Source organism: Muscardinus avellanarius, assembly GCF_963383645.1.
Source record: "Muscardinus avellanarius genome assembly, chromosome: 17".
NCBI classification, from domain to species: domain Eukaryota; kingdom Metazoa; phylum Chordata; class Mammalia; order Rodentia; family Gliridae; genus Muscardinus; species Muscardinus avellanarius.
In genome coordinates, this window is record NC_137803.1 from 21,238,189 (window position 1) to 21,355,934 (window position 117,746).

Consider the following 117,746-nt stretch of genomic DNA (forward strand, 5'->3'; position numbering starts at 1 on the left):
GATCCTGACTCCATCTAATTCCAAAGCCCATACGAAGAGTTCTGAAGCTAGAGAATGTTCACATACCCCCCCCTTTTTTGGGGGGTGTTACTGGGGATGAAACCCTTCTACCTCCAGGCTACACACCCAGACCTATTTTTTTTTAAAGAATCTCTTAATCCAGCGAGGCTGGCTTCGAACTTGCACGATCCTCCTGCCTCTGCCTCCCAAGCATGGGGATTACAAGTGTGCGCCACCACGCCCAGTTTACATACCCCATTTTTAATATAACATTTCAAAGAACGATGGTCTGCAATGTGTGCTTGGTCCTTGAAGTACTCAGTATTTGTTTATTGTCAAACATGTGTAAAGCACTATGCTAAGGGCAAGAGAAGAAGAGTAAAAGAACAAGACATGGCCCCTTGTTTCAAAGAACTACTATCTAGTTAAAAAAAAATACAAGCAAGATTCAAAAGACATTCATCGCTATTCAAAAGACTCGCCACTATTCTCTAACATTATTCTGAAAGTGCTAACCAAAGCAGTAAAGATCTAACCAATCCAAAAACAGAGAATAAAAATTTAGAAAGGAGGAAATGTTATCACTATTTGCAAATATATAATATGTAAAGCCAAATATTCAACTTTAAATATTTTTATTTTTTGTTTTTTTTAATTAATTTATTTATTTTTTAAATTGATGCATTGTAGTCATATATCAATAACATTGGAGTACAAGTCTTGAGAGGATATACAAGCACACATCATCCAATTAGCCCTCATCCAGCCCCCATCCTATTCCCTCCCCCTCCCTCCATCCCACGCTTTTTTGGTGATTAACTTTGATACATTTGTTTATGTACCTCCTGCGTTTTAAAGAGGCTCCATCCTCCACTATTACATACCCTCTGATTGGTCACATTAGTTGCTTCACTATAGGGCCCTTTCTATAGCTCAACCTCTTCCTATTGCCCCTTTCCTCCTAGTTATTGCTGATTAAGAGAAGCGTCTGATTTATATTTTCTGCGATATTTCTCTGTGCATGCTGCGTTGCAAGTACCAATTCCACTCTTGAAGGCCCCAGTAGTGGCCTGGCTACTCAGTGGACTGATCCAGACCTCGCTGGCTCAAGCAGCGGCCTTGCCTCATGGGAGGCCCCGGTTCTGGTTTCGCTGGCCCCTACACCAGCCTAACCCCTCAGCTGGCTTCAGTCCCAGCCTTGGAGGCCGCAGGAGTGGCCTTGCCTCACGGCAGGCTCCGATGCTGGCCATTGTCCCCTGCACCGGTCTAACCCCTTGGCAGGATTCCAATCCCAGCCTCGGAGGCCCCAGCACCGGCCTAGCCTCACAGCAGGCTCCAATGCCGGCTTCGTTGGCCCCAGCACCGGCCTAACCCCTCAGCAGGTTCCGCTCCCGGCCTAGGAGGCCCCAGCACTGGCCATGCCTCACAGCAGGCTCTGATGCTGGCCTTGCCTCACGAAAGTCTCCAATGCTAACCTCGCTGGCCCCAGCACCAGTCTAACCCTTCGGCAGGCTGTTATCCTGGCCTCGGAGGCCCCTGTACCGGCCTTGCCTCACAGCAGGCTCCAATGCCGGCCTCGCTGGCCCCAGCACCAGCCTAACCCCTCGGCAGGCTCTGATCCTGGCCTCGGAGGTCCCAGTACCGGCCTTGCCTCACGGCAGGCTCCGATGCCGGCCTCGCTGGCCCCAGCACTGGCCTAACCCCTTGGCAGGCTCTTACCCTGGCCTCGGAGGCCCCAGTACCGGCCTTGCCTCAAGGTAGACTCCGATCCCGGCCTCGGAAGCCTCAGCACCGGCCTTGCCTCACGGCAGGCTCTGATGCCGGCCTCACTGGCCCCAGCTCCGACCTAGCCCCTCGGCAGGCTCCAATCCCGGCCTCGGAGGCCCCAGTACCGGCCTTGCCTCATGGCAGGTTCCGGTGCCAGCCTCGCTGGCCCCAGCACCGGCCTAACCCCTCGGCAGGCTCCGATCCTGGCCTCGGAGGCCCCAGTACCGGCCTTGCCTCAAGGCAGTCTCCGATCCCAACCTCGGAGGCCCCAGCACCAGCCTTGCCTCACAGCAGGCTCCGATGCTGGCCTCGCTGGCCCCAGCACCAGCCTAACCCCTCGGCAGGCTCTTATCCTGGCCTCGGAGGCCCCAGCACTGGCCTTGCCTCATGGCAGGCTCCTATGCCGGCCTCACTGGCCCCAGCTTCGGCCTAACCCCTCGGCAGGCTCCAATCCCGGCCTCGGAGGCCCCAGTACCGGCCTTGCCTCATGGCAGGCTCCAGTGCCGGCCTCGCTGGCCCCAGCACCGGCCTAACCCCTCAGTAGGCTCTTATCCTGGCCTCGGAGGCCCCAGAACCGGCCTTGCCTCATGGTAGGCTCCAATGCTGGACTCGCTGGCCCCAGCACCGGCCTAACCCCTCAGCAGGCTCTTATCCTGGCCTCAGAGGCCCCAGTACTGGCCTTGCCTCATGGCAGGCTCCGATGCTGGCCTCGCTGGCCCCAGCACCGGCCTAACGCCTCAGCAGGTTTTGATCACTGTCTCTGTGGTTATTATTTCAAAGGTTCCAGGTGTAATGTATAAGATGTCTGCCTCCCCTGAGTACTGGCCACTACCATTGCCACTGCCTCCACCATTTCAAATCCTTCCCAGGCTCTTTTTCCACTCTGAATGTTGTCCAGTGTTCCTAAGCATGCGTGATGGTAGCATTCGACATTTGGTGTAATTTCTCCAAAAAAATAAGGTTGGTAGGATCCGGTTTCTGCTTCTCCTGAATACAAGTCTCCACCACCATCGCAGAGACCTCTTTCAACACCGCCTTTCTCCTTGGTCTCCGCTAAACTCTCTCCTTACAGGTGATGTCCGTGATTCTTAACAGTATAAAGAAATAGCAGTCCTCCTTCATGGGGAATTTTTCCATAAGTTCCAGTGCATTTAGATAAGTTTTGTCTGCATCTCCAGTGTCCTGGCATCCATAACGGCTTTCTTACCTCCTCTCCGATATTTTTCTTTTTCTTTTTCTGTTCCTTTTTTTTTTTTTAATAAGAGAAGACAGTATATGTGGTTTGAGGAGGTAGTGGGATCAGGCACTCACTAAGTAGCACTGTAACCAGGTCGGTTTCCCCATGGGTCCAGAGTGATCCGCACTACTCCACCTGGGGCCCAGGGTCCCGTGACCTGGCCCCGGCTGGAGTGCCCCGCGCGCGACCCCCGACCGGAACCCAGAGTCTTACTGGGCCCAGTTTCTCCAGGGGTCTGGCGTGCTACGCACAGTTCGGCCAGGAGCCCAGAGTCCCGCGACCTGGGCCCCAGCTGGCGTGCCCCGCGCGCAACCTAAATATTTTTAAATAGAGCATTCAGCAAGTGACCAGTTATAAAAATAATATATTAGTCAGTAGAGTTTCTACATATCAGATATAACCAATAATGAAATATAATAGAAAATATCTCATTTCTGCCGGGTGTGGTGGACACGCTTGTAATCCTAGTCCTTGGGAGGCTGAGACAGGAGGATTGTGGTTCTCAGACATCCTTGGCTACTTAGTGAGGCCTTCTGCAACTTAGTGAAACCCTGTTTCAAAATAAAAAATAAAAATAGGACTGGGGTGTAGCTCGGAGGTAGAATGCCCCTGGGTTCCATCCCCAGTACCACAAAAAAAAAAAAAGAAAATATCTCATTTCTAATATAAAATACCCAAGCACCAAGTTAAGAACTGTGAAAAAACTGTATGAAAAATATATGTTATTTTAATAAATTAAACAATTCTTTTTTTAATGTTTTCCTTATTTTTTTAAGTTTTATATTGGTGCACTGTATTCATACATCATAATGAGATAAAAATAATACTTTTGTAGACATACATACACACATCGCCCAGTTAGCCCCTACCCGATCGCCACCCCGTTCCCTCCCCATCCCTCCTTCCCATGCGTGGCTTAGTGGTTGACATCTAGTATTATAGCAATTTATCCAATATTAACGTTGATAATCTCATATAACAGTTTCATTTGTCTGATACCAAGCTTTTGATGACTTAAAGATAACATTTCAATATTTCTTTTTGCTTTCTTTCTTACCAGAGAATATTTCTTTCTTTTTCTTTTTTAAGGTGAAACTATCATATATTTATTTATTTATTTATTTATTTATTTATTTATTTTTCACAAAGAATCTATTCTAATATGGAATATGGACTCTAGATACCCAAAATGATCTCGAAAAAGAACAAAGCTAGAAGATGTATATTTTCTGATTTCAAACCATATAAAGCTACAATAATTGAAACAGTGTAGTACTGTTCTAAAGGCAGATATATAAATTAGTGGAGTAAAATATAAAGCCTAGAAATAAATTCTTCCATATATGGTCAAGTTATTTTTGACAAGGTTTCCACGAACATTTGGTGGAGGAAATACTTATCTTTTAACTTAATATTGTTGAAAAATAATAATTACATGAAAAAGAATAAAATTGGACCCTTACTTAACACCATATACAAATCTTAACTCAAAATAGATAAAAGACCTAAATATAAATCTTAAGACTATAAACTTTTAGAAGAAAATCTGGGTCATAAAACCTCACAACATTGAAATTGGCAGTGATTTCTTGGATATGATTTCAATGGCACAGGCAACAAAAGGGTAAACAAACTCCCTAAAAAATAAAAACATATTGTACATCCAAAGACAATGTAAACAGAGTTAAAAGTTACTGATAGAATGGGATAAAATATTTCCAAATGCTATATCTGAAGGTATATTAGTATTCCAACTAGAAATCCTAAAAATTAGCAACCATAAAAGCAAACAATACAATTTAGAGATAGGTAAAAGACTAACATAAATAATGAATCTCCACAGATAACCAATCTTAGTTGTCTGTTGGATAGAAAATCTTGTTTCTCTGGTTCTGGTGTGTGTTACCTATTTCTTTTTTGTAGTTAATCTCTTTGAGTATTTTCTCTAGCGCTGGTTTTGAAGACATAAATTCCTTCAGTTTCTGTTTGTCCTGGAAGTTTCTTATTTCCCCATCTAATTTGATAGAAAGTTTTGCTGGGTAGGAAATTTTTGGCTGGAAGTTGTTTTCTTTCAGAGTTTGGAATATGTTATTCCAAGCCCTTCTGGCTCTCATGACTTGGTTTGGGAAGTCTGGAGTGATTCTAATTGGTTTGCCTCTGAATGTCACTTGGCCCTTTGTTTTTGTTGCCTTTAAGATTCTCTGCTTGGCTTCCACATTGGTCATTTTGACAATTATGTGGCGTGGGGATCCTCTTCTCCGATCCTGTCTATAAGTTTCCTGGACCTGTGTATCGACCTCTTGCTCTATGTTTGGAAAATTTTCTGCTATTATTTCTTTGAAGATATTACTTATCCCTTTGGTTTCACCTTCTTTTCTCTCCTCTATTCCAATTATTCTTAGGTTAGCTCTCTTAATATGGGCCCATATTTCTTCAATGTCAGATTCCTGCTGTCGGATTTTTTTTTTCTAAATTAGAAACTATGCGTTCATTTTTTGAATGATCTTCTAAGATCAAGATTCTATTCTCCATGTGGTCTAGTCGGTTGTTTGTACTTTGAATTGAGGCCTTTACTTCATTAATTGCATCCTTTTTCTCTTTTTGACTCTCTGAATTCTTTTCGAAGCACCTCTATTATTTCTACAGTTATTTTCCTGATTTGATCTTCTAGAAATCTCTGAATTTATGTTTTATCAGGTTCTGATGTTGTGGGGTTGTGAGCATTAAATTGCTCCATTGTTATTCCTCTTTCCCATGATTTAGGAAGTTTGTGCCTTCTCTGGGTTCTTCCCTTGGGTCACTACGACTTCACTTAAGGTGCTCTGGATCTCAAGTCTGTGGTATCTCGGTCCCCACTACTCCTGTACTGGATTGTATCGCAGAGTCTCAGACCCAGGGAGTCAGTCGAAGCTGGTTTAGATTAGGGGGGGTGCCAATTTGGGCGTTCGCCTATGGTGTGATATCTCTGCCACTGTCACTCCCCCACTGGGTCAAGTCCCTGGGAGTACAGTACTGGGATTTCTCCTCCAGGGCCCACAATTTGACTCACTGTTTTTGAGTACGCAGATGGAGCTCTAGTGGACTAGGTGAATTCACTGCTGCTGCCGCCGGTGGCAATATGGCGCCGCTGCCACGCCCTCGGCCGTGAGGCTGGCGTATTTCTTCTGTTTTTGAACTCCGCTCTGAGTCCCTGCAAGGTGTGCTGAGCCCAGCCCCTGGGAGCTTTAGATGCTCCCTGCGCTGAGAAATCTGCCGAATTCCTCCCGGCTAATCTGCAGCAGCTCACCTCGGCTCGCTGTCCGCCGCTCCTCTCTGCAGCCTGGTGGGCTTTTAAGTGCATTGGTCTGGTGTCGTCCGGTGAGCTCGCTGCTGCCGCTGGCAGTAAGGCACTGCTGCCCTGTGTTCGGCTGTGAGGCCAGTGTATCTCCTCTGTGGCTCTGGGCTCTGTTCTGAGTTCCCCTCCTCTCTGGGGCCTGGTGCTGCAAGAAAAGATGGCGCCCGCGCCGTTCCGCGCCGCGGCTCCGGCTGCAGCACTGCGGTCTGGTTTCTGGTGTCTTGTTTTTCCAGCCCTTTTTTTCTCTGTCCCTTGTAATTACATTTTTTGTTTCTCTGCTGATGGTGTTTTCTGCTATGAAAGGCGCTGATTTTGTGGTAATAGAGATTGGTTGTTAGCGGGGCTTGTAAGCCCCGCTTTCCTCCGTCGCCATCTTCCCGGAAGTCCTCATAAATAAAACAATTCTTAATAATTTCAAAATTATGTTTCTGAGCCGGGTGTAGTGGTGCACACTTGTAATCCCTGAGCTTGGGAGGCGGAGGCAGGAGGATGACGCAGGTTCAAAGCCAGCCGCACTGGCTTAAGAGACCCTGTTTCCAAATAAAAATATAAAAATAGGTCTAGGAGTGTAACCCAGATGTAGAAGGGTTTCCAGGAACCCCAGTACCACCAAAAAAAAAAAAAAGATTATATTTCTAGATGAGACAGTTCAATAATTATTAAATACCATGGTTTTAAAATATTATATTTAATACTATCTCAATCCAAAACTCAACATTTACTTACTTGTGAAAAATAATGCCTAGCTCATGTGGAAAAAGAAAACCACAATAGCTAAGCTGGTTGTGGTGGTGACACCTGTAACCCCAGTACATGGGAGGCTGAAACAGGAGGCTCCCAGGTTTGCGGCCAGCCTCAGCAACTTACTGAGACCCTGTTTCAAAATAAACAAATAAAATTAGGCAGATGGGGTCAGTCAAAGGTAGAATACCCCTGGGTTCAATCCTCAGTGCCACAGAAAAATAAAAATTAAAAAAGAACACCTAAGAATTCTTAAAGAAGAAAAGGAATGAAGCAAAGTGAGGTTTGTCCTAGATGTTGAACTGTGCCTTTGAGTGAGGCTAAACCACAAAGGGCAAACAAATCATTAGTGCATAATGGAAGACCCAGCAGCAGAACCAAGGCAGTATATTTGGAATAAAACTGACATTTTAAATTAGTGGAGAAAAGATAAATTATTTGATGATAATGTCATGCCACAAGCTAACCCTTAGATAAATAGAAAGATTTCCCAACTTCATACATCAGTTACCTTTTGATACAAACAAGGCAAGCTGCCTTGGAAGGCTTGAAAACAACCAGTCTGGTACGTGCTCTTTCTGTGCATCAGCAATTTGGGCCAGACTCAAAAGAACAGGGAAGTTTTGCTTTTTCTAGACTCAGATGGGCTCATTTGTGAATCTGCTACTGTTCAGATGATACCTTTATTTTTATCCTCCAAATCACTGTTTTTATAAACATTAACACAAAAACCAGATACCCAGGAGCAGTATCACTGGATCACATGGTGGGTCCATTCTCAATTTTCTGAGGAATCTCCATGCTGATCTCCATGGTGGCTGCACTGATTTGCAATCCCACCAAGAGTGTAGAAGAGTTCCTGTTTCTCTACATGCTCACCAGCATTTATTGTTGTTTGACTTCTTGATGGTTGTCATTCTGGTTGTGGTTAGATGGAATCTAAGTGTAGTTTTGATTTGCATCTCCCTGATTGCTAATGATGTTGAGTTGTTTTTGTTTTTTTTGTTTTGTTTTGTTTTGTTTTCTCATGTATTCATTGGCCATTTGTATCTCTTCTTTTGTGAAAAGAGAGTCTAAAGAAGGGTTTCGCCGGATGGAAGAGTGAAAGAAAGGCTCTCCAGCACCACCACAAATTGACAGTCATCCAGGAGGTGGGGGATGTGGACTGAGTGCACAGATCTTTTCACCATGTTCTTTGCACAACGTGGAAGGGAGCTGTGTGCTAAAGGGAAGTCTAAAATGCAGTGTGTCTTCACCACAGCACCCTGGCTTTTTGTGCCACAAGAAGCACGAGTTGAAGGTTATCATGAAATTTCTCCTAAAAAATTCAACTCTCCAAAGTTGTGTTCTCCCCTTCCCCGCAAAAAGCAACAATTAAAAGGAGGCGAGCACCAGGGATGGTGGCACACACTTGGAATCCCAATACTTGGGAGGCTGAGATGGAAGGATCGCAGGTTCATGGCCATCCTCAGCGGACTCAGTGAGGCCCTCTGCAACTGGGTGAGATCCTGTTTCAAAATAAAGAATAAAAAATCAGGCTGGTGGTGCAGCTTGGAGGTAGAATGCCCCTGAGTTTTATCCATAGTCAGTACTTTAAAAATGAATAAATTAATTTTTTTAAAAAAAAGGAGACAAACATATGCCCTGGACGGTTATGATTGCTAAGCAACACCAAAGCTTTGCAAAGTCCTTCAGACTCTTTCACAAGGAGACGCAGGCAACAAGGAACCAGGTGTCATCAACTACTAGAGCAATTGTATCACTCGCTGTCACTTTCCCATAGTTTTAAGCTAGTATGAGAATTAAATTAGTATGATACCAAGATAGAGTCATTCTTGGGCCCAGACAGAAGTAGAACCAAAAAATAATGAAGGGAGGGAGGAGGCCGGATGCCTGCCTGTCAATGGAATTTCTCCTCTCTCTACACATACCTCATACTTTGAGTGCATCCTAAACACAGCCTTCTTTTTTGTATATAATTTTGGTGCATTATAGTCTCACATCATAAGTCTGCACAGCCTTCTGTAACAAACATTATCTTCAGTATTCTTTTATTTATTTACTTATTTATTTATTTATTTGCAGCACTGAGGATAGAACCCAGGAGCATTCTACCTCCGAGCTATACCCCCAGCCCTATTTTTTATTCTTTATTTTTGAAACAGGGTCTCACTGAGTTGCAGAGGGTCCCACTAAGTAGCTGAGGCTGTCCACAAACCGCAATCCTCGGGTCTCAGCCTCCCGGATGCTGGGATTACAAGCGTGAGCCACCACGCCCGGCTATCTTCAGCATTCTTTAAGATTCAAACAATTCAGACAAGATGCTCCTGAGAGGCACTTGCCACAATGATATCTCCACCAGTGAGCTGACACCGACTCCCTCCTCCAGTCTCCACGAGCAAGGAACTTTGTGCCTAAGAAGCTCAAGTACATGTCATAAAATCAATTGCCCCATCTTGAGTGGATCGGAGGCTATGTGTTCATAGAGTTTAAATATTTCTCCCGCATACATCCTCTTTCTATTGCTCTCTCGAAAAACTTGTTACATTTATGTACAGAGATGGTGAAAATCATGAAGAAATTGCCCACCAAACGAATCATTCATCTGTGAAAGGAGCCCATTCCAGAATCCCTTCTCTAGAGAGGAAATGACTTCACTATGGAGGAGGCTGCCATGAGCTTAACCTGGCTGGTGCAGCAGCACCTACCAAGTCCTCCCATCTGAGGGACTGGGCTGGCCTGAAGAGGAGAGTATTGAAGGAAAAGATGCTGCGGGACAGAGGAGAGGCAGCCTGTCTGCTCCTCTTCTCTCCTCACTGCTCTCAGTTCTTCCCAGATACCAGTGTAGAGGAGAAAAGCAAGGAGAGCCTCAGCTATTAAGGCCTCTGGAAGAACCTAACTTAGAGTCTATCTATGTACCCGTCACAGGTGTCATCACTGAGTCAAGTAGGTGACAGATAAAGGCCAAGTTTTTGTTTATCTGAGAAAAGAAAACACTGAGAAGCACGGGCCAGGTATGGTGGTGCACACCTCTGATCCCTGCTAGTCAGGAGGCTGAGATAGCACTTGATAATTTAGCAAGACCCTCATCTCAAAAATGTATTTAAAAATGCAAAGAAAGCTGGGCGTGGTGGCGCACACTTGTAATCCCCGCGCTTGGGAGGCTGAGACAGGAGGATCGTGCAGGTTCAAAGCCAGCTTCAGCTGGCTTAAGAGACCCTGTTTCCAAATAAAAAATCTATACATAAATAGGTCTGGAGTGTTGCCCAGTGGTAGAAGGCCCCTGGGTTCCATCCCCAGTACCACCGAAAAAAAAAAATGCAGAAAAAGAAGCATAAAAATGAAGACAAAAATATGAGTGTCATAAATACAATGTTGTGCAAAAAGAAATCAAGTACAAAAAATACTTGTATTTCACGTAAATAGTATGATTCTATTTACATAAAGTTCTTTTTTTTTTGCATGGTACTAGGGATGGAATCCAGGGGCATTCTACCTCCGAGCTACACACCAGCCCTATTTTTAATTTTTATTTTGAAACAAGGTCTCACTGAGTTGCAAAGGGCCTAAGTAGCTAAGGCTGTCCGGGAACCACAATCCTCCTATCTCAGCCTCCCAAATGCTGGGATTACAAGCGTGCACCACCATGCTCAGCTACATAAAGTTCTAAAATAGGCACAAATGATTCTGTTGCATTAGCAGTAGTGATGAAGGTAGGCACAAGAAGCCGCAAAGGTAATGTCATATTTCCTGGTCAAGGTGCTGTTTGGATGGACACATTCAGTGTGCAGAAATCCATCAAGCTGTTTACTTGGAATGTATACCACTCTTCTTCATATGTGTTTCTATTTAAATAGATTAAAAACTAAAAACCAAGGGACAGTAGCTGAAGATATGTATTGGTGTAGATCAAACCTTAGCAGAGATACGTCTCATCCCAAACCAGGTATTTTATAGAGAAAACGCACACAGCAAGGAATCTCATGGAGAAGAAATTTCAAGTGATCTGCTCTGGGCCTTGGTCAAGTCATGATGTTTTATTTTGTTTTGTTTTGTTTGGTGGTACTGGGGATTGAACCCAGGGGCATTCTACCTCCAAGATAGACCCACAGTCCTATTTCTTTATTCTTTATTTTTGAAACAGGGTCTCACTAAATTGCAGAGGGCTTCACTAAGCAGCTGAGGCTGGCTGCAAACCTGAGATCCTCCTGTCTCAGCCTCCCAAGTACTATGATTACAAGTGTGCACCACCACGCCCAGCAAGTCATGATGTTTTAAAACAGAAATAAACCACACTTTGCCCTCTTTCTTTGTATGCTCCTGCTTTTCTTGGTCTTGCAACTATATCCACATTTCAGAACTCTTCATACCCACGCCAGGTGGGAGCTCAGTACTATATACTTGTAAAACTATCTCCTACAGCTTCTCTTACAAGATAAGAGAAAGTAGAATTGAAAGGGCAATCCATCCTAGTTGACAGGGATTTTTTTTTCTTCTCAGCTTTTACTATCTTTAACACCCTATAAACGGGAGACAGAACTGTCTCTAGAGACAATGCTCATTTGAGCAGTGCTGATACTGGGAAAAAGGTTATCTAGATACAGAAGACATTTAAAGTCTACATAAATCACTTGACAGCAACTTTACTAGCAATTCTTCTATTTTTCATTTAATTTATGCCTGACACAGCTAACAACTACAGCATAACACATCCTTAATACAAAAATGAAAACCAATAAAAAGCCCTGTCTCATATTTGCCCAATTTCCTGAAAACTAAAATAAATAAATAGTTACTTTGGATTCATTTTCTGTGTGATTTAGAACTTTTAAGCTGGGCATGATGGTACATACCTGCCTTCATCCCAACACTTTGGAAACTGAAACAGGAGTGTTGCAGGTTCAAGGCCAGCCTTAGTAACTTAGCAAGACCCTGTTTCAAAATAAAAAAGGGCTGGTATAGCTTGAAGGTAAAATGCCCCTGAATTTTCCATCCCTAGTACCAAAACAAATTTTAAAAAACTAAACTAACAAAAATAATTTTTATTTGTCCTAATATTTTTATTGGTGTGTTATAGCTTCACATCATGCTGTAGTTCAGTGATAGTGAGATACACCCACACAGTACTTGGTGTGTTTCCCCCGGACCCTCCCATAAAAAATATAGAGACTGGCATTGGTGTTTTTACATATCTATATAATGTCAGTGGAAGTGTCTCCTTCATTAATTCTCTTCCTCCCCTCCCTCCTCTGGACCACCTCACTGGGGCTCCCTCTTGGTTGTTTTCTGACTTCACATATGAGAGAGAACATGACCCTTCACTTTCTGTGACTGGCTGATCTCACTTAAGATACTGTTCTCTGGACCCATCCATCTTCCTGAAAACGACATAATTTTGTTCTTCTGAATTGCTGAGTAGAATCTGATCATGTGTATAACTCATACAGAAATAACTTTTACATGTTTTAAGTGGGCTGACCTCAAAAGTGGGCCTTTTGCATGTGTGCAAACTCACTGGCTGACAATCAGTGAGCCCCATGCCCTCCTCTCTGAGCAACATGGCTTACTGTTCCATTTGCCTCATCATTGTTGTTTACCTCCTTTCAGAGTGAGCTTCTCTACATCGAGAACCAAGAAAGAATCTGAACACAGCAGGCAATAATAATGAAAGGATAGATTTTTGCCAGCAAGATAAAGCTAGGCATTACTGCATCAGGATAAGAGAGGTGAAGAATACCTATTTAAACTATTTGGGATTTCTTGCTGGCATTGAAAAAACAAAAACAAGGCACAATTCAAGCACTCTCATCTGGATGTAAATTCTAGGGACTGGAATAAATCTCCCCTCCAAAAAATGGAAAAGCGATGCTATGAAACTTATGAAAGATTTCGGTACCAGGGACTGTTAAGACACTGGAATGGGAGTCACTGAAGGGGTTTTGTGTTTACCTTCTCTGCAAATAGCAAAGCAAAACATAGGTCCACTCAGTTTAATTTTTTTAAGTTTTTTTTTTTTTAGTGCAGAATCCCTAACAAAATTTGAATGAATAAATGTTCTTTGGAATGTTCACAATGGCTAAAGAGCTGGGTTGACTTAGGACAGGACTGGGCAGAGAAATATAGAATTGAATATGAAATCATCTCAGTTAAAAACCTGGTGATGCCATACCCTATGTCCCTTATATAATTCTAAACCAATGCTAAGCACATAGGAAAGGCATGATAAACAGACAAATGCTTAATAAAAACGAGCACTGAGTAATAGTACATGATTCTGCTTATAGAAAGTTCTTAGAATAGGTCAATGTATATAGGATGGTTACTGGGGCTGGGGAAGGGGGGAGAACAAGGTATTATTATTTACTGGATACAGAGTTTCTGTTTAAGATGATTAAAGTTTCTGGAAATGGATAGTGGTGATGGTTGTACAACACTGTGAATGTACCTAATGTCACTGAATTATACACTTAAAATAGTTAAATTTTATGTTACGTGTATTTTACCACAATAAATGTGTTTGAATGAACAAGCATGAGTGCTTGCCTAGACAGGAATAGTGGACTGTGATCCCAGGAGACGGGACTAGATGACATGTGTCCTCTACCAGCTCTACAGTTCTATGATTCTAAGACTTCCATTAATTGCTTCTTTCTAAATTGTTCCAACTTAAGAAAGAAGAAAATGGAGTTCTCTATTTCTTTCTTCATCACTATAGTTTTCTAGGCCCTCTTGTTTCTTCCTATTTTTTTTTTTTTAGAGAAACAGTGATCCAAAGTGAACATGCCAGTTTCCTAAAGCTACATTTAGTACCTTCTGTGAAAAAGAGATCACTTGTAACTTCACATTTACTATAAAATAGAGGACTTTTTTCTTTCTTGTTTGTTTGGTTATTTTAAGTGACATTATCCTGTTGACTCGTTTTCAACTGTGGATAAATTATGGTCATTGAAAATCAAGTCATAGAGTAACAATAGCTACTTTCCTTCTCCTAGATTGGTTGGGTGATAATAAAGAAAGCTCAAGAGCTAAGAATGAGACTATGAAAACAGGAACACTTTATATCTGCGTCCCAGTGTTTAAAAAATAAGGAACATTCAAGGATTCCTTTTTTCTCCCCTTGGTGTTAAGGACTGGACCAAAGGCATGCGCCACCACTGAGCCACATCCTGGCACCCCTTCAGTGGTTCTTCACCTAACCTGTCGTTCTCTGTTTGAATTAAATTGTTCCACTCAGTAATTTAAAGCTGCCATCTGGAAGGCTCCCTAAATTTTTTCCAGCCAGACATGGTGGCACAGGCTTGTAATCCCAGTACTTGGGAGGCTGAGACACAGGTTCAAGGGCAGCCTCAGCAAATAATAAGACTCGCATCAACCAGCAAGACAGTGTTTCAAAATAAAAAATAAAAATAAAATAGGACTAGGAGTGTAGCTCAGAGGTAGAATGCCTCTGAGTTCAATTTTCAGTACTAAATTTTTTTCCAATATTTGAGTATTTTATATAATTCATACCATTTTACATTAGTCAAATATAACCATATCATAGAATGCCTGTTCTAAAATGGTTAGAGTAGGTTCCATTTTAAAGTACATTTTCAAGAAAAGAAAAGAAAAGAAAAGGAAGAAAAGAGAAAATAATCTGGCTTTTGCCTACATGACGCCAAATATCAGTCTAAGCAATTTACTTTTCATCTACTGATTTTATAAGAAATAGAGTAGATATACTAAAAAGCTTAAAATCACTTGAATAATAGCCGGGCGTGGTGGCGCACGCTTGTAATCCCCACGCTTGGGAGGCGGGGAGAGGAGGATTGATCGCGCAGGTTCGAAGCCAGCCATGCTGGCGTAAGAGACCTTGTTTCAAAAATATAAAATAGGTCTGGGAGTGTAGACCGGAGGTAGAAGGGCTTCCAGGAACCCCAGTACCACCAAAAAAAAAAAAAAATTACTTGAATATTTTAATGATTAAATGGTATGTAAAACCATATATCAATATCCCAAAAGGGGCAAAAAGAACAATTAGGATAATTAAGTAAATTTTAAGAACATATCCCACCATAAAGTAATCTACTAATAATACTCTAAGGAAATTGTTTTCCTGAGGTTATTTTTATTTTTTAAGATTGTTCTTCTTCGTATTTACATTGTGAATTGGATTTCTAAGTCAGACTTCAAGAATATTAACAGAAAGTTCCAGCACCATGACATTTTGTTAAATGATGATAGATCATATTTCAAAGATGCCTAAAGAGAATCCAATGCCTCAAATTCACAAAACTTCTTGAACACAGTATATACAAAATTATAATGACAAATAAAAATGAAGATACATAAAATCTTTATTAAATGACCACATAGTAATCTGACACAATACTTTCCTATACAAGAAAATGAATTATGAACTGACTTACAGTATATAAAACAATTCCAAAGCAAAACAAAATTTATATGTAAAATCTGTCTACAAACATTGTCATCCACGTTCATGACTATGCTTTCTGTGGAAAGCCTGCTCTAGGTAACACTTCCCTTCTGCATTTACTGCACCTCTTTGACCATATTCCTCCTCCTCGACTGTGACCCAATCCCATTTAATTCTCTCCACAACAACAGAACCATTACAAACCTCTCATGGCTCCTAACCTCTGATCTTACTAGCTCTCCCAGTAAAAGAAAATAAGATAAATTCACAGCAAGGTGATTCTATGAATAACAGCCCGTTTACTATGCAATCCCTCCCTATTTCTCTGACCCCATCTCTTGGCCCCTCCCTCCCAGCCACAGTGAACTTTCACACATGTCCGCGCTTCCCAAACACAGGGATGATTATTTCTCAGATACGAGCAGCAGTTGGTGAGGTGGTGATTAATAAAATCCAAATATATTCAAAGATGTTATCAGATTCATAATAGTTTTATCATTAAATATTTTCTCAGGTACTATATGGCAAGTACACAACTACTAGTATTAATAAACCCTTAAAATATTGGCATTATAAAATATATCTCATGCCAAAGAAGGCTGGAGATGCCCAGCCCAGGGCTGGCTACTGAGCTCCTCAGACACGGTTTTATGTGTGTGGGCTGCAGTGTCTCAACATGTACACACATACACTGAACTCCTTATGTCCTTTCATGGAGATGCATTACAAAAATACTTGCATGGAATTAAGTTTTACCTACATGCATAAGAATAGATTTACATTTGGAATAATAAACTTGAAGTAACAAAAGGGAAATAAATATATATATATATATATATATATATTAAAATCCATACAAAAATATATTAACTTAATTTTTCAGGTCTCCCCTGTGCATCTATTACTCTGAAGCATTCGCTTAGTATGAATTGCCCATAATCACTCTCAGCCCAATAAAGTCATGGGGATGCTTTGTACCTGCTGTCCCACTCCACTTTCTAAAGAGTCCCCAGGTTCATTAGCCAAGTGGTCCTTCTTTAACAACAGCAACAAATGCAGAAGAATAGATGTGAACTCATCAGTAACTCTAAGGCAGGTTAATTGCCTGGTCCTCCTTGAATTTGGGGATCTTCTCAAACTCACTTTGCTTCCTGAAGAAAAGCTGGGCCAAGATGTGGTCTGAAGTGGCCTGGAGATAATCATCCATGTCAAGGGTCTGCAGCTGATGGAAGAAACCAAGAGAGACAGGTCAGCACCGCACTGAACTGCTTCGGTGGCCGCAGAGATCTTACAGCCCGCAAGGCATCTGCAGTAGGGCCTGGAATGAGGGTGGTGGCTGCACAGCACGGCTCCTGCACAGGCTCACCTCGCATGCCAGTCTTCCCTTGCCATGGGGGGGGCTCGCCTCTTCAACTCTGAGAAGAAAGTCTGGCAGCTAAAGGAGGTAAGGAATCCAGGGCTTTCTTTAGAAGCAACCTCTGTCCTACTAGGGGGTGGTTCTCTAGTGATATAGGGCAAAATCTATAGCCAAATTTTTATTCTACATCTTTTTCACAAGGGTTTCCACAAACCTCACCTGGGTACACCCAGGATAGTTCTGAGACCCAGGGAAATCGGTACTGGAAACTTGCAGTTTCTCTCAAAGAAGGTGGATGTCTTCCAGAGAAATGGGCATCATAAAGTGGGATCCATCCCACCTGTAGTCTGAAGTCCCTTTGATGATACTGTATAACTCATGCTGTGCTCTTCCCAAAAACTTTTGTTGGGTCTCCTTGCAGGAAGAGCCACAGAGGAAAAAAAAAATGTCTTTCTCTCTCTTCTGCACTTGCCCTAGAATGCCTAAACAGACTATTATAATTCTCATCCGGTCTCAGAAAGTAACCTAGTCCCAAAGATTTTATTTATTTGCTGTGCTGGGTATTGAACCCAGAGGCCTTCTACCTCTGGGCTACACCCCCAACCCCATTTTTCATTCTCTATTTGGAAACAGGGGCTCATTGAGTTGCAGAGGGCCTCACTAAGTAGCTGAGGCTGGTGGCGAACCTGCGATTCTCCTGTCTCAGCCCCCCAAGTACTGGGATTACAAGCATGCGCTACCATACCAAGATCCAAAGATTTTTAAATAGCTAAATTCCACAATTTATTCTTGTGCCTTGAATCCATTATTCCATCCAATGAAGGAACTGTGTGGTGGACTTTATAAAGCATATAATTATTTAATACAGTGAGTAATTTTATTAATGTTTTGTATGTAATTTACATTTTCTTACCTTGTGTCTTATATGTTTTCTCAATTTGTAGATCATATATTAAATTTGTTTAAAATAAAGAATGAAATAGAAGCTGGGTGTGGTGGTGCACGCTTGTAATCCCAGCATTTGGGAGACTGACAGGAGGATCGCAGATAGTGGCCAGGCTCAGCTACTTAGTGAGGCCCTTTGCAACTCATTGAGACCCTGTTTCAAAATAAAGAAGAGAAAAAGCCTGGGAGTATAGCTTGGAGGTAGAATGTCCCTGGCTTCCATCCCCAGTACCCAAAAAAAAAAAAAAAAAAAAAGGAAAAATCAAGAAAGAATGTGATACACTGCACTCCTTTATAACCAAACTGAAAGATTTTTGGCTTCTCTTCCTCTTCATACATTGTTTCCTCCAGCCTACTCATTCATCCATTTACTTAAAAGACACATTTAAGCCAGCCGTGGTAGTGCACGCTTATAATCCTAGCATTCAGGAGGCTGGGACAGGAGGATCGTGGTTCGCAGACAGTCTTAGCTACTTAGTGAGGCTCTTTGAAATTCAATGAGACCCTATATCAAAATAAAAAATAAAATAAAGGGCAGGGGGTGTAGCTTGGAGGGTCAAATGCCCCTGGGTTCCATCCCCAGACACACACACACACACACACAAAAAAAAAAAAAAATAGACACATTTACTATGGACTCCCTTTGATCTGGATACACTGCACATCAGCTACCCTGCAGATCACTGAACCTCAGCATTCTCTCTTAAGCTGGCTCATTCCTACCTGGTCTCCAGTGCTGAAGGCAAGAATGAAAAGCAAGTCCTCATCACACGTGTTCTTAATGTAATGCTGAGTTCCAACGGGGAAAAATATCACATCTCCAATGTTAATGTTGAACTCTATGGTGCTCTGAGTAGTAATGATGCCCACCTAAGAGGGGAATTATGTCTGAGTTAAGTATATAAAACCAAATATTCATTAGTGATCATTATTAGAAGTGAAGAACAAATGAATTAAAAATATGGTTATATAAGGACTGCTTCGTGAGGGTAAAAAGTAGAAGATAGAGGCCATTTTTCACACACACACACACACACACACACACACACACACACGAAATCCCTGTATTAAAATTATGGGATATACTACACAATGGAATTCTACTTGGCAATAGGGAAGAACAATGGGCCTGAAGGATGTTCTAGTAAGTGGGGTCAGCCAGTCACCAAAAGGGCAGGGTCTATGTTGTTTTCATATGTTGAAGCTATGGAGTAATCAGGATATAAGAGGGATTTTAGATAAAGGGAGGAAAAAAATCCCAGTGGAGTTATGGAAGAGGTCCAGGAGAGGGTGAGAGGAAGGAAGAATTAATAAAGGAACCTCCATTAACATTACATACGTATATGAAAACAGAAATGTCAAGCTCAATACCGTGTGTCAGGAGACGGAGGGAGTGGGAAGGGAGCTGAGGTGAGACCACCTTCATAGTGATGTGAAGCTACCAGGCACCAATAGAGGGATATTCTTTAAATCCCTGTATTAGAGACACACACCCCCAATCAAAGACACTATTTAGGTGAGTGTTCTTCAAAATGCATTAGTGAGTTCACTAAAAAGAACATCATGCAAAAAAGGCTTCGATTGCTGTTCTAAATAAGGATTCAAATGATGTTCTATACATTTCGGGCAGAGGATTTACATGTCTATTTCTACCAGCCTTCTGGGAGAGTGACATCCTGACATCTTCCTTTAAAAAGCTAGACACTTAAGCGTGTACACAAATACAAACGGACTGGCACAACAAAAGGTAAGTCTGATCTTTGAAATACAATTTGTGGAAGATTACAAAGACCTTTTCCAATTTGTTAAAGCCTTTGTGTCTAAAAACATAGAATAAGACATTTACTACAAAGGACAAAAAGTGAATTTCAGTCTGGTTTTGATTCTTTCTTTCAAGACAGAAAATTACAGGCTAGATAAGTCCATTCCAAAAGTATAGTGTACACTATTATACATTTTCCCAGGGAAATCCATGAATATCTCAAATAACCACTTTTTTTTTTTTTTTTTTTTTTTTTTTTTTGCAGTTCTGGGGACTGAACCCAGGGGGCATTCTACCTCTGAGCTACACCCGTGGTCCTATTTTTAATTTTTTATTTTGAAACAGGGTCTCACGTAGTTGTGGAGAGCCTCACTAAGAAGATGAGGCTGGCCATGAACTTGCTATCCTCCTGTCTCAGCCTCCCAAGGACTGGGGTTGCAAGTGTGTGCCACCACACCTGGTTTCAAATAACCACTCTCAAATTATAATAATAACACACTACTGAGTTTAATTTTTTTATGATAACTATATAAGTGATCATCCAAAGTAGGCTCTCTGAAGAGTCAAAAGAGGTGCTAATAATATCACCTAGACAAATGCACATCAGGAGCATCCTGGACAAGCTGGGAAACAAGGCCACCATGCTGATGATTCTGCACCCCCCATTCTGCACCCAGAGGCAGGTACTTCACACTCCCCTAGGGGGCAGCAGCACCTTCCACTTTGCATTACCCAAGGATGGGAAACATTCTGGACCCTGGATCATAAGATATAAGTGATAAATCTTTGTCACTCTGAGTGTGTGTGTGTGTGTGTGTGTGTGTGTGTGTGTGCGCGCGCGCGCGCGTGCGCGCACATATGTGTTTGTGTTTTACCAGATATTGAACCCAGGGACATTCTACCTCTGGACTACATCCCCAGCCCTAATATATATATTAGAGCCTTACTATATATATGTATAGCTACACACACACATACACACACACACACACACACACACACACACACACACACACATATATATATACTTTTTTTTGTGGTACTGGGGATGGAACCCAGGGGCATTCTACCTCTGAGCTACACCCCCAGCCCTATTTTTATAGTCTTTATTTTAAACAGTGTCTCATTCTATATTTTGAAAAAAGTTCTCACTTAGTTGCAGAGGACCTTAGCTAAACAGCTAAAGCTGGCCAAAACCTGTGATCCTCCTGTCTCAGCCTCTAAAGTACAGGGATTACAAATGTGCATCACTATACGCAGATAATCTTTATCACTTCTGAAATATTTTAACCCCTTCTAATGCACATCTTCAATTTTCTGTCTCATCAAACTTAGAGACTAAGGCCGGGCGTGGTGGCGCACGCTTGTAATCCCCACACTTGGGAGGCGGAGACAGGAGGATTGCACAGGTTCGAAGCCAGCCATGTTGGCTTAGGAGACCCTGCTTCCAAATAAAAATATAAAACAGGTCTGGGAGTGTAGCCTGGAGGTAGAAGGGCTTCCAGGAACCCCAGTACCAAACAAACAAACAAACAAACAAACAAAACAAAACACGTAGAGACTATATAATGGTTCTGCATGGTATCCTCTGAAGAAACAGTTTCCACAGAGGATGGGGTCCTTTTATGTGACTAATGACCAAACCAAAACAAGACAAACAAATTAACAAAAATCCTCCCATTTGCTTCTTTCTGCATAAAAGAACATTCAGTAAATGTTTAGAGAAATTACCTGTCCACATCCACTTAATACATATCCCATTTCATTTGCATTAAAATGAAAATGTGGTTGTCGTAATCCATTGTTATAAATTCTGAGTGTACTTAAAGCCAGGGTATTTTGATGCTTCAAAAAGAAAAAGAAAAAAGAAATCCAGTTATTTAGCCAAAATTCTACTCAGAAATTTAACAATTCATATAAATAGGCAGTTGCAACCAAAAATATGTTATTTCCTCTCCTTTACATTTATTATGATGCGTATACCTCAAACAATCTCATAAAGTTGATAGTAGTAGTATTCTTTCCATTTCACAGGTGATGGGATTAACATTTAAGTTGGTTAAGAAATTTACCTAGAGTCACACAACTAAGAAGTGGCAGAGCTGGGATTTGAACCCACAGAATTAGATGCCACAACTATGTGGAGCATCCAGTTGAGCATATCAAACAAATGAGGAGAACTCCCACAGCATCGAGTCTTTTCATTAATGGAGCCACTCACACCAGGGAAATGGAGCTCCTAAATCCACCCTGAGGCTTCAATTAGCAATTTACATTGATCAAATCAATGCACATTTAACTAGGTTTTCCGTCCTTTTCCTTTGGTCCAAAAGAAGCCCGAGTCTAATCTAAATCTCATATTTCTTCTATCTCAATGTTCATCACAATATTTTTCTTAATTACCTGATTCAGGAACTCACTGAAAATTTTTTCATTACTGCTGAGCTCACTTGAATTCTTCCAGTACTGTGCCTTTTGAATTACTCCTCCTGGAAACTTATATTCTTTTGAACCTAAGACAGATGAAATTTTTAAAAATAAATAATAAGGGCACTGGGGCGTGGCTCAGTGGAAGAGTGTCTTGCATGCACACATCCCTGAATTTAATTCCCAGCACCACAAAAATTAAAATTTAATTTAAAAAGAAGTAGTATTTCAATTGAGAGCCAGTAAGGTATCAAACTCCTCAAATTACAGAAAATGCACATGGTGGAGACTACTCACAATGGATTATCAAGATGCCATGACACTACATTGGCAGGTCTAACATAGAACGTCCTCTTTAGCATACACTCTTCAATTCAGGTGACCAACCTAGAAATCTGGGGAGTCATCCTAAGCACCATTTTCTACCTCACCTTTCAAGTCAGTCAGCTATCGAGTCCTGTCTGCACGCCCTCTTTAAATTTTTCTTGCTTCCCACCCAATCCCCTCCTTCTTACAATTGCCTTAGTGCAGGCCACTGTCATTCCCTGCTCAGAACCCCTTGACAGGCCCTGATCAATCTTCCTGCCTCCTTCCAATCCATTCTCCACAACTCAGCCAGAGTGGTCCACACTTCAAAGAACAAAATGGATTGTATCACTTTCTTATTTAAAATTCCTCAGTTATGTGTACACATGTGAATATATCAATGTCGATCTCATCTCAGTACTTGGTATCGGGAGGGAGGGAAATGGGAAGGCAGGGGTGAGGGGGGCATCAAGTGCTGTGTGCATGTATGTAATTGTCAACATGATTTACATCATGATGTGAGACTATAATACACCAATAAAAGCATTAAAAAAAATCCTCAGTTGCACCTCTTTTCCATGAAGACACAACACAAACTCATTGACATGGCTTCTTGTGTGTGTGTGTGTGTGTGTGTGTGTGTGTGTGTGTGTGTGTGTGGTACTAGGGTTCCTGGGAGCCCTTCTACCTCCGGGCTACACTCCCAGACCTATTTTTATATTTTTATTTGGAAACAGGGTCTCTTAAGCCAGAGAGACTGGCCTCAAACCTGAGCGATCCTCCTGTCTCCGCCTCCCAAGTGCGGGGATTACAAGCGTGCGCCACCACGCCTGGCTTGACGTGGCTTCTAAATCTTCCCGATGGGATCACTCCTCCCTTACCAACCTTATCTCTTGGATATCCCCAGCCCCAACACATATCCCTCACACTTAAAATCTTTTGACATATTCTCTTGTGCTTCAGGACATTTTTTTCACATTACCTATTCTGTTGAAAAATGTATATTTTTTTATTTCTCTTGAATACAGCCCACCATCTCACACACACACACACACACACACACACACACACACACCAATTTAATCCAATCCAATCAAATCCAATCAAATCAAAACATCTCTGATCACAAATAAAAAGTCTCCAGAAAATGATATACCATACCTTTAAGGTCAAAAAAGTATCTCCATACAAGGCTATCAGGAGACTGTGCATAACTAGCATTCATAACCAGTTCTTCCAAGTTTGGAGGAAGATTGACTCCCTGGTCCTCTTTTTGTTTATTAAATTTTCTAATGAAATTAATTCCACCTTCAGGCTGAAAGATATAAGAAACCACTAGAGATGTTTGTGAAAAATCTAAAAATTTTAGTAATAGAAGTTTAGTAGTTGAAAGTAGGGCAGTATTAGCACCAGTGTGGTTTTCTTTTTTTTTCCCAGACCTATTTTATACTTTTTTATTTTTGGAAACAGGGTCTCTTAAGCCAGCACGGCTGACTTCGAACCTGCGCGATCCTCCTGTCTCGGCCTCCCAAGCGCAGGGATTACAAGCGTGCGCCACCACGCCTGGCTACCACCAGTGTGGTTTTCAGTGGCCCACGCAGAAGAGCTTACATCAGGAAGTCTTATGCTTGAGACATTTATAAAAATCCCCTAAGGTTTTTAAATATTTTGGCTTTAATTGTTTTTTACAGCCAATGCAAACTCTTGAAAAAAAATATGCATCATTTCCATGCTTACCAATACTTTCCTTAATGAATCATGTCTCCTATTTCTCCCTGTAGTGGTAAAATACTACTGATCAACTACAAGGTAATTTCCAAAACTTACTATACAGTTTCCTAACTTACCACAGACCTCCCGCCCCAGGTGCCAGGCAGGCTTCTGTTCACTCCACACTGCTGTCAGCATCCACAGCTGACCCTCAGTAAGCAGCACTACCGTTGTCCCTCCAGTGATAACATAAATATCTGGAGAGATCAAAAGTAGCAGTTCTTTGCACTAATTTATATGAGAGGAGCACGATGCTCTGCTATCCTATTGCACGGCAGGTGACAATAGGGGGCAACAGTGTACTATGCGTTTTAAAAAGCTGGAAGAAAGAATTTTTTAAACTTTCATCGTAAGGAAAAGAGGAATGCTTGAGAAGATGGATATGCTTACCCCAATTTAAACATTACGCAATGTACACATGTTTCAAAACCTCATAGCATTCTTTTAATGTGTAAAACTTTGTTTTATGGATCAATTTAAAATAATTTTTTTAAAATGTTTAAAGCAGTAATTTATCAGGAAAAGTGTGGGATCCGCTACATGAGACTAAGAAAACATGATCCCATTATCTGTAGCAACCTTCTCCACACAGAAACAAGTAGTGAGCTTAGGACTCCTGAGGCATATAAATTACAGCAATTTTCCATTGATCATATAATCATCCTTCTGCTAAAGCATTATCATTTCTTATGGGAGACGTTCATAAAGAGAACTAAAAAGCAACTCAATTCCAGCAAGTTTTTTGTCTTTAGTGGAATCACAAAATATACTTTGAGCCCATAATTCAGTAGTCAGCATACCTCTTTGCCAATTCTACTGCCCTAGAATCACAAACACTCATGCTCATTTGTGTTTATGAAATACCCGCCTTCAGGGTGACATGCTTTTTCAGAAATGGAGCATACCTTTAGTGACCTGGAAGCAATGTCTTCGGGTGTGGAAAAAAAGACATCATCAACGTCCAGAGTCTGAAGTTCATCGTGTGTAGAAAAGAAGAGCAAGAAAAAGCAGTCTTCATCACCCACATTCTTTATCCAGTGCAGTGTGTTTCTAGGGAAGAAGATCACTTGGCCAGCTGTGACATTGTATGTGGTGGCTACCTCACCACCATCATCAACGACGCCAATCCATGCTGTCCCCTGAAACATCAACAAAAACCCGTTTCACTTCATAGCACTGTTTGTTAACATTTTCTTCATTACATTCCTCCAACCGTGTTTTCAAAAATTTTCCTCTATTGACACCCTATGAAATATTAATAGATATATTGTAGATATGTATTCTAAATAAATATGTTACATATGTACAATATATGTGTATCTAAACTTTATATATATAAATAATAAGGTCTTTTATCCCCACGCCAAGAAACAAGTTTTCCCTTTGGCAGCAATATTGCCCTCATTGATAGTCCATATTTTAATTTGTTGTTTGTTTCTTTTGTTGTTGGTGTTGGTTTTTTTTTTTATTTTTGGTACAAGGGATTGAACCCATAAGCATTCTACCTCCAAGTTATACTCACAGCCAGATTTTATGTCTTATTTGGAAACAGCATTTCACTAAGTTGCAGAGGGCCTTGCTAAGTTGTTGAGGCTGCTTCAAACCTGTGATCCTCGTATCTCAGCCTCAAGAGTGCCCCACCATGCCTGGCTTCACACTTTAGAATTTGAAAGACCAAAGCCACGTGTGCAGAATATATGCATATGGGTAGAGGACCGCACTAGTACACATGTTCATATACATATGAGTGTGTGTGCTTTCCAGATAAGAAGAGGCCGGCATACGATTTCAGTAGTAATAATCACTGCTAACACTTGGTGCCTTTACTGTATCAGGTGTGCATCCACATACGCACTTCACTCGATTCAACTCAATTATCCCCTCTATCAACCCCGTGAAAAACAGAACTATTGTTAACCCCATTTTACAGATGAGAAAGCTGAATTTGACAAGAACATATAATTTTCCCAATATTACTCAGCTAGTCAATGGCAAAGCAAAGGTTTGGACATAAGCGGTCTGTCTCCAAAGTCTATACTTTTTATCCCTTCTGTACAATGCTTTGATTTTGCTGATATAAAATTCTATACTTTATCTCATTCCCTAATCTGTTCCTCAGTATTACCCTCTGAAATATACAGAGAAGACACCATTATTGATATTTTACCAGAGTCTCATGGTCACATATAGAAGTGTGGATGAAAAAGAAGTCTTTGTTCCATCTACACAAACAGCATGTATAACTTGGATCTGAGTATTAAAAAACAGCAGAAAGGTGAACCTATAAAGAGCTCTCTCCTCACCCACACAGAAGGAACAGCAGAAATATCCATCTATTCCTATGAGGCACCAACTACTTCAGCCACAAAACAAGGACAGCACAGTGGCCAGTGGGCCCCTCACTACGGGGCGGGCACGCCAGCCCCTACCCACCCACTTCTCTCCTGGCTGCTCCCAAAGCTCCATGAAGACCTTAAAAGGCAGAAACAACCTACATGAAGGGGTTCCCTTCACATCTTAATTATTGGTTCCTTGCTCTGACTTGTGAGAGTCAGTAATCTCACAATTTTCCTGGGATCTAAAGAGTTTTCAGCTCCATACAGTCCACACTGAGAAGTTCACATTATAAACTCTGAACTTTCAGAAGCCTCCTCAGGATGATCCGGATCCCAGGGCCCGTTATCAACTGCAGCATGCACCAGAGCAGTTCCCTAGCATGCAGTGGGCTGTATAACCTCACTCCAGAAAATTCCACTTCACTGCTGATTCATTCTCTCTCTCTCTCTCTCTCTCTCTCTCTCTCTCTCTCTCTCTCTCTCTCTCTCTCTCTCTCTCTCTCCAAACTCAGGGGCATTTACTTCCTAAGCTACATCCCCAGAACTTTTTGTTTTTTTCTTTTTTTGTTTTAAATACAGGCTTGCTAGGTTGCTTCTCTAAGTTGCTAAGGCCGGTCTGACCCTGTGGTCTTCATGTCTCAGCCTCCCAAGCACTGGGTACAGGTACGTGCCACCACACCCGGCTACATTTTTTTCACTTAGCACTCTGCTACTCTTTAGCCAAGCCCATAAAAATTAACCTCTTGGAGATTAGTCTCCTTTAAATATTTTTATATGTGGAAAAAGATAAGAAGCCAGAAAACACAGACTCGGTCCCAGTTCATACAACAACTGTAGTATATTTTTAGAAAAGGCACCTAATCTCTCAGAGCCTTTCATGGAAAATAAGTAGGATTTTGTCTCAGCTGGGAGTGGTGGCACACGCCTATAATTACAGTATTTAGGAGACCAAGATAGGAGGATCACAGGTTAGAAGCCCTTTTTGTTAGGGGACAGGTCAGAGGGGTTTTTGCTAGGTGTATAGGTCAGAAGTAGAATGCCTCTGGGTTCAATCCCCAGAACCACAAAATAGGAGAGGTTTGGCCTCATATAGATGACACCCTAATCTCTTCTTGTAAATTACAAAATTTAATGAATTGTCCCAACATAAAAAGGTCTTATAAATAACAAGCAATAAACCATAAAACTGTCTGTACATCTAAGAAACAGATCACCAGGGTATGTCCAAACTTAGAAAATGTTGGGAGGGCTTAGTCACTACTATTCCTCCAGTGTCTAAAAGTCAGAAGAGCCGGGCGTGGTGGCACACGCTTGTAATCCCTGCGCTTGGGAGGCTGAGAAAGGAGGATAACACAGGTTCGAAGCTAGCCTCAGCTACTTAGTGAGGCTCTCAGCAACTTAGTGAGACCCTGTTTCCAAATAAAATATAAAATGGGTCTGAGAGTATAGCCCGGAGGTAGAAAAGCCCCTGGGTTCCACCCCCAGTACCATAAATAAATAAATAAATAAATAAATAAATAAATGTCAGAAGAAAACTAATAAACACTTTCTGAAATTAATGACTTGAAATTCAAATAAGTATGCTCATTTTACCTTCAACTATCTCTATTTTACTTGTCTTCAGATTATTCTAAGAAATATTCCAAAAATACCACACAAAGGCATCCACTTGGCCTGATCTTGGGGGCTCCGGGTTGAACATCAGCCAACTACTTGGCTCTTGCAGTTCCTGCTTGGTTCCACAGAGGGAAACTGCTGCTTCTTCGAGCATTAGAATAGAGCGGCCAGTTTTAGCTTTATCTCAGAGGACGAAATCAGTGATCTTATTTTAACTATAGTATAAGAAAAATGATTTCATACTAAAAAAAAAAGTTCAAAGTAATGCCAAAAATAATTAAAACAGGCTAGTGCTCAGAGGTATTGCTAACTAATCTGAGTCTAATTGGAAGCCTGGATGTTCGTCTATTGTTTAGTTAAGAAGGTTTTGTGGCAAATAAAATAACACCCTGAGAACAAGCAATACAGATGCTTAAGGGAGTAGAGTGCGGGCAAACCAGTTGTTATACCTGAACCAGATAGCCATGTTCGTTGGCATTGAAATGCCAGTGAGGAGCCCGGAGGCCCTTGCTTTTTATTCTCAGGGTCCCCAACGTCATCTGTGATTTCTGACTATTCAAGCTAGTGCCAAAGGCGGCTTCTTCATCGTTGAGGTAGTCTTTAACGTTGTTCCTGTACCGAGCCCACTGGATTGCACCTCCAGAGAACTCAAACACCTGAAAAATCATAAATAAGCGACATCAGCACAGAGCCCATCTCCTAATGAAGTCATAAACAAGCAACCATCAGCCTGGAAGCCATCTTCAGCAGCCATGGCTGCTGAGTGAGGAGGCAAAATGATACGGTAATGGTAGTGAGGTGAAGCTTGGAGTGCCCAACAGGAAGATGAAGAACAGGTCTGCAAGAGTCCAGGACACACAATAGTGACGTATGCAGTGCTGTCATTCTAAACCCTGTGAGACATGAAGAAGACACCCAGCTGTAAGAGGATAGAGGGATTTCCATTGTTCACCTGCAATTCTCCCTTTCAGGTAGACATAAAACTACTGTCTACTGAAGACAACATCAACCCAACTCTCTCCTCTTCTCTGCCCCCAACCTGCCCTCACCCTGCCTGCCCTTCCAGTAGAGGACAAAGCTGGGAAACATGCAATGGAAGGGTGGTTTTGAAATCACCATTTAGGGCCAGGCGTGGTGGCACACGCTTGTAATCCCAGCACTTGGGAGGCTGAGACAGGAGGATGGCTCAGGTTCGAAGCCAGCCTCAGCTACTTAGTGAGGCTCTCAGCAACTTAGTGAGACCCTGTTTCCAAACAAAATATAAAATAGGTCTGGGAGTGTAACTCGGGGGTATAAAGCCCCTGGGTTCCATCCCCAGTACCCCCCCCACACACACACACAGAAATCACCATTTATAAAAATTATTTTTCCTGATGTGCATGATTCATACCTTGGATTTAGGTAAGTGATTAAGAAACTTGAATTTGGGGTCAACAGCCTTTTGTATGTTGGGACTCATGGTGTGAGGAGCCAATTCTTCGGATCCATGCTGAAAATGTAAATGAGGCTGGGAGTTGTAAACCAAGGAGAGAATCAGTACTCCTATTGTTGTGGTGATGATGCAGGCCAAGAGACACACCAGGAAAACGCTCACCAATGACCACTGCTGCTTCTTTTCCTGAGAGAAATCAAGAAGCCATTATTCTCTATTCGTGATGCTTTAGAAATACTGCCTTCCTCAATTTCCTAAATTTTTCTTTCCACTAATTTCAATTAAATTTGACTGATACGCATAGTAAAAGAATGCAGTTTTAAAAGTAACATAAGCTGGGCATGGTGGGGCACACCTGCAATCCCACTGCTTGGGAGGCTGAGGCAGGAGAATCCAGGTTCAAGACCAGCCTCAGCAACTTTGAAAGACCCTGGGTCAATATTTTAAAAGTGGGGCCAGGGTCATAGCCCACAGGTAAAATGCCCCTGGGTTCAACCTCTATCTCCCCAAAATGTTTTTAAAGTGTACTAAGTTTCTATATTTTACCTACTCGGTGTTGAATTAAAAAATAGAGACACAACCTTTCCCAAGAAGAGAGTTGGCCTAAAGAACCTCCTGAGCTCTGTGTCAAGGTCCTCAGAGAAACTAGTCTCAAGATACAAACAGAAATTTTGCAATACAAAAAATAGAAAGGTTTTAGGTTACCCTCTATGTCCCATTTTTCTGATGAGGTTCAGAAAGGATCAATGACTTATGAAAAGCCACATTGTTATCTATAGGTTTAGAAAGAAGTCCATTTGATTCTGTGTTATGTCCACTAAACCATATCATTTGGGAACCAGTAACATGTGAATTAACACATATGATCCATTATGTGCATGTGTGTTAGAGAGAGAGAGAGAGAGAGAGAGAGAGAGAATAAGTGTGTGTGTGTGTGTGTGTGTGTGTGTGTGTGTGTGTTTTATAAATGTGTGTATACGTTTTACTGGGGACTGAACCCAGGGGTGCTCTACCACCAAACTATACCCTCAGCCCTGTTTTATTTTGAAACAGATTCTTGCTAAATAGCTGATGGTCTCACTAAGTTGTGAAACTGACCTGTGATCCTCCTGTCTCAGCCTCTCAAGTACTGGGATTTTAGTTGTGCAATGCCACCACCAGCTGGTCCAATACTCTTAAAAGAAAGCTTATATTTACATACATCTCTAAGCTTTTTGAAATTTAGATTCTAAAAAGAGAAAAAGAAACCAGATGTGGTGGAGCATACTTGTAATCCCAGCGTTTGGGGGGCTGAGACAAGAGGATCGTGGTGGTTCACAGACAGCCTCTGCTACTTAGTGAGGTCCTCTGCAACTCAGTGAGACCCTGCTTCAAAATAAAGAACAAAAAAATAGGGCTGGGGGTATAGCTCAGAGGTAGAATGCCCCTGGCTTTCATCCTCAGTACCACAAAAAAAAAATTTTAAAGATAAAAAGATAGCATAAAACTTTGTATATCATTGTATATCTCAAAGGGTATTACTTTACTAGTCATTAATATTTTCTCCTTAGATTGATGTTTCACCAACTTTTTATCATATCTACATTAAGAAGTACATTTCTACCTGGGATCTAGTACAATACACATATATAAATGTACACACAAGCCAGACATGGTGGCCCATGCCTGTAATTCCAGTACTTGGGAGGCTGAGACAGAAGAATTGCAGGTTCAAAGTCTCAGAAAGTAGTGAGACTCTCATCAACCTAGGGAGACTCTATCTCAAAATAAAAAATAAAATAGAATAGGGTTGGGGTGTAGCTCAGAGGTAGAATACCCCTCAGTTTAATCCCCAGTACCACAATAAATAAAAATAAAAATAAATGCACACACACAAACATGTGTATATATACACACACCATTTAAACAAAAGTTTCCCAAGCAACATTTGTTTGTTATTCTTTTCATTTTTTTTAATTTTTTTTTTTGCATGTCTGGGGATGGAACCCAGAGGCATTTGACCTCTGAGCTATACCCCCTGCCCTATTTTTTATTCTTTATTTTATTTTATTTTATTTTTATTTATTTTTATTTATTTATTTATTTTGTGTGCTACTGGGGGTGGAACCCAGAGGCTTTCTACCTCCATGCTATACTTCCAAACCTTTTTTATATTTTATTTGGAAACAGGGTCTCACTAAGTTGCTGGAAGCCTCACTAAGTAGCTGAGGCTGGCTTCGAACCCGTGTGATCCTCCTGTCTATTCTTTTCATTTTTTTCATTTTTTTTCACAAGCTATTCTTTTCATTTTTAAATGCAAATTCCAGCAAACTCTTTATATTTCATGACTAGTGGGTTCAACCTGGAGTTTGCCTGGATCTCTTTAAATAGGAGACAAATTATTATTTTGCCTCCTCAAATTGATAAAGAAAACACTATCAAGAAAGTCAATGAAACATCAGCTAAACAAAACAATAGAAATAAAATCCCCCCCTTCAACTTATGTGAAATGCACTGATCGGCATGGATTAAAAACATTTTCTCCAGAAGATCCCAAGTAAGAGGCAGATTTTTTAACCTGGTAATAACCATTAAGTCAAAAGCACTCATTAATGCTACGATCAACAATTCAAAGAGAGCTGTGCCACTAAGAGCTAGAGAAGATGAGAACTAAGTTTGTGAGTAAAAATGCTCGGCAGGAAATATTCAGGGCAGGAGACGCTGCCTTTTGAAGAGGGTCTCTAGGAGAGCTTGTCTAAAGAGGAGATCTTTCTCAAGCTCTGCAGTTGGGTCTTGGAGAGACCTAACCGCAGGATATAAATCCCCACCTTACCATTCTGAACAGAGTGCTCATCTTCCTCATAGACAAAGAATTCTGGGCTCTCTCTTCATGCATTTCAAATGCCGAGTTGTCCATTGCCCAAGGGGATCAAACAATCCACTGAAAAAGAAAAGAGGAAGGGAACAAAGTATAGTTTCAGCAAACTAAGAGATCCCTTCAGAGGAAAAGAATGGGAATTCTTTAGTAAGGGAGTCTTTATATAGAGCTGACAGTTAAGGAAATGAAATAAGGAAGCTGCTTCTTAAATAATGGTCTTGGTTTAAAAAAATTCCCTAGGAAGAACTGCCAAAGAAGAGATCAATAAAATACTTCCTTTGGTCCCAATTCTTCTGCACACTGATGACACATACACAAACATAACTAACATTTACTTCCTTACTTTGTACCATGGATGGGACTAAGCGTTCTTTCTATAAGAATTATGTGATTTCATTCTTGTAGTGGTTCTATCAGGTGCTATAACCTGGCATTTTGTAAATCAGGAAACTGGAATGTAAAGAGGTACAGAAAGTAAACAAAATCATCACAGTCAGTTTTAGTATTGGAGAGATGCACCTTTAGTCTTAAGATTTTTCTTCGAGATTGTCCGCAGCATCTGATGATGAGTGCTTAGTCTAGGAAAATATTTTAAAATGTTTTTTACCCAAATCAGTCTTGTCTATAAATCCTATGAATGATTAAGTCTTATGATGATTTATGAATATGCTTGTTAAGTCTTATAAGATTAATTTGCTTCGTCTTTTGTGGTGAGGCGTGATGGCCCACGTACTCTTAAAAACCTCTAGGACAATCAGAATAGCAGTTGTGCAAACTTCTTTCCTATCCACCTTCCCACTCTTAGTCTTTTTAGAAGCATGGATGAATGTCTACTATATTCCAAGATACATGACAGCCTTTTATAACATTAAGAAGCCTTTGAGTAGCTCTAGTATACCAGGAGAAAACAAAACAAATACAACAATGTGTGCTAGCCTTATGTCTGTCAAAAGTATGTATGAGGTCCTATGAAGATGCAATAGAACAATTAATTGTGTCTAGGAAGAGAAGGCAAAACTTTTCTCAAATTAAATCTGAGATGAGCTTTGAGGTCCTAGGAGAGCTTCACTGCATAGGTACCCTTAGTTGATTACAGTCTGCTCCATATTTCTGGCTGGTCTATAAGCAGCTCTAGAACAAACTGTGTAGTAAGAATGTCTGGGTCAGGCAGCTTTAGAACAAACTGTGTAGTAAGAATGTCTGGGTCAGGCAGCTTAGGCTCCAAAAAGGTAGAGATTTTATTTACCAATGGCTAGATCACTGCATTAGAAACAGAGAGTTGACCTTGGGGCTTTCTTATTATATTTTATCTAATCTAAGATACATCGTGTTCTATATTTTGACATCTCTGAAAACAGGATGTGTTTCAAAATGAGTAGCCTTTTAGACTCACTGAAACAAAGCATGGCCTCTATCTTATGAGACAATCTTTTAAAAAAATGTATATGGTTTTGTGCTTTGCTCCTCTTCCTTGAACATGTGAAGAAACCACCCTCTGACATCAGCATTATTTGGGGCCTATACTTAGAATCTCCTTAAACTGAGGATCAAGCAAATTATCAACCAAATTACATTAAACTTTACCAGTCCATTCAATCAGCAACCCTGCAGCTGGTCCCTTTGATCTTTGCAAATAAGGAAAGAAATCCCAAAGAGGCTCAGTATTTTCCCAAGGTAACAAAATAACTGGCAGAGCCAATTCTGTCAGTGGGCCAAAGGCGAACTCTCTGTCAGCCAGAGCTTCCTCTACAGCTTCTTTTCATATCAGAAGGACTTCATGTCTTTTATACAGGTAAATGGTTCAAGGAGAATAAAAGCATGACAGCTGAAAAGTAGGAATATTATAAAAATCACTTTAAAGCATGTGACTGTCCTCCTGTGATGTGGTCCAAAGACCCTACTCTGATAGCTGGTATGCCAGCCACTCACCCTGCCCCAGAAGTGGAGCTGGCCCTGTTAGACCAGAAATACATAGCAGGCTGGAAAGAAACAAGGCAGAATTGTAAACTGGACCAGATTCCACAAATAGCAGCCAAGCAGGTGTTAGACATACAGCAAGAGTAGAAAACTGGCAACTCCTTTTAGATTTCTGTGTAACACGACTAATCACACGTCTAATAATTATTTTTAAACAAGAATCATACTGCTTATATGGACAAACATGCTCTGATTGAGAACCTAATAACTGGAAAGAACAATGAATAAACACATGTCCAATACTTCCATCTTCATTTCAACATATAAACACCAGAAAATATTCTTCCTGAGGCTCACACATGTTGTCAAATGTAAAACTTAATTTAAGCATAATTAGGAAATAGAAACATTTTTATCTACTAGTAGACAGACTTACACCCCAGATATTTAACCACCTGTAGAGAACAACAATGACCAGTCAAAACAGTACATGGGCCGGGCACAGTAGGTGGCGCATGCTTGTAATCCCCGCGCTTGGGAGGCGGAGGCAGGAGGATCGCGCAGGTTCGAAGCCAGCCGCGCTGGCTTAGGAGATCCTGTTTCCAAAAATAAAATAGGTCTGGGAGTGTAGCCCGGAGGTAGAAGGGCTTCCAGGAACCCCAGTACCACCAAAAAAAAAAAAAAAAAAAACAGTAGATGGCTGGTAGGGCCACCGCAGTGTGTACTACATGATGGCCAGTCCTACCAACAGCCGCAGCCATGGTTTGTAGTAAAGGGGCTCAGCGTCAGACCACTCTGGCTCAATCTTAATTCTAGCACTTGTTAGGTGCATGATCTGTGGGAAATTGTTTAACCTTCCTGTGCTTCAAATTCTCCATCTCTGCAATGGTGGCCTCAAAAATCCTGCCCTCAAAAAAGTACGCGAGGATTAAATTCATTCGTAGATGTAAAGTTCTTAACACAGGGCCTCCACAATAGTATAAATGTCTTGGAAACATCAGCCTTGACCCACAAGCAGACTTGCTACTTTAATAGTACCTTAAAAAATAGAATATGGTATAAGAACATCCTGAATTCATAAAATATCTGTTACCCCTCTTAGTCATTCAAAGTACTACTCATTACATTCAGTGAATTATAGAACCGTTTTTATCATAAAAATTATAAAATAAGAGCAAAAATATCTCATGTTAAGTCAAAAGTAAGTTGCAACTAAATCTCTAGATTTTTTTTTTTTCTGTCATTGCAGGTAGCCTCATATCACTACAAAGCTGTGGCAATTCCTTCTTCTTTTTCTAATCTATTACTTACCATTTAAATCACTTAAATCATGGTCGCTTTAGTCTCCAAGATGCAAGCTGTGAGGGAAAAGGCAATAATCATTCATATCTATGTAACCATCACATATACAGAAATCTATTTTTAAGGAAGAAAACACAATTATCACTAGAATGCCATTATTTTTTTACATTTTCTTCATTTTATTCTCCATTAAATATAATCAGCAAAATTTTATAGTTTTATCTTGCAGATTAAGTGCATATGTAATTAAACAGTTGCCAAACATATAGAGAATGAGAAATTACTGCTGTGTAATGTATCGACCATCAGGTTGATCAGGCCAGTTGTTATATTTGACAGCAAGAAAAAAACTAGTTGGTTTCTGTTCAGAGCAGTAGCAAAGCAAAATCTGTGTGCCTTTCTTTCAACTTCAAGGACTAGAGATTCAGAATGCTTTTTACTTGTACCCAGGGACTGGATAAGTTTCCAAGAACATGGTACTAGGGCCCCTTTAGTTAGAAATTTGGCAAAACTCACAATTTTATCACTCACTAATAAACAACTAAGAAGGATCAGGCTCAAAGCAACTATCCATATACAAAAGGCTAAATTGGCCATTCTTCGAGATGCTGTTTCTACATGTATTTGAATAAAGTCAAGAAATCTGAAGGGGCTAGTAGCTGCTAGTAGAAGATGACATGCTGTTTTTATCCAGTCTTTGATATGTGTTCTGTTCTTAAGCACATATGACCCTGTTTGCACACCAACCATGTATGTTGTCAATATTATTCCTTCTCAGTTGGCATTTAATAAACCAATTCTTGTGCCGCTGGCATCCGTACCAAACAAAATTAACCTCTTCAGTGGGGTAAAGTTCAGGCTTAGCTGGTATAGCATGGAAAAACCGATGGCCACAATCCAGGATTTATTTAGGGGGAAAACAATCAAAAGCAGTGCTATTTTCAGTTTCACAATTACTATGGTAAACAAAAAGTTCCAGTAAACTCCATACTCAGTTTCGTGTTCCTGGTAGTCTATGGACTTTATAATGACCAATCGTCCTAGTCCCAGGAAGAATAATGGCCAAAAAGAATACATTGACTTTGTAAGGTAATGAGATCTGGACCCTTCTACATATTTTCCCCCCTGACCTCTGGAAAAACCACCGCAGTCCCAAAAATAAAGCCACCTACTCCAAAAATCCATTGCCCCTGTTCCATAGAGCTCTGTTTTGGCAAGTCTTCTGGGAAAAATGGGGAAGCCCACAGCCAAAGTGGCAACAGCGGTATAAGCGCTGGTAATTTACACGGTAATAGGTGATGACCAGAATGTGTTGTGATTCTTGATTGATTTTCAAGAAATCTTCAAGGATTTTTTGGACAGGTGCTCCGGCATAGCAAGTCCTCCTCTGGCATATTTGATAGAACAGCGTTGCCCACAGATAATTACAATGAGATATGGAAGAGGAATGGAACGCAAATGGTCAGAGTGATCACCAGGGGAACTATTAGGACAACAGAGTCAATGAAGAATCGAGTTTTCCAGGTATGTGAAAAAGAGCACAAGTGCTGGGAGAAAATGATCAGGAACTCTATGCACAGGATGCAAACTGCAGGGGAGTACATGCCCGTGGTGATTTCCAGCATGCTGGGTTCCATTGAGGTTACTGACAAAAGCTTCCTTCATCTGCTTTTGAGCTCTTCCTGGTGGGTCCCCTCTAGAATGCCATTATTTTTTTTTTTTTTAAATTTTATTTTATTTTATTTTTTTTTAACAATTTTTTTTATTGAACATAAATAGTATACATTTACACTATATTTGGTGCCCTCTCCCCCCGCCCCCGTTTTCTCCCCCCCCCCACCAATGGTTGGCCAGGTTAACCATGTCTTATTCATAATTTTACACATGTTCAGGTGAAGATGCTCCTTAATCAAGATCGGCCTTTCTCCTCTCCTATCTTTCCATTAAAACTTAGCTAGTATTTCCCCTCTAATATCTGGGGTCCTACTGGTATCCTTTGTGTTTTCTAGTTTGGGCATATTAGAGGAAACATGTGTATCTTCTCCTTCTGTGCTTGGCTGATCTCACTTAACATGATGCTTTCCAGGGCTTTCCATCTTCTTGCAAATGATAAAATTTTGTTCTTCTTTATGGCTGAATAGAATTCCATTGTGTGTATTTCCCACAGTTTTGCTATCCATTCATCTGTTGATGGTGATCTGGGTTGGATCCATATTTTGGCTATTACAAATTGTGCTGCTATGAACATAGGTATGCATATGTTGCTGTATTTCTCTGAATTCAACCCTTTTGGAAAGATACCCAGGAGTGGTATAGCTGGATCATATGGTGGATCTATTCCCACCTTTCTTAGGAATCTCCACACAGATCTCCATAGTGGCTGAACTAGTTTGCACTCCCACCAACAGTGTAAAAAAGAACACCACTGTAATAATTGCTGAACCCTTGGTGACTGTTAAGGTCATTTGTTGAGAAATTAAGCTGAAAACAGAATATCTGCATACCCTTAAAGTATCTCTATCAAATATTTGATAATAGCTGGGCATGATGGTACACGCCTATAAGCCCAATGACAGGAAGATAGCAAGTTCAAAGCCAGCCTCAGCAACTTGGTGAGGTCGTCAATAACTTAGTGACCCTGTTTCCAAATAATAAAATAAAAAGGGCCGGGGACATAGCTCAGAGGTAGAATGCCCCTGAATTAAATACCCAGTGCCACACACACAAAAAAAAATTGATAATTACAAGAGAAAAAAATCATGATTTTATAACAAAGTCTTGGCAGACACTACCTTAGCCAAATGACCAATACTAATTTTAACCAGAATATACCCTTACATCTTACTCTCCTGATACATAGCACTGAGAAGAGCAAACCACTTCCAGTCTGTGGCAGGCAGTAATGCACAGCTTCAATCCAATCTTGAGAAAACATAAAAAGAAAACCACACAAGTGGAATGAGGTTTTACAAAGTCACCGACTCGTCAAAGTTAGAGCCAAGAAAACAATCCACAGAGTAAAGAGAACTTACAGAAAGGGAGAAAATATTTGCAGACTATTCATCTGACAAGACATTAATATCCAGGGTATGTAAGAAACTCAAACAGTAGCAAAAAAATATATGATTTAAGAATGAGAAAATGACTTAAATAGATGCCTGTCAAAAGAAGATATACAAAGGTGCGACAACTCTATGAGAATGATGTTCTGCATCACTAATCCTGAGAGAAATGCAAATCAAACCCATAACAAGGCATCGCCTTAGCCCAGTTAAAATGGCTATTATCAAAAAGACCAAAAATAACAACTGCTGGTGAGGATGCAGAGAAAAGGAAACTCTTATTGACCACTGGTACAAATGTAAATTAGTATAAACCTGACAGAAAACAGTATGAAAGCTCCTCAAAAAAACTAAACATAAAACTGCTATACAACTCCAGCAATCTCACCACTGGATAGGTATACAAAGTAAATAAAAATCAATACATTGAAGAAATATCTATACCTCCATGTTTATTGAAGCACTGTTCACAATGTATAAGGCATGAAATTAACCTAGATGTCCGTTGGCAGATAAATGGATAAATAAAAAGTTATATAAACAGTGAAGTAATATTCATCTATAAAAAGGAATGAAATTCTGTCATTTGCAGTAACATGGATGGAACTGGAGAACAGTATATTAAATGAAATAAGTCAGGCAAATACTGCATGTTCTCATTTATAGGTTGAAGCTAACATGTTGGCCTCTTCGAAGTAGACTAGAATGGTGGTTACCATAACCTGGAAACGATGTGGAGGAAGGCTACTGGAGGGAGGAGGCGCAATAGCACAGGACCGCAGGTGGAGAGAAAGAACCGTTTCTATCTACAGCATAGTTGATTAACTATAGGTGGCAACTAACTAAATATTTCAAAACAGCTGGTAGAGACGATTGCTAAATATTCCCTGCACAAATAAATGAAAAATGCCAGTGGTGACAGATAAGTCAATTGTCCTGATGCGATCATTGCCATTATATACATGTATGGAAACGCCATACTGTACTTCATAAGTATGTATAACTATTTTCCTGTGTTGGTTGAAAATAAAGATATATTTAAAGAAAACTGACAAGGTTATAAAAGCCAGAGAAAGGTAGAAATTATCAGATTAAAGAGGCTAAGGAAATGTGATAATTAAATAACTGACTTATTTCTTGGAACAGAAAAATGATGTTACAGGTAAAGCCAGTGAAATCTGAGTAAAGTCTATAGTTCAATTAATGGCATTATTCCAGAATAATTGAAAATTATACTATGATTTTGTGGGTATTGACATAAGAAGAAGCTGGGAGAAAAATACTCAGGAAATATCTTTACAACTCTAAAATCTGAAATAACCTGCCAATAAAAAGTAAAAAGGACTCAGTAAACTTGAAGTAGAAGGATCATAGGTGTGAGGCCAGCCTCAATGACACAGCAAGATCCTATCTCAACATTTTAATGAAGGGAGGGGGAGGCTGGAGATGTCGTTTAGTAGTAATGTGCCCTGGGTTCAACCCCCAGTGTAGAAAAAAATAATAAAATAACAATTAAAATAAAAAGAAAGAGAAAGAAAGTGTGAGAGAAGGAAAAGGAAAGTGGAAAGAAAATAATATAAAAACTATTCTCTTTTTTTAGGCACAGAATTAGTGTATATGACCAACATCCCTTATAGTTAGATGTTGCCATGAGATTGAGTATTAGTCAATGAAACGGGCAGAAATTCTGTGTGCCATTTCCAAGCTAAGACTAAATGGTAAACCCTCTTACACTCTTACCAATTAGATAAAGCAATACCTTTGGGGATGGGAAGAAAGTGGCAGAGCCTCCAGGTAGAAGGAGCCTGGGTCTCTCATTTACTGCATAAAGAAACCCACTGCCGATGAAGACCACTCATGCAAACTTTTGCATAGGCATGCAATAAAGTTCTTCATGTTGTACCATTAAACATTTGGGATCTGGGCATGGTGGTGAACGCTTGTAATCCCAGTGCTTGGGAGGCTGAGACAGGAGTACCATGCAGGTTCGAAGCCAGCCTCGGCTACTTAGTGAGGCTCTCAGCAACTTAGTGAGAACTTGTTTCTAAATAAAATATAAAATTAGGTCTGGAAGTATAGCCTGGGGTAGAAAGCCCCTGGGTTCCATCACTAGTACCACAAAAAAATTGGGGAAATCTATTGTTTACCCTAATTTGAGAATAAAACATATATATATATATATATATATATATATATATATATATATATATATATATAACTTTTCTATAGTCCTTATTTCCCACTGAGATATTCTGCAAACTTTATCCCTTGAAATGTTTATCTCCATCCCATGGGCTAGCAACATACTAATAATAAATTTGGCAAGTACAAGAGCAATTGACTGCAATCGTTCTCAAAGGAATAAACCGAATCTGTAATTCATTTCACAGCTTGAGTTTACTTTCCTATAACACATCTAGTTGCAAGAGCACACAGTTTTCCTCAGAGAAACTAAGTAGGTCCTTCTTTATACCATGCTGGTAGAGGAGAAAGAGCAGACCTACTAAATTCCAATGATAAATGGTCCCCATCTCCAAACTATCTACCTTGCTAAATTTAAACATAATTAGAAAATACAAGTAGTTTTATTTACCAGTGACCAGGTTTATGCCTCAAATATAACAACTGATACAGCACAGGCACTGGCCAATCAGAAGAGAAGTAGTTGGCTGGTATGGCCACCGCAGTGTGTACTAGATAAACTTGAGTCCTACCAATGGCTACACCAGGAGCTCAGGTTCACAGTGAAGTGCTTGAGAGTTCAAACTCTGGAGGAGTTTGTCAGGGCAACTGAATGAGAGTTGGGCAATCATTCAGGTGGAAAAGCTGATAAAACAAATGTTAAGCTATTCTTTCAATTAATTCCCTTGAAATGTCTACTGGTAATAGAATATATCAATGTTCTCATTATGTAAATGTTTCTTATCTATTGCTCAACGTTCAGATGACCGGTGGATATCAAGGAAATATGAGAATGTAATATATACCAGACACTGCTGAGAGTTACTAAGTCATAAAAAACACAGGCTCTTACCTCAGAGGCTTTAAAATGTAATGATTCATGCAAGCTAACAAACGCATAGGGGAAAACTAAACATGAAAAAAAATGTATTCTGTGGCACCTGATAACAAGAAGGGGAAATCACCTTACTAACCCCACAGACGATGGCAAACTTTGAAATTCTATATCTTTGTGGGAAATGGCTCAGTATATCATCCCACTCTTCCCACACTCACCATTATTCACTCCTGTTCTTAGGAAGAGCTCTCTTTGAGAATTAGAAGGAAATGAATGGTTGACATAAGTATAGAGAATGCCAGGAAGGATTACTTGAGCTTGTCAATTAAACAAAATATTCTAAGCCGGTTATGGTGGCACATGCCTGTAATCCTAGTACTTGAGAGGCTGAGACAGGAGGATTGCAGGTTTGAAGCCAGCCTCAGCAACTTCAGCTAGACTCTCAGCAACTTAGCAAGAACCTGTTTCAAAAAAAAAAAATTAAAAAGAGCTGGTGGCATAGCTCAGAGGTAGAATGCCGCAGGGTTCAAGCTAAAGGGAGAAAAAGGATGAGAGAGAGGGAGAGAGAGGGAAGGAGGGAGGCAAAACTATTCATTCAGCTCTACTATATAGCAATACAGTCTTAGATCCTCGGTCTTGCTAACATCAGTTTCCTCGTGCATATAAAATTAAAGCCAGAATAAATGATCCTGCCATGGTTTGAATATGGGTTGTTTCCCAAAGGTTCAATGTGCTGGAAGTTTGGTTACCGGGATAGTGCTAAGGTAGTGGAACCTAAACCAGGTATGGTGGTGTACAACTCTGCTTCCAGGACTGGAGAGGCTGAGACAGGAAGATTACATGTTAGAGGCCAGCCTCAGCAACTTAGTAAGACTCTGTTTCAAAATAAAATAGGGCTGGTGGTGTAGTTTAGAAGTAGCATGTGTCTAGATTCAATCTAAGTACAACACACAAAAGAATACATGTAACAATGAATGCTAGTGAGTAGGCTTAGAGGAAGAACACTTATACATCCTCAGTAGGGCTGCAGATTAGTATAGCCACTATGAAAATCATATGAAAGTTTCTCAAAAAGCTAAAAACAGCGTGGTGGCGCACGCTTGTAATCCCAACATTTGGGAGGCTGAGACCAGAGGATGGCGGTTCGTGAACAGCCTCAGCTACTTAGCGAGGCTCTTCGCAACTCAGTGAGACCCTGTCTCAAAAATAAAGAGACTAAATAAAGAATAGGGCTCAGGGTGTACCTCAGAGGTAGAATGTCCCTGAGTTCCATTCCCCAGTACCAAAAAAAAAAATAAATAAATAACTAAAAATAGAATTGTCATAGGATCCAGCTATACCACTGCCTGCCTGGTATTTATCCAAAAGAATTAAAGTCGGCATATTTTAGAGCTATATGTATACCATGCCTATTGCAGCACAATTCAAAATAGCCAAGTTATGAAATCAGCTTAAGTGTGCATCAACAGATTATTAAAGAATATGTGAGATAGATAGGTAGATAATATGTATTCAGCCAGAAAGAGCAAAATTGTTATTTATAAGCCGGGCGTGGTGGCGCATGCTTCTAATCCGCACGGTTGTAATCCCCACACTTGGGAGGCAGAGACAGGAGGATTCCGTTTCGAAGCCAACCTCACTAGCTTAAGAAATCCTATTTCCAAATAAAATATAAAATAGATCTGGGAGTGTAGCTCAGAGGTAGAAGGGTTCCATCCCCAGTACCACCAAAAAAAAATTATTTACAAAAAAAAATGGGCAAAACTGAAGACCATAATTTTGAGATAAATAGGTCAGGTTCAGAGAGAAAAGTATTGTATGTTTTCTTTGTATGTGGAAACCAGATGGAAAAACCAAGAGTGGGGGAGAAGAGAGAAAATACGCAGTGAAATTGAATTGTTTTTATGTATGCATGAATATACCACAGTGAACCCCACCATTTTGTATAATTACCATACATCAATATGAAAACCTAACTCCAGCCGGGCGTGGTGGCACACACCTGTAATCCCAGCATTTGGGAAGCTGAGACAGGAGGATCGCACAGGTTCAAAACCTGCCTCAGCTACTTAGTGAGGCTCTCAGCAACTTAGTGAGACCCTGTTTCCAAATAAAATATTTTAAAAGATAGGTCTGGGAGTATAGCTATAAACTTATAAACTTTTCTATAAACTTTCTATAAACTGTTCTTAGTCTGGGTGATTACAACAGAGACCATGTGTGATGCTTTTATCACTTTGCACTGCTGTAATCACCCAGTGCCACTAGTGTAGTGCTAAGCCATTCATAAAAAACATGTAAATGAGTAACTTTTATGTTCCAATAAAACTTTGTGGACAATAAGATTTGAATTTCACATAATTTGGGTGACATAGAATATGATTCTTTTAATTTTTAGTCAGCCACTTAAAAACTGTTCTTAGATGGCAGATCATATAAAAACTGTCAGTGGGCTAGATTCAGCCTGTAGACTACAATTTGCCCACCCCTGCTATAGAGAGAACTGATATTACTTACATACAGTCCTTTAGAAAGCTGTGTCAACAGAATCCGTTAATCATCATTTATTGACTTTTCAGGCAGGGCAGATCCTATCTTATTAAAGGGATGATTATTTCTACTAGATTGCTAATAATCTAGTTCTGGTAGAACTAGTGGTTGACTTTTTTGTTTTTATTTTATTTTTTATTATTTTGGTACTGAGGTTTGAACCAAGGGACGCTGTACCTCTGAGCTATACCCCAGGTTCTTGCTAAATTGCTGAGAGTGGATTCAACTCTGTGATCCTCCTGTCTCAGCCTCCCAAGTACTAGGATTACAGGCATGAGCCACCATGCCCATTTTTCATTAAGTCAGGCAGGTTTGGGCAAAATTTTAGTGACATTTTAATTTTGACCTTTACCTCAATTCAGTCCATATCAAAAATATCCCTACCAGTACTGCAATATACATATATATATATATATATATATATATATATATATATATATATATATGCATCCCTACCTTTTCTATCCAAGGTCAGAATGCATGATCTGGAGACAAGATACTATTCAAATTACTGAACAAGATTCTCCATGTACTTTCATCCCCCAGATGTGGAGACCTGTAGAAGGATTTGGCCCATTCTCAACAATGAGGCCTTCTAGTAGCAGAGAGGTTGCTAGCACACAGTAAAAGCTAAAATTTTTAATTTTTTCATGTGAACCCAACATAATGGTCACAGAGAATATTACTTTCCATAACCTAGAACTCGGCTGCTGGATTCCCTGTTGTACAATCCCCACTCTGTTGGTTCAAAATAGTGACATTATCAAAGCTTACGTTTCCCGTTTTATTTTATTTCTATTTATTTATTTATTTATTTATTTATTTATTTATTTATTTTGCGGGTCTGGGGATGGAACCCAGGGACATTCTACCTCCGAGCTACACCCTTTGCCCTATTTTTAATTATTTATTTTAAAACAGGGTCTCACTGAGTTGCAAAGAGCCTCACTAAGTAGCTGAGGCTGGCCGCGAACTGTGATCCTCCTGTCTCAGCCTCCCGAATGCTGGGAATACAAGCATGTACCACCACGCCCGGCTGCGTTTCCCTTTTTTTGTTTGCCCCCTTCTGTCTGTGCCTTTCTTCGCCCCACATCTTCTCTTTCCTCCTCAACTCTGGAGAGATGGACAAGCCACTGATTTAGTGTTCCAACTAAACGTACTTCAATCATGTGTATGCAGAAGAAGCCCCACGGGAGAAAGCTCAAAGTACCTCAAGCTACTTTCCTGGAAACCCCACCCTCAGCTCAAGCCTATGTCTCAGTGATGATTATTATCTTTTCCACATTCTCAAGAGCTACACCGGCAAAAGCACGTGCCGAGACCCAAACAAAACCTGTAACTGTGAGAGTAAGACTAAGGAGAGACCGGCATAATATAAAATCATGGGTGGTCCGACAGGAATTCTGGGACTGAAGCGCTAAAGAGACCTGGAGAAAACTGGGGCCGGAGTCACACCTTAAATCTAGCAATAAACCTGCCTTACAGAGGGAGAAAGGTGCCCTCCAGTGGAGGAAAAATGTTTAACAGCTCTTACCGTCAGACCTGGTTTATTCCTATAGATTAGAAAGACAAAGCCGCGTGGCAACAAGCTATCAATCAGCTGAAATTCTGACACCACACATACTAGCGGAATTCCGCTCATCAGTAATAACACAAAGGCTTCTCTGCTAAGCGAGCACTTGACAGACGCTGCCTCGTTAATCTTTACAACTGTGTGAGTTAGGTACCGTTTAAGAAATTGAAGAGCTTCAATTTGACCAAAGAACTCCTGTTAATAAGAGAATGAACAAAGATGACATTTAATTGTTCAGTCTAAGAAATATGACTCATAAGACTATGCATGTGCACGCGCGCGCGCGCACGCACACACACACACACACACACACACACACACACAGTGAACACTATAGAAGTTTAGGTACTATTTGCTGCTCTGCTCACTTTTTCTTCAGCTTTTTTGTTTTTTGTTTTTGCGAGTCTGGGGGAGGAACCCAGTGGCATTCGACCTCAGAGCTGCACCCTCTGCCCTATTTTTTATTCTTTATTTTGAAACCGGGTCCCACTGAGTTGCAGAGGGCCTCACTAATTAGCTGAGGCTGTCCGCGAACCGCGATCCTCAGGTCTCAGCCTCCGGAATGCTGGGATTACAAGCGTGCGCCACCACGCCCGGCTCCCGGCTTGTTCTTAAAATCACTTTTTTGGCTGAGTGTGATGGCACATGACTGGATCACAGGTTCAGTGACTTAGCAAGACTCTGTTTCAAAATTTAAAAGACAGGGGAAGTAGCTCAGAGGTAGAACACCCCTGGGTTCAATCCCCTGTAGGACAAAAGTTTAAATTAAAAATTGTTTAAACTTTATTAAAGCATTATTGGTATTATTTTGCCTGCCTGCCTTCTTCCTTCCTTCCTACTTTTGTGGTAGTGGGGATGAAACCCAGAAGCATTCTGCCTCCAGGCTACATCCCAGCCCTGTTTTATTTTTTGTTTGGAAGCAGGGTCTCCCTAGGTTGATGAGAGTCTCACTGCTTGCTGAGGCTGTCCTTGAACCTGAGAGCCTCCAGTCTCATCCTCCCAAGTACTGGGATTACAGGTGTGCACCACCACGTGGCTTTGCTTGTTCTTAATTAGAATATTGATTCTGCTTTAACTTGGAGCAAAAAAATCTGTTTGTGAACAATCCCCCATCTCCTTTAAAAACGTAGAATATCCCAGTGATTTTTAGGGGTGCTAAATTTTTACTTTGTGGGAGGTACCATCATGTTCCCCTTAATCTGCATATTGTCAGGTCTTAGATGATATTCCTTGCTGTCCTGGATTTTCTGGACCCTCTCCCAAGAGAGACTTCTTAGTACTCAGTTCTACTGTCTTCTTTTATACTTGTCCAAGAAGACAAATGAATTGTTCAACACATTAAATATTATCTACTTCTGCAACATGAAACAAAATCAATAGCCCTCTTAACAACACTCCATACTGTATGCTGGGACTTCTTTTACACTCAAACATCGAGGAATCTTGCTAAGAGTAGCTCTGAACAAAAGCAACACTTCTGAATTCTCATTTTTCACTACTATGTAAAGAAATTGACACAGCTTTAATGCCATGATTATCAGGCTTTAAAGAACTGGAAAGAAGGAAAATGATTGCTTTTAGTATCTAAGAAAAAGTTCTACTTACTACAAGCACAAATCAATATAGGGACTAAGAAACATCAGTATTAATATTGGGCTACATCAAGAATGCTGGTGTCTTTCCTTTTGCCGCCAGAACAAGATCCAGAGTATCCAAGTGACTCTGATGGGTCCCAAGCCGCCTTCTCACTCATTCACTCAGAAAGCAATTATTTATGGAGCACCTTAGGTGCTTCTAGGCACTGATTCCAACTGTTGGGAATATAGCAATGAGTGAAATAAAAGTGAAGAGAAGTAAAGGTGTAAAGGGGCAGAGGAAAGGCACGAGGAGTTGGCGGTCAGGGCAGGCGTCTGCTGAAACCAGACTTGAGCAAACACCTGCAGGAAGAGCGGCACGAACCCTGGAGCATCCGAGGAAAGACCGCCCAAGGAGAAGAAATGGGGCAAAGGTCTGGAGGCTGAAGCATGTGTGTAGTTACTTGAGAACAAGACCAGTGTGGCCGGATCCTCGAGCAAATGAAGTGGGGGGAGATGTTCTGGTTTGGGGGAAACAAAGGGACTGGGAGGCATTGGCCATGCCACACAGGGCTTTTTAGGCTATGTGAGGAATTTTGCATTTTTCTCTATAATAGGAAAGCACTAATTTTTTTTTGGGGGGGGTGGTACTGGGGTTCCTGGAAGCCCTTCTACCTCCGGGTTACACTCCCAGACCTATTTTATGTTTTTGAAACAGGGTCTCTTATGCAAGCGCGGCTGGCTTCGAACCTGCGCGATCCTCCCGTCTCCGCCTCCCAAGCGCAGGGATTACAAGCGTGCGCCACCACGCCCGGCTCCGAAAGCGCTAACATTTTTGAGAAGAGATTCAATATCATCTGACGTGTTTGTAAAGGATATATTCTTTTTTTTTTTTTCTTTTGTGGTTCTGGGGGTGGAACCCAAGGGCTTTCTACCTCCGGGCTATACTCCCAGCCCTATTTTTATGTTTTTATTTGGAAACATAGTCTCATTAGGTTGCTGAGAGCCTCACTAAGTAGCTGAGGCTGGCTTCGAACCCATGCGATCCTCCTATCTCAGCCTCCCAAATGCGGGGATTACAAGCGTGCTCCACCAGGCCCGGCAGGATATATTCCTGGTGTGGTGTAGATGGAATGAGGAGGAATGGGGTAGAAGCCTTATCTTAGCTTCTCCCACAAGTAAATATATTATGCTTCAACAGCTAGTGTTAATTGAGATCCTCTGTGCCAGGCATACCTTTTCCCATTTAACCCTCAAAACAAAACTCAAGTTACAAAAATGTGAGAGGGTTCTGGGGTGTACCACAGTGGTGGAGCACCTGCCTAAGATGTGTGCTCCTCCCAACTCCCAGGTTTGAACCCCATCACAAGAAAAAAAAGAGGGGGGTCAGGCAAGGTTAAGTCACTTGCCCACAATAAAGAGCTAATAAATGGTAGAGTCATAAAACAAACCTGCTTGACCCTACTATAACACAACATATCCTTCTAACTCACTACATTCTTGTGTCAAACCTTTTTACCACTCAGGTCTTTGCAGATACTTTCTAGCTACCATAAATAAACCTCAACCCAATTACTTTGATAGAAAACTTCTGTCTGGCAGATCAACTTGAGCATCCCGTCCTGAAGGAAAGCTTTCCTGATTTTTTCCCAGGCCGTTCAGTTGATCCATCTTCTGTGCTTCTGCCAGTTGCTCTGTCTTCATATCCCTGAGGCAGTACTTACCTGGATGCATTATACACTTATCTACACTTATGTTTCCACCAGTGAGGTCCTCATAATAGGCCTCTTACTCGTCATCACCTCTCCCACCCCTACATTCTCTTCATGTCTCATCCACTCACACACATCTAGCACAGTTACTAAAGAAACACACAGCCAGACGTGGTGGCGCACGCTTTTAATCCCTGCACTTGGGAGGCTGAGACAGGAGGATCGCGCAGGTTTAAAGCCAGCCTCAGCTACTTAGTGAGGATCTCAGCAAATTAGTGATAGTGAGACCCTGTTTCCAAATAAAATATAAAATAAGTCTGAGAGTGTAGCCCGGAGGTAGAAAGCCTCTGGGTTCCACCCCCAGTACCGCCAAAAAAAAAAAAAAAAAAAAAAAGAAAGAAAGACACAGAGGAGGAGAGGGAGGAAAGGAGACTTGAGAAGACAGCCCAAATAATACTATATCTAATTATGAAGGTATCACTAACAACCTTACTAGCATGTATGGGGAGATAGGAAGGAATCAGCAGGACGGAGTTAGGAGGGAAGCACACCAAGAGAGGTTGTGAGCATATATGAATGTATCGCTTTTAATCTCACTATAATGCAATTATATTTTAACAATAAAATTCTAAAAGGACAGAGTCCCCTCTATTCTACCCTATGCATCTTCAACATCCGTGCCACATTTAAAACAAAACAAAAAAACCCTGAAAGATAGAGAGCATCATTAAAGTGATACAACAATAAACAAACCTTTGTCCAAAGAAATGTAGAGACTAGAAGCATTTAGCCTGAAGGATAGACTGTGTTTGTTGACTTCAACATTAGGAGGGCCGGGCATGGACACACATTTGTAATCCCAGCATTTGAAAGGCTGAGACGGGGGGATCACAGTTCATGGACAGCCTCTGCTGCTACTAAGTTGAGGCCCTTTGCAATTCAGGGAGACCCTGTTTCAAAATAAAGAATAAAAAATAGGGCTGGGGGTATAGCTCAGAGGTAGAATCCCCCTGGGTTTCATCCTCAGTACCAAAAAAAAAAAAAATTAGGAGGGCTGAAATATGCATATGGATGGTCATGAAAGGCAAAATTAAGAGTAATAGGTGGAAGACAGAAAACAAATCATGGCTTCACTGGAGAAAGAACATGCTAAGAAGCAAAGCCTTCCAAATATAAGGAATATTCCACTTCCAAACATGTTTATAGGAAAGCTCTATAGCCATCTTAATGAAAAGTATGTAAAGAAATACTCTAGCCCTACCGGCTATTCTGGTTAAGAGAAACGTTCTTGTAACTCCATAATTCTTAAAATAGTCCCAGATTTCTGGTTCAAGAGCGGTTTCTTCTAGGAAGTTAACAGATTCAATAATTTTTTAGAGCCTTTTCACTGTTCTTCAGTTTTCTAAAGGAAATGTCATCTTTGCTACTTTACCTACATGCTCATATTTTATGGACAGGCTAGGCATATGTTACAAATTTAGAGAGGGCACACATGAACTGTTGAGACAAAAGTCTCAACAGGTAAAAGTCTCAAAAGGTAAAACCTTTCTGGTGTCCTCTGACCTTCCCTCCTATCATAAGCTTTCTAGAACCTGATCAGCTTCTTTCTGCACTAGTGACCAATTTATAAACCCTCAACTCCAAATCCTCCCTAAAGGGGCTCTCCTGTTGATTTCTGGCAGCTGCCCCATCAGCAAGAGGTGTAGGTGGACACATGTACAGTACCTATATACAGTAGCACTCTGCCCCTAGGCTGGTGATCACCTTCCACGACCCTCCCAGCGCAGCCATCTCCACTCCAGGCCTCCTGCCAACCCTGGCACCCCTTCTCCCCTTCTTCCTCTACATGCCCAGTTACCAGCAGCAGTCCTCTGCACCTGAGACAGAGGCTTCATTGCCTACTGACTAAAAGCCAGCTCTGGTGTGGACACAAATAACCTCTGCAATCCAGTGGGCTACTTCAATTCTCTCTCCAATAAAGTCTAAACCCAGACCTTGGCCCCTCTCAGAATTCCAAGTTTGTCCTTCCTTGGGTCCTCTCCTTCAGCTCTAGGGTGCTATACAGAATGTCCATATATCTTTTGTCTTAGTTTAAAACTTTAATATTAAACTTTCCGGGTTGGCTGGGGATGTAACTCAGTGGTAGAGCACATAGCTAGTAAAGGATAAGACCCTGAGTCAATCAATGCCCAGTACTTAAAAAAATAAAAATTAAAACTTCCCTTGTTTAACGTCACTATGTAATGTTTTTCTAGACCAGCCCCGAACTGGTAAGTTACCACCACACCAGGCTCAAAGAAGCAACAGAATGCAGTGCAACAGTACCAGGAGGGGCCTCTTGCGAGGTGTTCAGGCCATGAGTGCCCTCACAATGGATTAATGTCCAAGGGCTGGACCGAAGGCGGCTGGTCCCTTCGCCTTCACTCCCTTCTGCCATGTAAGGTCAAATTCCTCCCCTCTAGAGGACGCAGCATCAAGACACCATCTTGGAAGTAGAGCACAGCCCTTGACAGCCAGCCAGCTGAACCTGCCAGCCTCTTAACACTGGACTTCACAGCCTCCAGCACTACAAGGAATAAATTCTAACCTCTATGAATTACCTAGTCTCAGGTATTTTATTGTAGCAGCAAAAATGGACTAAGACAATTAGTCACTAAAATTTTTCCTAGCTTTAGTCCTAAATCTATAAAAACTAATTGTATATTTGCTGAAATTTGAAACACTCAAAACTTAAAAAAAAAAAAGAAATCAGAAGGCTTAAAGCTACGTCATCCATAATACACAACAGTTGGTCCTATTTGATGGACAGCAGCAGCAGCAAAAAGGAAATACTCTCCCAAAATAGGTGTAATTTACCTCATTTTAAAATGCATTTGCATAGGGTGAGTGGAGAAAGAGATGAAGCAGAGCACAGAGGATTTTTAGGGCAATGAAAATACTCTGCATGATACTTTAATGATGAATACATGTCATGAATACATTTTCCCAAATTCATAGACTGTACATGAAGGGTGAACCCTAATGTAGACTATGGCCTCTGGTGATTATGTCACAAGGTAGGTTCATCAACTGTAACAAATCTAGGACTCTGGTGGTGAATGCTGAAAACAGGAAAGACTGTGAATGTGTAGAAGCAGGGGCACATGGGAAATCTCTCCATGTCACTTGTAACTTGGCCTGGAACCCAAAACTGCACAAAAAAATTAAGTTTTTAACACTAATAAAAAGAAACAGAGTTGTTACATTTTAAAAAAAGATTTATAGAAGATCCCATAAGTTAGAGATGTGATCTATCTCATTTTAAATTTATAATCTTATACACAAAACCAGGTTTAAAATTATCAGTAAATATTTAAATCACAACACAAAACAGTTTATGCTTTCTACTTTTTTCTTTTTAATGTGTGTGTGTGTGGTACTGGGTACTGACAGAGCTACACCACCAGCCCTCTTTAATTTTTATTTTGAAACAGGGTCTCACTCAGTTGCTAAGAGCCTTGATAAGTTGCTAAGGCTGACCTTGAATCCACGATCCTCCTGTTTCAGCCTTCCAAGTACTAGAATTACAGGTATGCACAACATGTCCACCCACAATTTACTTTTTTTATTGATTATACAAAGTAAATATATGAGGCATTATGGGAGAAATAAAACACAATCGATAACATTTTTAAGATGATTATTTTCTTCTTTAAGATATGAGGTAGTATGCAAGCTATGCAAAACACCAAAACAAAGAATATAAAAACTAAGTGAGTGATGAGGGAAGAAAAAGGAAAAGCCAACCTACCAGATTTTGGAAGATGATTATATTGTTTAAAGGAAATGTAAACCTTGGTCAGAGCTTTTAAAAACTATAAGAGTAAGCTTTAGATAACCTGAGTTGAGCACCTTTAATCTGAAAATCTAAACACTGAAATTTTACAGATTTCATAACATTTTGGATTTGAGATTTTTGGATTAGGAATGTTCAACCTGTAAAGTCTATGCAAATATTTCAAAAGTCTGAAAAACCCCAAAATCTGAAACACTTCTAGCCCCAAACATTTTGAATAAAAGATACTCACACTGTATTTCAAGTACGAAAAATCAAATGCACAAAGGCGAGGATACGCATAGAAAATTTGTGGGAATCTAGGTAAAGCAATACAGCTACGGCTAACTGCTGAAATAAACCAGCAGGTTAGAGTAGTGGTCTCATAAAGACCAGTCCGGTTTTGGTTTAAAGCACAAAGTCATTAGGGAGAAATGTTTAAGGTTGAAATAGGTAAAAGAAAACAAATGACTAGCCAGGCATGACAGCGCGCACCTATCATTCCAGGACTTGGGAAGCGAGACGTAGGCCTACAGGCTCCAGGCCACCTCAGCATCACAGGGAGATGCCCAGCAACCGAGGGAGACCCGGCTTCAAAACAAAAAATAAAAAGAGGCTGGGGGTGCAAATCAGAAGTAGAATGCATGGGGTTCAATACTTAGTACCACAAAAATAAAGAGAAAGCAGGGAAGAGAGGAAGGGAGCAAGGGAGAGAGAAAGAGAGAGAAATGGACCAGTGCCAGTATATGAAATACATGGGGATAAAGTTGGTACTTGTGAGAAAGCTGTTACATAGAAGGGTCTGGTCTAGGATCTGAAGAATAGATTAGGAGAAAAAAAAGCCAAGTTTTTTGTGTCCAAAAATAAAAGCAATCATAGATTATGAAAATGAAAGGAAGAATAATAAAAAACACCATGGGAAAAATATCTAACAACATAACCTGCTGTACAATGTGTTTAGGTGACATAGCAATTCAACACATCTGATAACCAGGTTTGAAGCGTAAGTCATGCACATTTGAAGAACCCTCATTTGCTCAGAAAGGATCAATTTTATTGGCCTTTTGCTTCTTGTTTCTCCTTTCATGCTATTTTCCTTTTGACAAGTTTACTTATTGATAGTCCTTCTACCAAATAGGTTTTAAATGACGGGTAGGACAGAAAAAAATAGTGAGTGGGGAGAAAGAGAGAGATTGATTGACATTGATTCTAATCTATTAAGAGCAATTTCTTGTATTCAAAACACAGGAGAAAATAGGACTTGTTACAATTTATCTTCAAGTGACATTTTTATAACTATTTAAAATTTAACAAGACATCATAAAACATTAAACATAAAATAAGAAAAAAATTCACATTTATAAATGTCAACAAGAAATAACATAACTAAAGAGATATATGCTTAAAAAAAATCCAGGACAGAGTTTCTCAGTTTGGTCAGAAATATTTATAAAGCTGAAATAAAGTACAACATAAAAAATATTTGTATTGATAGTAAATAATATACATTTCAGTCTTGACTTTACATAGTTTTCATATTTTTCTCTATTGATCCCAAATAACTTGGAATTAGCCTTTTATTACATTTCTATATTTAATTAAAATTTGAAGCAGCTTATTAAAATCTGTTAATTTTTTCTATTTAACATTTTCTTAATATCAAAGAGTAAGAACAATGAGTTGATAAATTTTACATTCACAATGGAATTTTAAAAATTTAACTGTTCCCATTATCTGCTATAAATTCTCAACTTAGCAGTATCCATACTGAGTAAGTATTCAAATATTTACTACCCAATGTCTTCATCATCTCTGCTTCTTCAGAATAACGGACTGCATATGGTCTGGAACATGACCCACCCAGCTCCACCTGATGTTTACCCACTTAAAAATCTATATTTTAAAAAACTAGATATGCTTTAATCTTCATAGCAATTACCTGTTTGGCTATGCAAGCTATTTGCTGTGCAGTAGACAATAATCAGAAAATAAAATGTTAGTGGCAAAAAAATCTGCACAGAGTAAACAAAACAGACTTCTCAAACTAGCCAGAGCAGTACGGTAAAAATAAAATAAAATAAAATAAAATAAAATAAAATAAAACAAAACAAAACACACAATGGCAAAGAAAGAGAGAGAAAGAGAAAGAAAACACTGTAGGCTTCACTCTACAGTGTTTGGCATGTCTATTCTATAGTGGAGGCACTAAATGAAGACTTGATATTTTATAAAATATAATTCATTGACCTATATGCTTAGAAATGCCTATTTAACAGTAAATCTACTTAGCAAAAATGCTGCCATTTGGATAAAGTATTCATTTGTAGTATTTGTACAAGTATACAGGTATTCTTTAATTTCATCGAGCTTTTTAAGTATATTATGCTTCCTGATTATTAGAAATAGTAAAAATAAAAACCTGTTTAGTAAAAATTACAAAATTATAGAGCTCTGTTCAATTCTAGCTACAAACTTTGAAGACTATAGAAACTAAAAATACTCAACTCTGAAAAAATAGCTTTAAAATACAAAGTTGCTTTTAGTTTTCCACACTCACTTTTTAAAATTTAGTTTCAAATTTTGTAAGGCAACTGGCAAATGAATCTGCAGTTTTTAATACTTGGAGCTAACCCCAAAACTAAAATCTAGGAAATAATCTATTATCTAATAATAAGTTCTCAAATGTCTTCTGCAAAATGGCTTATGAACTATCAAGTGTTATCAAGATTATATTACACATAATCAAAGCATTAATTAAATTAGAAAGTTCTGTTGAATGATACAATGTTTCTTAAAACTTCCTTTTAGCACTGCATTGTCCACTGTTAAATTGATACTATAATACAATATATCTTCTCTATTTGGTTTATGAAATCTTAAATGCATCAGAATCATAAAGTGCTATGTGCATGTATGTCCTATCACTCTGAACTTTGTTATGATAATTACAATGGACCAATATATGTATATTTTTTTAAAGTAACCGACTTCCACAAAAGATGCACCATAATAATTCTGATATTCCTTTTAGCTACTTAAAAGTAGATGTTAATTGTATTTTTTTTTTTCTTGGTGGTACTGGGGTTCCTGGAAACCCTTCTACCTCCAGGCTACACTCCCAGACCTATTTTATATTTTCATTTGGAAACAGGGTCTCTTAAGCCGGTGAGGCTGGCTTCGAACCTGCGTGATCCTCCTGTCTCCGCCTCCCAAGTACAAGGATTACAAGCGTGCACCACCACGCCTGGCTTGTTAATTGTATTTTTAAAAATCGAGTTTACATAAGAGACTCTTGATAAAAATTAAAAAGTTTCATAATGTTCCAGAACGAAATGATAAATGATGAAGATCTTAAAGAAAGGTAAGTGCAGCTGAGCATCAAGAGTGGAAATCATCCCGCTTCGAATAGTAAACATTTGATGGCTGAAGACCAAAGCAAGACTTCAGCAAATACTGTGGGTTCTTCAGCTCACAGTCCGGTATTTTGGCACAAATGAGAATAGGTCATACAATCTATGGACATTTTCAAGTTTAGTTTTCTAGAAATGTACTTGAATCAATCATAGGAAAATGTATGGCTTACATTTACTTGGTCAGTTTAAGTAATAGGAAAAACATACATATTTTCTCTGTGGTGACTATTTATTGTGGTGACAGTTTTATTTTCCTCTTCATATTTTCGGTGACTGTTTCCCACTGGTATCATCAACCAGGTCTCTCAGGCGAGATAAATGGTGCAAGGCCCTTCATTAAAAAGCACAAAACACGTTATAAATCAATACTAAGGACTGAAAGCCAATGCATACAACAAGAAAGGTGATAACATTGTTTATTAACTTCTAAATTAGTAAGAGAAACTAACTCAAGAAAACAATAAAAATATCAAACTTTGAAAACTATCCCATATAAAATCTTGAGATCAGAGTAGTTGAGGTTTAAAGTAATTTACCTAACATTCTCTTAACATTTATGTTTTTAAAATTCAATTTTTAAAGTTAATCTGCTAAGTAGCCTAATAAGAAAGAATAATAGGTATAATTTGTATTATACTTAACAAAACTATTTTTCATGTGATTTTTCCTATAGCTCTGCAAGATGATACCTTTTCTTTCATTTTTAGGAAATAAGGCACATCAATCATTTTAACTTTTACTCCTAAGATAGTTAATTTTTAATAGCACTTAAGGGTCAGTTCCAAAAAAAAACTAATTTTCATTGATGAAGAGGGAAACAATAACTTCTCCAATAAGGTTGAAGAGTATGACACTGTACTAACAACCTGGGCTTTTCTCTAAAATAAACCCAAGATTGTACGCCAATTCTCAGTGGAGAAAACTCGGCAATTACTCAAATAAACCAGGGATAGAAAGGCCCTTAACTTTCCAAGCCTTCTGTAAAAATATCCTTCCAGTTTTTCTCTTCTATTTTTCAACTCCTTTATATTAGCATTTCTTTCCATTATGAATGCAAGCAACAACTCAATATCTGTAACCTTAAATCCCACAGAATTCACAGATATTCTCATACTACATTATAGTCACTGCAGATATTAAAATATATTTTAGAGTCATCACTTTAAACTTAAAATAGTTACAATATTAAAAGAGTAATTAAACCCATTGCTGGAACATTCATGACCTAAGTCTTACTGTCTACAATCAGGAAGTCAATGGGATGCAACTAGCCAACTATTAGATACCTTTATGTCTGACTGTTCAGACACCAAACTGTGGTCTTGCTGGTGAGCCAGACCTCCAAGAATCCCTTCCTCAAATGCTGATCAACAAGTGGGAAGAGGTAAGTAAGAGACCACTCCACAATTAGTGATTTTTAATTCAAACTATGCAAAAAGACTCCATACCGATAGATATTTTTATAAAACAACTTAACTTTTAACTTACCTGTACCTTAAGTGTACTAATATTAAATGCATTACTAAAAATATATTGCCATATCAAAAATTTTAAGATCTTTTCATGCATAATTCAATACAATTGATTTCCTTTCTACTTCTATGTGGTTTGTTTTAGGCCATTAGAAAACAATGTTAGGACTTGTAATCCTATAATGCTTGTAATCCCAGCATTCGGGAGGCTGAGACAGGAGGATTGCGGTTCACGGACAGCCTCAGCTACTTAGGCCCTCTGCAACTCAGTGGGACTCTGTTTCAAAATAAAGAATAAAAAATAGGACTAGGGGCTGTAGCTAGGATGTAGAATGCCCCTGGATTCCATCTCCAGTACCACAAAAAAAGAAAAGAAAAGAAAAGAAAACAATGCTGGGATAAAGAAGAGGGAAAGGGAGAACTGGAAAGAAAGAAAGTGGTGTATGGGGGAGGAGGAGGAAATACAAGTGCTAAATAAAAATCTGACACTTTGACATTTCCTTTCACATTTAACCTCTATCTGCCCTGACTACACTGATGAAACTACTTTAAAAAAAAAGTAGTTATCAGAATATAATTGTTATTTCAAAGGCATATGTAAGAAGCAAAGGATAAAATTATGAAAAATTTTTTCTCAATTTTTTTTCTCTAAAAAAGGAAAGGCACACTAGTGAGAAAAACATACTTTTTTTGGTGAGTGAGTGAGTGAGTGTGTGTGTGTATGTGTGTGTTACTGGGGGTGGAACCCAGAGACATTCTACCTCCAAACTATACCCCAGCCCTATTTTATTCTTTATTTTAAAACAAGGTCTCACTAAGTTGCAGAGGATCTCACACATTGCAGAGGTTGGCCATAAGCCTGAGATCCTCCAGTCTCAGCCTCCCAAATCCTGGGATTTTATACTTTATTTGGAAACAAGGTCTCACTAAGTTGCTGAGAGCCTCACTAGTAGTTGAGGCTGGCTTTGAATCTGCGCAATCCTCCTGTCCCAGCCTCCCAAGTGTGGGGATTACAAGCGTGTGCCACCACGCCCGGCAGTATCAGTGTTTTTAAGATCAGTGGAAAGCTTGAAGTCATCTACTTTAAAATATAAAGCAGAATGAGGTCTTTATCCAAGACGATCAACAGAGGTCCTGCACCTAGCCTCGATGGACAGTTCACCACTATGGTTAGTGTTGGAAACATGGTGTTTTAATCACACGGTCTGGTGTGAGTCCCAGTGCTGTAACTGTGGGCAAGTAACCGTGGCAAGTTTCTTCATTACTCCATGCCTAGTCCTTGATCTGTACTATGAAGATAATAATACCACTTTCCTCATAGAATCACGAGGATCATGTTAATCATACTCAATAGCACTTCAAACACTGATACTTGATAAATATGCAAAATATATTACTTATCATTATCCACTAAATTCTACTTAGTATAGAACACTATATCCAAGTACTATTGCAAGCTATGAAGAAAGAAACATGTTTTCCTGGAAAAACATGAATCAAATATAGAGAAAAAAATCATTATATATCTTTTTTTTTTTTTTTTTTTTTTTTTTTTTGGTGGTACTGGGGGTGGAACCCAGAGGCTTTTTACCCCCGGGCTATAATCCCAGACCTATTTATATTTTTTGTTTGGAAACAGAGTCTCACTAAGTTGCTGAGAGCCTCACTAAGTAGCTGAGGCTGGCTTCGAACCTGTACAATCCTCCTGTCTCAGCCCCACAAGTACTGCTGGGATTACAAGAGTGTGCCACCATGCTCAGCTATATATCATATTTTAACTATAAAAAATATGTATGTATCACATATACACATAGATATATAGTGTGAAAATATACAGACATATATACTTATATTTGAAAATTAGAGTCATAAGTTTACATATCTTGTGTCTTTTCCTACTTCCTTATCTAAAAGAATCCTAAGCAAATTAAAAAAGTACAAAAGGAAACATTTATTTAGCTTTACTATAGTCAAGTGAAATAGTACTACTAGAATAAAAAATATATAAATTTAGTATTATTAAGCTCAATAATTCTATCCTCTAATGATATTTCATATGCATTCAATCAAACTCATAAATAGCTTTCTCATCTGTTAGTATCATGACCATAAGAAATAATCTCCACTATTTATATAATTTATATAAGAAAATATATCTATATCTAGAACATTATATTTACTTTAGATTTCTGTAGATATGTATCAATTTATTATATATTTATGACTATTTTTTCTAGAGGAATTATATGAAAGCTCATTTTATAACAAGTTATAGAATATGCACGCCTGTACTATCTCAATTTTTTGCTATTACTCAAAAATAAAAAGAATGAGCCGAGTGTGGTGGTGCACACTTGTAATCCCAGCATTCAGGAGTTTGCCCTGGGTTTCATCCCCAGACCTGCCAAAAACAAAAAAACAAAAAAAAAACAGCCATTCATTTCCATTTATTTTCAATGTCTGAGGGTTATCTCATTAGGCCCTTAGAACATTTTAAATAGAAAATAGCACAGGTTTAAGAGAAGTGTTTTTCTTTAAGATAATGTGCTCCAAATATGCCTAGTATCCATCTACTCTTGGAATTAACTACTTAATTCTACCCTGACTTCAATCAAAGGAATGATTAAGAGATTTGTATCCATATTAATAAAGAATACTTACTTTTGAAGAGACCTAGTAATAGGAATCATACTTTCCTTCAACTGTAATTTAGAGAAATCATCTTCTGAAACCTATTATTAAAAACACCAAAATACAAAAAATAAAATGTTTTAAATATTATATAATTTTTAAATTCATTGCTATTTAAAATGTGACTAAGAACATTAAAAAATATTTTCTGCCTTTCAAAAAAATTCTAGCAACTAATTAGAAATTACTATTTTCCCTTTATTCTAAAAATACAACTACCACTTAAGATTCATCTTTCAATTATTTTAAAATATGCTTCTAAATGTAAGAGTAGAAGTCAAATCATGCCTAAAATTATATACTTTTCTTAATTCCATTATGTTTCAATGATGTTTAAAGGTTAACAAGAATAGATTTGCCAGGCATGGAGGCACATGCTTATTATCTCAGTACTTGAGGATTGCAGGTTCGAGGTCAGCCTCAGCTACTTAGTGAGGTCCTCTGAAACTTAGTGAGATCTTGTTTCAAAACAAAGAAAAAGAGCCAGGCGTGGTAGCACATGATTATAATCCCCGGGCTTGGGAGACTGAGACAGGAGGATCGCACAGGTTTGAAGCCAGCCTCAGCTACTGAGTGAGGTTCTCAGCAACTTAGTGAGACCCTGTTTCCAAATAAAATATAAAATAGGTCTGGGAGTATAGCCCGGAGGTAGAAAGCCTCTGGGTTCCATCCCCAGTACCCCCAAAAATAAAAAATAAAGGAAAAAATGGGGCTGGGAGTGTAGCTCAGAGTTAACATGCCCCTGGGTTCCATTCCCAGTGCTACAAAAACTAAAGGATGAATTAATTATATGTGTTAATATTATGATTATTATTTTGTTAAGAGAAAAATATTAAAATATAATTCAAGTGAACTGGCTGTGGGAGTTCTCAAGAATAGATACACTCATTAAAAGCTGACTTTCATGAAGCGCTACTGAGTAACAGTAACAAAACAATGACAAAAAGAGCTATCATTTATGGAATACCAGGTGCTGAGCATAAACTAAGTTATTTTTAATGTTTGTTTCAACTGATCTTCTCAAAAACCTTATTTTACAGAAAAGGAAACTGATAAGCATAACAAGCTTGGCACAAGAAGACAAAAAGGCACGATCGCATTTATATGTGAAATATAAAAAGTCCAACTAACAGAAAAAGAGCAAGCTGGTAGTTACCAGTGGCTGACTAGGTGGCAGATGGGACGATGCTAGTTAAGTAATACAAAATTTCAATTATAATGAAAAGTTCAAAGCCAGGCGTGGTGGTGCACGCTTGTAATCCCAGCATTCAGGAGGCTGAGACCTGAGGATCGAGGTCTGCAGACAGCCTCGGCTACTCAATGAGGCTCTCTGTAATTCAGTGAGACCCGGTTTCAAAATATAGAATAAAAAATAGGGCAGGGGATGTAGCTCGGAGGTCGAATGCCCCTGGGTTCCACCCCAGACCCACAAAAGTAAATAAATGAATGAATGAACGAATGAATGAATGAGTTCAAGAGAGCTAGTGTACAGCATGGTAAGTATAGTTAATAACAATGCATTACATACCTGATAATCACTAAAAGATTCTGCATTCTCACCAAATAGACATGTCACTTAGCTCAGTTTAGCAATTCCAAAATGTCTACCTATCTCATCATGTTGTACACCAAAAACATATACAATATTTGTCAATTAAAAATAACTTACTAGGCCGGGCGTGGTGGCGCACGCTTGTAATCCCCGCGCTTGGGAGGCAGAAACAGGAGGATCGCGCAGGTTCGAAGCCAGCCGCGCGCTGGCTTAAGAGACCCTGTTTCCAAATTTAAAAAAATGTAAAAATAGGTCTGGGAGTGTAGCCCGGAGGTAGAAGGGCTTCCAGAAACCCCAGTACCACCAAAAAATAAAAAATAAAAATAAAAAATAACTTACTAAAATTAAAGAAATGTGTATGAATATTCCACTTGCTAGTACGTAGTGGAATTAGAATGCAAAATCAGACTTGGGGTAATATGAACTTCATGTTCTCAAACACTATACTTTTGCGAAGAAAATCCATCCCATAATGAATAGATCCCAGGTCTCAATTTATAAATTAAATTTGTACTTACTTCTTCATTCTCTTCTTTTGGCTCTGTAGTTTTATTCTGATTAAAACTTTCTTGTACTGCTTGGAGATTAAATAACATTTGTTTCAAAGCTTCAACAGGACCATGATGTTTGCCTCCAGAAAGGGTTGAGCTCTAAAGTTAAAATGGATGATATTACAAATTAACCACTCAGATTTGAGAAAAAATAATTTTATTTTGCTATTCCCTTGATATAAAATATAAAAATCCAAATACATGTCAATAAATTACTTTAAAAAGTAATGAACTAGTTAAATAAAAACTGTAGCTTACCACTTTCCCATACCCAGTTTCCCATACCCAGTTTTTTGGTTTGTTTGTTTTAGGGTGTTTTTTTTGTTTTTTGTTTTTTTTTTTTTTGCGGGTCTGGGGATAGAACCCAGGGGCATTCAACCTCCGAGCTACACCCCCTGCTCTAGTTTTTATTCTTTATTTTGAAACTGGGTCTCACTGAGTTGCAGAGGGCCTCACTACGTAGATGAGACTATCCGCAAACCAAGATCCTCCAGTCTCAGCCTCCCAAATGCTGGGATTACAAGTGTGCACCACCATGCCCGGCTTAATCCTTGATTTTTTAAGATGTATAGTACATGTTTACATTTACAATAGGTTTATTTAGTATATTTAAAATTGCATTTTTAACTAACATGATTAAAGGGTTTTCAGAGAGCAAATAAACCAAAAGATTCTTTTCAGATGTATAAAAGAAACTAGTTACCAGCCAAACAAGGACTAAAATTTCAAATAAACATTCTCCACACCTTTTTAATGTTTTCATATCCAGAATACTGGTCTTTCACCTCTTCAGGGCCACACACCTACAGAACTCCCAAAATAACAGGCACATCTCAATTGTCACGGATCTTACCTGGGTCCAAAGAAGGCAAAAGCACTTACCCACATATGGTAGGTAAGGATTTTTATGAGAAAAGGTTAAGGGATACTTTAAAACTTTTTGAAAGTCTTACCAGTATTATTTTTACATCTTTCAAATGGGTTGCTATGTCCTGATAGCTACCGACGAAGTGGCAAATAAGCATGTTAAGATGTCTATAATTTAACATATTTCAGCACTGACAGTGCTATTTGAACTTCAATTATATAGAAAACTGTTGACTCAGTTAAATTCAAGCATACAGAATAACTAAAAAGATATTTTCACATTTTTTTTTTCAGTACTGGGAACTGAACCCAGGGGCATTCTACCTCCGAGCTACACTCCCAGCCCTATTTTTATTATTTATTTTGAAACAGAGTCTCACTGAATTTCAGAGGGCCTCACTAAGTAGCTGAGGCTGGCCAAAAATGTCAGTCCTCCTGTCTCAGCCTCCCAAATGTTGGGATTACAAATGTGCGCCACCATGCCCAGCTCTCACAGTTTTATGAACAGAATATAAGATAGAAGGGATTATAAAATGGTACAGCCATTGTGGAAAACAGTATAGCAATTACACACACACAAAAAGTAAACACAATTACTATACAACTCTAGAATTTGCCTTCCAGGTATTTATCCAAATGAAGTGAAAGCAATGACTTGAACAGGTATTTGTAAAGCCATATTCAGAGCAGCATTATTCACAATAGCCAAAAGGTGAAGCAACCTATATACAGATAAATGAATAAACAAAATGCGACAGTGCATATGATGGAATACCATGCAGTCTACAGAAGGAAGGAAATGTTGACAAATGCTACAACGTAGATGATCCTTGAAGACATTAAGGCAATGTAGTAAGTCAGTCAGGCCAAATATTCTATAATACTTCTTACATGTGGTTTCTAGAGTAGCAAATTCACTGCCCTTACCAGGGGCTGGGGGAGGGAAAATGAAGACTTAGTGTTTAATGACTGTAGAGTTTGAGTGTGAGAAGATGAAAAAGTTCTGGAGATAGACAATAGTGATGGCTACATACAATGTGAAGGTACTAAATGCCACAGAACTATTCACTTAAAAAGTGTTAAAGCAGGCTGGAAGCAGTGGTGCACACCCACAATCACAACTCAGGAAGCTGAGGCAAGTTCAAGGCCAGCCTTGGCAACTTAATGAGACCTATCTCAAACTACAATTTTAAAAGGGATGGAGATATAGCTCAGTGGTACAGGGCCTGGATATCATATGAAAGGCCCAGAGTTCATTCCCTAGCACCACAAAAGAGAGGAATAACTTGCAATTATTTTATGTACATTCTGCTACAATAAAATCTAAAAATTTTTAAGAAGAAAAGGAAAGGGTAAGCTGGGCATGGTGCTGCACGCTTATAATTCCAGCATTCCGGAGGCTGAGACAGAAGGATCGCGGCCACAGCCAGCCTCAGCTACTTAGTGAGGCCTTTGCAACTCAGTGGGACCCTGTTTCGAAATAAAGAATAGAAAGTAGGGATGGGGTGCAGCTCCAAGGTAGAATGCCCCTGGATTCCATCCCCAGTACTACCAAAAAAAAAAAAAAAAAAAAAAAAAAACTAGAATCCAGTTAGGCTTAATAGATGTTGATATGGGTAATATATTTTGTTTTGAGACTTACTATTAAAACCTGATAGTGAAGTTCTCTAGGTACAACTTTATCTCTGACTCTTAGAGTCATAGTAATGTTTCACACATTTAAAAACCAAACAATTTAAGCAAAACAGAACGTGAAAAGAGCCCAATATATAAAGCAAATCAAAACCACACTAAAGCAAGTTGGGAAAAAGCGAATTAGAAATAAGAAAAAATTAAAGCAAACCTCTGTATACTCATACTATCAGGTGTGCCTCCCAAACCCGTTCCAAGTCCAATAACTTCTGACCAACTCAATAAAAACATTCTGCCTAAGCCCGCGCTTGAGAGGTGGAGACAGGGGGATTGCGCAGGTTCAAAGCCAGCCTTTCTGGCTTAAAAGTCTGGAGGTAGAAGGGCTTCCAGGAAGCCCAGTACCACCAAAAAAAAAAAAAAAAAAAAAAAAAAAAAAAAAAAAAAAATTCTGCCTCATCACTGACTCTATCCCTATTATCAAAGATGAAAACAGCCTCCCAACTAGGTTCCCTGCTTTGTAACAATTCCACAATTCCTCTTAAGATATGCTCTACATAGATGCCATTTTCTTTTTTTTTCTTTTTTTTTTTTTTTTTTTTTGGTGATACTGGGGTTCCTGGAAACCCTTCTACATCCGGGTTACACTCCCAGACCTATTTTTGTATTTTCATTTGGAAACAGAGTCTCTTAAGCCAGCACAGCTGGCTTCGAACCTGTGCGATCCTCCTGTCTCCGCCTCCCAAGCATGGGGATTACAAGCGTGCGCCACCATGCCCGGTGCCATTTTCTTTTTTTAAAATATAGATCTGTCATTTTCTTTTTTTACGGTACTGGGGATGTAAAAGGGCATTCTACCTCTGAGCTATACCCCTAGCCCTATTTTTTATTCTTTATTTTTGAAACAGGATCTCACTAAGTTGTAGAAGGCCTCATTAAGTACCTGAGGCTGTCTGAGAACCTGGATCCTCCTATCTCAGCCTCCCAAGTGCTGGGATTACAACCATGCACCACCATGCCCAGCTAGATCTGTCATTTTCTACTTTAAATTTTTCATCATTTTATCTTAGAACACAAGCCCTAATAATCAACTGGCTTATGAGGATATAAAATTTCCCCTATAATGGTCTATTTGTGTTTTGCAGAAAGGAAAAAAAAACACATTGGAATAATAATTCAGCTATCTATAGAATTCAATTCCAGGTATTTCTACTTAAGAATACTAAAATAAAATTACCAATAATTCTAAAAGGAATGATGGCTTAATGGATGTGTATTAGAGAGGATTTGAGTCTATTTTTGTAGTAAAATATCTAACTAATTTAGAAGTTAATAACTATACATTAATCATAGGCCTTCTTGTAGTAAGTCCAAAAGAGTTAATGTCACTTACTTGATTATCATTATTTAAAAAGTCTTCAAGAACCTCTTTAGCACACTTTGCCTTTGAAGTTTGTTCAGGACTGTCAGCAGAATTAACAGGAACAGGAGATTTGCTAAACAGGATTTAAAGTATATAAAAAGGCATTTACTTCCCAGATTCTAAAAATTAGACAGCATATAAAAAGGATTTTCATTGAAATAGTGGTCACCAAAAATAACAATCATGAATATGGCTAATCTCAAAGTTGTATGGTAATTTTCCCATCTTCTTTCTATATTCCAGAAACCCCAACCATTTCCTATCCTCTTCTCCTTCCAAGCTTTAAAGGGAAAAAAACTACATAGAAACTGAAGATGTCTAGTTAGATTCTTCTAAATGAATAAGCCCTCAATTATGGACTTAAGCTTTTCTCAGAGCTCATTGTTTGAAATTAGTAGTACATTTTTCCAAATACTACCTTGCTTTCAATTAAACATTGTTAGGGCCAGGGTTGTCACTTAGAGGACTTGCTTAAGACGTGCAAGGCTCTGCATGCATACACACACACACACACACACACACACACACACACACACACACATCCATTGATATCCAAAAACCCCACAAACTCAAAGGTTTCTACTAGAATACCAGTTTCCTGGTCTACTTCAAGGCTGGAGAACAAACTTTCCCTCCAGAATTGGTATTTACAGAGAGGATAGACTATAGTGGGGGAAATGATTAATTTTCTTAGAAGTTAAAATTCTTGATGAAAATCCCAATCATTCATGAAGTAATGTATTTGTCTGAACTTCAGTTTCTCCATTTGCTGTCCCACTTATCTCACAGAGGTATTGCAAAATAAACTCAGTTGCTGGCATGGTGCATGCCTGTAATCCTAGTACGTGGGAGCCTGAGACAAAGGGATCACAGGTTTGAGGATAGCCCCAACAACTTATTTAGTAAGGCCTTCTGCAACTTAGTGGGACCTTATAAAAAAATAAATAAAAGGTGTGGGGGTATAGTTCAGAAGAACACCCCTTGGTACAATCCCCAGTAACACACACACACACACACACACACACACACACACACACACACAAAGATAAATGAGTTAATCCTCTAAGTACCTGGTATACTTAATATTCATTTTCTTAATATCTTAGTATATATCTTATATCTTAATAGACATCAATATTTTGATATTAATCAAGTTACAGTAAAGAGCATTCACAGTAAAGTAAGAATGTTCCCAAAATAAAATGCTGTTATAAAAATAAATCCATTCATTTTGTTACTTTTATTTATATATCACTGTAGAGTTTATAACTCAAAAACTCAGATCTCTAGAATTTTTTTATAATGTCACTTGCTAGCATTTTTTTAATAAAAAGCACTTATTAATTGATTTATTTGACTTTTAATCTACTATAAGCTCTTTCTCACTCCAGGGAGTTTTTTTCTCTCATTTTACCAATAAAGTTTATATATCCATCCATCCTGTTATCAGAAGCATTTGCCTGACTGTTAAAGATGGATGCAGGGTTAATAGTTCATTATACTATTCTTCTTCTTAGGTTCTGAAATTTTCCATAATAAAAAGTTTTTAAAAACAAATTAGTTGACTATGGTTATGTTTTACCTTTTAGAATACTACCTTTAGTACTTCCTACACAATTCTGTTTCAACCTGACGCCTGGTTGATAATTTGTCAATCTCAAAGTGAGACTGAACCGGGGCACAAGGGATTAAGCCCACAGGTACTACGCCTCCAACCTATATATCCCCCAGTCTTTTTTGTTTTATTTTGAAACAGGATCTGGCTAAATCTGGCCTAAGTTGCTGAAGTTGGCTTCAAATCTGTGACCCTTCTGTCTTAGGCTCCCAAGTACTGAGATTACTGGTATATTACACCATGTTTGGCTTATTAAAACAGTTTTTTTTAAAAAAAAAAAAGATACTGTTGAGCCAGGCATGGTGGCACACACTTGTAATCCCAGTACCTGGGAGGCTAAGACAAGAGGATCATAGATTTGAGGCCAACCTCAACAACTTAGTGAGGCCCTCCACGATTTAGTCAGACCCTGTTTTAAACCAAAAGTAAAATAGAGCTGGGGGTGTAGCTCAGACGTAGAAATGCCCCTGGGTTTAAACCCCAGTACAAAACCAAAAAGATATCACTGAAATTAACTTCAGAAATGAAGCAAAGAGGAGAAAAATATTCTAGACAATCACAATCACACTCTAATTTACAAGAATTCATCCTTAGAAACCTTCCTAAGCACTTTCATTTTCTAATCAATTGAATCGATATGACAAGCAAGAACAGTTATGACTTCTCCAACTCTGAAGTTTAGAAAAGTAACTTGTACAAAGTCTCAACACAAAAAAGTGGCAGAGAGCTAGACGTGGTGCACACGTGTAATCCCAGCATTCAGGAGGCTGAGACAGAAGGATCGCAGTTGGAAGACAGCCTCAGCTACTTAGTGAGGCCCTCTGCAACTTAGTGAGATTCTGTTTCAAAATAAAGAATAAAAAATAGGGCTGGGGTATAGCTCGGAGGTAGAATGCCCCTGGGTTCAATCTCCAGTACTGAAAAAAAAAAAAAAAAAGTGTCAGAGATGGGAGTACAAACTGAAATTATAGACAGTGTCAGCACTCAAAAAATGGGTATTCAACTAACAAGTAATCAAAAGAGAACCCAGGAATTAATCGTTTCTGTCTATAACAAAGTAAAAGTTCAGACAACTGAGCTGGGCGTGGTGGCACACACTTGTAATCCCCGTGCTTGGGAGGCTGAGACAGGAGGATTGCACAGGTTCGAAGCCAGCCTCAGCTACTTAGTAAGACCCTGTTCCCAAATAAAGTATAAAATAGGTGTGGGAGTATAGCCCAGAGGTAGAAAGCCCCTAGGTTCCACTCCTAGTACCACACACACAAAAAAAAGTTCAGACAACTGAAGATAATAAATATAAAAACCTAAAGCATGGTATGGGCTACTAATATGTATTTCTGGTTAGTAATGACGTAACAATATATAAAATAATAAAAACTGTCTTAAGTTCCCGATTCTTGTTCCAAATCACATTCCCAGGTATTTACATAAACCGTTTTTCAATTATTCTGAGAAACTATATCATAGAAAGGTTAAACACATTAGTGAAAATTTTATGAAAAATGTATACAATAGGACATATAAAAATGTCATTCAGCTGGGTATGGTGGTGCATGCTTATAATCCCAGCATTTAGGAGGCTAAGAGAGGAGGGTCGCAGTTCGAGGCCAGCCTCAGCTACTTAGTGAAACCCTCTCAAACTTAGTGAGACCCTGTTTCAAAATAAAGAATAAAAAATAGGACTGGGGCTGTAGCTTGTAAGTAAAATGCCCCTGGTTCAATCCCCAGTACCGCAAATAAATAAATGAATAAATAATAAATAAATAATATGCCATTTAAGGAAAATAATGACTAAAAGAGAAAGTAAAATGTAAATGAAAAGAAAGGATAAATATATATATATATATATATATAGAGAGAGAGAGAGAGAAAGAACATGGAGATAAAGGTGGACCTGAAACCTGAAAATAAGAAACAAGAATTGCAAAGTAACTGTTTTTGGTTCTAATCCTTCATAAAAGACATATATCAATATTTAATAGTGAAACAAAATGAATATGTAAGATATAAATTAAATAAAGTACCTAAGGATATGAAACATCACACTATCTTGTGGTAACATGAAAAATGCAATTTTAAGGAAGCAACACTGAAAGTTATGTTCTACAGAATTACGTTATTATTATTACCATTATCTTAAAAATAAATCTTATGTTCACATGATATTTTTCATTTGAAAAGTTAAAACATCTTCTCCATTGTCACTTACTTACAAAGTAACGGGAATATTTTCCCATGATCTTTCTGCTTCAAGTTTCTCTAACGAGCAAGGACTGTCATCCTTTTTCATAGACTTTGGTAATTCTTCAGTACACTGCTCTAGATTTCTCTTGGCCTTCAGGATAAGCAATTCAATTTTGTCACCTAATTTTAAAAAATTAGATTAATTCTTTAAAAGTAAGTGGAAAGCACAACAAAATCTCACAAAGGCAACAAGAATTAAGATATACATGTCCACAACAGCAAATTATATCAAAATTTGACACTTTAAGCAAAAAAAGGGGGGGTTATGTATTGTGATACTGTGGATTGAATCTAGGGGTGAACTACACCCTCAGTGCTTCCCCCTTTTATTTTGAGACGGGGTCTCACTATATTGCTCAGGCTGGCCTCAAATTTTCAATTCTCCTGCCTCAGCCTCCCAAGTAGATGTGATTATAGGCTGCACCACCAAACATAGCTAGAAGATATAACTACAGAATGCTATATTACAGCAAAAATAAAACATAAAAGCGCCCAGATTTTAGCTCAAAAATATAGCATAAAAGAAAACTAAAAACAAAATATTACCACTGAATGGCTTTTCAGATTGTCCTGGTAGAAGTGAAGTCTCACACTGACACTGGCTATGTTCAGAATTACATTTGAAGTTATTAAATAATGCTTTATCACCATTCAAGGAATTTGAAAAGTTTGAAGGTTCAAAAGAATATTCAAAACAATTGGATTTATTCATAAGCCGAGAAGTTCTTTGTGCCTGATAACTATATTGAGGGGTACATTGATTTTCTTTAAATGTTTTATAAACCCTTGGACTACTTGCATCAGGTAGCAAGTCTTGATTGTGGAGCCAGACTGGATATTTGAAATCAGGCAAACTAGTTATTCCTGAAACATTAAGGTCAGATTTCTGGCTAGTGAGCCATCTTGGGTAATTCTTTTCAAGATTGTGTTCTGAACTGTACTTGAAAGGTGATTCCTTCGGAAACGATATAGATGATTCAAAGACGCATTTATTAGGTCTATTCCTAAGTTTGGGGCTTTTTAGTCTACCACATTGCTTTCCATTTATATTGTATCCAAGAGAAGTAGCTAAGTTATCCTTGCTGATGGGTGAACAGGATTCCTGAAAATCTGGATTTTTTTCAATGGCTGATGAATCCAGTCTTCTGCTGTATTTCTTGCTTTTCTTGCTTATTCGTTGACGGGGTCCAACATCAGTGAAAGAAAATGATCCATCTGCAGGAAGTCTTAATAGGTCATCAGTTGTTAGGCTAATGGAATCCATGTCATTAACAGTTTCTCTTTGATATGATAAGGACTTGGAGTGCTTTTTGTGATCAAGATTTTCAAAAGCTGAAAAACAAAGCACAGTTCAATTCATCTTCTTTTATCACATATAATATTCACTAGTATATGAGAATTAAGAATTTAAAACCTTTTTTGTTGCTTTCTCCTTATCCTCACTAAAGTTCTGATTAAAAGTACAAAAGACATAGTTGATAAACTAAATATGTTTTATTTCTCACATGTCTCCTCAATATTTAATTTCTACACGTTTTTCTCCAACCACCTGCATCTTCCTGTGCTTTTAACTTGATGGTTTCCTTAATGTTTTCCTAGACATACCTAATACACTACTACAATCACATGGAACATTGATCATTCAATACTGGCTGCAGTATAAAAAAATATACTGTTCAACGAGATGGAAAAGTAGTTTTCTTTCTCTCTTACTCACCCTTCAATGGCATGGTTACAACAGAGGACAGCTATTCTAATTCTCTTCTTCTAGAATATATTCTCTACATTCCTGTATGAGTTAAATACAACCTTTTTCCATTCTAGGCCTATTCTGTAAGTGCTCAGTAAGGTACTAACTTATCAACATCTGCATTGTCCAAACTTGTTTTCCTGAAAGCCTTATCAAGGACAAACCCTTAACATATAATCAGTATTATTGGTTTATAGTATACAAATCAGAAAGACTAATATAGTTCAATTCCATCAAACAAAATTGAACAAATATAAACTCAGAAAGGCTGGGCTTTGTTTTAAATCATTAAGCTAGTTAATGAAGACTAGAAATACCTCAGTGCTCTTTTATTATGCTATAGCAAAATGATTTAAGGGTTTAGGATCCGCCACCTGCTATTATTAGTTACATGTTACATTTATGAGCCAGGCATGGTGGCCCACCCTTGTAATCCCAGCATTCGGGAGGCTGAGACTGGAGGATCTTGGTTCGTGGACAGCCTCAGCTACTTACTGAGGCCCTCCACAACTTAGTGAGACCCTGTTTCAAAATGTACAATAAAAAATAGGGCGGGGTGTGTAGCTTGGGGGTCAAATGCCCCTGGGTTCCATCCCCAGACCCATAAAAAATATATATCTATAAATTGGTTACATTTATCAACTTCCCTTCCAAGTTTAAAAGAGGCTAGTATGCTAAAAATTTCTGGGAACATGAGTATTATATAATTATTTTACAAAAATATGCAAGGCTGGGTGTGGTGGTGCACGCTTGTAATCCCAGCATTGGGGAAGCTGAGACCGGAGGATCGTGGTTTGCGGATAGCCTCAGCTACTTAGTGAGGCCCTCTGCAACTCAGTGAGACCCAGTTTCAAAATAAAGAATAAAAAATAAAAAATAGGGCAGGGGGTGTAGCTCAGAGGTCAAATGACCCTGGGTTCCAACCTCAGACTTGCAAAAAAAAAAAATAATAAAATATCTAGATGTCAATACTATAAATCAAAAATTGTCAAACTTTATAAGGATACCGAACATCTCTCAAATTCTTCAAATCATTGGACATAAGGAAAACCAAGAATAAAAGCATACCGTTGTTTGGTTTATAGATATATTTGGAGACTTGGAGCATATTAGCAGAACTCTCACTGACGTTAATTTTTTCAGTGCTTGCACCAGTATATATTTGGCTTAAATCAAAATCTTCAATATAGGCCTGTAGAGCCTGAGAAGCAGAACTGTACAGTTTATCTCTATAGTGAAAAGAGCCACTGGATTCGGAGGAGTTACTACCACTCAGGCTGCAGCTTGCCAGGAGAGAAGATACCGAAGATTGCCGAGAACAAATTCTGTGCTTTGTGTTTGATTTTGCCATGGCTTCCTCAAAATGGGTTATTTTTATTCATTTCCCTTAAAAACAACTGTAATATAAAAATAAAAGTTTAGGTGCCAATTAAAAGAATGCCTGCACATGGAAAATGATTGAATATGTAAACCTTAAAACTTTTATGGAATGTTATCCTTAAAAAACTTTTTAGGCTTTGTAGAGTTTCCATCATGTCATGTATTCTTTCATAAGTGATTTTGAAAACATTAAGCACTTAACTATGTGCCTGGAAGTATGGACACAAAGTTGTCTGAGAATAGACATGGAAATATCAAGTACTCACATATTTTTTAAGTCCTAAAAACCACTGTTAAAAACAGTCATTTTTCTTATGATGATAATTCTGTGACATCACAATACCTAACATTCCCCTATATACTCAATCATAAGCCTACTGCCATGTGCTGCCAGGTGCTCAAAGAAAAACAACTTATTTTATCTTGAGATGAGTTTTCACTGCATTGCCCAGTCTGACCCTGAAACTCCTGAGCTCAAGAGATCTTCTTGCCTCAGCCTCCTGGGTAGTTCAGAGTCAAGTGCCACACTTGGTATCCAGTAACTTAAAGTCATCAAATGAAGTAGCAGATGAAGAAACATTGGAGAATATCTACTTTCAATATAAATGCCAATATAGCCAGGCATGGTGACTCACACTTGTAATCCTCACACTTGGGGGGCTGAGACAGGAGGATTGCACAGGTTCAAAGCCAGCCTCCGCTACTTAGTGAGGCTCTCAGCAACTTAGTAAGATCCTGTTTCCAAATAAAATATTAAAAAGTATAGCCCGGAGGTAGAAAGCTCCTGGGTTCCACCCCTAGTACCACCAAAAAAAAAAAAAAAAGATTGTTAGCCGGGTGTGGTGGCGCACGCTTGTAATCCCAGGATTCGGGAGGCTGAGACTGGAGTATCGCGGTTAGTAAGACCTTCTGCAATTAAGTGAGAAACAGTTTCAAAATAAAGAATTAAAAAATAGGGCTGTGGGTGTAGCTTGGAGGTCGAATGCCCCATAGTTCCATCCCCAGATCCGCAAAAAAAATAAAATAAATGCCAATATAAAACTTCAGCCAACCCTTCCCCCCAAAAAGAGACTAAAAAATACTTAACAAAATATAAAAAATAAGACTAAAAAATAAACTAGCTGGACATGGTGGTGCATGCCTGTAATTCCAGTACTTGGGAGGTAGAGAAAGGAAGATCACAGGTTCAAAGACAAACTCAAGAACTTAGACCCTGCTTCAAGATTAAAAAATAAAAGAGGGCTGAAGAGAAGGGGGTAAGCCAAGAGGTAGAACACCTTTAGATTCAATCCCCAGTACCACAAAAATAGTTTTATTTCAGAATGAGCTAGCATTTTACTTCAGAGTGAGTATGTTGAACATCTGAGTACTTGGGAAGCTAAGACAGAAGGACAGCAGGTTCATGGCCAGCCAAACCCCATTCCAAAATTGGAGATAGAATGCCCCTGGGTTCAACTCCCAGTAACCACCCCTCCATGGCCAACAATATGTACTTTTCCTAAAATAACTCTGGGTAGGAGTGGGGGCAGTGACAGTGCTTCGAATAAAACCCAAGTGTTCATACATGCTAGGCAAGCAAACTACCACTACCGACCTATATTATTAATCATTTCTTGGTTTTCATTTTTTAGTTTGAAACAGGATCTCACTATGTTGCTAAAGGTCTCATAAAGTTGCTGAGGCTCACCTCAAATCTGAGATCCTCCTGTTCTGGCTCCCAAGTACTGGGATTAAAAGAATGTACCACCTTCAAAGAGACCTATTTTCAGTTTTTATGTTAAACAGATTCACCTCACCTCTTTCAAAAGTCAAAAGTGACTTGACCAATTTGGAAATCAATGTGTTCATCTTGCTGTTTTTCTTTCCCCCGCCCCTTTTTGGTACTGGGAATTGAACCCAGAGGCATTCTACCTCTAAGCTACACCCCTAGCCCTCACTGTATTTTTTATTTTGAAACAGGGTCTAAGTTGCTGAGAATCTCACTAAGTTCCTGAGGTTGGCCAAGAACCTGAAAGTTGGCCAAGAACCTAAAATCCTCTTGCTCTGCTGTTTTTCCATTATTAAGATTCAGAAAACTCTTTTCTAAATAGAGCAATAATAGGAACATTTGAAGTTGCAAGAAATAACAGAAATGGATAGGTACTAAATCAAAATATGACATGACAATTGTTGAAAAGTATTTTCTGCACTGAAGGAGTAAGGTCTAGGACTTAACACATGCTATGATGTAAAGTCAGTTTGCTTAATTTTTTACTACAATATTGGAAATATTTAAGTTACAATTGTGTGTGTGTTTTACTGGAGATTGAACTCAGAGCATTTTACACCTGAGTTGCACCCCAAGTCCTATTTTTTTTTTCAGAGACAAAGGGGGTTTTATTAGGAAACATGGGGATGCACATTCAAGGAAGTGAATCTGTGGAGAGAGAGGGGGGGGGAAGGAGGGAGGGAGAGGAGAGGAGAGGAGAGAGGAGAGGAGAGGACACAAGAGAGCCTCAGCCTTTTTTTTTTTTTTTTTTTTTTCCAGTACTGGGAATGGAACCCAGAGTCATTCTACCTCCAAGCTTTATTCCCCGGCCCTATTTTTTATATTTTTATTTTGAAGCAAGGTCTCACTAAGTTTCAGAGGGCCTTACTAAGTAGCTGAGGCTATCTGCAAACCATGACCCTCCAGTCTCAGCCTCCCAAGAGGCCCAGTTAACAATACGTGTGCGTATGTATGTTTATATATGTGTGTGTGTGTGTTTGTTAGTTACTGTGGATTGAACCTGGAGGGCATTCTACATTCCAAAATACACTTCCAGGCCTTTTTATTATTTATTTTGAAACAGGGTTGCTGAGGGTCTATGTTGTTATGGCTGTCCTCCAACATACAATCCTCCTGGCTCATCCTTCCAAGTACTGGGACTATATACAATAATTTCTATAACCTTAGTAACTGTCAAATTTGACATTAAAATATGGAAAGTTATCTAATGAGAGCTCCATATTCCCCTTAACAGCCACAGAGCATGCCTTTCCGGATTTGACAGTGAACAGCAAAAGCAACAGAACAGAAGACTATGAAAATTTATTCAGATTTCCATATCCCTGGACGCTGTAATAGTGGTATACCTCTAAAGAGTGGATAGAATAAGTCAGCGTTGCCTTTTCTTCATCCTTCCTACTACAGAAATTTAAATTCACTCAAGTAAATTTGCTTGGATGAGCTTAATTGAACGCTTTCTCCCTTATCTGAACACGTAACAGGTTACAATTTTACAAAACCTTAAAAGGGAAAGCTCAGTGGGTGATAAAATTACTAGTTATTATAATTCACACAAATGACAAAAAGAGAATCCAGTTTCATTTTTATTATAGAAAGTTTTCAAACGTTTGCAAAAGTAGAATCGTTTAATAAACTCCTACGCACCCACCATCCTGCTTCCAACAATGACCAAAAGAACCTCAACTTTTTTAGACATATCCCACCCAGTTCTCCCCAGTTCAGCCACAGGATTATTCCGAATCCCATAAATACTAAGCAAATCTCACGCATCTTACCATTTCCTCTGCAAACGCTTGGGTGCCAGTCTCCAAGAGCGGATCCATCATGTTTTAACAGAACGTGAAAAACTTAAGAGCAAAACAAGTGTCATCTACTCTGATGCGAAAAGAGAATGTTCTGTGTTAAGAGCAGTGGGGACATCGCAGAGGAAGTTGACACGTCCTGGAAAGAGCAACTCTGTAGTTTCTAAGTTATGAAAGAGCGAGCGCTGGTTTATCGTGCGGCAGCGGGACGAGCGCCGACGCCCCTGTGCGGCGGGGCCTTCGCCCATCGGGGGCACGCTGGGCGCTCACTTTCCCGCCGGATTCGGCCAACCTGCTTCGGGGCTCCGGGCAGTCAGACCACGCCGTCTTCCAGGGGCTCCTTTCCACTCGGAAACTTTGATTCCGCAGCAGCGAGCGCAATGGGCGTTTCCAGGCCCGACCCTGAAGGCGCGACGCCCAGGACCCACGTCCCCGGCCCGGAACCTGCCCTCCCACGGACTCTCCCGCTATTGTTCTTAGTCTAGAGTGTCCACACTGCCCGCCCACTGGAGACAGAGGCTGTTTCGACTTTCCCTCTAAGCTGTCAAAGGATGGGGCGCGCCTCGAAGTCACATCCCCTCGTCGAGCCCAACATCCGCGAAGGCCTGAAAAAAGATCAAAAGCGCATTTCCACAGCCGTCCCCCCAGAGCCCGGGGCTGTTCCGGAACTGGAGACCCGACTAAATCATCCCCGAGCGGGACACTGAGTAACTCTCTGCCTCCTGGGCCGTCACTGGCGAGAGCGGCGCCCGCGCTCGCTTTTAAACCGATCCAACATGGCGCCGGCCGGCGTGCGCGTGCGTGCGTGCGCGCGTTCCTGTGCGTGCGCGCGTTCCTGTGCGTGCGCGCCGGGGCGGGGCGGGGCCAATCCCGGAAGCAGCTGCGGAGGCGTGCCGGCGCGTCGGGCCTTTAGGTCCCGGTCCCTACTGGAAGGTGTCGCTTTTCCCGTAGTAGAAGGCGGTTCTGGACCACTCCACGCTACTGTCGCCCGCGCCCGCGCCCGCTCCGCCCGAGTCGCCGCTGCCCTCGGCCACTGTGCGGGGGGCAGCGGGGAACGGACACTTGGGGGCGCTGGCCTCTGCCGTTCCTGTCTCCGAGGGGCGGTCGCACATCCCCCGAACTGCCAAGTGAGCTTTCACAGATTTCCTTCCCTCCCAGGCTAAGACATCCTCTCAAGCATTCCCAACCACTTCTTTTCCCTCCTCCCTTGGTCCTTTCAACCTCCCTTGCCCTCCTGGGCTTCAGCCGGCTCCACATACACGAGGCAGATGCAGGATTGGAGAAGGCAATTTGGCCAGGGATGAGATTTAACAAATCCCTGAGAAAATCTTGATTCTCAGGAAAGAATGGCGGTGCTCCAGCACGGGTTGGGCACCCATCAGGCTGCCCAGAAAGAGGAAGCTTATATAAACTGATGTAAAGACCCATTATCCACAGGTGTGAACCTGTCTAAAGCCTGGGACAGGATATGAGGTGCGAAGAATCCAATTTCATCCCAGTGGTGTGTCAGAAAAAGATGTCATCTCAATATTGGTTTATGTCTACTTTTTTTTTTTTCTTTATGTACTGGGGTTCCTGGAAGCCCTTCTACCTCCGGGCTACACTCCCAGACCTATTTTATATTTTTATTTGGAAACAGGGTCTCTTTAAGCCAGAGAGGCTGGCTTCGAACCTGCGTGATCCTCCTGTCTCCGCCTCCCAAGCGCGGGAGTGTGTGCCACAACCGGCTTATGTTTACTTTTCACTGATCTTGATGTTGAAGATAATCCTGGTCCGGTACTCCTTCTGATTATGTTACAGCCCATCCAATGTCACGTCACTAGGTAATATAATTGTAGTCTTGCTGTTTGGTGTGTTACTGGGGATTAAACACAGGGACATTCTACCCCTGAGCTATGCCCCCCCCCTTCTTTATATTTTATTTTGAAGTAGAGAATTGGTAGGGGCTCACTAAGTTGATGAGCCTGGCCTCGAACCTGCGATTTTCCTGTCAGCCTCCCACGTACTGAGATTATGCTTTCTTCTTTAGCCTACTAAACTTTACCTTTCTGTTTCCCTTAGCCAATAAGCCCAGGAGCTATAAAATTCAGGTTAAAAGTTCAGTGAAACACACCTATTATGGTAGTGTTCGTGATCTGAAAACAGTAAGATACAGTCTCTGTAGGAGTTTACAGCTACTGATAAATTCCAGTAATCTGTGAAATTTCTAGATCAGTCAACTTCAAGCAGGTTGCTGCTGATAAGAAAGAACTGTGTTTCATTTGCTAGGACACACCCAGGTCAGGGATCAGCCAAGGATTGTAATGAAGTTAAAAAGTTGGATTTTTTTTAACTCACATTCAACCTAAATATCTTTATAATCCCTCTTTAAAATAAGCTTAAAATAATATTATAAACAGTATCTTTTAGAGTTTCTTGTACTAGCTTTTTCTTCCATTTTGGAGCATATACAAATAACGGTTTCTGAGCCAGGCGTGGTGGTGCACACTTGTAGTCCCAGTATTTAGGAGCAAGACAGGAGGATTGCAGGTTCGAAGATAGCCCAGACAACTTAGCAAGGCCATCTGCAACATAGTAAGACTCTGTTTCAGTACCAAAAAAATAAATAAAATAGAAATAAAATCGGGCTGGAGTTTTAGCTTAGAGGTAGAATGCCCCTGGGTTCAATCCCCAGTGCCACCAAAAAAATGTTTTCTAATGAAGACATAAAGTGTAAATGAAGGACACTGAGAAGATATAAAGGACATTATCAAATATATTGACTTAATTTATGGATCAAAGTAATTCTGCTTCCACTCTGTTCCCTTACAGGTGGACAGATATGGAAGTTTCAGCGAGGATTTGGAGAAGAGCTACAATGGTTACTAAAATTCTGGACTAGATTTTTAAAGAAAGGTAAAGAAACTGGACTCTACTAGGGAAGAGAAAACTATGTTTTACTAAAACTTTTCTGATGTAAAATTTATCTAGCCATTGTGCCTCACTGGTGAACTAAACAAAAGAAAATAAATTTATGATCCAACCTAAAGATTTTTTCAGTGAGCACTAAGGAAGAAATCACCTGAGGTATTTTAAAAGACAGTTCTTGCTGGGTGTGGTGGCGCACGCTTGTAATCCCCATGCTTTGGGAGGCAGAGACAGGAGGATTGCTCAGGTTTGAAGCCAGCCTCACTGGCTTTAAGAGACCCTGTTTCCAAATAAAAATATAAATAGGTCTGGGTGTGTATCCCGGAGGTAGAAGGGTTCCATCCCCAGTACCACAAAAAAATAATTAATTAAAATAAAATAAAAGACAGTTTTATGCTTAACCTTCTTTGAAGGTTTTTTAATGGGGTGTGTGTGTGTGTGTGTGTGTGTGTGTGTGTGTGTGTGTGTACTGGAGATTGAACCCAGAGGCATTCAACCCTTGAGCTACACACCCAGTCCTACTTTTCATTCTTATTTTAAAATGGATTCACTTTGTTGTGGAGGGCCTCACTAAGTAATTGAGGCTGGCCACAAACCTGCCATCCTCCTGTGTCAGCCTCCTAGGTACTGAGATTACAAGTGCGTACCACCATGCCCGGCTTGTGATTTCATATTTCTTGCACCCTGCCTGCCTGCCTTCCCTTAGGGGAAAACTGGTTTGATGGGTAGAAGGGCCACTGAGACTACAACTTCCTGAATTCAGTCATAGCAGAAGCAACGTTTTAGTTGTCTGTCTTTGTTCTCCAAACCACTGGACTCGCCTTGGTCCATTTGGTTTGCTACAGCAGATGGACATCCCCTGAGTCTCATAAGCAGCACAGATTTATTGCTCACAGTTCTGGAGACTGAGGTCTGAGATGAGGCTGCCTACCATCACAGTTGGGTTCTGCTGAGGGCCCTCTTTCATGTTGCATGCTGGTTGTCACCTGCCTGTGTCCTCACAGTGGAACGGGTGAATAAGCTCTCTGCAGTCTCTGATCAGGACACTAATCTCATTCATGAGGTCTCTGCCCTTATGACCTAATCAGCTCCCAAAGGCCCCACCTCATACCATCATATTGGAGATTGGGACTTCAACAGAGGAATTTTGAGGAGCACAAAAGTATTCAGCAGTGTTTAAATACAAGTAGGGATCTAGTAAATGTGTTTTCATTGAATTGAGGTAAATTTTATTTTTTCTGAGGAAGTGACATTTAAGCAGAGACACCAAACAGAGTCATGTGACTACATTGGGGAAGAATTTTCCAGGCAGACGACCAGCAAGTACAAAGACCCTGAGGTAGAAAGTTACCTGGTTGTATTTGAGGAACAGCCTGGAGGTCAATATGATTGAGGCTAAGTGGACAAGAAGACATTCAGTATGAGGTATATTTGAAGGAGTCAGGGGTCAGATCTTGTAGCGCCACTGCTACTCTCTTTAAAAAGATTAATTCCCACCGGGCATGGTGACACACACTTGTAATCCCAACATTCGGGAGGCTGAAACAGGAGGATCGCAGTTCGAGGACAGCCTCAGCTGCTTAATGAGGCCCTTCGCAACTCAGTGAGACCCTGTCTCAAAGAATAAAAAATAGGGTTGGGAGTGTAGCTTGGAAGTAGAATGCCCCTGGGTTCCATCCTCAGTACCACACATACAAAAAAAAAGATTAATTCATAAGAGCACATGATCAACAGATTGTGATGCATTACTAAGGAAAGGAAGTATGTTAGAAATAATAATGGCTAATTGACTGGCTGTTATGTCCCAGGCACTGGGGTAGGACATTTAAGTACATTATCTCGTTTAACCCCTCATGCTAATTCTACAATATAGAGGTCATCCCAATTTTGCACCAAGAGAAAAATGAGAAAAAGAAATATTAAGTAACATGCTTCACACAGTAAGTGGCAGCAACAGTATTTAACCCATGCATCTTTGATTCCATAAATTGGATTTTCCCACTATTACCATATTTTCTCCTTTTAAAGGAGGAGAAAGGGGTCCCTGCATACATGCAGTCAACAAGTATTTATTGTGCATTACTAGGTGATAGACATTTTACAAGTAGTACTAAAATGCAATTGAGCTTTTTTAAAGTTTTTATATGAGCTGGGAATGGTGGCACAGGCCTATCTATAGTTCTAGCTACTTGGGAGACTGAGGTAGGAGGATCTCTTGAGCCTGTGAGTTCCAGACTACCCTGAGCAACATAGTAAGACCCCATCTCAGAAAAAAGAAAAGTTTTTATATGATAACATTCTTACCAGTCATTTGTTTTTAAACCTTTACAGATAGATGGACTATAAGGCAATTGCCAAACAAACTACTGAAGAAATTTTAAGTTACAATCAAGATACATCAGGCTGGAAAGTAGTTAAAATTTCAGTAAGAAAAGAAATTAAATATGTTTCAAGAATTTGTTTGATAATTTATTGTAAAAACATTTTTAAATATTTTCTTTTACAAACCAGAAAAAGTATGTTTTTACTTTTTTTTTTTTTTTTTGGTAACTAACTGACAGTTTCTGGATTTTTATTCCCCTTTGAGAAAAAGATAACCGTTTCCAGCAAGGCTTCTGCAAGATTCCTTGGAAATCTGTAAGTACAATTTCCTCTTTTTAATCATCATTTAAAGTCAGTGGCATTACTATATCTGGAATTAATGCTGCTTTGCTAAATATAACAAATTATTTGATAGTAATCAGAGATGAATTATTAAGTCAGTAGGCTGAAATATGATATTAATGAAATTGAAAAATTATATACCATCTAATGATTTGCTTTCACACTTGAAGACAATGACCAAAAAAAATCCCTTTGAGCTTTACCTCAGTCATAGAGTGTTTGCCCTGTATATGCAAGATTGATCCCCAGCACCAAAATAAGTAAATAAATAATAATCTCTTCCAATGAATAATTCACTAAGACATTTTCACTGCAAAAATTTATTACTATAAAAGCAGAATGGTATTTTCTAACTAACAGTGGGATTTTACCCTCATCTTTCCCATAAGCGAAGCACTAAAACCAGTTTTTATCTCTTGTTGACATACGCGATTATTTTTTATAAAATGCTTTTAAGGATGCTTTTGAGGGTTCTACTGTTTCAAATACAAGTGCACTAAGGGAAATTGTGCTGACCTATTTTAACTTTTTTAGAGTTCTTTATTGTTCCTGATATCACATCTATTCCAGCAGATTATCTTGTTACTGAGAAGACTCAATTCTATTCAGTCCCTCCTTTCAATTCCCTCACTGCTTTTGTACTTCTTGCTTTATTTCCCCACCCTACTAAAATTTATCTATCTTGTATATCAACCCAATTTTTTTTTTTACTATTGGACAAATCTGTTATGGTTCTTCCCATTCATTTTAACAATTATCAGGGAAATAATTTCTTCTTTGGTCTCTAAGCAATAATTCTAATAGTATCACTTTTCAAAAATAAACTGAGGAGAAATGAGCATATTCAATCCCAGGCACTCTAGGGAAATAAAATTTTAGATAGTGTGGATTTTTGTTACCGTAAAAACAGTAGAGACAGTAATCTATGCATCAAAGAAACACTGGAAGTTATCCAAATATTTCCTAACTGTGCATATGTAAGGTACTATATATACAATTCCTAGATCCAATCAAAGGATAGCCTCCGTTAGGCTATTTTAAAGCTTTATTGAAACCTTTGCCAGGTGTGCTAATACCATTACTTGACACAGGAGGATCACAGGTTCCCATCCAACCACAGAATCTTAGCAAGGACCTCAACACTGTTTCAAGTAAAAAATTAAAAGGGCTGGCGGTATAGCTCAGACACAGAATGCCCCTGGATTCAGTCCTTAGTATCAAAAAAAGGATAGGTTTGAATCCAGTTTTCTCACACTGTCTTAATTTCTTTGAGTAGCCAAACGCATACAGAGTTTATTTACTTCCCCATGTTGATGATCTTAAGCTGAAATTTACACTGATTCAGCACAACTTCAGGAGAATGCATGGCATGCTGCCTAATTCTCCATGGCCTTAAAGCTAAGAATAGTTTTTATACTTTCAAATGAATAAAACAAATCCATAATGAGAATATTTCTTTACTTGTGAAAATAAATGAAACTCAAAACTCATTGAATATAAAGTTTAATTACAACATGGCCACACTCATTCATATTCTCTGTCGCTGCTTTACCAAGACACCAGAAGAGTTGAATAGATGCAGCAGAATTCATATGGCCTAAGAAGCTTAAAATATTTACCATCTTGCCGGGCGTGGTGGCGCACGCTTGTAATCCCCACGCTTGGGAGGCAGAGACAGGAGGATCGCGCAGGTTCGAAGCCAGCCGCGTGTGCTGGCTTAGGAGACCCTGTTTCCAAATAAAAATGTAAAAATAGGTCTGGGAGTGTAGCCCGGAGATAGAAGGGCTTCCAGGAACCCCAGTACCACCAAAAAAAAAAAATATATATATATATATATTTACCATCTGGACCTTTATTGACCCCTGCTCTAAACTAGATTACAGCCTTAAATTAAAAATTGGAGTTGCCAGGCGTGGTGGTGCACGCTTGTAATCCCGGCACTTGGGAGGCTGAGACAGGAGGATCATACAGGTTCAAAGCCAGCCTCAGCTACTTAGTGAGACCCTGTTTCCAAATAAAATATAAAATAGGTCTGGGAGTATAGTCTGGAGGAAGAAAGCCTCTGGGTTCCACCCCCAGTACCACCAAAAAAAAAAAAAAAAAAAAAATTGGAGTTATGGGAGACTGCATAACTACATAAACTTTTAAGTTATTGTTGCCTTATAACAGTTAAGCCCGGCATGGTGGCACACGCTTGTAATCCCAGCATTTGGGAGGCTGAGACCGGAGGATCACGGTTCACGGACAGCCTCAGCTGCTTAGTGAGGCCCTCTGCAACTCAGTGAGACCCGGTTTCAAAAATAAAGCATAAAAAATTGGGCAGGGGGTATAGCTCAGAGGTCAAATGCCTCTGGGTTCCATCCCCAAACCCACAAATAAATAAATAAATAAATCAGTTAAGAATTTAGTAGAAAGATTTTAGAATAATCACAAATAAAAGCAATCCTTTTCCAAAGACAACTATTGAAATATTATCAGCAAATTTAGTAGAAAAAAATGAATTTTAAGTATAATTATTGCAGTGCATATTTAGTGATACTGGGGATGGAACCCAGGGGCCTTCTACCTCTGGGCTATATTCCCAGACCTATTTTATTTTTTATTTGGAAACAGGATCTCACTATGTTGCTGGGAGCCTCACTAAGTAGCTGAGGCTGGTTTCGAACCTGCGTGATCCTCCTGTTTCAGCCTCCCAAGTACTGGAATTACAAACGTGTGCCACCACGCCCCGCTTTGCAGTGCATATTTAAATAACTTTGCCCACACTGAGGCAGCCCTAGGTTGGTGGTCCTTGTGCTGAGGAACCAAACCGAGGCTCCTGACCACAGCAGCACCATCTTGGAATGGGGCCTCTTGGAGCAGATTCTCCAGCAGATTCTCAAGCCCTCCATTAACTGCAGCCTTAGGCCAGTGTTCTGACCATAGCTTCACAAGAAACTCTACGCCAAGGCCAGCCTAACTTAGTGAGACCCTGTCCCACAATTTTAAAGAATTAAAAGAGCTGGGAATGTAGCTTAGTGGTAGAACATTTGTCTAGCATGAGTGAGGTCCTGGGTTCAATCCCCAGTACCATACACACACACACACACACACACACACACACACACACACACACACCTTCAGGGATTGGAGTATGAGGTATATACGAACCATGAAAGAATATTGGTGTTTAGACTTGGCTCCCATCCCTAAGATATATCACTATATATACTCCAAAATCTGAAATCAAAATCAAAAAAATTAAAATCTGCAAGATATCTCATTATGTATATATGCAAATACTTCAAAATATGAAACATTTCTGGCCCTAAGTATTTCTGATAAAAGATACTCAACTTGTACTACCATTGGGTTTATTCACTATTATTTGCTAATTTAGCCTTCCTTTAATAGCACCATATTTTCAACTTAAACTAAAATTTTGACTTTTTAAAAATTCTGTTAACTCTAGATACCGTGTTGAAGTGATAATTCCAGAATCAACGGTTAAACTCTCTGATTTCCTCTACCAACCTGCAAACAGGGTTACATGGGATAAAGCATTGAAAGTGTACAGTATGATACACAGGATTGATACGGTAATTTATTGCTCGACACTAGGTTTTTTTCTGTATTAGTGTCTTTTGTGTTTTATATCTTAATGATTTAAATTTATTAAAACTATGTATGTAGACATTTATAATAAAGTATTTCTTGATGGGGCATTTAGGCTTATTTTACTCACATTACATTAGAAAACAGGAGTGATATAAATTTGTACCATGGGGACATAAGAACAAATAGCATGAAAATTAAGGGTAAAATATAAAGGACAGGAATAATATTACATAAGAAGTTGCAATTAAGGAACGTGTTCAAATGTATTGTCTCAGTTAAGTAGTAGTGAAGAGGAAGAATAAAAACAAAGATAAAGAAAAATATAGGTAATCACAGCAGAAAGCTGAAGACAGGCTGAGAGAGAGAGGGAAGGTAAGAGGCCAAAAAAAGGTTAGAAAAGATCGAGTAAGCATTAAGAATAGAGGAGAAAAATGAATGAAATAAGAGAACAAATGCCACATGGCAAAGAGAGGTATAAACAGTGGGAGAAAAGCAGGGTCAGGGATTCTGAATTTTGGGGCAGCACACTATAGGTCTCTCATTTGTTAAGACTGCTATAAAAAATAAGCTCCTGTAGCCGGGCATGGTGGCGCACGCTTGTAATCCCCGCGCTTGGGAGGCGGAGACAGGAGGATCGCGCAGGTTCTAAGCCAGCCGCGCTGGCTTAAGAGACCCTGTTTCCAAATAAAAATATAAAATAGGTCTGGAGTGTAGCCCAGAGGTAGAAGGGCTTCCAGGAACCCCAGTACCAATAAATAAATAAATAAATAATAATGGAAATAGTCCTTTTTATTGTAAAATGTAAAATATATTCTCCATTTCTGTTTACTGTATGTATTTACTCTCTTAAGAATTCGTTTTGTAAAAGAATCCTGACTTTATTCTAACTCCTCCCCAGACAGGTGTTTATGTTCCTTAGCTAATTAGTTTACTTCACAAATACATTTTGAGCAACTACTATGAACTACATCCTGCATTAGACACTGATATAAAAGAGAAAATGACCTTGCTTTTAAAGAGCTTATATTCTCATAAGAGAAATAATAGTATCAGAGCCAGTCATGAGGGTACATCCTGTAATCCCAGTACTTGGGAGTCTGAAACAGGAGGATGGTACTTTGATGCCAGCCTCAGCAACCTAGTGAGACCCTCAACAACTTAGCAAGACCCTCTGTCAAAATAAAAAATAAGGCTGGGGGTATAGCTCAAGGGTTAAAAAAAAATCATGCCTGGTTCAATAGGAACAAAGGGAAGGAAGGAGGGAGGGAGGGAGGGAGGGAGGAAAGAAGGAAGGAAGAAAGGAAGGAATGGAGGGTGGGTGGATGTATATTGGATAAGTATTATGTGAGTGGTAAATAGTGATTAGTGTTAGGAAGGCTAGGGATTGATAAATGCTATAATAGTATAGGCAGTGAGCAGGAGAACCTAATTTCCAACTAATTGATCAGGAAGGGTCTCTGGGTGAGAGACATTTGAGTAGAAACCTGGATACTAAAGTGGAGATGAGGGAGACAGGCAGCCATCTGGGAGGCAGCCCCAGGAGGAGCAAATGCACAGGGCTTGAGGCTGGGCAGCGTCTGGCCATGTTTAATGAAGAGAACAGCAAGGAGAGTGTGTGGAGTTTGAGCATAAAGAGCAAGGAGCGGAGTGGTAAAATGTTGACAAAGCTGGAGAAGTCAGGCTGGGACTCTAATTCTGTGAGTCTCATAGTTCACGGGAAGAGATTTTATTCTATGTCCGTGAGAAGACATTGGAGTCTTTTAAGCAGGGGGATGACTGATTTGATTTACACTTTTAAGAGATAACTGCTGAAAGGAAAATGGATTGTCAAAGGCAAGAATTAAATTGGGAGCTCTGTGGTAATTCCAGGGTGACCCCATGGCGGCCCAGGCCAGGATGGTAGCAGTGGAGAGGGAGATTAATCAGGATTTAAGATGCACCGTAGCATCGGTAGGACTCACGGATACAGGGAGAAAAGAATCAAAAATGAATTCTAACACTGGATTAATTGTGGTGAAGGTTGCATGAATAAATTAACCTACTTTTTAGAAAACTTATTGAACCATATACTTAAAACAAGTGACTTTATGTGAATTATAACTTAGCTGTTTTTTAAAACGAGTCATAGGACTGTGGTTGTATCTCAGTAGGAATGAGCTTAATATCCATCATGACAAAAAAAATTAGTCCTGTGGTTTTATCTAATTGTTATTTTATTAAAGAGATGGTAACTGAGAAAAAGGGAGTAAAACAAATGTTTCTATGATCACATTTGTAAAATTCCAGATACTAGGTCTTTGGGTTTTTTTTTTTTTTAATATTCATCTTACATTCTACTCATCAAAACAAGTAAAAGTAAATGTCCCATATGCTGATCCTTCACTTCATCATTTATTTAGAATTCTTATCTTATCTTTCGTTAGCTGATCTTAAAATCTGGAAGAGGAGGCAAGTTATGGGAAGACCTTGGAAGCTACATCAGTTTCATATGGTAGAGAAGCTTTAAGTTCTTCTCAACCAAAAAAAAAAAAAAATCCACATGACCTTTTTAAGATTTGACTGTTAAGTTTAAGAAACATTGTTCACTGCCAGGCACAGTAGTACACACCAGTAATCCCAGTACTTGGGAGACTGAGACAAGAGGATCACAGGTTCAAGGACACCCTCAGCATTTTAGCCAGACTCTAAGCTACCTAGCGAAACATTGTTTCAAAACAAAAAATAGCTGGGCTGGTGGATTGTGCAGTTTCAAAGCCAGCCTCAGCTGTTTAGTGGGGCTCTCAGCAACTTAGAGAGACCCTGTTTCCAAATAAAAATATTTTTAAAAAAATAGGTCTGGGACTGTAGCCCAGAGGTAGAAAGCCCCTGGGTTCCATCTCCAGCACCATAAACAAACAAACAAACAAACAAATAAGGATAGAGTGTACCTCAGAGGTGGAATGCCCCTGGGTTCAATCTTCAGCACCACAAATAAAGGGGAAAGGGGGGAAGGGAAGGAAGGTTTAAATATTAGACTATTTCACATTCATAATTGCATGAAACTAATCATACAGTTCCATTAGCTCTTTAATTGCTTCTCCTGTTACAATGGAAAGAATATTAAATTGGCATCAAGAAATGTGAACACAGAGGCAGATTATGCAAGTTGCCCAAGGTTACTGCAGCCAGTATGTGGTGGAACCAGGATTTGTACCTGGCTTCCTGATTTCACATTCCATGCCTTTCTGCTCTGTATTCCATAGTGTTCTGAATAGCATCGTACTGTAAGAAAAATCATTTTACCTTCTTATTAATAGTCACAGTGTTCATCTCTAGAAGTGTGTTTCAGTTCCCTGCTGTTCACCCATGGGCGAGGGAAGAACTCCTGCTGTAGGGTGATGGAGATGGCCAGACTGGACAAACAACAGTTTATTAATCACTAATCACGGGGAAAGAAGACACACAGTGCCACAAATGGCTTAACAACCAGAGGCTGCAGGAAACAGGCTTTATAGCATCCAGGGGGTGAGATGACCCCAGTGCCCACAGGAGGAGATGATTAAATAACTGCTTGAATAATTCCATGGGCCAGAGGGGAACTGAAATCCAGTGAACAGGGATAAGTAGTAACTGCTGGTCCCTTTGATAGGGACGATGTTTGGTTTAAGGGGTGTTACCTGCATTAAGAGTGGGGAGAGGAACTTACAGTTAAGCTGTTTAAAGCCCAACCCGTTTCCCTAGCTGTCAAGGTAGGTAATAATATTTGTCTTTAGTTTTAGGCCTTAACACTGCAGGGTGCTAAGTCATTGTATTTTTCAGGATATATTACCTAGCCAGTGTTGAATAGTAGAAATCAGACATTTCTACTCTTTACTGTACTGGTAATCAGAAAATCTGGGTTCTAATTCTGTACTTTTCTCTAGCTGCGCTTCTGACTTAATCTGCTAGGCTTCAATTTCTCCATCCAAAACTTAAAGAAGACAATCTTAACATTACCCCCTGACTTTCCTACGCTCATACTTGTAGCTCTACTGCTCCTTCACACTGAAATGCAAGCTCGTTTGATGATGCAGCCTTTTTTTATTTTATTTTTTTCAGTACTAGGATTGAACCCAGGTTCTCGCACATGCTAGGCAGATTACCACTAACGAACCAGCCCTTGGTGATGTAGTCTTAAACTTTAAAACTGCTTTTTTCCAAATATAGGCCCAGTTTGTGCAATGAAATCCTTTGGGAAACAATGCAGATGATAGCTATTAAATAGTTTTTGAAATTTCTATGGCTTGCTTTGTTGCAGGACACATTGATTTGTCATACCATTACAAAAAGTTTTGCCATGGGCTCAATTTCCCCCCGAGACTTTATCGACTTGGTCCACATCCAGCACTATGAAGGGAATATGGACGTTATCGGTTGTAAGTTGAAATGTTTTGCCCATATCTGGGGATTACTATGTTATTAATATATTCTTCCCTTGAATTTAGCGTTTGGAAGAAAATGTATTTTTATTTTCTTTATTTTTATTTGTTTAGTGGGACCAAAAAATATATTATCATATAGATATGATAGATATTTTACAACTTAAGAGGTTTTATTTACATAATAGTCAACAATTATGGTATCTCCTGGACTTTGTTAGCACAAATCCTTTAGAAGTCAATATAGATACTTGAAAGCTTAAACCTAAAGGCATTTTTTTTTTTTTTTTTTTTGGTGGTACTGGGGTTTCTGGAAGCCCTTCTACCTCTGGGCTACACTCCCAGACCTATTTTATTTTTGGAAACAGGGTCTCTTAAGCCAGCACAGCTGGCTTCGAACCTGCGCAATCCGATCCTCCTGTCTCCGCCTCCCAAGCTCAGGATTGCAAGGAATACATTTTTTAAATCCTAAGAAAAAGTTACTTTATATAAACTGGGCATGGTGGTGCACGCTTGTAATCCTAGTATTTGTGAGACCAAGGCAGGAGGATCACAGGTTTGAGGACAGCCTCACAACATAGCAAGACTGTCAGCAACAAATGTTTCAAACTGAAAAATAAAATAGGGCTGAGAGTGTGGTTCAGAGGTAGAATACTTCTGGTTTCAATCCCCACTACCACAAAAAAAATTAATTTATGTATATATGGCTTTATATGTGAATTGCCCAGAGTAGTCATATACAGTAACTGGTGAAACTACTGAAGAAATGTCCAGTAGATGGATCATGTATCTGAGTGTGCTTCTTTTTCTTTTAGATGCTGAAGTATTGATATATCCCTAGCACTCCTGCAAATGTGCCACTCTAAAATGCAAATGTGTAACCATTTCTACACCTGCATTATCAACTCAAAACATACCATTTGATACTATAAGGATTCTTGGACTCCAACAACTTAACTCTTGGTGAAGGAATTTAGGTATAACAGTGGCACAGACCCCTATTTTTCCTCTCTAGTTTGACTTGATTCCTATTTGAATAGCTTTCTGTACTGCCAACTACTTGCATACAGAGACAATTACAGTCCGCTGTGACTTCTCAACAAGTTTTCAATTACTGTGACTGTAGCATCCTAAGCTTCACAGTCCACACTGATGGTAGCACTCGCTCAAACCCAGTTCTCTAGGTTTTGCAGGGGGCTACCCAGAGCTGCTGTTCCAATGTTCACGTAGGTTTGTCTCATTTTTATGACAGCTCATAAAGTATTCACTACTACCTCCAATACATAATACTTTCTTGTCTGAATCATGCATCTTTTAATTGTAATATTTTGAAAGAGCCTGGCGTGGTGGCACATGCTTGTAATCCCAGCATTTGGGAGGCTGAGACAGGAGGTTCATGGTTCAAGGACAACCTCAGCTACTTAGTGAGGCCCTTTGCAACTCAGTGAGACCCTGTTTCAAAAATAAAGAATATAAAATAAGGCTGAGGGTGTAGCTCGGAGGCAAAATGCCCCTGGGTTCCATCCCTAGTACTGAAAAAAAAAAAAAAAAAAGACTGTTGTTACTCTCTGTTAGTGTTCCAAAAAAAAAAAAAAAAGCAAAACAAGAAGCAGAGGTTAAAATCAACTCCATACTGAATTTGCTATGAGGAATTTCCTTTGAATGGCTTTTTGATAAATACTCATGGTTTTCTTCTGCTTTTTTTTTTTTTAAGCTTACTGTATACCTTGCTTTGAGCTAAATATTTTGCATGCATTCTCTTGCTAATGAGGAAACAAGAGTTCACAGAAATTAAGTAGCTAAGACATTAGGTGCAGAGCTAAAGCAATTGAGCCAGAATTAAAACTCTGATCAGATTTTCCCAAAGCAGTGCTAACTACCACACTGTGTCTTACAAAAGAAATGCATACCTATCTTTAGACTATAAAAGGCTTTTTTAAAAGAAAGAAAAGTATAATCTCCATATTTTAAACAGAGAAAAAAATTTAATGTCACTTCTGGCAGGACCATTATGCCAATATAATAGGTTCTGTTAAGGTAAAAATCCAAAAATGGAAGATGCAGTCAACTACGTTAGTCTCCTAAGCTAGTGTTCCATGTCGTTGCTTCTGCAGAACTGATTGCTGCTTATGTTAAAATTAGACAGGAAAATTTATCTTCTATGACAAGAACAAGAGAGTTCCGCAGAATAAACAAATATATTTTAAATATTTTAGGAAAAGTATATATAGTTACAAATTTAATTATAGTCAAAGTACTTCACTCTTCACATATATTATAGATATTATGCTACATAATTACTAAAATTCTGCTGATTGTTCATTGTACTTTGAAGTTAGCTGCAGGGAATTAGCAAATTAGGTTATCTGATCACTTCACATGTTTTTTGTTTATATATGTAAACAAAAAAATCAAACCCATGACCTTAATAGACTTTTTCTTTGTGTTTTTCCTTTTTTCTTTTCTTTTCTTTTTTTTTTTTTAGGTACTGGGGATGGAACGTGGGGCAGTCTACGTCCAAGCTACACTCCCAGACCTATTTTTTATTCTTTATTTTTGAAACAGGGTCTCACTGAGTTGCAAAGGTCCTCACTAAGTAGCTGAAGCTGGCCATGAACCTGGGATCCTCCTGTCTCCGCCTCCCAAGCACAGGGATTACTAACGTTGCGCCACCACACCCAGCCAAGCATGTGCTTCTTTGTGTTTTTCCTTTGGCTTGAAATCTCAAACTAATACTTTGACAGTTTTTCTTATATAAAAAGATAATAGCATCTTTAGAAATACTATTATATACATATATGTGTCTATATGTATGTGAATGCTTATGCATGTATATGTGTATATATGTACATATACATACAAGTATAAAATTAATGTTGATGCTAATAACTAAATTAAATGCTATATCATATATATATATATATATATTTTTTTTTTTTTTTGGTGGTACTGGGACTAGAACCCTTCTACCTCTGAGCTACACTCCCAGACCTATTTTATATTTTTTATTTAGAAACAGGGTCTCTTAAGCCAGTGAGGCTGGCTTCGAACCTGCGCGATCCTCCTGTCTACGCCTCCCAAGCGTGGGGATTACAAGCGTGCGCCGCCACACCCAGCTATATCATATATTTTTTTAAATATGCTACTGAAAATAGTTTTTCATCTTTATGGTAGATTAGATTTAATTTTATTTCTTTTAATCACTCAGCTAAAAGTGTGGATTTTCCAGGGTATCCTCCATCTCCAAATTATATCCGTGGTTATAACCATACTTGTGGCTATGTATGTTCACCTCTGAAAGAGTAAGTGTTTTTGCATTTACATGTTTTATTTTAACAATTTATTTAGTTCATCTTGTGATTTTGTTCAGGATTTCTAGCTCATCAGTAGAAACATGAACCAATATATTTTTCTCATGAGGAGAAAAAACTGCCCCTAACTGCATTTTTTGTGTGTGTGTGTGGTACTGGGGTTGGAAACCAGAAGCTTTCTACCTCCGAGCTACACCCCCAGCCCTATTTTATAATTTATTTGGAAACAGGGTCTCACTAAGTTGCTGAGAACCTCACTCACTAGCTGAGGCTGGCTTCCAACCTGTGTGATCCTCCTGTCTCAGCCTCACAAGCACAGGGATTACAAGCGTGCGCCACCACGCCCAGCTCTGCAATTTTTAAAATAACTTTTTAAGCCAGGCATGATGGAGCATACTTTTAATCCCATTACTTGGGAGGCTGAGACAGGAGCATCACAGGTTCAAAGGCCGCCTTAGCAATATAACCAGACTAGTGACTCTTAAGCAACCTAGTGAGACCTTGTTTCCAAACAAAAAAATAAAAAGGGCCGAAGGTATAGCTTAATGGTAGAATGTTCCTGAGTTAATCTCTAGTACCACAAAAATTTTTTTAATTTGTTTTCATCTTAAGTATAAACAAAAGGTCTAATTTTCCATAAAATATGATTTGAAGTTTCTGGGATTAGTCAAACATACACAAATATTCAACGTCCCTGCTGTTTTCAACTTCTCTGTTAGTCACTTCTATAAATTAAAAAGGATTTTTGAGAATTAAAAATACATTTCTCAGCTGGGCGTAGTGGCACACGCTTGTAATCCCAGCACTTGGGTGGCCGAGACAGGAGGATGGCACAGGTTCAAAGCCAGCCTCAGCAACTTAGTGAGACCCTGTTTCCCAAAGTATAAAATAGGTCTGGGTTCCACCCCCAGTACCACCAAGAAAAATAATACATTTCAGAAGCTGGGCATGGTGGTGCACACCTGTCATCCCAGTACTTGGGAGGCTGAGACAGAGGCCTGCGGGTACTAGAGCAGCCTCAACAATGTAGGAAGACTCTAAGCAACCCATGGAGACCCTGCTTCAAAATAAAAGTAATAGTGATGAGATATGGCTGGGGGGCCGGGCGTGGTGGCGTGTGCTTGTAAGCCCAGTGCTTGGGAGGCTGAGACAGGAGGATCGCACAAGTTCAAAGCCAGCCTCAGCTATTTAGTGAGGCTCTCAGCAACTTAGACCCTGTTTCTAAATAAAATATATATTAAAAAATAGGTCTGGGAGTATAGCCCAGAGGTAGAAAGCCTCTGGGTTCCACCTCCAGTACCACACACCAAAAAAATAAAATTAAAAATAAAAATTCCTTAACTCTTTTTTTGTTTACAGAAATCCAGCACATTCCAAACTAGTGATGTTTGTTCAGACAGAAATGAGAGGAAAATTGTCCCCAGCAATAATTGAAAAAACCATGCCTTCTACCTTAGTAAACTTTATCCTCGATGCAAAAGATGGAATAAAGACACACAAATTTTCATCAGGACGTGGATATAATAAAGCTCATTCATCACTCCAAAAGCAGAAATAACGCCATTCTGCTATTTAATTATAGAGATTTGAGACCACACAATTGCTAGTGAGTAAAACATAACAGTTATTGCAGTTTACTTCTGTGTTCTTGTGCATAAATACCTTAGGCAGTATTCAGGTACAAATTACTTAAGATACTTTATGAAAACAAGAACTCATAGTTGTACAAGAAAACGGTGCTAAATATACTTTTAAATTTTACATAGGGATATTAAATAACAAATTATTAATAATACACTTTTATCTTTTGCTTTTGTTCCTGGAAAATGCTCTGTATGCGAATCATTTCATAAGAAAACAGATACGGTCAGAGGTCAGTATTAAAGATTAAAACACATTTGTTTTTCCTCTGTCAGAAGCAAATTTCTATGGCGTCGTTAAAAAAAAAGAGACATATTTGAAAGCAGCTCAGCAAGGCAAATTTTACTTTTTGCACCATGAGATCCTACCTCCAGTAAAGTCTTGACCAACAGGAGGAAACTTGCTGAGTGCGTTCGGCAGGGGCTTCCCTGCCGTGTTCCCGTTGGTGGGAACAGAGCCTCACAATCTTCACACCACTGGCTGAAGGGGATCCTGGGGGAAGGGTTGGCACTCAAAATTTCCAGAAAACACTATCTTTTCAAAAATACAAGCACCTATAATACAGTGGCAGTTTTACAAAATGGAGCCCAAGTCAAGCTATTCCTTTGATAAAAAAGATCTAATTATATTCTCACAATACCCCCCCCCCCTCTCTCTCTTCTTTTTTATCACTACTCTTTTTCTTTAAATTCCATCAGCATAGCCAGGTGGGGTGGCACACACTTGTAATCCCCGCGCTTGGGAGGTGGAAACAGGAGGATCGCGCAGGTTCAAAGCCAGGCTTGCTGGTTTAGGAGACCCTGTTTCCAAATAAAAATATAAAAAATAGGTATCTGGGAGTGTAGCCCGGAGGTAGAAGGGTTTCCAGGAACCCCAGTACCACAAAATAAATAAATGAAAATTTAAAATCCGTCAGCCTCTAGGATAGCTTTTGCTCTCAAGGTGTTTGACAAGAAATTATTTTGATGCCCAGCGTGGTAGCGCACGCTTGTGATCCCCGTGCTTGGGAGGCAGAGACAGGAGGATCGTGCAGGTTCAAAGCCAGCCTTGCTGGCTTAAGAGACCCTTTTCCAAATAAAAATATAAAAATAGGTCTGGGGGTGTAGCCCAGAGGAAGAAGGGCTTCCAGGAACCCCAGTACTACAAAAAAATAAAAGAAATTATTTTGGCAATCTGTGGAGCATTGTTTGGTTAGAACTGTCTCTTGTTTGTCTCAGGACTAGGGCCTTACCACGAAGGATTATACTGCATCCTGTTAGTATCATTATTCCAAATACTATAATAAGGAATATTATAACTGAAGCCATTATTTCTCCTAGTTTTCCAAATCTTTGTTCCATTAGGCTGGGGAAGGATCATCTATGATTGAACTTTTTGCCAGCTCAGCTACTAATGCGGCCAAGGCTCATAGGGCTTTAGTTATGGCAGCCTGTGGTGCTGTATTGCTTGGAACCCTGATCAAATCAACATGTATGTGAGGGTCCATTGACCCACCAGAGGGCTGAGGGAGATCCCTGTTGGCCCTACATTGGGCCTTAAGGACCTTATTACTTGGGATTTGAAATGCCAGGGTGAAAGGGTTTGCCAGTTATACTAGAGTGCAAGTATCACTCCAGCTGCCTTGGAAGATCTCAAGTAATGTTCCTCTACAGTACCACCAGATATTTGCTCCAGCAACTGCTAATTTGGGCTAGTTCACTAGCTCCTCAAAGGGCCAGCATTCACTGCAGCAAGAACATTGCCCCAAAACATTGTCCCACCCAATTTGAGAGGCATTAGTACTTGGGATGGGAGGCTTGACCATTTTGGGGTTCTCTTGGCATTGGAACTTGAGCCACTGGGAACAGAAAAGATAAGACCTAACAAGGCTTGTGGCTGTGTGCTAGATTGTCCTGAAAGAGAGCTATTATCCGTTTCAAGGCCATTGGGTCTGAGGTCTCCTCCAGTGGAAATGTTACCACTTGAGCCTCCAGCCTGTCTGCTGCACAAATGTAACAAACATTTTTATTTAAGGCAGAATTTCTAATCCATTCCACCAGGCATTTGTTTCTTTACATCCTGTCTTGTCTTCTGTTACCTGCTGTAAATATTTTATTTTTACTATGGTGGCTTGGGTTGAGAGGTTAACATTAGCAGCTGAGATTGTTACCCAGTCTATGAGCAAGCCTCTCTATGGGATTATTTTCTGACATATCTACCTGGAGACCAGACCAGTATTTAATGGAAAGGACTGACTTTCCTGGTTTCTGAGTTAACAAGAGTGGATTATACTGTAAATTAGCACAGATATCAAGGGGAAACCCTCCAGGCCTGGTTACTTTTTATTTCAACCCCCTCAGAATTGGAGCAGCTCTATATGGTGGGGCTGTCCACTCTCCACATCCGGTGGTCCCCTGGGACTTACCCCAACTAGAGCAAGCAGCTTGCTTTGGATTATTTTGCTTCATCACCCAAATTGGTTCTAAGCAGAGATACAGAACGTAGCATGCATCCATCTTCATAGATAGGAGGTTTTCTCCTATAGTTACATCAATAGGTAACTGGATGGAATAATGGCTAGCCCATACGTGGAAGCCTAACAGACAACAATTACAAAGATATACAAGGAAAATGTAAAACAAAACGGTTAAGGACAAAACAAATCCAGTTTGAATAATATTTAACGACACAACCAAATCTCCATTTAAGTTTGACATAAATCTCCACTTAAATTTAACTTTATAAGCTGCACGTGATGGCACACATTTGTAATCCCAGCATTTGGGAGGCTGAGACAGGAGGGTCGTAGTGAGGACAGAGCTGAGGGCAGCCCCAGGTACTTAGTGAGGCCCTTTTCAACTCAGATCCTGTTTCAAAATAAACAATAAAAAATTATAGGGCTGGGGTGTGGAGCTGGGGGTAGAATGCCCGTGGCTTCCATCCCCAGTACCTTAAAATGAATGAATTAATTAATTAATTAAATTTAACTTTACATATATATTATTAATAATACCCAACCTTTAACCAGAGTGGCACAATTTGAAATGTCAAGTGTCCAAGCACCTTTAATTATCTTTGCTTAAAGATTATAACATACTTTAGTATAAATATAAGTATAAACCTGAAAAAGGCTCACATTATTAACTTTTTGGGGTTTTTTTGGAGGATACTGTCTTGGTAAAGTGTTTTCTTAAGTTTTGCCTTTTAGAGGATACTTGAAAAACAAATATATTTAACTTACAAAGAAGCCAATAATAATTAACATCACAGTTATACCAAAGTTAAAATACAGTAACTTAAAGCTGGGTGTGGTGGCGCATGCTTGTAATCTCCACGCTTGGGAGGCTGAGACAGGATGATCGCGCAGGTTCCAAGCCAGCCTGAGCTACTTAGTGAGGCTCTCAGCAACTTAGTGAGACCCTGTTTCCAAGTAAAATATAAAATAGGTCTGGGAGTGTAGCCTGGAGGTAGAAGGCACCTGGGTTCCATCCCCAGCACCACCAAAAAAAGAATATATATATATGTGTGTGTGTGTGTGTGTATGTATACACACACACATATATATGTGTATGTATATATATATATATATATATATATATCGTAATTTAGCATTTACTTTTTAAGTGAAATTCAGAATCCAAGTTTAGAAAACAGTAATCTCCAATATCTCATTATCTTATGAGCAATTGTATTTTTTCTACACAATAATATAATAAGGCTTTTTTTTAGTCAAAGCAAACAAATATAAAATAGGTCTTAAATGGCAGAGACCTTTGAATTGTAACAGTTTGAGATGTCAGTGTGGGTTCTTGTTTTTAACTAGTTTAGAAAAAAATAGCCAGAACTATACTGCTGCAAGCTTAAGCAAATTTTATTATTACAAAGGTAGAAAGAAGGGACAAAACAATAAAGCACTGCATCAGAGAGATGCAGTGGAGTGCCTCGAAAGTAAGACACAGAGAAAAGGATTTTATTGTTTTGCCTAAGTATGAAAACTTATTAGCCATTAATATAGCTCTTATTAACAATCAATACAGGCTCAATCCCCATCAAAATAGCATTAAACATAGATGGCAAGAGTTTTAGTAACTTCATTAAACATTTCATATGATTAAGGTACAAATATAACGCATATTGCATAAAGAGATTGCTTATTGGTTAGCTTGCATTTGTATAAACCCCATATACCTCTAACTTTATAAGCTTTCATGAAACATTTATATGAACCTCAGATATTCAGCATATTTAGCCCTTAGATGTATATACATCTAGACACAGATATATAGGGTGTCAAATATATCAACTCAAAGTTATAGCGGTTTATTTAGCCTGCTTTAAAATATAGACACTTAAACCCTCATTCTGCTAAGGTGTAGCTTGCTAGGTAATCAAGGCAGTAAGCACAAGAGAATATCTAGATGAAAGAAATTTGTGTGTATGGGTGTGTGTGGGTGGTACTGGGAGTGGAACCCACGGGCTTTTCCTACCTCCAGGCTACACCCCCAGATCTATTTTATATTTTATTTGGAAACAGGGTCTCACGAAGCTGCTGAGAGCCTCACTAAGTAGCTGAGGCTGGCTTCGAACCTGTGCGATCCTCCTGTCTCAGCCTCCCAAGCGCGGGGATTACAGGTGTGCCCCCCCACGCCCAGCAGAAATCTTTCTTCTTAAACAAGTTCTTCATAAATGTCACTAAGAGCAGAAGACCTTATTGTTTTAAATATGAAGAACATAGGAGCTGGGCTGTGTCTTTGAAGACCCCTCTTGGATAAAAGCCTAGTGACAGATAGATGAATAAGTCTCTCCCACAGGCCCCTCTGCTCTGAGGTAAACAAAGGAGGGTCTCCCCAGCAGCTAAACACCACGAGATAAGGCAGCTAAGTTCAGCAAGATAACCAGGTGAAGCCAAAGATGATGAACTCTAAACTATATTTTAAAAAGTTAAGCTTTGGCGGGAACCCCAGTAGGGGAGTGATCTGGGTGCCTTACTTTAAAGTTACTCCATGATTTGGCCCTTTTTTATGCAAAAATATTTAATTGTCCTGGTTCCAGTATTCTTTGTGTCTAATCAATCATTAAACCTTTGCTGGATGTGCTGGCGCACACACTTGTAATCCCAGCATTCAGGAGACTAAGACAGGAGGATCTCAGTTCACAGACAGCCTCAGCCACTTAGCGAGGCCCTTTGCAACTCAGTGAGACCCTGCTTCAAAATAAAGAATAAAAAGTAGAGCTAGAGGTAGATGTAGCTCTAAGGTAGAATGCCCCTGGTTCATTGCCCAGTGCCACCAAAAAAAAGAAAATTTAAACCTTCAGCCAGCTTACTTTCTTTGCAGCACCTTCTCTCTGCTTTGTTTTCTTCCTTTGAAATTTGGTGTGTCATTTACCACATGTAGACATCAATATCCATAACGCTGTTTAAACGTTTTGCTCTTTCTGGGGTTTTTTTCCCCATTTTATTAGCCTTTATTTACCTTTAAATTTGTCCTCACATAGAGTTTCACACTGATTCTAACAGTGGACACTATTCCACCATCACACTGAAACCATCCCTAATTGGCTATCCTGTATTAATTAAAGATTTATAAGTCATGTGAACTAAAGATATATGGATCCTTTTTTAACTTACGTGTGCTTGCCTGTTTGCTTGCTTATTTATTTATTTATTTACTTACTTACTTACTTACTTACTTATTTTGAATATGTGGTACTGGGGATTTAACCCAGGGGCATTCTACATCTGAGCTACACCCCCAGCCCTGGTTTTTTAATTTTTTTAACAGGGTCTCATTAAATTGCAGAGGGCTTCTCTTAAGTTGCTGAGGCTGGCTGTGAAGCTGTGATACTCCTGTCTCAGCCTCCCAAATACTGGGATTATAAGTGTGTGCCACTGTGCCCAGCTACGAGCACTCTTTTATTTAAACCAATTTTGGTACCATGTAAATGAAAGACAATACATTTATGGGTGTGGGTATAAACATACATAAAAATAGACAGCAAACACATATCTTAGAGCTTTAATTTGCCAGGCATTACATCTCCATGGATAGGGACAAGAGAGTTACAGATATTTATTAAGCTCAGAGCCAAATTTAAAGTTCCCAAAATCAAAATACAACCTGTACACAGTAAGCAACAGATTGTAGAACAGAGGATACAAACATGGAAGCCATACAGCAGGGAATGTCTGGAGCAGGGTCTACCAGTCATAGATAACACTGAAGGCAAGGATTCAGGCCGGCCACTGTCACCATGAGGCAGATCCGCACCAAACATCACGACTTTAGATTCTTCCAGGGGGGGGGGGGAACCAAATATTTAATCTCCTGCCCATTTAACAAAACAAGCCTCCATTGTCAAATTACATTAGGACCAAGCCAGGTATTTAAAAACGAGCTTTCTCCTCTTTTTTTCCCCCTCTAAATCCTTTGTCTTTTTGGGGGTACATTCTCAAGGACGGATTCTATATTATCCATGATCTTGTAACACTCATCACTCTAATATTGTAACATTAGGCCTATGCGACTACCAGAAGAATTTTGTCCTTAATCTTGTATTTTAGGTACCTCAGTAGAGACTCAACCTCTGCCTAGAGGTGCCGTGCATCGAACACCCCACTATAACTGACGGTGTGTGTTCCTATCCGAGTATCACCCCCCATTGTCCTGGGAGTTTCCTGAACCGGAAGCTGCTTCCCCTCCAGCCAGGCCCTTTGCAGAAAAGCTTTAACCTTCCACGTTTGTTAGGCGTCTTCAAACGCCACACTATTTCCACATAGCCATCACCCTGGGAGATCCCGACCACCAAGGAAATACTTGGTCCCCCCCCATGACACTTTTCTTCCATAGTCTGCATGCAGAGCACCTGGCCACCAGGGACGAATAAGGGCGCCTCTCCTGCATTGCCACCCTGCTTTTTACGGGGGTCCTTGTTGGCCAGGGAATAGCAGTATTTCCTTTCTTGGGGCCTCCAGCAACCTGACGTCAGAATGTGTCTCCCTAAAAAGGAACCCCCGCGACCCTCTGACAATGATTTATTTCTCCCAAATGGGCCACAAAATTGTCAGAAGTAAATTTCTATGGCTTTGTAAAAAAAAATTATATATATTTGGAAGGCAGCTCGGCAAGGACGACATGGAGGGAACTTGCTGTACATTTTCCTTTCAGCGAGGGCTCCCGTTAATGGGAACAGAGACTCACAGTCTTTACGCCACTGGCTGAAGGGGATACCAGGGGAAGGGTTGGCACTCACAATTTCCAGGATATTCTATCTTTACAAAAAAATACAAGCTCGCCCGGCGTGGTGGCACACGCTTGTAATCCCCTCGCTTGGGAGGCGGAGACAGGAGGATCGCGCAGGTTCGAAGCCAGCCATGCTGGCTTAAGAGACCCTGTTTCCAAATAAAAATATAAAATAGGTTCGGGAGTGTAGCCCGGAGGTAGAAGGCCCCTGGGTTCCATCCCCAGTACCACCAAAAAAAAAGCACACATAAGGTTACACAATGGCAGTTTTACAAAATGGAACCCAAGTCAAGCTATTCCTTTGACAGAAAAGATATAATTATATTTCTCACACTTATTGCTAAATTGAGAACTGTAAGAAACCCAAACATAAAAATTGAAAACCACTCTGCTAGCTGGGTATGGTGGTGCATTTTGTAATCCTAGTGACTCAGAAGGCTGAGGCAGGATAACCAACCACAGGTTCAAGGCCAGCCTCTGCCAGTTAGTGGACCCTGTCTCAAAATAAAGACTAAAAAGTGTTGGAGTAGCTCAGTTGTAGAGCACTTGCATGAGGCCCTAGGTTCAATCCCCAGCACCAAAATGACAGAATCCCACTAGAACACACAACCCAGTGACATTTCGATCTGAGCCTCAATTTCCACCTGGGCATCAACAAGATAGTATGAGGTGGGGGACACGGACTCATCAGCACTCTGCTTCCTCGTTGTCATCAGGGCCCACGGGCAGGTGGGCTTATGTTCGCACTGGGAGGCAACATGGACATGCAAATCAAGGCCCACTTTTGCCAGAACAGCATCAGTGAGGCCAGAAAGGAAGGTGATCCGCAACCTCACCCATCTGCAAGGTCAGTCGGTGCTCTCCACGTGCCAGAGAGGTGGCAAGCGCTGCCTGGCCCTTCCGCTGCCTCTGCACAGTGAGGCTGCCTGCTGAAAGGGACAATTAAATAGAATCCAAAGTCCTTCAGAAAGGAAGAACATTGGAGTGGGGAACAGAATACTATCCTCATTAGGTGTATTAAACCATATTTGATGTGGACAAAAGATCAAAGGCAATTCGGTAAAGGGTAGCCTTTCAGTCAATGGAGTTGGAACCCCAGGTATCAAAGACCTTGACATAACCTTACACCATAAATAGTAATGATCTCAAAAGGGAGCATGGACTTAAATGCAAAATATAACACCATAAAACTTTTAGGAGAAAGTCTAAATAACCTACAGCTAAACAGAGTTTTTAAAAAGGAGCCCAAAAGCAGAATTCTGAAGAGAAAAAAATGATAAAATGATCATCAAAATTAAAAATGTATGCTATGTGAAAGGTCCTGTGAAAAGACAAGTGGTGAGCTGAGAGAAAATATTTGCAAGGCATTTTTGACAAAGGACTTGTATCTAAAATATATAGATTTCAAAACTGAGCATTTTAATAAAGAGTCTAATTAGAAAATAGGCCCAGCCAGGTGTGGTGGCACACACCCATAATCCCAGTACATGGGAGGCTGAGACAGAATCATAGGTTCAAGGCCAGTGTCAGCAACTTGGTAAGTCCTTGTTTCAAAACAAAAAATAAAATAGGTATAGCTGGAGGTATAGCTCAGAGGTAGAACTCCCCTGGGTTCAATCCTAGAAAGAGAGGGAGAGAAAGAGAAAGAGGAAGGAAGGAACAAACAAACAAATGAAAGAAAGATCTGAGTTATAACAATCAGAGTGACTTAGCTCTGCTTCAGGATCTCACCCTCCAGCAGCCTGGCATGTTTTCATAAAACAGTCAAAGGAACAGAGGAGGTGGAAATGTGCTTTTTCATGTATGGTACTCCACTGGTAAATGGAGCATGGCCATATTCATTACCAATAAGCAGAAAAATCGAGTTCACATTTTTAGTAAAATTAAAGTCTGATGGTAGAAGGGTGTGTATACAGAGAGAAGTGAAGATTAAGAGCATTAATGCAGTTAATCTACCAATTTCACCCTCTGGCCAAAATCAAATTCCTTCAATATGCAAAAGATCGTAGATCCCCAAGCCCTCAGCAGTCTCAGACATTCACAATTATTAGTCTGTGATTTTGTGATGTGCAGTTCCTCTTTGACCCATACCCCTATGAATGGAAAAAAGAAGTTATCTGCCCCCACCTCACTATACAGATCCAATCTACAGGGGTAAAGAACAGGAGAACCCCCAGCACACTGGCAGTGGGAATGAATGCGAAGCATCCAGCCCCTGACGCATAGTAATTCTGATGACCTATCGGGCTCACCATTCAGGGGAAGTGTTCACTCATTGACTAGACTCCGGTTCTGCTCTTTGGGAATCGCTCTGATTCACAGTTCTCCACAGCCTTTGGGTACACTGTGGGATGTCCTTTTTTTCTTCACCTTCCTTTATTATTCTTTTTCTTCTTTCTTTTTTTTTTCTTTTTTGGTGTTGAAAATTGAACCCAAGGGCAGTCTACCTCTGAGCTACACCCCCAACCCTATTGTATTTTTTACTTTGAAACACAGTTTCGCTTGATTGCTGAAAATCTTGGCTGAGTGACTGAGGCTGGCTGCGAACCTGAAATCCTCCTATCTCAGCCTCCAAAGATTATAGGTGTGTGCCACCATGCCCACCTCTCCTTTATTTTTTCTGAAGAAGCAAAGAAGTGCTGCTATCAGCTGAATAACTTACTTGGGCTATTTTCTGGCCAGCGAAAGCTAGCAACCCAAAAACATGTTTATAGTTTGTTTTCATCCAGGGACTGGATGAAACGCTTTCAAACTCTTGAGCTCTCTGTGTCAGATGATGGTCCACTGCACACCCAAAGCCACACCTACACTTGACACCCACACTCCTCTCTATAGACTTTGGCTGCTATTTTTGGTACAGGCTTCTGTAGATCCACACCGTTAGGCTTGGTCCACTAGAGAGGATCCTCTTGGCACCACCCTAACACTCTCAGAGGGCTTAACAGAGTATCTGATAGTCACAGCCTCCATTTGATGATTCATCTGTGGCTGTGAATTTGAGACTTTTGCGAGATGGAAAAGCCAGAGAAAAGACACAGTTTTACTTTTTTCTTTTTTTTTATGGTATGAGATTGAAACCAAGGGTTTTCTACCTCTGAGCTATACCCCAGATCTATTTTATTTTATTTTATTTTATTTTATTTCTTTGAAGCAGAGTCTCACTAAATTGCTGAGGCTGTCCTTGAACCTGTGATCCTCTCGACTCGGCCTCCCAGTTACTGGGATGATAGATGTGTACCTCCTCTCTGGGCTCAGTTTCACCTTTTTGATCCCCTCATGGTACCTTTAGCTTTTGCTTGCAAACTGGCAGAATTTTTTTTTCTTTGATTGGCTTTGGGGGGGTTGCTTGTTTGTTTGACTCTTTGTTTTTTGGAAATGCTCAACTTTCTTTAGTACTTCAATCCTCTGCAGTTAAATGCCACTAGGTGGCGCTTTCTACATTTCGCCTGGAGATAGCCTAGGCCAAAGCCTAGTGTTTCTTAGGTACATTTTCTGTTTACTGAGTAACCATAGGCAGATGACTAACCGAATGTTTCATAACCGCTTTCTAAAGGGGTTTCCTCGTCATTATTCCTTTACTAACAGTTTTCTCAACCACTACGCAAGCCCCCCAAAGTCTAAATACCACATATTTTGTGTTTTTCTTGTGTAGCCCTGCGCTTCTAAGGTACCAACATTTGTAGCAGTTATCTTTTATTGATATAATCCCACAAAATAACCGCAATTTTTTGTGTGACTCAGAAAGAGTATTTGTTTCATTAGAAAATGATCACTCCAATGCACTTAGTATTGATGTTAACTGTCATTCTTTTCCCCCACTGTTAATAGTTTTGTACATAAAATTAATAGATTTCATAATTGTCAATTCAATATTTTTCTTTGCAATAATAATCATAAATATATATATATACTTTGATGAACTCACAACAGAAATCTTATGAGACTTTATCAAGTAACATTTAGAATCCTTAATTATGCTTAGAAATGAATATCTAGATGTTAATAAATCTAAATCTGAGCCGGGCATGGTGGCGCGCGCTTGTCATCCCAGCATTCAGGAGGCTGAGACCAGAGGATGACGGCTCGTGGACAGCCTCAGCTACTTAGTGAAGTCCTCCACAACTCAGTGAGACCTGTTTCAAAATAAAGAATAAAAAATAGGGCAGTGGATGTAGCTCAGAAGTCGAATGGCCCTGGGTTCTATCCCTGACACCACCCCCCCCCACACACACACAAATCTAAATCTGTTACCTTGTTTTTAAGATTGAACTCGTTAATAGGTAGGATGGCAACTTACACAATCAAATTATTTCATTTACAGTTTCATGAGATATAACAAATGATGCAGAATAATTCAGCCATCCATCTAATACCAAACAAGTTAGTTTGGCTGAACACCAGGGCTAAAGCTACACATCTTAGTCAACTTGTGCAGGTTCTGGGAGTGTGTGCTTGCAAATTCTTTTCACCGGTAGTGTGTCACATCAAAAAAGCAAAGACATGAAACTAGAACACAGTCTGATTAAGCCTAAAGATGAAGTATTCTACTTTTAACACCTCAATTTTTTTCTATCTCACATTTCTGTAATTCCAGTGCCTTGTGAGTCTGATACAGGAGAATTGCAACTTCAAGGCCAGCCTGGGAACTAAGAAAAACCCTGTCTCAAAATAAAAATTAAACAAGCCGGGCATGGTGGCGCATGCTTGTAATCCCGTGCTTGGAAGACTGAGACAGGAGGATCGCACAGGTTCCAAGCCAGCCTCAGCTACTTAGTGAGGCTCTCAGCAGCTTAGTGAGACCCTGCTTCCAAATAAAATATAAAATAGGTCTGGGAGTAAACCCTGGAGGTAGAAAGCCTCTGGGTTCCACCCCAGTACCACAATAAATAAATAAATAAATAAATAAATAAATAAATAAATAAATAAAAATTTAAAAGGCTGGAAGCCACGAGTGGGGGTATATGCCTGTGATCCCAGTAATTGGCTGACGCAGAATGATCACAGGTTCCAGGTCAGCCTCAGCAACTTAGTGAGGGCCTCAGCAATTCAGCAAGATTGTTTTTCAAAATGAAAAATAAATTAGGACTCGGGTAAAATTCAGAGGAAGAACTCTCCTGTATTTAAACATAAATACCACACGAAAGGGGGGGCTGGTAGAACACCCCAAATTCAAACGTTAGTACTGAAAAAAGAGACTCCATCTCAATTGATACATATCCACATAAGCTTGGTTTACACAAGTCAACTGCATGCTGAGTTTTATTACAAGCTTGTAATTTGAAATAAAATTTATTACTTTGAAACAAATAACTACTCTGTGTGTGCGTGTGTGTGTGTGTGTGTGTGTGTGTGTGTGTGTGTGTAACTGGAGATGAGCCCAGGGGCATTCTACCTCCAAGCTACATCCCCACCCCTATGTTATTTTTAGAGTCTTACTACTTGCTGAGACTGTCCTTGAACCTGTGATTCTCCTCTCTCAACATCCCAACAACTGGTATAAATAATTACTGACTAAATAACTTTATTTTGTGTGTGGGGGTTTGGGGATGGGACCCAGGGGCATTCAACCTCCAAGCTACAACCCCTGCCCTACTTTTATTCTTTATTTTGAAACTGGGTCTCAATGAGTTGCAGAGAGCCTCACTAAGTAGCTGAGGCTGTCCGCAAATCGCAATCCTCCTGTCTCAGCCTCCCAAATGCTGGTATTACAAGTGTGCGCCACCACACCTGGCTAAATAACTATTTTTTGAAATTCATAATTTTTTTTTTGATGGAGGAACCCAGGGTCTTTTCTACCTCTAGGCTATACTCCCAGACCTATTTTATATTTTATTTGGAAACAGGGTCTCACTAAGTTGCTGAGAGCCTCACTAATTAGCTGAGGCTAGCTTCAAACCTGTGTTATCCTTCTGTCTCAGCCTCCCAAGCACGGGGATTACAAGTATGCACCATCACACACAGCCATAAAAATTTTTTAAAAAAGAAAAAAATTCGGCCCAGGTTGCAGGACCCTGGCCCCGAGTAGAATCGCGTGGAGCACGCCAGACCCCTGGAGAAACCGGGCCTGGTCGCAAGGCCCTGGGCCCAGCCAGGATCGGAGCCTGCCGTGAGCCAAGGCTGGTGCTGGGGCCTCCAAGGCCAGGATCGGAGCCTGCCAATGGGTTAGGCTGGTGTTGGGGCCAGTGAGGCTGGGATTGGAGCCTGCCATGAGGCAAGGCTGGTGCTGGGGCCTCTGAGGCCGGGATCGGAGCCTGCCGAGGGGTTAGGCCGGTGCCAGGGGCAGCGAGGCTGGGATCAGAGCCTGCTGTGAGGCAAGGCCAGTTCTGGGGCCTCTGAGACCTGGATTGGAGCCTACCGAGGGGTAAGGCCGGTGCCGGGGCCAGTGAGGCCGGAAGCAGAGCCTACCGTAAGGCAGGGCCACTACTGAGGCCTCTGAGGCTGGGATCGGAACCTGCCAAGAGGGTAGACTGGTGCTGGGGCCAGCAAGGCCGGGATCGGAGCCTGCCATGAGGCAAGGCCGGTGCTGGGGCCTCCGAGGCCAGGATTGGAGCCTGCCAAGGGGTAGGCCGGTGCCGGGGCCAGTGGTTGGCATCGGAGCTTGCCTTGAGGCAAGACCGTTACTGAGGCCTCCGAGGCTGGGATCAGAGCCTGCCGAGGGGTTAGGCCGGTGCCGGGGCCAGCGAGTCCGGGAGCGGAGCCTGCCGTGAGGCAAGGCGGGTGCTGGGGCCTCCGAGGCCGGGAACAGAGCCTGCCAAGGGGTAAGGCTGGTGCCGGGGCCAGCAAGGCCGGGATTGGAGCCTACCATGAAGCATGGCCACTACTAAGGCCTCCGAGGCCGAGATCGAGAGCCTGTTGAGAGGGTAGGCTGGTGCTGGGGCCTCTGAGGCCGGGATCAGAGCCTGCCAAGGGGTTAGGCCAGTCCTGGGGCCAGAGAGTCCGGGAGCGGAGCCTGCTGTGAGACAAGGCAGGTGCTAGGGCCTCCGGGGCTGGGATCGGAGCCTGCCAAGGGGTAGGCTGGTGACGGGGCCAACGTCTGGCATTGGAGCCTGCCTTGAGGCAAGGCCACTACCGGGGCCTTCGAGGCCAGGATTGGAGCCTGCCGAGGGGTTAGGCTGGTGCCAGGGTCAGCGAGGCTGGGACGGAGCCTGCCTTGAGGCAAGGCAGGTGCTGGGGCAACCGAGGCCGGGATCAGAGCCAGCAGAGAGGTTAGGCTGGTGTCGGGGCCAGCGAGACCAGAATCAGGGCCTCCCATGAGGCAAGGCCACTGCTTGAGCCAGCAAGGTCTGGATCAGTCCACCGGGTAGCCAGGCCACTACTGGGGCCGTCAAGCATGGGATCGGTACTTGCAACGCGGCATGCACAGAGAAATATTGCAGAAAATAAAAATCAGATGCTTCCCCTAATCAGCAATAACTAGGAGGAAAGGGGTAACAGGAAGAGGTCGAGGTATAGAAAGGGCCCTATAGTGAAGCAATTAAGGTGACCAATCAGAGGGTATTGGATAGGGGAAGATGGAGCCTCGTTAATACTCAGGAGGTACATAAACAAATGTACCAAAGTTAATCACCAAACAAGCATGGGATCGAGGGAGGGGGAGGGAATGGGATGGGGACTGGATAAGGGCTAATTGGATGATGTGTGCTTGTATATCCTCTCAAGTCTTGTATTCCAATGTGATGTATGATTACAATGCACCAATAATAAAAAATAATAAAAATAAAATTCATAACCTCTTTACATATATATGAATACTTTGTATACATACACATATAGAGTGTGTGTGTGTGTATAAATAGAAACACATATTTGATAGGTTCCATGTACTAAGTAGATTGTTCACCTCCATTCTACTCTGCTTCTATTTGAAATTTTTAAAACCTTGGACTGATTACCTGATATTTCATTTCTGGACTTGCATAGTTACATAGTTGTTGCTTATAATTACTTATTAACATATCCCACTTATATTTATGTATGTTTTTTGTGTGTATGGTATTGGGGATTGAACTTAAGGGCATTCTGCCTCTGAGCTTTACCCCCAGTCCTTTTTATTTTTTTTTTATTTGAAACAGACTCTCACTAGGTTGCTGAGGCTGACCTTGAACCTGTGATCCTCCTGTCTCAGCCTCCCAAGTACTAGGATTACAGGCACGTGCTACCCATGCTCAGTGGGGTTTTTTTATTATTATTATTTTGAAATAGGGTCTTACTAAGTTATTGTACACTGGCCTTGAACCTGCATTCATCTTTTCTCAGCCTCCTAAATTCAGGACAGCATGTGCCACTGTGCCCAGCTATGCATTCTATATACAGACTTCACAGAAGTTTTATTTTCTTTAATATTGAAAATTATTCCAATTCAATGATACACTAGGAAGGACCTAACTTCTAAACATGATAAAAAGAAATCTAAAGCAACACATACAATAAGAACTGCAGATTTCCAAAGACAGAGTATCTTAAAATAGACCAACAGAAGTTACTTCTAAATCCATAGTTATAAAAACTCTTTGAGAAAGTAAAAAAGGATGGTCTGAGACACAGGAAAATAAGCCCTTCTCTGTCAAGATAAATATTGGTAAAATTTAAACAAAGATTGATTACATAAAAACACTAATATTACTATTAATATTATTAACACTATTGATAATAATTAATATTAATAATAATTAATAATATTAGCACTATTAATATTAGAATCAAAGTATTTCAATGTCTGTGTTGTTTGGAAAGCTAGCAAAGATATTTATAAACATACATTTTTTTCTCTGTGATACTGGGGATTAAACCCAGGAGTATTCTATCTCCAAGCTACACTTACAAGCCCTTTATTTATTTATATTTTGAAAAGGGTCTCACTAGGTTGCTGAGAGTCTCACCATGCTGCTGAGGCTGGCCTCAAACCTGCAATCCTCCTTTCTCAGCTTCCCAAGTACTGTGTGTGATTACAGGGGTGTGCTACCATGTCCAGTAACATTTGCCATTTTTATACGTTCAGACATGTTAAAATTTTAAGGATAATCAAAAGTACTTGTTGTAGAATGTTCACATTTCAAGTCATTAGAAAATGTGGAAAATTCAATTAAAAAAATACAAGGGGATAAAGGTGGGGAAGGGCGCATAGCATAGAAAAAGATTGCACAAAACAAAGCAGCAAAAATTAATCCAAATAAAGCCGGGCATGGTGGCGCACTCTTATAATCCCAGCATTTGGGAGGCTGAGACAGGAGGATCACTGTTTGTGGCCAGCCTCAGCTACTTAGGCCCTTTGCAACTCAGCGAGACCCTGTTTCAAAATAAGGAATAAACAATAGGTTCAATCCCCAGTACCACAAAAAATTAGTTAAAATCTAAATTGACTTTTCACAGGCACTGTGGTGGAACACATACTCAGCTCTCTTAACATGCAAGATTTTGGAGAAAACAGTCTGTTTTTAATCCATTGCGGGTTTGTCCTACACAGGGAAATCCCAGGCCTGACTCCTCTGGAGGCAGCACAGGAAAAGAAAACAAACTTGAACTGAAACAAGCAGGAAAGCCAGGAGCAGCGTGGTGAGCTTTCCCTGAAGACAAGTGGCCCAGCAGCCTAGGCCTGCAGAGCTCAAACCCAGCTGGCCTTCAGGCAGGACCCCTGAGGGGGAAAGTGGTGCCAGGAAGTTCAGACCCCTCACTCAGAAGCAGCAAACTTTGCAAACCATTTGCAGAAAGAAAGTATCCACTGCTGTGCACCCCCACCCCCGTGTCTTTCCACAGATTACAGGAGCCGCGTACTCAAGGAAACGGGCCAAAATGGCACCAAAGAGCCACAGATTCAGGCTTAAAAAGACTTAACATACTGAAGTTGGGGATACAAGAAACAAAATACAAATAAGAGTCTTGATTTTGTTTTGTGGTACTAGGGATTGAACCCAGGGGCTCTACCTCTGCGCTACACCCCCAGCTCTGTTTTATTTTATGTTAAATGCCGCCTTTTCCTCGGCATTTGTGTGTGTAACTTCCATGCAAGAAATTTGCTAAGCTTAAAGGAAGCAGAGCCCCAAGGGAAAGTGTTGTCTCTGGCCAAAGTACTCCCCCAACTCTTAGATATTTTTCATAACTATTATTCTTTTGGTAATGATTCTTTTAACTTTCCACACGAATTGCTCCGGTGATATAAGATCAGGACTATGGGAGAAACTGAGTCCGTGGAAAATACATTTTATAATAATTTGTCTAAGCCTCTAAACACCCTTGGCTTTGTTCAAGATGTAATTCTAGTCAGAATTCAGATACTGTGGAAGCATTCCTGCTACAGCAATTACAAATGCAGAATTCCTCCCTATCTTTGACCTTCATTCTAATCATTACAATAGAGCCAGGGCTAGGAGGAATTTTGACCTTTGCACCTAGTGATAGCACTGCCTGGAGACAGGGTGACACCACCTGGTTAAAATAGTTATGACAGAACAAAAGACATATAATAAAAACTTCATGTTGTTTTTTGGGCCCTGTCTACTAAAATATATTTTAAGTGTTTAATAGGGTGAAGCGTTCAGACAGCAGATGGCATTGCAGACAAAATCCAGCAGACATTCATCAAAATCCTCTAAATCATCATAAATGTACACGGATTTCCCTACACCAACTACATGTATGAAAGCTGGAATCTCTGACTTCATCCCCATTCAACTCAAAGGAGGTTGCCAGATAGAGAAGGACGTTGGACTAAGCACTAGGAATAAAAGTTTCTGAAAGGGTTAAAGAAATCTCTTAAAAACTGAATTCTTCAAGTGATTTTGAGTGTGACTTTTGTTCTTCTTGAATTTGCCCACTAAAAGCCTCTGCAGCTCCAAGGCCAAGGCAAGGCCAAAGGGGCTGACTTAAAGCACAAGACCCACCTGCAGGGTCATGGAACTGATTTCAATCACAAAGACCTGTGATGTCACAGGCCTTACTTTTGTCTTGTTCGGGGTTGGTGATTTACATGTATATCTCACTATTGTTTTTTGGGTGTTTACACTTTACTACTAGGGAATCACGGGGAAATAGGGAAGTACAAAAAATCTTGAGTCTAGAATAAAGTGGCCAATGGCACAAGAGGCATTTGTCCGTGTCAATCAATTCAGATTTTTTCCTAGAGAGGAATCTCTACTTTTAGCGCCATGAACAGAAACTTAAAGGAGTTTATTTCATAAAAGGGAAAAAATCGCTGCAGATAAGTGGCTGCAGAACTACAACCGAAACCTTTGCCCACCTTTTTGAGAAAACTCGGTCCCGAACAGACTCAGTGGCCATATTCAGTGCTGGATTTATTATTCCCGATTGAGCCAGTCTGTCGCAGTTACTCTATTTTTTGTTTATTTGTTTTGAAACAGGATCTTGCTAGGTTACAGAGGGGTCTCCCTGAGTTGCCGAGGCTGGCAATTCTGTCTCTGTCTCCCAAGTACTAGATTGCAGGCGTGCGCCACCGCTCTCGGCTTCCAAACACGAGGGTTTTTTTTTTTTTTTGGTGTTGGTACTGGGGGTTGCTGAAAACCCTTCTACCTACAGGCTACACTCCCAGACCTATTTTATATTTTTTTATTTGGAAACAGGGTCTCTGAAGCCAGCTGTGCTGGCTTTGAACCTGCGCGATCCTCCTGTCTCCGCCTCCCAAGCGCGGGGATTACAAGCGTGTGCCACCACTACCCACTTCAAACACGAGTTTTATGTTTTTTGTTTGTTTTTTGCAGGTTTGGGGATGGAACCCAGAGACATTTGACCTCCGGGCTACACCCCTGCTCTATTTTTTATTCTTTATTTTGAAACAGGGTCTCACTGAGTTGCAGAGGGCCTTACTAAGTAGCTGAAACTGTCTGCCAACTGCAATCCTCCGGTCTCAGCCTCCCAAATGTTGGGATTACCAGTGTGTGCCATCACGCCCGGTCCTAACATGAGATTTTTTTGGTTTTTTGTGGGTTTTTTTTACAGATCTGGAAATGAAACCCAGGGGCATTCAACCTCTGAGATACACCCCCTGCCCTATTTTTTATTCTTTTATTTTGAAACCGGGTCTCACTAAGTTGCAGAGGGCCTCACTAGGTGGCTGAGGCTGAACCACGATCCTCCGGTCTCAGCCTCCCCAATGCTGGGATTACAAGCATGCGCCACCATGCCCGGCCAAATATGAGTTTTTTAAGAATTAGAAATAGATTTTCCAGGGCCCAGCTCAGAGGCATGAATGTGAGGTACCAACTAATTGGACTGGGTTGCCCACTGGCATCAAGAATAAAAGAAAATCAATACAAAAAGAGAAAAATGAATTTAATCACAGTTTGGCCAAAATTGAGAAGACAGCTAATCTGCCTTCTTCCAACTCACTGAAATGTTACATTTTATAAGAGGGACTATTCATGAAGAACAAAAGCCAAGGAATCCATCTGTGCTCAACATACGATGCTTGCCTGGAGGGAGCTGAGATGGGCGAAGAGCTTAAAGAACAGGTTAGCAGGCAGTGGCTGGGACCCAGAAGGAACAATTTGAGCCTTGTTTGAAAATTTCTTTCTTTCTTTTTTTTTTTTTTTTGTTTGTGTGTGTAGTACTGGGGATTCAACTTAGGACATTCTACCTCCAAGCTACACACCAGCCCTTTTTATTTTTTTGTTTGGAAACAGGGTCTCACTACTTGCTGAGGCTGTCTTCAAACCTGCAATTCTCCTGTCTCAGCCTCCCAAGTATTGGGATTACAGGCATGCATCACCACTGCCAGCTGAAAAATCCTAATTTTAAATAGACCCCATTACAGATTTATAAGAGTAAACAGGATGATTTAAAAAGAATCAAATGAAGCCGGGCATGGTGGCACACGCTTGTAACGCCAGCATTTGGGAGGCTGAGACAAGAGGATCGCAGTTCACAGACAGCCTCAGCTACTTAGTGAGGCCCTTTGCAACTCAGCGAGACCCTGTTTCAAAATAAAAAATAAAAAATAGGGCAGGAGGGTGTAGCTTGAAGGTAGAATGCCCCTGGGTTCCATCCCCAGCACTGCAATTAGATAAAAGAATCAAATGAAAAATATTGAAGTTAAAATCAGCATCAATGTTTTAAAAAGCAGATGAGATGCTGCTGAAGAACAAATTAATAAAGAGGAAAACAACTAGTGAAATTACCCAAACACAGAAAAGGCAATAAGAGGATGAAACAGGAGAAATTGGGTAACACTAAGGATAGAGTAAGAAAAAACTGATCGTGTGTGCAGTTAGTCCTAGAAGAATAAAAGAAAGGCAGTATTTGAAAAGCTAGTTGCTGAGGATTCTATGGAAGATGAGTTGGAAAGTGGAAGGCCAGCACATACTACAACTAATAAGTAGAAATTAGCAATTCCAAACTTCCTAAAAGAGCTGCGAAGCACCAAGGATACGCGAGATCATTTTTAAAGCACAGAGAGAAAAAAAAGGTAAGTTGATTCTGAGGCCCAAAGATTTTGAAAGACTAAGGTTGTAAAGTATGGGACTTGATATAACCTCTTAGAGTCTTACTCCAGAAACTACTTTTAACTACTATTTTATCTTTTTTACTGGGAATGGAGCCCAGGGGCATTGTACCTGCAAACTGCACCCCAAGCCCTATTTTTTTTTTTTAGTCTTTTTTATTTTTTTCGAAATAGGGTCTCACTGAGTTGCGGAGGGCCTCACTAAATAGCTGAGTCTGTCCATGAACCTCAGTCCTCCGGTCTCAGCCTCCTAAATGCTGGGATTATAAGCATGCGCCACCACGCCTGACTTATCTTCTCTTTTTATTTTATTTTTATTTTTGGTGGTACTGGGGTTCCTGGAAACTCTTCTACCTCTGAGTTACACTCCCAGACCTATTTTTATATATATATATATTTTTTAATTTGGAAACAGGGTCTCTTCAGCCATAGCCACTGGCTTTGAACCTGCGTGATCCTCCTGTCTCCGCCTCCCAAGCGCGGGGATTACAAGCGTGCACCACCACACCTGGCTTATCTTCTCTTTTTATTTTTTATTTATTTATCTATTTAATTTTTTTTTGCAGGTCTGGGGATGGAACCCAGGGGCATTTGACCTCTGAGCTACACCCCCAGCCCGAATGCTCGGATTACAAGCGTGCGCCACCACTTATCTTCTCTTTTTAGTCACTCAAACCATTTGCTGTCTTAATCATTTTTTTCTTATTATCCCACTAGCTAGGAAAGTTCCTGAAATTATCACAAAAATTATACGACTGTGTGTGTGTATGTGTGAGTGTGTGTGTGTGGGGGGGGGTAACACACACACTGAGGATTGAACCCCAGGGCCTTTCTACACCCCTAGCCCTAATTTTTTTTTTTTTTTATTTTGAAACAGGGTCTCCACTAAGTTGTGCACGGCCTAAATTGCCGTGGCTGGCCAAGAACTTACGGTCTTCCTGTCTCATCCCCCCAAGTACTGGGACTACAAGTATGTGCCACCACACCTGGCTAGAAAATTTTAAAAAATTAATTATTTACAAATACTCCTTTTATTTATTAACCCTACTGCCGGAATACTACATATAGAGATCTCTAAATACATGTATAGTGAACAACTTTTGATGTTTCTGGCCCCAGATTTTTTTTTTTTTTGACAACAGGGAAGTACCTGTTAAAATTTCTTAAGGATTAGTGAATCTTCAAATTATAAGGAACCTAAAACTTAACTAAAATTTCTGACCAGGAAAAAACATTTTAAGCTAGCTTTGATTCACGTTTATGTGCTTTATTTTCAAAGCCTTTTCTGATTCTGTAAAAAATTTACAAACATTAAGACCAAGATTCTTCCAATTCAGTACCAAGGGATTCTTTGATATATTCTACAAATATCCTCTGTCTTGTCAATTCTAAGATGTCCTCAATCTTAGCTTCAATTTTTTTTATCTGGTAGGCAAAGGGAAAGGCAGTAACAATTGGAGAAAGAGAACTCCCATTAAGTTAGTAATGGTATATTTGTCTTGGTATGACATCCTTAATCTCATGTCTAAATGCAGAAAAGATGCCAAAAAAATCCCAAGTGCCGTGTGCGTA

At 40.0% G+C, this 117,746-nt stretch overlaps 3 protein-coding genes and 1 pseudogene across 4 annotated transcripts; 1 reads left to right on the forward strand and 3 right to left on the reverse strand.

The window, feature by feature from the left end:
* Positions 1-16,585: 16,585 nt before the first annotated feature.
* Positions 16,586-32,346, reverse strand: DYNAP (dynactin associated protein; the record flags this gene model as incomplete). Its single annotated transcript, XM_080714681.1, has 9 exons — positions 16,586-16,720; positions 18,524-18,670; positions 21,294-21,407; positions 21,966-22,075; positions 23,457-23,610; positions 24,971-25,204; positions 28,468-28,674; positions 29,409-29,636; positions 32,263-32,346. 9 exons carry the CDS (start codon positions 32,344-32,346, stop codon positions 16,586-16,588), a joined length of 1,413 nt encoding a protein of 470 aa, XP_080570807.1.
* Positions 32,347-35,725: 3,379 nt separating this feature from the next.
* LOC308276081 (phosphatidylinositol-glycan biosynthesis class W protein-like) lies at positions 35,726-51,453 on the reverse strand (annotated as a pseudogene). The gene is made up of 4 exons: positions 51,304-51,453; positions 45,692-45,925; positions 38,372-38,448; positions 35,726-37,222 (listed from the first exon to the last, which is right to left on the reverse strand). The product of its transcript is annotated as a phosphatidylinositol-glycan biosynthesis class W protein-like (transcript).
* Positions 51,454-56,501: 5,048 nt separating this feature from the next.
* On the reverse strand, positions 56,502-73,403 carry LOC308275981 (lung adenoma susceptibility protein 2; the record flags this gene model as incomplete). The annotated part of the gene is made up of 7 exons (XM_080714484.1): positions 73,106-73,403; positions 70,834-71,619; positions 70,257-70,407; positions 66,399-66,501; positions 62,477-62,608; positions 60,377-60,447; positions 56,502-56,574 (listed from the first exon to the last, which is right to left on the reverse strand). The coding sequence occupies exons 1-7, from the start codon at positions 73,386-73,388 to the stop codon at positions 56,502-56,504; spliced, it is 1,599 nt and encodes a 532-aa protein (XP_080570610.1). The 5' UTR covers positions 73,389-73,403.
* Positions 73,404-82,229: 8,826 nt separating this feature from the next.
* STARD6 (StAR related lipid transfer domain containing 6) lies at positions 82,230-95,421 on the forward strand (the record flags this gene model as incomplete). The annotated part of the gene is made up of 6 exons (XM_080714682.1): positions 82,230-82,319; positions 82,482-82,531; positions 86,010-86,136; positions 90,432-90,549; positions 93,761-93,854; positions 95,223-95,421. The coding sequence occupies 6 exons, from the start codon at positions 82,230-82,232 to the stop codon at positions 95,419-95,421; spliced, it is 678 nt and encodes a 225-aa protein (XP_080570808.1).
* Positions 95,422-117,746: the final 22,325 nt, after the last annotated feature.